Source organism: Hippoglossus hippoglossus, chromosome 6 (assembly GCF_009819705.1).
Source record: "Hippoglossus hippoglossus isolate fHipHip1 chromosome 6, fHipHip1.pri, whole genome shotgun sequence".
Classification (NCBI taxonomy): domain Eukaryota; kingdom Metazoa; phylum Chordata; class Actinopteri; order Pleuronectiformes; family Pleuronectidae; genus Hippoglossus; species Hippoglossus hippoglossus.
In genome coordinates, this window is record NC_047156.1 from 24,201,328 (window position 1) to 24,345,506 (window position 144,179).

The window sequence follows — 144,179 nt, forward strand, 5'->3', positions numbered from 1 at the left end:
TACAATGGGTGGAAGTAACAAGTTGCATTTATTTTTTTTGCTGTGGTAAAATCTTTTGGCTCCATGGATTCAGTTTGTTTTCTTTTTTTTGTTTTAGTGTCTGTCGCGTGTTAGACGCATCATCAACACACAGAATTATGTCATGACTCTCTGGTTTTGGAATCTTAGATGAGGAGTATTTTAGTTTTGATAATGGACTCTTTGTTTATTACTTTTGCTGTTTTCCCTGAGTTTAGGTTTGGATTCAGTTGTTTCATTCTGAGTTCTGTGTTTCCTGTTTTATTTTGAAGTCTCTACTCCTCGTGTGTCTCTGCCTTACCTTCCTGTCTTTGTCCTGTTTCCCCGCCCCTGTGATTGTCTGCACCAGTTGCTTGTGTGTTTCACCTGTGTCCAATCATCCCTGCTCTCCTGTGTATATAAGTCTCTGTGGTTCCCTTTGTCTGTGTCAGTCAGTTTTTTCAGTTTAGCCTTTTTGAGTGCTTTTGATCCCAGTGTTTTTCTGTTTGTGGAATTTAATTTGCTTTGTAAGTACTTTGCCTTTTATTAAAAGACACCTTTTGTTTTGTGATCTACTTCAGCTCCTGCATTTGTGGGTCCTCCAACACACCTCAACCTCCCTTAAACCCTAACTCTGACAGAAAGTCCAGAGAGTCATGACATCTTCTTTCAGCAAGAGTGTGTTTATGTGACAGAGGCAGATTTGTTAATTATGAGCGACAATGAATAAAGTTCCTAATATAATATGAGACATAATATAGTACACTAAAGTAATAGTAACAATAAGGAGGGAAGTAGTTAATGTGTGATGAGCTCAGACAGACTGAAATATTCATTTATATTCATGAGAAATATCGATCAGTGTGTAAATTAACTTTCTAATAAAACACACCAGAGGTTTTAGTTTTGATTTCTCATCATGTTGTTGTGGTAAAAGCATCAACATGTCAGGAATTCTTTCTGAATAAAAAAAAAATTGTAAAATTAAAATCAAGCTAAAATAAACATGATGTATTTATATATTGTGATAAACTCAATTTGTTAGAAGCTCTGTTTTAAAACCAGAGTGGACAAGGTCTGATGATTCTGCTCATCTATTACAAAATATAAAGATTTCTTACTTCAATGTAGCCTAAGTCTTTTTTCGCTGTCAGCATCCTGTGGATCAATGACTCTGCAGATTAGCGGTTCAGAGTTACCATGGGGATTTAAAAAGTGCACCAGCTTCGTAGGACTGAAAAGTCGAGGTTATCTCAGGCCTGTGGTCTCTTCATGACCTCTTCCATCATTGCTCCAGTTTTTAATTCTCCTTCTTTCATCTGCCTCTTGTTCACCAAAGCAGCCTAATAACTAACAACAGTTATATATATATACGAATGAAAGCTTAAAAATGTATATCCAGCAGGCTTGTCTGAAATACTTTGTGGCTTAATTAATCATCTAAGCCCATGATCAGGTTATGTCAGCAAATATGGGAGCAATCCATCGCAGGCGACCTTGTTAGTCAACCCCAGGGGTCACTGCTAACTGGTGGGAGGGAACGAGAGAGAGAGAGTGGCGGCTTGAGATCGGTCAACTACAGGCGTCAGAGAAATGGTTTCCTGCTCCTGCACAGTGCTTATACAAAGTTTGCTGAACACTGATGGCCAAGCCAAGGAAAGCAATGGTTTCAGTGAGTTCAGAGGTCAGAGGTGATGAGGAGCTGAATAGATTGTAGACTAAGGCTACAGCTACTACTGTGGAGTAGTGTGGACACCAGCCGTATCCGTAGCAGAGCTGATGCATTTTTAAACCAAAATGTAAAAAATTCTCCAGGTGTCAAACCACGGGTCTCAAGCCCTCGCCCAACCTTGAATGAGTGTCAGGGGGTGTGAGGGTGTGGTCACTCCAGGGCTGCACCATAGAAACTTGCACAGACATTGCAGTGAAATCCAAGGGTGTGATTGGGTGTTATTGTAACACACATGATGAAAAATCTCTAAAACAAAACAGATTCTACATGGGAATTTGCAGAATCTGTAGGCGAGGGACAAGATTTTGGAGCCTTCCCTATCTTCTGGTTTCCGTTTCGAGTTTGCCCAATCACGTTTGAGCAGCTTTAGCCCGCGGTTAAACAAAAGCAAGATCAAAAGAGGTGGAACAGATTGAGTGAAATGCATCGGCTTTTCAATTCACATGCATTCAGATGTAGATAACTGTTAGATAAGCAAAATGTGGTCTGGACCTAAAACACCTGCAAAAAGTATCAGTGTTTTTGTTTTGTTCAGACAAACGACCGTAAGCGGTGCGAGCGGAAGATGGAGTCCTGGATATCTGCTGTCTACACTGGAAACCCCAAAATATTGGCAGTTGCCCCCAGAGGCTTATTTGTCAGCAGATTATAGCTGATGAGACTGAGTGACAAACGGGTGCATTTTGGGTCAAGCTTCTGTGCCGTCTGAGAATCCCTTAGCGGTGACCTCTTACACACACGCAGAAACCGTTTTGCTGTTTGTGAGAATCCCTGCCGAGTGCTCATTCAGCTGAAAATGAATGAATTTTGAAGACTGAGGGTGCAGGGGGACAGAGTGGGACAGAGTGGGACAGAGTGGGACAGAGTGGCCAAGTGCTCCCGTCATATTTTTATAGCAGAGCAGAGAGGCTGTGGCAGATTGCAGAGGACACATAAAGTCGTTGAAACAGGTAAACAAACCAGTCAAGTCACTGATGGATGTAACACTCTCCGGAGGAGAACAACTGCAACAAACTGTTTATACTGTCTCTGCATCTTGTTATTGCTTCATTCTGCTATTTAAGTGGCAGGTTATTTAATTTATGTAGCCTACTATTCATAGCTGCCCCTTCCACCGTGAACATAGCTGTTTTCATTTTCATTTATAGCCCCCCCACACCCACTAACACCTCAGTGCAGGAGGGGAGGTAATGGTTTATTCAGTCACTCTCTGGGCCCATCTGCCATGTTATGACAACCTATTAAAGACTGAATTAAATGTGTTATTTGCCCCCGAGGACGCTGGACGTTTTTGCCAAATGTTTGACATTTCCATTCTAAAAAGGCTGTTTGTTTCCGTCCTCTTGCTGCGGAAAGGGCTGACACCGCCACGTTTCAAGCAAGAGATAAGTGGCTCATCAGCACGGGCGTGGACAGCGTGAGTTACCCAGATTACCCAGAATGCCTAGTGTATGCGCATGATTGGCTGTGACAATGAAATGCAACTGGTTGTAACCACTTTTCGCTGGTGATGGCATCGCGCTCCGGCTGTCAGCGCCATTCTTTTTTGTTTGACCACATGACAGTCCGCTGAGGGAGGGGATACTGCTATGAATATTAATATTTAGTGTTCCAGAGCAGTGTTTGTTCCAAAACTGTTACGAATGGGCTGTTTTCTTGGCCTGTGGTGATGCTGGTTGCAGCTTTTTTCTGAAACTGTCAATGCGACCTCCAGTAATTGAGTCGCTTGGTCAAGTTTGATTTTGTAAAGTTTGGTTGTTGTGAATACGTTGTTGTTGTGCTCTACAATTTCACTTGTGATGATAAGTCCCAGCCGCTGCTGCTAAGTGCTGGTCACCTCACTTTTCTTTTAATTGAAGGTATCACGTTTCCAAATCGCACCAAATTCAACACAGCAGCTTTGGCCCTTAACAATACACATTTCCAGCGTGAAGATGAACAGTTCTCAAGATATATGAGCCAGAGACAGAGATGTAGGAAACATTAGATAGATGATCACTGTATTGCTGTTCAACGCTTTTAATGTGTTTAAGGCAACAGCATTGGACATCTATTCCACTGTTGGCTGACATTTTACAGATAAATGATAAAAAACAATACATGAATCTATTAAATCAATCAATAAAAATAATTAAAATCATTTAATCTTTAAATTCAACTGAGAGCTTAAAGGTAGGGTTAGTAAGTTATTTCTGAAACACTTTTTATCTGATTTGTTAAAATCATCTTCACGTCCTGATCAACCAAGTTGTCTAACAAAGAGGAAAAGTGGGTGTCTGTGGCTCTCACAGGACTGCAATTAACACGACTGAAATGATTGGCTGGTGTACCTGTCTGTCATTAACCAACCTGCCTGCTCCAACCTGCCTGTGCTCAAACTGCCCAGAGTCTTCGTCTGGTGAGACATCAAGACTGAGGCAGAGCGATTATCTGAGGTTAGCGAGCAAGTCACTGAAAAGTCGTCTTCCAGCAGTTTGTCAGTCAGTGCACGTTCATGTATTTTGGGGCGGAGCTTTGAAGAGAGGGTTGATGGGAGGTGGTGAGATGTATCAGTTGTTGTTGTACTTGCTAACTTTTTCAGGCAAATGTAAGTGAACTACAAGATGTCACATAAATGTAGTGAATTAAAATTTGTTTTAATTTGTGTTTTGAAAAAGTGAGTTGGGAAAGCAGGGGAATGTTGATAGTGTGATCATTTTCCAGAATCAAAGAGAGGTAGAGAGAAGGTGATGAAGGTTTTTTTTTTTGTAATGAAATTTTGGCAATGTGAAGGTTAGTAGCTGCGAAATGCATAATGTGTGTATTTGTTCACTGTCTTATTAATCACAGATTACTGACCTTTCACTCCGGTCCGGTACACACCCAATGGATGGTCTCAGGGTGGGTAGGGGTTGTGGATTCTTATCAGTGTACCTGTAGCCCCCCCATCCACCCTGGGTCTGGTGCTTCCCGTGACACCAACATCCATCACCTCTGGGTGCAGGTCGACATCCATCAACGTTCAACTCCGCAGCGACAGGCCAGCCCTGATCCACCCCCTTTTTGTTGTAGTGGTAGTGTGTGTGTGTGTGTGTGTATGTGTGTTTATAGACCTGTCATATGAATTTCAAAGAGGACCCAAAGAACATGTCTCCAATTTCCAGATACAGTTTCACATTTAAACCAGACAGAAAATGTGAAAGAGATTTTAGAGTGAGGATGTTATTTGGAATAAGCTAGGAAATCTAATTTGTAAATGATATCCATGAATGATGGGATATAAAGAAATATCCTTGATAAGACAGGAAAAAACACAGAGGAAGAAATGAAAATCAAACGTCTAAATGCGTTCTGAGGAAAAGAGAGCTGGTTGTGCAAGACTAACTGATGACCCACATAATCAATAGATCAATCAATAGATTGTTGATGCGTGACAGTGTTTAGGCCTTTTCATTGTTAATGTTGCAGGTTTATGTCGACTTTTATGATACAATAGTTCAGGTTTTAATGTGCTGAAACACAGACCATCATGCAGTATTGCTGCAGGCCTGGGGATCAATAACAGTGCAGTCACACATAAAAATACAGATCAATGGAAACAGGAAAGAGAAGAGATTTCACATTCCAATCCTCTAAACTCATGACCCTCTTTTACCCTTTTTACATCAAAACTAGCTTTTTTAAAAAGCATGTCAATTCACTAAAAATGGGATTGACTCCTGTCCCAGAAATGCCACTGATGAGTTTGCCCTCATGTTTTCTTTTGATGCCTCAAATTCTAAATCAAAAACGCAGCAGAACACAGGGTTAGTAAACAGTAGAAAGCAGCACTGAGGACAGTGACTATGTCCCAGTGCTTAATTTCTTCTACTTCAACATCTTCAAACTCAACAGCAACTTAAATACATATTTGAGCTGTTCGAATGGACATGGTTAGAATTTGTGGCTCAGATGGCAAAGAGTCAAAGAAGTTAGTGACAGAGCTGACAAGGCTTTATTACCTTTGTGATAGCTAGTTCTTATTGACAGTGAAACAAGGAAACCTCACCAGAAAAGGGGGAGGGGTTTGTATTGTTTCATATTCAAAACAAAAGTCAAAAAACAGTTGTTAGTAGGTGTTAGTGGTCGAATGATCAACCAGGTAAAACTGGCACCTGTCCCCCCATTAATCAGATTTTCCGATTATGGGTTAATTGAGTCATGCAGATGATGGTTAGGTTCTGTGTGCCTCAGGGTCATCAGAGGGCAAACACCAAATGTTTGACCCAGAGTCAGAAGCAGGAGACATAGCAGGGAAAGCACAAGTGTCACTGATAACCTTAAAGGACAGTCATACATGCTCTTGTGTATATTTACAGCATTTGTTTGGTTTTCAAGGTCAATTCAGTGTTTCCATCTCGTATAATTTGTATTTAATGTAAATATTGATTACTTTGGTACAGTCATTAGGACTATTGCCCTACAACAAGAAGGTGATCGTTTAAATCTCATTTTGGTCAAAGCCTTTCTGTATGGAGACCTGAGATACACTGGTGACCTGTCCAGGGTGTCCCGCGCATTTCGTCTAGTGTCAGCTGGGATTCGCTCCAGCTCACCTGTGACCCACAAAGGAAAAGCAGTACAGATAATAGATAGAAGGATGGATTAACCTGATCCTCAAATAAAATAAATGTCCGCACAGAAAGACGAGGGCCAGCAGGTTTGAACCCTGAACCGTCTTGCTGAGAGGCGACAGTGTTAACCACTGACAATTTTATTTCGTAGGCCTACTAATTATTTTCTTAATCTTCATTGTGCCCTCTACACTTGTAAAATCAAACCTCCACCCTTACATAACTGTAATCCAAACAGAAGAACACTGTGCCCATCACTGTGTGTCTTGTGTTTCTTATCTGGTTGTTCCCTGTGTTGTTGAGCACAAGACACATTTCTAACCTGGTGGACAATAAAGATATATTCTATTATATTCTAAACTTAAGTTAGTTGTGTCATTTGTGTGTGTGTGTGTGAGAAGGACGACTTTGGTCATTAAACAAAACATCCACTACGAACAGAAAGTGATTCCTCATCATAATTCAGAGCTTTAAGATTTTTGTGGCCTTTGTATTTTAAAAGGTAATAACAGGAGTCCTTGGCTGACATTGTTACACTGGACCTCGATATTTTAGAGCGCTCAGACAGCTCCCCCCTCTGCTCCAGAACAAGTTTCCAGTGTTAAATCAAATTGGAAAATTAATGACACTCGACAGTGTACCTGAGCTCCCTGTCCGCTACCTGCTGGATGTTTCAAAAAAACAAGAAAAGAAGAAAAAAAAAAGAGAACTTTATTTAGGTCAGAGCGTCCCCTCTGGTAAGAGAGGATCTTCTGGCTGCTGTTTCTGGAACAGATTGTGTGGGGATTTCAACCGGATGCCTCCATGGCAATAGAGATTAGGCAATTAACCTCGATGTCACTGTAATTATTAAGACACTTTAGCAAAAAATGAATTAATTCCCCAAAAGGTACCAGGAGAAAAGCATGTGCCGCTGCTCGACCACAGAGAAACAAAGAGTGGTACCGTGCCGATGGGTAATTAGAGGAAATAGAGAGCAAGAGATAAAGCAGAGGATTCATCTTTTTTCAACACGGAGAGCTGTATGAAGTCAGATGAAGCTGTAGTCATTTTCCTCTGAGGCCGAACCGAGCTGGGCTGCATTCACAATCCGTCAAAACATCACTTTCATGTCTGCGAAAATCGATGTGGAGATGATTTAAAGGTGAGACAGCGCTGTACAGACTGCAAACTGGAGCTGAAACACTAAACTCCATTCAACTAAGTCACTGTTTATGAAGACACAAATCCTCCACATTCCTGTGGATCACTATTTACATCGACCACCACAACTAAACAACATAGGAAGAATCCTGATGGCTAATGTACATGTTAACATCAAGTTTCAGAGACCCCCTTTTTAGTTTCTCCTGCTAGAAAAGAACGTACATGGAAGGGAGACTGCAGGTAAAGCAGCAGCGGTCCCATGCCACACTATGGAAGATCCACAGGCATTTAGGTCATCGAGCTCATTGAAGTGAGTAATGTTTAAGGGTGAGTTTAAGGTCAGGACTTCTCCATTGCCCTTAAGAGTGGCAAGATAGAACACCTTCACAAACCATACATCATGTCGAATGATCAAAGCCCCATACGACCTGTAGCAGAGACCAAAAACAAAAATGTGACCAATTTAATCCAAGGTACCTTTCTGTAGCCACACACCTTCCTAACAGCAGCAGCCGAGCCGACGACCTGTGCGTGTGCATTAGGGAAGAGTTGGTATATAGAGTGGCAGAAGAGCAGAGACTGCTCAGATTAATTTAGCCACCAAATATTTGTTTCAAACGAATTTTAGGCAAAAGTTTATGCCAGATCAGTTTTTCAACTTGTTTGCAACATGAAGTGAACTTATGATTGGAGCATATACAGTATTTTACAGATGACTTGACTGAGAGGGCTGAAATAAAAAAAATCTAATGAGAGACCAAATCTGCATCCTCCAGCCATCTACAGCACCACGTTATTCTTTTTGTCCCTCATCAACTTCAGTGCATAGCAGAATTTCGCAAAGTAACGCTCCCTTTATTTCTGTCGAGAGGATCTTGTTGGAATACATTTTCTGTATCACTGGACAAAACTAACCATTGTGGACAGGTCTGTTAATCTGTAAAGAATCTGGAGGTTGTGGTTGTGTAATGTGAGTCAATGCAACGTAAAGTCAGAGTCCATTCTGGTGTACATTACAGCTCCTAGAAGTGAAGTCAAATCATCTTGAAAACCCCTGGGCGTGGTATAAGTCATTAGCCATGCCTCCTCCAGGTTATCAGATGGGACATGGACCTAAATCAAATAAAATTAAGTTTAGCTAAATAAATTTGTATTAATATTCCACTTTTTTTGTGTTGACAGCGATGGTTTACATGATTCACTAAGTTTACAGTTGCTATACAGAAAAATGTAGGGGAAGGGGCTTGGAAGATCAGAAATAGGCGATGGACGTATGTCAGAGGGGAAAATATTGTTGGGTGGCGGGCCACCTTTTGTTAAATTAACATAGTGGAAACCCTTTATTCACGCTTTTTGTTCCCACTGTTCTTAAACAAAATCAATGTACCGCCTCCATCACGTTGATGGGCTCTCTTAAAACCCAGTGTTTTCACTTCATCTCTGACTGGTTCACTGTCTGTCTCTGTGTTGGTGAGTGTGGGAGGGTCCAGGCGGGTCGTGTGGTTGTGTGTGTGAGTGTAAACTCTGCCTTCTTTCCAGACACGGAGGAGATGAGATGAGAGAAGTGACAGAACTCCCTCAATTGTTGGAGTTAACAAATATGCATTTATACACAAATAGCAATTTATGAAGGTCAACAAATTCCGTACGATGAGTCCATATAGTAATTATCCCGACAGGTCTAATGATTGGTTGAACACATGTATCAGCAGGACCTCAGTACCGTGGCTCCACACCCCACTCACCACAGACTCTGGCATGAAATGACATCGAAAGCGCAAGATGGTTGCAACTGTATCTGGAGTGGAGACGTGTTGTCTTTATATACAATCCATGGTACTAATGTAGATAGAAATGTGTTGTTATATACTTAGTTAAAATAAAAAAGGACACAATCACCAAACCCTCTGTATTACTCTTATTACAGCTTCATGCTCACTGAGCTAAATCAAACTTGACCTACAGGCAAAATCTAATTAATTTTTAATTTATCTGAAAAAAAGATCCCCTAAATGTCTTCAACAGGAGTAGACAGTCTGTTTTAGTGTCAAATACACCGACAGAAAAGAATCTGTTCTTTTTCCCTGCTGCTGTTTTTGCTCTCTCACACTGATCTAGTATTCACCTATTCTGCTCCTTATTTCAGAAAATCTAAATATTAAAATCACTTAAAAATAAAATCACTCTCACCTCGTTTGTCATCATAAGTGGAACAGAGGACACGCTCCGCTGAAATGGCTCACGAATAATTAAAGTTAAAGAGTCTGTTGACAGTACATCGGTTTCCTGAGAGTCTGCGGTGGCGTTAATATTAACACCCCCTACGCCCTCGCTGCTGCTCTCTGGTTGATGGACACGTCTGAACATGTGGGAGGACGGAGGAGCCGCCGCCCACATCCTCAGCACCGCGGTGATTGATATTCACCTCCAGCCGCTCCGCTGGCTCGTTAATTACATCGGAGTGCGCTGAAGAGTAATGAAATCAGTGTCATCATCGCAGCTCGGTGGGGTCAAAGGTCAAAAGAAGACCAGAGGGAGCTGTGTTAGTGAGTGGGAGGATCTGTATGCTGTGGGATATGGCGGTTTTTTAATTAGTTTGCTGATGTGTGACAATGTGAATGTTTTCGGCTCACACTGTTTCCATTAATTCTAAACAAGGAAGTTGAAACATTTGAATCTCTTTTACTGCAGGGTGTTCTGTCAGATTTGGTCAATAAAACATCTAAATCTGTGTTTGTATGTGAGCCCAGACTGAAGTAAAAGGGGAGCTCAATATGTTTTAATTCATATTTATAGTTTTTTTGTGTGAAAAGTATCAAAAGTAGGCAAACAAAACTCAAGTTGAATTAAGTTTATCTGTTTGTATGATTAAACTAGCACATTCAAATTAGCAAATACACATGTGCAGGAGAACAAAAAAAAGCCCAAGTCTACAAAGTCGTCCTGACATGAAGATAAAATAAAATAATGAAAGTTAAAAGACATAAAGAGACGTATCCTGGCACTGACCTGAGCTAGCTGGTCATCAAACTGGCCATTGATCAACTCCAGGTAGCGTCAGGAACGGCAGTCATCCAGACGAAGCTCCTGGAGAAGCTGTGTGCCCCTCGCGGATTGTCTCGTGGACCCACACGACGGCAGTGAGTTTCTCTGTGTTTCCACGACAGGTACAACACATTTCAACCAGTAGTCCTCCTCTCCTCGTTATTGGAAGATAATGGTTGGGTTGAACGTACCATTAGTCCACGACCTTGGTTCTCTGTTTGACTACTGTCAATGGCTCCCTTAGGGTTAGGAATGAGTTTCTGCCCCAAGTGAATGAGTTCAAATATGTTGGGTTCTTCTTCACGAGGTACAATGATTGCTTGCTACCCCTGTCCGCACATCTAAGTGTCCTTCATGGGCAATACAATCAACCCCAACATGCCCCAGACTACTGTGCTTTCAGTACGAGGAAGAAACGTATGACAGAGCAGCTCAATATATACTATAAGCACTGTACACAAAAAAAGTTTAGCCATAACCCCTCAATGGTTGAGTTGAAAATGGATTGATGGGTGTTGGACAATACACAAGCAAGAGGTTTACTGGAAATACACAGGTTATGTGTATGATGCTTCATCAATGTAATGGCCTCCTCCAAATCATGGAAGATGTTCTCCTTTTTGAAAGTTTTTGCTTCATTTGATACATTCGGACCAGTGTCCACCAGGGTGTCTCTCTTCATACTTCCCAGTGGGAACTGTGTTCTAACTGATATATGGATGCAGTAAGTTACATTAAAATTGTCATGCACCAAAGTGGACAATTTTAAGGCTTGGATCAGGAAGTTAAATTGTCTATTGAAGACACGTAGCAGAATGTGAACAATTGTGAGGATAATTTGTGTAAACAAGTTAGGAAAGGTTCCTAACTACCTCTTATGAAACTTAAAATCCAGCAGTTATTAAAATACAGTTTTGAATGAGTTTATTGCTCCCCGATGTTTGTTTTGGCTTGTGGTCTTACTCGTTCAAAATGAAATCTTAATTACATCTCTGCAGGGATGTAGATTTTTTCTTTTCCAATTTTTGTATTACTTTCTTTTCAAAATATATCGACTTTCATCCTGAAACAGATATTGTCACATTACAGAACTGAAAGAAAGCAAAAGGAAAAATAAGTTTATCGTAAAGACAGAAATTGGGGCAAGAGGGGGGAAGAAAAAAAGAGGGGGAAAGCAATGAGCAAGCTGTAAATACAGGATGTGTTTCTGCTGTTTCTCTTCTCATGTGTCTGCCGGGCTGTAAACCATCACAGTCAGCACGGATGAGACATGGTTTCATTCAGCAGGTAATGATTTTTCCTCCTCTCATTTGTTTATCCTGGTGATTAGAGCTCTGTGATAGTGCTACTCATTAAATGCTGCTATGCTAATAAGGATGCGCCTGCATTCATCTTAACAAACACTAATTACAGCCACTCGTTAAGCCTCAGGGAGGCTTCTCTGTGGCATTAAAATTCACAAAGACCTTTTGAATCTGTGGAACAGAGTAGAAGCAGAGCTCTGTGTTCACTCACACACGGTTGGTGGGAAAAAATGCAGGTTGGAAATCTCAACTAAGAACTGTGATTTTTTTATTTGAGAATTTGTTGACCTCCTAATTCGTCTTCCTCTCCACTGGTAAGCCTCAACCCTGGATCATCCCCCCCTTTCTTTATGTGTGAATGGTGTGTGGCGGCTCTTTTAATGGTTTAAATATTATCCTTTTTAATAAAGTATAATTTTTGGATGGAACCACGTCTCCTGCTCCCTTTGTATACTGAACCTGAATGCCTTATGGTTATTAGTGTTGGTCTGAGGTAATTAATATTCCCTGGCGTTGTTGGAGTTTTCTTGATTACACTGGTTAGTGCTCATTTAACCAGTCACAATTACCCCATGTTGCCAAATTTACATTATGTAATTTCAAACATGTCCTCATTAGCCACATGTCTTTCTTTACATTATGTAATTTCAAAATGTCCTCATAAGCCACGTCTTTCTTTACATCATGTCATTTCAAGCAGCATGTCCTCACACTCATTTATTTTCTACCAAAATGTCCTCATAAGCCACGTCTTTCTTTACATCATGTCATTTCAAGCAGCATGTCCTCACACTCGTTTCTTTTCTGCCAAAATGTCCTCACAAGCCACATGTCATTCCAATCAAATCGCGAAAATGTCCTTCTCACTTTCATTATTTATGTGAAAAAACGTGTCCTTGCAAAACTCAAGTCATCATAACCAAAATGTCCCCACAACCACCATGCTCCTCGCATCAACTGATATGCTCGCTGCAAAAGGGCAAGTATTCAAAATCAGTACGTCCTTACAACTAAATTGTCCTTTCAAGAAACTTGTCTTCGCAGAAAGCTTCTTCCTTTCAAACAGTATGTCTTCATAACAAAATGTCAACACAAAACCTTGACACAATCACCATTACCTTGCAAACAACATCATGGCAGCTGACATGTCATCACAGCCAAAATGTCCTTGCAAACAACATGTCTTTATAAAAAGAAACTCTCTCAAATAGCAAGCCTTATTTTGATTCTAAGGCAAAATATGTCCTCAACACGAAATGTCATACAAACATGATTTTGTGACTCACATATGATCATCACAGCCAAATTGTCCTCAACTCTTAAATGTTGGTTCAACCACACTGTCCTCCCTACAAAAATGTCATCAGGACTATATTGTCCCAATAAACACTTACTAACAGTGTCCTCTCAAACAACAGCCTTGGTACCTATGTGTCCTTGCAAACAACTTGTCTTCACAATCATAAATGGTGTTTGGCTGTCAAGGGTTGATCCCCTTCAAGTGTAGATAAACACCTGCTCGTGTTCTCCAGTGATAAAATTCATTTGACCCACTGACACGACAGGGTCGATAAGACTGAGAGAAGACTGGCAGTTTTATTATAGGTTAAACTTAAAGACCTGAAATGTTCTCTGTGGCTCCAATTCCCCACTGGATGATTGTCTTGTCTCATCCAGGAAAACTGCCTCACTTGCTCCCTCCTCTCTCTCATACCCACCCACCCACACACACACACACACCCACACACACACACACACACACACACACACACACACACACACACACACACACACACACACACACACACACACACACACACACACACACACACACATTCTGATATAAAACTGTACACCACTAATGGTTGTGTTCTGTACAGGTCTGGCAATTGGTGGAAGAAGATAATCCCTGGTAAGGACAAACAGTTTAAGAAGTTCTAAAAAAGTCAGATATAAACTTCAGGCTATGATTGGAAGTGTATTGTTCTAAATTCTTTTGGAGACTGGGTAGTTGTATGTATTAATTGCATTGTGTACAATGCTGTATGAGTATGATAACAAGCAAGTACAGTACCTTGGTATATTGTATAACCTGTATGTATGTTCATGTATTATAATCATGTAATAAATCTTCCCTTCATAATGGTTTATGTTCATTTAAAAAAAAAAAAATCCTGTGGTGTTATTGTGTTGTGTTAGACAGGTGTCTCTATTATTTTGTTCTATCAGAGAGTGTAGGCTAAATAACAAGCAAACATACAGTTGAATCCACTCCTCTCTGACCATGATGACCTCCAGGAAGGACGCTTTATTGCAGGGCTGTTGAATTTGTCTGCATGAGTTTTAGTTAAAGGAGACCTATTATGCTAGTTTTTTGAGGTTCATAATTTTTGGGGCACCACTTGGAAAGGTTTACAGTCTCAAAAGTTCCGAAAACACTTCTTTGTTTATTCTATCCATTGCTACAGCAGCAGAGACTCTGACAGCCGGATTCAGCTCCTGCCCCCCCTCGCTAGAGTACAACAGACGACGCTGCAACTATACACTACACTGACGATTATTTTTAATTATACAGGTGCAATCAAATTAAAATATGTAAAAAAACAGTTCCACAGCCTGCTGAAGTTTAGTAAATAGGCAAACTGTGTACACCATATACATTCACAAAAAAACATATGCAACCCACTAGAGTCCCGGAAAGACTGAAAAAGAATAATAGGTCTCCTTTAATAATCTGTAAACTGAGTGTATGTTGAGTTTTGCCTCTTTCAACGTACTACACAGTTTGACATCTACTGAAGATTAGCATGTTAAAAAAAGACAACTTTTAATCTGATTAAGACAGAGTCTATTACAGGCAGATTAATCCACCTTTGAGGGCCTGGTGCTGTCACATACAACAGCAAAGGGGATAGCAAACATAGACAGTCAAAGTAATAAATAAGTGAAAATAATATTTAAACACAAGGCAACATAGAAAATACAAATTCATATTTAATAAATACACCAAATCTAAACAGTGTAACTGGTATGTACATTTGTGATATTGTAATTGCACAGAATTAAGTAAAATCTGTTGAAAACTTGAGTTGAGTAAGATATATAAGGTGCATGTGGTCGGCTGGGAGCACTGCTGGATGTGCAGTCTGCCAGCAGCAGGAAGGACTTACATTATTCCTTTACTCTCTATAACCTTGCATAGGTTTTATAGTGTACCTACAAGAGAATAGTATACAGTATCAATGTTCTCAGCATCTCTCTTTGTTTTATGTTTAAATTATATATAAACTCCCTCCCTCAGCCATTTCCACCCTCATATGTTCCTGTCTGATGTGTCTCCTGATGCTCAGCATGCTCTCCCTCACTCTCTGCTCTGCAGCCTTGTGGTTGCGTCTCATCTTAAAGGTAACACCTAGAATCAGAATTAATAATATCTGGTTCAACAATTCTTTCAATTCTGAACATCCAACTGAATCATCAACTTTAATCTCTCTGTAGCCTATAAGTGGACTATATCTAGTTTTGGTGTATAGAAATATGCAAAAAAGAACATTTAGACTGGGATGGGATTTCTTGCACATCGATCATCCCATATTTCACAGGAGCTATTTGAAGTACTTTACTTGATCACCTCCGCTCAATGCAAGCCTTTAAATCAAGAAAGGATATTTTATTACTCACAGCTTATTTGAGCTATATATTTAGATGATGTTTCAACCATTTTTCCAATTCCAATACCGATTCCAATACCTGGACGTTGCGCATTGGCTGAAAAAAACAACAACATTGTATCACATATTTTAAAGCTGAATGCCGTATGGTTACAGTTTGGTAGGATTACTATCATTGTTGTATTGCCAGGCTCAGGTTAAACCCTTTGAAAAGAGAACTTATTTTATTATCTAGACATCGAGACAGTCAAGAACAGAAATAAATAAATCAAGGAAGTTACAACAATGAACTCAACAACATTGTTGGTTATCTTTCTTGCTTTGCGTCTGTCTTTGTTTAATTGAATTCATAGTTTGAATGTAGTTTCCAAAGTTGGCTGCACGAGTTTGTCCTTTTTTCCCCTTTACCTTGTGCTTAATGCTTTTTATTAGATGGCGAGTATTATCATTGGCAACACCAGTGCCAAGCTTTGAAACCGATGTCTTGCATAAGTTACATATCTCTGTTTAACTTGTGGAACTTTCCAGAGTGAAATATTGCCAAATTGCTGTTAGTTTAGCTAAGAAATCCTTTTCTGCCAGCCGCTCTAAAAATAGTATTTACCAGTTGCAGTACAGTTGTTTTGGAGGGGAGAAGAAGAAGTGATTTCATACATAGATTGGTACATAGATTTGTGTACTCGCCAATGCCTGAGCGGTGGACATTTTCGTCAGTATCAGAGGCATTTCTCACGCTGGTATCGGAACAGCTCAAATGTGTATTTAGTTTTAGGGTGCTATGTATATGTTTTTTCTCTCCAGCACTTCACCCTCACTACTCTGTAATGTAATACAGGACAAAATTGACTTTGTGGGCTGCTGCGATCCAAAATGGCTGGTGTGAGATTCCTGCAGAAATACATGACCTTCTTCTTATTTATAGAGTTGTTTTATTTGTTGTTGTTATTGCATCCTGTCTGACTGTGAACAGATTAATATTTTCCCATCAGGACAAATCTTCCACTCCATCATTTGTTCCTGTTAGCAGACTCACAACTCTGCTTCCAGCCACTCATTTACACTCTCATTTTTCTTTTCCTTTTTTTTCTCCTGTGAATTATTATCAGAGATGAGTACATTCATTATAACAGGGGGCTGTGTTTCCTGGAAGCCATTTCTGGGGGAGTGGTTAGTTCCTGTTGATGAATGTTGGCTAATCGCAGGTGTCAGACGCAGTGTTCTCTATCATTTATCACATCTTTAAAGGACGTCTCTCTGGGAATATTAACCAGACCGCTGCCACGGCTCCACTCTTTAAGAAGGTCTTTAGTAATATTACAGCACCACTGTTCTGACACCACATCAGGTGATGGAGGGAGACGGCTGCAGGTTACGGTGCACATATGCCCTGTTTGTTTATACAAGTGGTTGAAGACGTCCTCTGAAGTTAAAGCTGCGCGTACGTAAAGCCATTTTCAGACACAAACTCACCAGAACCTCCACACAATTGGGTCTGGGCTTTCTGTGGAGGTTTCCTTTCACATATGAACAACGCAGCAGGAGATACTCCGCTCAGACACATTCACAGCAATACAGACATTTCTGGAGCAATCAAGTGAGGGGTTGAGCAGCAGGCAGAGGCAGGACATAACGTATAAATTCTGCTGTGGGGATCAGAGGTTTTGCCTTTACTGCACATCGACATCGGCCCATAGCCGCAAAAGCTCTCTTGACATCGTTGTCCACATGTTCTACCTGCACGACACCACTTTTCCTTCCTGAGTCTTACTTTTCAGTTTTGTGGTGCATGTTAGAAACTTCCTCAACGTGTGCACTCACTCGCGGTGAATCCTGTAAAGGATCTGGCTATTTTCTCACATGGCCTCATTCAGACATTCTCTGCAGTTTTTACCAGGCAGGAGAAACTCTGGAGAAAGTCCGGAGCGTCTCACTCTGACGTTTGTGTTATCACATACAGCACCTGCAGAGAATGTCAGGAGATTATCTGGAGTTCAGTGCATGACATCGTTCAGGTGGTTGTCAAAATAGCTGCACCAGATCAGAACCACTTAAGACATCAATGTGGAAACCAACAACGACATAACCCTGTCAATCACTGGTCCGCTGAGAGGAATTTTCCACGTACGTTTAAAGTCAAAGAGAGACATTTATAAAAATGTTTGCAAATTACCATTTGATGCAAACATTTTGCATGACACAATTCACTTTTAATAGGCGAGGTATGAATTAAGATTACAGTTCATGTGATTTGCATAAAGTTCTGCTAAATAATCCCTGATGTCAGGCTGTTTTGATGCATGTGACTCAATGTGAAATCAATGGAGCTGCTGAACTTGGAATTATTTGTTGATGAGAATGTTGGTCTCTCTCTCTCTCTCTCTCTCTCCCTATCTCTCTCTATCTCTCTCTCGCGCGGTTTGTTTGCTACAGTGCAGCATAGTTTTACATCTGCTTTTCTCAGACATTGAATTTCATGCCCAGTTTCCTCCGACACAGTGGTCAATTGTGATAAATCAGGTGCATTAGGCATTTGTATAAATTTCTATTTCCTCCTCCTATGTTTTGTGCCTTGAAACAGAAGCTGTCACCCAGACATTTCATTTATGTAAATCTCATTTGCAGCAGCAAATACACTTTGAAGGAAGCACAATCACGATCAGATCATATTTCATTTGACACAGCGAGGAAATGGTAATGAATTTGTACGTCAGCATTATTCATTTTTTTCTGGTTAAGTTGAGACACTCACAGAACTCGATGAAGGTCCTTTGGAAATACAGAAACAATTTCAAGATACAATATGTTTATTTAAATGTAATAAAAGCCAGTGCTTTTGTTGAATAAACCACAGACGTGACTGTGGTTGACGACTGACACATTAGAGACTAAGGTTCTCTGTCTCTAGTGTGTCAGTTGTCATCGGTTGTTTATAAAAAAAAAAGCTTCATTCATCAAAAAAGGGTTGAACTGTGCTTTAAAATAAACTTTGCAAAAGATCTCTTGAGGGTAAAAAAATATTTTGTGCGTGTTTCGGCCTTTTCTATAGGTCTACACAAAAAGGCGACTTATAGAGGATGTGGATAATGTGGATAATGGCTGATTCTTTTAGTCTGTCCTCAAAATCATTCAAAAATGTTGTGTTCACGTGATGAGTCACAGAGGTGTTTGTGTGAACAATGAAAAAAGAAATTGACTCAACCAGGTGCTCTGTCATTAGAAAAGGGTTGTCAGACAATCCAGTGAGACTTGGTCACATGACACTTTGAATAAACATGTGACCAGTGCTCTGTAACAGTGATGAGTGGCACTCATCAACGTAAGTGACTTTGTTGAACGCTACAACAGTTCACTCATGAGGAAGGGTGCGTTCACGACAACAGCAACAATAATTGATTCTCGAGTTCTTTGCACTGAGTCGAGCTTCGCTAAACTTTGAATAAACAGGTGAATAGAGTTTTGCAGTCTTTACTTGCTTTGGCTTAATTACTGCTGGTCACTTTTACAGTTTCAGAAAGAAAAGCTCCAACCAGCATCTCCACAGGAAAAGCAAACAGCCCATTCCAAGCAGGCAGGTTTAGAACAGGCACTAGTGTAATAAAAATCAAACCACACTCATTACTTTTTAGTGAAACCAGTTTTAAAACATCCTTTACAGAAAAGCACCACTTCGTTCTTATAAAGTATTTCACCTTATTCTCTCAGTCATAAAAATAGACATGAATAGATAAGAAGTCAGTGAATGAAGAAAGTGAAAAAGAGATAGTTGGATTGCTGCGGAATAATTCAAACTTCCCAAACTCTGCTGGTCCTGCAGCAGCAGCTTCATCAATCTCTGATCTCTGGAGAAAGCTCTCAGTTTTTGGTTCATGCTCAGGAGCTCTCTGTTCTCCAGCTGTCCTGAAGATTCACTATCCCCCTGGAAATTTCCAACTTGGTTACATCACCCCTGCTGCTCCATCAACATCTGCACAACACCCTGGCCGAGATGAGTCCAAAGACGTCGAACCCACACTGCGTGTGAAGCTTTCGCTGTTGGGAGCTTTTATTGTGTTTTCATTCATTCACACTGCTGTTAGGGTTTTAAGGTAAATGTTGCATGATGATGAGTTCAGATTTCCAGTTTGCTTGGCAGAGAGTGTGTTTTTAAACCTTCACTACCTCTTCAAACTAAGAGAAAAGAAATAAAAGACTCAAAGTGAAACTTTCTTGATTAAACAAACTGCTGTTAGCAAGCTGCTGGGGTAGGTATGGCAGATTCCTGATCAAACAGCCAGAACTAAGGAATCGTTCCTGTATAAGCTCCCTCTCCAGGCCCAGCCCAGCTCAGCTTGGCCCAGCTCGGCACTCCTTGTCAGCTCGTGATTTGTGGGTCTCACAGGAGAGGAACTTCTCTAGGTTAAAATCTGCAAACAATAAGTCTTCTCTTGGTGTGATGGATGATGCACATCCAGGCCCATTTGTCTGTGCTTTAGACTCGCCGGGATCAATTGTAAAAGAAACTTTGCTTAACATGCAGTCCTGAATGTTAGCCGGTCACAGCAGAGCAGGGAGGAGGAGGAGGAGACAAAGAAAGAAAGGAGATAAGATGGATGTTCATTTGACTTGGTGAGAAATTAAGGAATGCTGATTTGTAGTATTTATAATTCTCCTGAGGAAATGCTGTTTTTTAAAGGCGTCAGAGACTCACAGGAAATTTAAAAAAGCTTGAATTTGACATGATAATCTCCTATGAATAGTTAGAAATCTGTCTAGATTAGTCATTTTAAAGTGTTTTAAAATGAAACTGTTCAATGTATTTTAAAAAGGAATACTTTCGCAGAGTTAAAGCAATGTGGGAAAAAACATTGTAATGAACCCAGAGGAAATTACCAAGTGAAGCTGCACCCTCTGACGGTTTTACAGAGCTTTAGTGAGTTTCAGCTCATTGTTTATCCATTCGCCCCCAAACCTTAACTGTTTTGGTTCTCTCTCACTACTCACATAGTGCTGTTCTCAGTCACACCACACAGCTGTTTTCAAACACAGCACCAAGTTCCTGAAGAGCCACACATCTCCCTCAGGAAGTGGTGGAGACCAAAAACAGAGATAATAGAAGAGTGATGTATGGACTCAGACTCATCATCTGAACGATGTCATGCACTCCCAGTCAATCCTAATGTTATGAGGTTCTCTTAAATTGGATGATCCCCACCCGATGCTCTGATTGGCTCGGCTGTTTCTCCAATTACAGCCAAAGAGTCAAACATTAGACTTGATTTGAATAGCTGACAAAATCATAGATGTGGTAAATGATTCAGACCATTTTTTTTTACATTTCACTTTCATTTTCCAAGAGAATTTTAACACTGAGACAATGGCCTTGTCATGTAGTGTTGCATTGTTGTCGCAGTGTTTCCTGAGCACACATTCATCCGTCCAAGTATTTCCATGAACTTATCTCCCATTACACACAAAGTTAACAATGACCTAAGTTGCTAGAACTTCAGGAGGCTGCCACAAAATAATTTTTTCAACTATGCTTATGCAGTAGTGCTCCTTCATACCTGTTGATGTGTAACTTTGATGGATTTGCATTGCATTTCCTCTCAATGTACATTTTGTTACCCGCCATGCTTACAAGCTGTATGCTGGTGCATGTAGCCCTTATGATATATGAAATGTTTGAGTTGTAGTGTTATTCTTTTCCCTCAGCCATTTGATTCAAGTCTGAAATCTCATATTCTGTGCTGAATACGAACTGAGCCCAGGCGTCCTGCACCAGCTTTAATTCTCTATCTTATCCCAGTTTATTCATTTTAACTTTTGCTTTACACTAATTTAAATTGATATTTACATGTTGTCTTTGCTTTTGATATAATTCCCTTTGCTTTTTGAACTCTAAAACTTAAGTTTGGCTCTGGTACTACCTAACAATGTTGAGCTATATTCGGAATGTTCATCGAATCGTTTATTGTTTTGCCGTCTGTGGAAAATGACAGAACTGCTTTCAGTCACCTGCTAAAACAAGACAAGCTGTGTTGTCTTTAGCATGTTGTTCCAATTTCATGTCACGTGAAAAAGTCGTCACATTTGTGTGCCACCATCATGACGGTTAAAAGTTTACTGAGAAACTTTTACTCTTTATTTAATCATACCATTAGCTCAGAATTTGAATGAGGAATCTAAAGCAGTCTTTTTTTAGTTTCTTTTGTATCCTGTGTAAAGACCGCCAATCCATCGGATCCTTGTTGGACAAGCGATTTGCTTCATGTCCAGCCACCACCGGGCTAATTGGACCTCCAGAGGAATAATTAGATGACTCGATGAAAGTGACGGGGCTATTTGGCTTCATGAACAAACGTAATTTTTCTCCCGTTTGTATTACAGATCGTGGCGCTTTGCCGTCGCTGCAGGAGAGACCGTTTGCATAGCGAAAGTCCAACAAAACTTTATCTTCTCTTTGTTTTAACTTTTTCTCAGGCACTTAAAGTTGAACATGCTGAGCTTCAGTTGCATTGGCCACATGGCCACAGTTTCAGGACCTCTACCTGAAAACCCAAGACTCTTCAGGTTGGCTTCTCTAAGCTTTGGATCATAAAAAACAAGCCATGTTACAATTGTTCATCGTGATTTTGTAATATGATTCTTACTTACTCACCAAACTACTGCCGCATTTCTCCAAGAGGAGTTTCATGTCTGCTAGGTAGATGTTTAACCAAGCTTAGCAAGTATTTTGTCAGTCTTCAGAAAGAAAAGTCGGCTAAAGGATGATCTCCAACAACCCCAAAGCCAATAATTCAGTGCAACAGCTAAAACTGTTGAGCAGTCGAGTCAGGTCAGCTCAACATTCAGTTTAGCAGAGAGAGCAGTTTGGTTCATGTTGGCTGATGGTTCCGTTTAACTTTAAAAGTGGGTGTCAGATCAGTGATAACTCAAAGGATTAACATAGGAAGCTAATAGCCAATGTAATGTCAAAGGAGGTGTGGGTGTAAACAACCATCAGCTATTAGTGTTTTTGTAACAACTGACTATCATTGAGACACAGTGTAGAAGTCAAGTTATAGCAGTAACTTTGTATGGTAAACCAACGATTCCTAATAGTTTGGGGGTATCGTATCTTATTATCGCCTTTTTCGAAACCAAAAACATGTTTTAATGTGACACAAATAACACGACAAATAAAATGGCATGGACTAAAACATCAAGACTCTTTAGCTGTTATGTTGTAGGAGACTCCTCAGTTGGCCGAGCTTCTCTTGAGCAATCTGCTATGGTTCTCTCCAGTGTGATGGGTGTCTTCTCAAGTTTTAACTTTCTGCCCAGTAAATGTTAGATTAAGATTGGATTTGATTAAGATCAGGACTCATAACAGGCCTTTTACTTTGTTGTGATGAAGGGGGCAGCAAGTACAGGGGGATAACCGCCCCCCCCCCCCCCCAATTTACAGCCATGTTCTTCTGAAGTGGCCAGTCACTGTATCTTCATTTAAATCACACCAGTCCACTCTAAGAAATACGGTAAAACAAAGCAGTGAAACGTAAAACTGGAAGAATTTATACTTTTTAATCCAAGCAAAGATGGCTTACACTAATCAACTGCATATACACTTTATTATTATTTATTATTTTCATACAGAATAAACCAATTTGTAGCTTAAATCCTGTGAGCAAAGGGAGAACAGATGTTGAGGTACAGAGTGAAGATTGTTGAGAACGGTGGTGCATGTTAGTTTGGAAATGAGATCTGATCCTGAGTGCTGACTTGTGGAGACACTTTTTGAACTAATGTACGAGCAGGACCTGAACCAGGCTCTCTGACACTGCCCTGCACAGATTCAAGATGCAGACACAGCAAAGCAGCCCTAAAACATAACCGAGCCTCTCCCATGTTTCACAGTGGGAATGGTTTTGTTTTCTTTGAAAGGTTCAGTTTTTTCTTCTGTGAGCATGCAGCTGAAGTGACTTATCAAAAAGCTCTGATTCGGTTTCATGTGTCCACACGATAGTCTTGCAGAAGCATTGAGTCTTGTCAAACTCCAGTCTGGCTTTTTAATGTTTTTCCTTCCTAGGTGTGTTCCTGGGTCTTCTGCCATGGAGCCCACTTGAATTTAGAAAGCTATACATGGGGCAACAGGACACATTGTACTTGATCACGGACGTCAAGATGTATCCGTGTTCATCTTCCTTGATACCTTTTTCATCATTTGAACTTTCCCCGTCTTCAAACTGTTTTTCTCTTGTTGCTGAGACCGGCAGAAACATCAAGCTGCTTAGAGATGATCTTGTAGCCTTCACCTTGACCATGATTAGCAATATGTATGATTACATGCAAGTATGCTGCAGCATCTTAGAACATCATCATTTCTCAATCAGTGCAAAATGGTGTAGCTTTACAACAGCATAGATATGAATTGCACTGTTATCTACCACCTCACAATAGCTGCTTAAAACATGCACTGATACACTCCTGAATTTATCTGTAGGAGCTGTATGTGAGAACACAAAACTTTGAGTCAGTTGCTGCGAATATTCCTGGTTCTTCCTACCAGCTGCCAAGTAAATTGTGTGGAGACTCTCTGAGTGAGACCATGTGAAGATTGACCACGACATTGTTCGTGTTTTATAACACGCAATGGACGCAAAAAAACAAAACACAATGATTACAAATATCTCAGGATGAAAAAGAGAAGCCACACATGTTGAACACCCAGACAAACATGTGAACTTGGAAAAACAATGATATTCAAGAGCTTTTGGTGATAAGGGCAGAGGCCAGTTTCAAGGCAAACTCTGGAAAATCTGCGGACCAAATTGTGCAGACATTATGTGGCGTTCATGTCTGAAAACAGCTGATGTTTAGATCAACTGAATCTATTTTACTTGCAAATGAATAACTGAAGATGATCAGCCCTCTAACATAAGTCATCTGATCGTCTTTCACATCCGACCTCTCCACTCTGGAGGTATGCACTCTCGGCATGGTGCTTGGTTCTGCCTCTTCTTCAGCAAACTGGAGTGAACTGGCTGCTGCGTGGAGACAAAAGACAAACTCTCATACTCTGTTGGTGTCACAACATACCATGTTGTATTTCACAAAGCACTTATATTTATACTTGTATTGTACACATAATGTGAAACTTTACCATACCAGTCTCGTTAACAGCTACTTCTCACACTTGTTCTGTAACTTGACTGAGCTGTGATCTTGTTTTCAAAGAAATGCTGACACAAGTGCTGCATGTGCTTGTAAAGCTTTGCATTTGTAACTCTGGTGCTTTTCACTTTCTATTCTCTTATGCTCGGGACATCCGACGTCATCACACTTTAGTGCAGGAGTTCACGGCACATGCATCCAAGTGGTGGTAATTGTGGTTCAGTTAACCTACGACTAAAAGCAGATATATGATCGTCTATAAACTTATTGTGCTTACCAAACCTGTCACTGGCCCCGAGTCCCAACAAGCAACGTCCCATCACATGAAGTCTTTTTAGTTTTGCTAAATTGACATCTGTGCTACTGTTGTGAATTTCAGATATTTCAGATATTGTTATTAGTATTATGATAGTATTATTGTCTTTGATATAGTTTACTGTGTGTAGATGTGAGCTTGGAGTTTGTTGTGGTTTTAGCATTTCTTTTAATTGCTAGTAGCCACAGAGACACAGAGAAATCTGAAAACAATGACAAATGGTCATGTCAAATTTCCAGAAACAAGGAAGTCCTCATATTTCATTCAACCAATAGTCCAAAACCAAATATGCCGTCTAAAACCAGGAGATTTTATTTTGTTGATCATCAAATAATTTATTTAGTGTGAGTCATGTATGAGTGATATGTGATAGATGCACAGAATGAATCTGTGTATGAATGGGTGATTGGCAAATCTCTGTTAAAGTGCTATGAGTGGTGATCAAGACCAGAGAAGCTGAAACATGCATGTGATTAAATAGATAACAGAAAAGTAAAGAGAAATGTGTCATGCTTGTCATTTTAATACAATTGCCTCACGTGCTTTCCTTGACACTTCAGTTCATGAGCTGCTTGTAATGATATAAAGTAGAGACACTGATGTCAGAGGTTGTGACCCTGGTGTTACCTGGTATCTATAGAAACTGCATTGTGTCTATATTCCACCTCTTCTTTGCAAACATCTCTGTGAATCCAGGCTCAAATTGTGCCGTACAGAGGACTGCCTGCAGTGTTAATACAGTATCGGCCCCCGCTGATGATCTACTAATGACAAATGGATAGAACGAGCCGGAGGAGCCCTTGATGGGGAATCAGCCGTGTGTAGTCAAGTGCAAAATTGATATTTGAGGACAGCTGATGCATTATGGGAGCCAGGTCTGCTCAGTGTCATTGTTCTCAGTGTCACCACGACGCTACACCGACTTCGTCAGTTCTTTTATTTTTTATTTTTTCTCCTCCTGACCGTGAGGAAGGTGAGGGAATTGTCTTCAGAAAATACTCTCACAGCCGCAGGGCGGATGTTCAGAGCGCGACAGAGAGTTTAGACTAATGTAATATGACTCGGAATTACTGAAGCGATTCAAATTAATGTTAGCATATAGATGACCTGGGAAATTCTGCTGTTATAAATTTCCCAGTGTTAAATATGCTTTGTCAAAGTATTGACTCTTTCAGAGTTAATACAACAGCAAGAGTAAGATGTATTAATGAAAATATTCAGAGTTAAAATATGTGGTACTCTCCAGGTGTAAACTATGCAGAGTCAAAGTACATGAACTCTTTCAGAGTTAATACAAAAACTAAAAGTGTTGGTGTCTGTGAAATGCTCCGCCCACCCCCTTCTCATTTCAAATGAACTAGAAGTTTTCAGACGCTCTTTTCTCCTCGTGAAAAGTGCGGTAAGTCTCCTCTCATACTCACATAATGAACTTTTTCTGACATTGTATCAAAAGCAGCATTTTAAACCAATTTTAGTTTGTTGATCACCTTTCACTCGAGCTGGTTTTGTGTCTTAAAATAGAGAAATTACAAAGGGCTTGATTGCTTTGCTTAAATGGGCTAGCAACACTATGCTAATTCCCACTAAGTAGTGTAGTACTAAGTAGTTAACTTGGGAGATAATTGTAATTTTCATAATGTTGATGGATTCCAGTAAAATATGACTATGTGTGGGTAGTTGGCTAAGCAAGCTATCGTTAGTGACTACTTATCTATGGCTGACCTTACGTTTGCAGGCACGTGAAAACCTTCAAGGATTACTAAGTAGATGTAACACGGACATGTCGTTATCAAATTTGCTTCATCTTAATCAGTTACTGAGAGCTCTGGTTTATTTTTGGTCAGTTACATTACGTCTGCCTCTTTCAGCCTATGCACATTCTCTAAATCCTGTTCTATAAAGTATATATAATGTAATGATATTTAATGATTTAATTCAACATATATATGATCAATATGTTTCTCCACATAACATCTGTGGTCTATCTTGTCTCTGGGGGATTTCCTCCTGGTTTGTGTGAAACAAGGTGAATGATCATTCTTAATTTATTCCTAATTTACCTTACAATCAGGGAAAACTCATAAAATATGCAATCATTATATCAGCAGGGATAGTAGTATTAGAATGTATCAGAGGCACCGCATTTTCCCCCGGGATTCCCTTGATACTTCACACTTCCATATCGTAGTGCAAAGCCTTAGCTCCGGGATGTGTTGAGACACTAGAAAGGTTTTCTAAACTCTCGTTATATATTATTTATCTGTTGCACATTGAGCAATACTTCATCCAGAAGTTTCGAGAAGATGTGGCTGCTAAATTTGGAGAGATTAGTCACAATTCTGTATAAGTCTTCGCCTAAAGGGGGGGGGGGTGGTCCTCCAAAAGGCCCCTTTCTTATATTTGCATTCTCTGTATCACATCTACACTGCACTCATTTAAAGGGAATACAAATTCCCTTATTCACTGATCACTAGGCCGATGGAGGGGTGGGTGAAGTGTTTGAGTCCACAAAACACCTCTAGAGTCTCAGGGGTAAACAGCGTTGCAGCCGAATCAAATCCAATTGAAGTCAATTGTGACCTCTCAAGTTTTAAGCCTAAATATCCAGTGATATCCTCCTCCTTAAATCTAAATTGAACTGCAACAAACAGCAAAAGTGGACCTGCCATTGGGATGAAGATGAACACGAGTTCTTCGTCACTCTGGACAAACAGATTGTACCATGCATGTCAAGAGCAGTGTTGCTTTACTAGGTGGATGTTCTCAATTCTTTATAATAAATTGGAATAAGACTTGGATATAATGGTGTTTTTTTTCCCTGTTCAAATATTTCAAGGTTTATTTGTTTTAGTGTTTTAGCTGCACAAGGAAAAGTAAAAACTTGCAGAAGTGTAATTCTAAATTTAAATGTAATTCAATTGAAGAGTACATTATGTTTTTCTTTAAAAAAGTAAATAAGTAAATAACGTGTAAATGATGTTTAACACTAGAAGGAATTGGTTAAAAAAAATCTTCTCTCTGTTGTGAGTAACATTTTAACAGTTTAGACAGCATTAAATGGGTTTAGCACTCATTAAGAGTAAATAGGTCGGAGTTAACTCTGATTAACACTAAAGTGTTATTTTGCTCATAGTATAAAACTTGGGTTTTCTAAAATATTAACTCTAAAAGAGTTGAATTTAACACTGGAAAATGAAGAATATACTCAGTGTAACTTTAATACTCGGTAGATACACTGGCTCTCTGACTGTATTTTCTACGAAGGAGGTGCATGTGTGAACGCAAACGTCCGTGTGAGAGGCTCTGCAGTTTCTGCTGAATTTCTCCGCCTGGCCTCAGAGTATAAAGTCTGTAGAAATCCAGAAGAATCCGATGTGAGAACCCATGGTGATCCACCACTGGATTCACCGCGCGTGAGTGGGGGGGTTGATGAGGCTTCTCACACGCAAAAATGAAAAACACAAAAAGAGAACAAATTTGTCACAGTAAATTCACTAAATACATTTTTGGGAAAAATTAGCAAAGATCATTTACAGTAGAACCTGTTCATGCCCTGCAGAGTTTCTGTTTCTTACTGTGTCATTTGAAGATTTTGAGTTGTTAGGTCAGAGACTGTGAGGACAACCAAAAAATAGAAAATGAACAGGTTTGTACCCTCATGGTTGAATGCACTTATTGTAAGTCACTTTGGATAAAAGCGTCAGCTAAATGAAATGTAATGTAAAGATTAGTTGTGTTTAGTCAAATATGACAATATTTATATGAATGAATGAGATTTTTAATTTGTTTATCCATCCATCCTTTTAATGCTCCTCATTAAGTCACATTCATTTGAGTAATTATATTTCTAGGAATTATTGTTGTATTGCTGGAAATAAAAACAGTGAAACCGGTATTAAATCAAGTTTGATATTTAAAGTTTTAAGAAGCACATGGTGAAACCTAAAGAAAATGTTTCAAATCATATTTTTCGAATGAAATTTACAGATACAGCTAAAACTCCTATTACAGAATCGTATTATTTATGTAATTAAATTTAATATGTGAATTAAATATAACTGACAGTAACGTTCACATGACAACTTGACATATAAATATTGGAGCCAGAATAAAAATAATTCAAAATAAAGACAAGATTCACATTTATAGAAGGTAGTATATGATTAATAAAATGCAGTTTGACTAAATAATTTAATTGGACAAAAAATATTTACATTTATGTATAAACAAAACCTAATTTGAGTACAAGGAAACAGTTTCTCCTCTGAAATGATTAATGTCATTGAATTAAACCTGGTTTGGGTGTTTTCCCAGATGATAGAATCAGAACAGGTCCAGCGTCTGGGTCCTGTGAGCTGCAGCACTGCAGCACTGAACGATGAAACTCCCCGCGCTGATTTATTTCACACAAAACGTTTATTTATCTCAGGAACTAGTGTCCTTCTGCTCTGTGTGGATTTAAAACGGAGACCTGCAGAGCCGGACGCATTCCTCCAGGGACCCAACAGCCCACTGCCTCCCTCGGCGGCCATGATGGATGATGTAGGAGAAGAGGAGGACACGTTTCCCAGGAGGCCTAGCGTCTCACTGCAGGTTAAACAGCACTCACTACAGAGCTGGAACAAACGTCTGATGTCTGACAGTTTAGATAAAAATCTGAAAAAGAAGCAGTTTGTACAATATCAATGACACAACAATAAACGTCAATAAATTCCTATTCAAATATTCATCAAAGTATGTTCGTTTTTCTGTTTCCTCTTTGTTGCTTCCTTTCTTTATTGTCGTTCTATCTAACTTCTCTCCCTCCATCTATTACTTCATTCTGCTCAATTTAATTCAACCACTTTTCCTCGTTTTCTATTCTTGTGATTTCTTCTTTCCTTTCTTCCATTATTGTTTTAATTTGTTTTCTCATTGTACCCTCCTGTCTTTAATTCCTTCCTTCCTCTCAATTGATTCATTTTCTTACTTCAAATGGAAGTATAAAGTATAATAATAACACAAATAACTGAATTTCTTTAGGAAATAGGTGCATAAAATGGAACATTTCAAATTTGGTCATTGATCCAACAGGAAACATCATGATTCTTCTATGTGAAAACTGCTCCACCTCTGCAGCTTTAACAGTAAAATGCTGCTGAAGCATTTGCATCAGTGTCAATAATCCAATAATGTCGAATAGAATCATTCAGGTCAGGGTATTTTACTGCAGAATGTGGACCTTTACTCTGAAAGAAAATCATCTGAAAACAAGTGCAATCTTACATTTTAAATCTTTGTTATCTGATTTTTTTTCATGATTCCTGTCATGGTTTTGATTAAGTGTTTGTAGTGTTGCTTTGTTGTATTTCTGATAGTGAACGTCTCCTCTTCTCGGGTCTCTCTTGAAAAAGAGATCAAAATATCAATGAGACTGTCTGAACAAATAAAGATAAGATAAAATTAAGAGGATATGTTGTTAATTTGACAAGTTCAATCAGTAACATCAGTTTTCTGTCACTATAACTGATCTGTCAGTAGAATGTTCATTCGAATAATAACACCTGTATGAAACTGTGTGTTACAGCACAGCTCAAGTTCAAGCTAAAGCACAGATCATGGTTTGATGGATTCAACTGACTGGGGACTATTTCCTCCAGCGCCACCAACAGGCTGACAGTTGAGGTTGTGAACAAAAACTTTGTAGATGAGTTGTTATTAAAATGTGATCACTTGGATCCCTGAGCTTTTCATTCAGCGTCATCTGGTCAAAATTTAGATTTGGTCCATATTTAGATTTGTGTCTAAAAACCTGATTAACTAATGCTATTGTCATCCGTCTCAGTGATCTGTTCCCACATGTCATTCTTCTTTATGCCACAGTAAGGTGTTTAAAATATACTACAGAGAATTAGAAAGCAGGAGACATCAGCGGGGGGGGGGGGGGGGGGGGGGGGGGATCACTGCAAAGCCAGCTCTTAATCTCAACGAATATCAGATGTTAATGTCCCAGTGTTCTAAATCTGGACCGTCCGCACAGTTTATTATGTTTTTTGTGTTTGTTTGTTTGCTGGATTACGAAAAAACTATTTGACTTAAAAAGTTTCTGCAGAGAAACACAGATGGAGAGGTTGGGATCGCACTATTCAGATCCAATCAAAAACTGTATCTTAGTATCTTTATTTTTATTCATCCTTTCAGATAAATAACCTTTTTAGATATTTCTTTCATCTGTGAAAATACATTTATAAGTTGTTTTGATTCCCTGGATATTTAAAAAAAAAAAAAAGTATAAAATGAATTACAACTCAAATGTAGAAACCAGAAGCAGAAAAGTGTAGAAAATACTAAAATCAAAGTAAATAGCTCATGGAGCAAGACTTGTGTTGATTCCAGAGCAGTAAAAAAAAAAAATCATGTCTTCATTCTGACTGGACGACCGGCAGCTCCTGGACACCTGCACTTTATTTATTTATGTGGATTATTTCCACATGTGCCGTGACACGGCTTGACATCAGTTCACGTTACCATATGGGCCAATGAAGGAAACATATTTTCCCTTTTAAAGCCGGCCGCTCGTCACTCGTGGTCGGCAGTGAAACGAACTGACGGTCAGCTCGCCTCCTCGCTAAGCATCTGCAAAGAGGAGGGATGAATCATTCATGTTGATTTCTGGTCCATCTGCACATTTTCACAACCACGCTGCAGCAGAAGGAAGAAACAGCTGTTAAAGGATGGAAACATTTCACATCTAACTGTTCACCAAAGTTTATCGTATTTTTTACAAGAACCCTTCACGTTCAGTTACTTTCCTCTTTGTTGCTTTCTTTCTTTCTTTTCTTTCTTTCTTTCTATCTTCCTTCTTTCCTTCCATCTATTCATTCCTTCATTCTGTTCCAAAATTAAATTTCCCTTTTTCCCCTTTTCTATTCTTTGAATTTCTTTATTCCTTTTCTTTCTCTGTCTCTGTCAATTTCTTCCCCCTTTACACTCGGTGTAGTATTCCTTTCTTCTTTCCTTTTATTTAGTCTTCCTTCCTTCCCTCCATTTCTTCCATCTTCCACTTCCCATTTCTTGCTTATTAATTTATTTTTCGAATCATCGCAGTCGTTCTTTCGTTACTGATGTCCCTCTTTTCATTCCTTCTCTTTTCTCTTCTTTGAAGCAGATTTTCTTACCTTCCTTCGTTCTCTCCCATCTTCCTTCTTTATCTTTCATTACATTTAAGGAAGGAATGAATTAAAAAAATAAGGGAACAAAGGTAAGGGAGGGAATAGGGAACATATTTACATATCTGTTGCATGATTTAAGACACATTGTGAAGTTGTGAATTTACAAAAACCTTTTACGAGAATAAAGTCGTATATTTCAAGAATAAAGTTGTGATTTATTTATTATAAATTTAGAACTGTTTTCTTGTAATTTTATGATTTTATTCATTGAAATGTATGACTTTTTTCTCGCATATTACAACTGTTTTCTCGTAATATTACGACTTTATTCTTGTTATTTCTGGATTTTTTTTCTCTTCATGGTCCTCAGACTCCATCGTAAGTTCTGGTAACTGTGGTAACACTTAGTTTACATAAATGTGTAATGAATACGACACATTTCAAGAAGTGTGTTGATTCTTTGTCTTGTTTGATTCTCTCCCTGACTTTGGACAACACGATTTGGATCAAGTTGCTCAGTAAAAACAAGCGAGTGTTTGTGCAGCAGCAGCAGCAGCAGCTCAACACATTTTCATCCCCCTGATTAGTGATGATTTCTCTTCAAGGGGAAGAAACCTAAATAAAAACCTTGGGCGATTACTCCAGCTCATCCAACAACAGTGAAATGTATCAGCCCTTCACACAGTCGTGTGAAACCATGCCAGCTCTTTAACAATGTCATGTGGAGTTACATTTTTATATTTCCATAGTGTTTATTGCCAGAGGCGGCTGCTGCTGCACTCATCTTCAGACCGCAAGAAAAATTACATCAGCTTTTTAAAAAAATCCACCGATGTCAAAGAAGGTTTAAATTAGGAAACGAGACAGTTCTACCGATGATAAATGTGTCTGGGATGTAATTTAGTGTGTATAGTGGAGGGAAAACTGAGGCAAGGAAAGCTCAGGGGAGACAAGTGAAGCTTTGGCGGCGGCCTGCTGGGAGTCCGGCGAACGAATCGCCTCCCTGTGCCCGTCCATAGATGTCATGGCGGCAAGCTGGGACTGGTTCACCCGCCTCAGTCCTCATCTAACCTTCAACAAACCACTGTGATCCCGACATTAATCATCTGCAGGCGGTGGTGTCTCTCTGTTTCCCTTGACATACCTCAGAGGGGCCAACCCCCGCTGTCGTAGCCTCCTCCGAGACTCGAGCCGGCACTGTCGTACCTATCCTCCTCCTCCTCCTCCTCCCAGTAGCTTGCCTTATTCGTCCGTTAGTGTTCCCCGATCCTCCTCGTCCTTCAGGATCCCTCTGCCCATTCTAGTGACCTCACCCGTCCTGACACCATAAGGCTGTCACATGACCTGACCTGTGTATTCAGCCTTCCTTTAGACAGATGGGTAATGACAGAAATGTTTTGACATGAAAATTAGCAGTGGTCACATGTTACCAGATCACTGTTCCTCACATGTTCAACCAATCATCCTTCCTTTATGCTCACTATGTCTCCCTGTCAAATCAAAGTGAGTGCATCTCCTGCTGTGTTCTTGAAAGGCTCTGGAGCTCAAACTCTGGAGCCCATTGTGAGGACATTGTTCGGAGTTCATGGCAACTACCTTGCTTGACAACTCATACTGGTCCGTTTACAGGATTCAGAGGACCAGCCCTGTGAGCCGAGAAATCTACCAGCCAGCAACTTACTAGAACTTCACCTGCCAGCCACCACAGTCTGACTTTTTCATTAAAATAGTTGAAATAATCGTACCTTGTTGCTAGTCCGTCTTTTGGATTCTGTCTGTGACATATCACAGCCAGCATCAGATACAAGCGGCTCAGAAACTAATAGAGCCGTTATTGCTTCACCATATGAATGCCCTGTCCCAATTCCTCTCCCTTGGCCCGACCCCTAGATATGAAGTGCCCGCGCTGGGAGTGTCCCCGTTGCAACAGAGCTCCACGGAAGAGGCAAGAAAATCTTCCTCTTGGAATTGGGACACCACTCACTACGTCATCAGCAGCCAACCAACGTTATTACAGTGATAAACAATATCAACTAACAACCGTTATCAGCCAACATTATAACAGTGACACGGGAGTAACCACACGTTACTCTCCCTCAGACTGTTTACCATCTTGTTTTGACGGCATGAATAGCGATTTTCCTGAAACAATTGTCTGTTGGTTCCCCTTTCAGACATTGCACATAGGGGAGATGCAGGCACTGTAAATACCCCACTCATGCAGTGAGAACTTTTTATATTGTATTAAGGACTTGCAAAACTTGAGACCATTGCTATAACCAATGCATTACTAAACTATATGATGAGATTTTCTGAATTCATAGTGACGACATGATGACATGATTTAACCCCCCCTAAACAAACACACACACACACACACACACACACACACACATTTTGTTACCTTCCACCTATTGAATGAATTCCTTATTATGACCTTTTCCTCCGACATGGTCCAGTGTGTCTGCACAATCTTCACATTCAAGTGTGCCATGAAACAATTAATAAAGGGTTTGGATAGGGACAGTGAGAGGTGTGTGCATATGGGTGTGTGTGTGTGTGTGTGTGTACATAACGCTGAGATGGTTCATCTTTGTTAATATGAGGTGAAGCCGATAGAGCGACACACTGACACCTCAGCTCCTGTCTGACAATACAAACCCAGTTTCTCTGGAAGTCCCCGTGACCTTCCATCCTGTAAGGATAGTAAACCCCCCCTTCCCTCGCTCTGGGTGTTGGAGGGACAATGCAGCAGAGGTATAGTAACAGGATTACAACATCAGGGTGGAGGTGGAAAGTGAAGGTGGTTGTTCCAGAGCGCCTGAGACCAAAACTGATTGATTCACAGCCGAGTGGAGACTCCTGAATGTCACCTTCCCCTCTGATTCACTGAACATCACAGGGACATTTACATTGACACTGTTCAACCTTCATACACAGCACCAACATTGAGCTGCTTATGTTGTATGCAAGTGAACACTATAGTGTGAGAGGGAACAAGTGTTTCTGAATGAATGTTGGTCTCCTTTGCAAACAGATCTGTCGGTGAATCTACTGTTTTTGCATGCACAGAACACAACCATCACTGTTACCAGGTGAACACATCACAGCAGCTGTCTTCAACTGGCCAACATTCAGCGTGTCCGCCAAGTTCTGCCAAAGATTGTTTGTTGGGAAGATGCTCCACTCTTTAACACAGCTGTGCAACAGACGAGCACAGTCATGGTGTCACGTCAGGCTGAACCCATCAGCTGCTGTAACTCAATACAAGTTCTCATCAGGGCGGTTGTTGCTCTGGTTAGTCATCCAGTAACAAGGTTTGACCCCTTTCTGTGTGCCGAAGTGTCCTTGGGCAAGACACTGAACTCCAACTTGCCCCTGATGGCTGAGCCAGCAGTGTGCGAGTAACGTGTAATGGAGAAAGTACTAAACATAGATGCACTGTATGAATGTGTGTGGCAAAACTGTACTGTAAAGTGCTTTGAGTGGTCCTCACTATATAAATATGGATTGTTCACCATTTATCATACGTGTTTCTGGAAAATTGAAGCTCGCTCCTGTTGTTTACTTTCAATATAAATCACATTCTATACAAGACAAAACTCCATCAAGTCAAACAATGATTTATATGTGAGCACAGGAGGAACAGAAACTTTAAACTACTAATGTCTTCAATCAATCAATCCATCAATCAGACTTCATTCATAGACTTTTTCATTCAAACAATGCAAAACAAAGTCCTTTACAGAATAAAAGCAAAAACACACATTGACATACGCATTTGTAGAAAGAGAGAAAAAACCCATAAAATTAGTCAAAGGAACAGAAGAGTCACTATCATATCGTGTCCATCTTCTTAAAGCTCATCAACAAAAAACACGAAAAACAGATCAGAAAAGAACGCATTTAATTTTGCAGAAAGCTTTTTTTTACTTTCCTATGGATCTCGAGATATGCACTCGATTGTGTCGTTCTAGTTTTCACTGCTGACTAATCTACCAATAATGTTCTTAATTAATCTGTTTGTATGTAAAATGGCGGAAAGTATTGAAGAATCTAATTCTTTGTTTCTCAAAGTCCAAAATGAAAACCAGGAAGACTCAGACTTGAAGGGGTTAAAAAAACAGTATATTATGAATGACTTGAAAAAGAGTTTCAACATGAAAATGCACTTCCACAGATGTACACAGTATACAGGGTCAAGCTACTGTGTGTGTGTGTTGACATAATATAAAGAGTATGTGCATCACATCCTGCAACCATGAAGCTCTTCATTCAATTATTCAAATCTTCTGACACACACACACACACACACACACACACACACACACACACACAAACATGTTATGTATGTAATGTGTACAGTAACATGACTCAGGCTAATGGGAGATGGCATTAACCTGCTGTGAAAAGCCTACATGTTGTTTGAATTGTGTGTGTACGAGTGGGTGTGTGTGTGTGTTCTTGTACTTCTATCTTTGTGAGGACCAGTAAGGGTTCAGGTTAGAATTAGGTTAAGGTCGGGGTAATGGGCTAGGGAATGTAGTATGTCTATAGTGTCCTCACAAGGTAGTACAAGAATACAAGAATATATGTGTGTGTGTGTCTGTGCATGCATGCCTGCGTGCATGTGTGTGTGTGTGAGAGTATCTCATCATGCTAATGTTACATATAGGATGAGAGTTTTAGGGGAAACTGCTGCATTTTTCATGCCTCCTGCCTCCATCCCGGCTCTCCGCTCTCCGCTCTCCGCTCTCCGCTCTGAGGCTGATTCAGTGGTCGTTTATCTTCTGTGGCGAGGAGCCTCGGCTTCGTCCTGCAGACTCAATGTGACCAGCAGCAGCTGCTGAGGGTGCAGAGCGACAGGATGAGAACAAACAAGAGTTAGTGTGCTGTATCAGCCTGCCGGTGTTTTCAACGGAGTCGTTCTGTTAGTCCGGACACTGACCTGAGACCAGTTTGCTTTCTTTATATTCTCGCAGCTATGCCATGCTGTTTGCTGTGGTGGGTGGAAAGTATCGTTCTTCACAGTGATTGAGCTCCCAGCTAATATTTATACATTTCATGACCATTGTCTGAACATCCACTCAAGACGTCTAGTTCTATAGTGAAAGATAAATGGATGCCTGAGAAGCTGAGCATCACTCAGACTTACAGCGTCACATATCATCATGGATCAATTAACAGTTTAATATTCGTTATAATAAAGTTCAATCCATGGTCAGACTTAAATGTCTGCAAGACATATTAACAATGTGTCATAGGTTACTGAAAATAATTACACAACTATATACACAGCAAACTCAGACACAGACACATGCAGTGACTTCTAGAGAAACACACTGAATTCAGGTAAAAATACAACAATGTTTTATATTATTATATTATTAGGATTAACAAATTCCAAAAAGAAGGACAGAGTCAATAATATAGCTGCTACAGATAATCAAACAATTTCATCCTTTTAATACCACCTCCGGTGGTTTACTCGACTTTCCACTGAGACGCTGCAGTGACACTGACTCCAGAACAGCCGGAACCTTTTCATGAGCAGGAAAGTTACAGGATGTTACATGATACATGTTAAATGTTAAGAGAGTGTTATTCCTGCTTTTTTCCCCTCCTCTTGACTTTATTGCATAAGGAAGAAAAACTCCTCTGCACAGATGTTTGATGAAAGACGGCTAAACTTTTAAATCATCTTATCCCAATGCCAAGGACACGATGGGTGATTCCTGCAGAGGCCCTCAGACCTCTCAGGTCAGCCATCTCAGAGACATAACTTTGGTCAGGCATAAATTGGCATAAACCATATTAAAGGTTTTTAAAGATGCGTTTGTCACAAATTCCCCTACATTGCTTTTCAGTGGGTGCAACGCTGAGATGATGCTCCTCTCATATACAACATCAGTTAATCAACTAAGATAAGTGACTCAGTATTACATCGCTATCTGTTATTAAACCTGGGTTAAGCTTTTATCAGTGTAAAACAGCAATGCTATTAAAACTCCAAATGTTCTAAATAAAAAAATAGCACCACACGTATGCTATATGGTCGTGACATTTTTATTGACTGAATTAAAAAAAGAATTAGTTATTCCCTCGTATGTTAACTCTACATGGAGAGTCAGTTTCAGAACCAAATAAAACAAAGCTTAAAGTTTTTGCATTAAAAAGTAAAGTAAATATAAACTAACCTGTCAGTAAGGTATTTCATTCTGGATTTCGAAGGAGTATTTTTATTGATTTTGAAGTGAAGTTGAGGAGGACCTTTGTTGGATGCTGAAAGGATGACACCATGTGACGGTCACCTACTGACGACCAGTTCACAAGTGAACCTGGACCAAGAATCTTTAACCCTCTGCATCCTGAGCTTCACATGGCTGCACACAGCTGCAGACACATAGTACGTCCCAGATCCTCGGGGCATGTGGGGATATGAATGTGGGCAGAGTGTGAACATGTCTCTGAAGCGCTCTCTTTTCATTTTACTTACAAAAATGACCTCTGTCGCTCTTCATTTGAACAACTCGGTGCAACAACCTTCATGTCTTAAGGAGATACTTTGTACCTCTGAAATCCTTTTGTATTGGCGTTTTTTCAAATAATCCACATTGGAGCCACAGCAGAGATGAGACTCAGACACATCCAGTGGACCCAAGGGTCATTATAAGTAAAGCAGCAAAGCAGATCCAGTATTTACAAAGGTGTGTTTTGTTACAGGAGGTGATGAGGTCATAGTTAGTGGGCGGGGCAGAACAGTGTCACATCCCCGCTCTGTGCTTTAATAAGAGCTGACGGGATGGAAATGAGCTTTTAAAGGAGCTGGCAGAGCTGCTGATTATTCTCATTAATGTGTCAGATGAGCATTCAGAGGCTGTGGCTGTTCTGAGGGGGAGACATGACATCACAGTGATGCTCCAAGGCACAGTTTAATAGTTGTGTTGTAGCAGTTTTGAGGAAGGTTGCAGGTTAGATGAAAATTGAGAAAATCGACAAAGTTATTACAATTTATCCGGGGCGTGAATTTTACAAAAACAAAGTTGCCAAAGTGGTGGACCGCCATGCATAAACTTGTGGACATTTCAGTCTGTAAGATCTCCTCACTGCTCTTGAATGTCACAGTGGATCCGATTTTCAGAGTAAGAGTCCTTATGTCTCACTCTGAGCTGAGCAGCTCAGAGCCAACACTGTTGGAATATCAACCACACACACACACACACACACACACACACACACACACACACACACACACACACACACACACACACAGACACACACACACGTGCACACTCAGGTGTGATAATACAATTATACCAACACAATTTGTATTTTAGTAAAAACCCAAGTAAGTACATTAAGTTATTACAACTTGTGTTTTACTTTTTGTGGTTGTATGCATTATTATCATTGATTTAAAAAAAAAAAAAAAATCCCTGAATTTTGTGTAAATTTTTTTTACTATTTTGCTTGCTGTGTACGACTTTAGCGTTAGGGTTGCTGCTGTTGAAGAAGAAGTCAGTTAGGTACAGAAACAAGAGCAATCAGTCAACTCTCTTACTTTCGTTTTGCATTGATCTGAACACGCAAATCTGTTATTATCTTGGAGCAACTTAAAAAGCAACTCAATTTCTCTTCCTTCCAAGGTTGTAACTAACAATTATTTCCATTATTGATTATTCTGTCCCTCATCTTTAAAGTGTTTGATCTATAAAACATCACAAATTACTGTTCATCACCATCTTATTGATTTTTGATGTTCAGTTTACAAGAACATGAAACAAAGAAAAGCAGCAAAACCTCCAATGTGTGAAGATAAAACCAGAGAATTTGTTGAAGCTTCGCTTGATAAATAAATGAAATGAAGAGCATGTGTCCTGTTGGTTGGCCGACTGATGATTAAATAAATGATTTAAATCAATTGCTGTCTGTTTTATTCCAAATGTCACAGACTGGTCGACTGGACTCACATGGATTTTTTCGATGTGCTGAGCAGCACCAATTGAAAGATGTCTGCAAAAGTTGAGAATGTTTCTTTTTCCGAGCTTTACGAACGCACAGAGAAGAGACTGACGAGGAGAGCGAGTGAAGGGCAGTGACAAAGGTTGTGGAGTTTCTCCTGAGTTCAGTCAGAGGCTGATGGCCCGGGACATCGGTGTATTTTGTGTGAGCGCACTTCAAGGGGTTTAATCACCACCAAGCTTTAGGCTGTACAAGCTGCTCACAGGACACAACAGATGCTAAACGCATTTGGTTTCCAACAACAAAGGATGCAGGTCTTGCGCAGTCGTCCATCCGCTTGTTGCACAGGCTGTGTGGTCTTGGGTTCAGCTTGTGTGCGCTGAGCTTCATGTATTTTAGGTTGACAAACATAAACCGAACTGAAACTCTTCAGGGATGAGGGTTATCATTCATTGCTCATCACAGTCTTAACGGAAATAATTCCTCACTGTCGGCAGGACGCCATCTTCCTTTTTCTCCCACTACTCTCCGACACACTCACGTTGGCTGAAACCCACATTTCTTGACGCTTGGCAACCAATCACTGACAAATGCTGAGCTGTGACCATGACACCATGTTCTGCCTCAAACATGTTTTCTGAACCGTTATTAACTTGATTATTATGATCGTGCAACGCTTTCTTGTGATAAGACCACAGCAACAGCAATTATGAATTGTAGAAATTACAACCTGATGAGTTTTGTGTCTTCAATATGTTAATACACAAGACAGCATATTCTTGTTTACTATTATAATGTAGCCAAGTGTAAAATTAATAGGATTAAATAATATAATTCCTAATCAAATCAGATGAATGTAATTGAATGTGTCTGACTGAAAGTATTTTGGTTAAAACAGGAAGAACTGGTTAGCTGAAAGTAATCAAGTGCTGAAAGGAAGGTGTTATGTAAAGAGTTTTATTGTTAAAACAAACAGTTATAAATAAGGTAAAACTAAGTAAGTAAATTAGGTGGAAAAATTCACTTCATGCATCTTTTTAGTGTCATTGAATCTGCTTTTCTGTGTGATTGGTTTGGTGATTTGGTTTAATGTTCAATCTTGCAGTAAAATATCTTGTGGTGACTTCAGTCTCAATACAGTTTTGGAAGGTTATAGTAGGGCTGGAGAAAAATCCTGGTCTGGTCAGAAAAAGTTCCGTGTTTTTTCATATTCTGGTTTATGAATTGCTTTTAGGATGGAATGTATGTGTTCTCCTGTTGTTTCCCGTCTCTGCTCTCTCTGGGTGCGGCCAAAAAGTCATTTTTGGTGACCATATATATATCAACATATATATATATATATTTAATTTTAGTTGTTTAGAAAAATGCACCATGTTGTTGGTGGCCAGTCGCAAAATTGATTTCCGCTGTCTCAAGATAGCAAAGCAGCAACAATCCAACAGATTTAAGACGAGCACACCCATGGCTATTTCTTTCTTTATCAATGTCACATAATTACTTATGGCTAATTATCCAAATGAAGTGTGGTGAAGTCTGACACATGTGAATGTCCACATGAGAGTGGTCTTGAGGCTCCTTCATGACTTGATGAATTGTGAATTAAACTTCCCAGGACTGTACTCATCAAGTCCACACGTCTGAAGGTGCAGGGACCGGATCCTGATTTCAACAATCAAGAAAGTTGGAGGGGGGCAGAACTGGGGTGATTTCCTCTTCTGTGTGTAAAAAGTGGGCTAATAGAGCCGAGGAGAAGAAGTAGGCCAGAATAGAAAGTTAATAAATAAAAGAGGATAATGTAAAAACAGTGGCGCCACAGAGAGATCAGCCCACATTCTGCTTAGTATTTTTAGTTCATGTGAAGCCTGAAAACTGACACGTTCACTCGGTGAACTCAGTGGGAAAAAGACTGACTGTGTATCAGCCGTCAGTCTGAGGTCCTGAGGAACCAGCTTTGAATATGAATCTACTTTATTCATATAGTGTTTTCATAAACCACCACTGCACTGCCGAAAACCAGGATTTACAGATTTATGATTTGTGCTTCTTTGCGTTTTCTGGATGTCATCACTTGATTAAACTGTAAAACAAATCATCATCTTGTTATTAATCGTCTCATTATCTAGAGATATCCACAGGTCACAACTTCATCATTTATTAACAAATTATGCCAAAAATGTAAAAGATTGTGAATTTTGACTGTTGAACTGCCACTTCCTCTTCCTCTCTTTCATAAGGTCAGCTCCTTTTACCACTTACTCTTAAGCAGGTATTTCAAACTCACTCTTACAATAGCTTTAGAAACTGTTCACACATTTCATTTGAAAACTGCAATTTCTGCTCATCAGTTTTTATGAATGCAGGTTTTTGTGAATGCAATTTAAAAAAAATATGTTTGTGAACTTAATGGTGAGTCAATCGAAAAGTCAATGGGTCAAGTTAAAAGTGATTTTTTTCATAGCACCCTCTCTTGGACCACGAGGCAAATACATGTGTCTGGTATAGAGCAGAGCAGAAGTTTATTACCCAGATAGAAGGTAAACTCTGCGTGACAGCGAAAATAAGTAAGATGTTGCTCCTACATTTCTTTCTGACTGATCATTTTACATGTGATTTTGATTTCTGTGTCTGGTGATCTTGCCAGCTGATGTCACGATTATAAAAATCAGGATTTAAGCTGAGCTGAGCTGCAGCTTGGAAATGACTTAGCACTGCTGGTTAACATTTAGGACCCTCTCTTCAACCTGGAGAAATCAGCGCCAAGCACCTTGCAAGACTGATGCAGCTTTCACACATTTGACAACACATTTCACAGAGCTCCCACATTGTTGAATGGCCAGTGCACTTGCACCTGTAAGGGCAGCGATGGGTGTGCTCCTCTTTAATCCGTTGGATTGTTGCTGCTTTGCTATCTTGAGACAGCAGAAAACAATTTTGTATGATCTGGAAAGTGCAACCCTTTTAAGCCATTTTCCTGGTGCATTGACCTTTTTTCAGCTGTTCAACTTGCAAAAGTGGATTTCGACACGCCCTAAATGCACTTATTGACCATATACTTAGATTGTTAGAATAAGCAGCTTTTACACACGACTTTAGACACAAACAACGCAGCATGTGATTCTCCACTCAGACTCGTTCACAACAACACATTAATCTCCGCAGTGTTATCACGGAAAACTCTTGACATCTCCGTTGGTGTCTTCTTCGTGTATGTCACAGCTTTTTCATACATTCATATATTTTTCCGATTTGTGTAATCTTTTGGTTCTTTTGTCATTTGTAGCGTGTTAGAAATGTCATCAACACACCTACTCGCTGGCAGTGAATCCTCTGGTTGACAGAGAGTAGCAGGAGCAAACAGATAAAGGCCTGAAACCAGCTAACCTTAAGCAGAATGCAGATTTCATGTCAAGTTTCATGTATATGCTAACTACCGTAGCGCAGTGCCTCAGAACCTTTCAACTATGAACTCAATTTTGCACATTGACCATGTAGGGTCCAGCCAGACAGGTTTTGACCCCACCGTGTGTCATTTTGAACTGGTCGTTACAAAGTCAAGTTCACATTTTAAAAAGGAAGCGACAGCTCTTGTGGTTAAACCCAAGCCAACACTTCATTTGACAACATCTTTCAGCTGTTACAGTTAAACTCAAACCAACACTAACACGTTCAGGACTTAAACCTCCAGACCTTTGCAATCATTTATTTAGTTTATTTACCATTTATTTATCAACATCTCCTTTCATGAACTTCACTGTAACTTCAACTGCTTTTAGCTCTTTTAAGTGATACTTCAACTTCCGACACCAGTTACACTTAATTTTAAATATCCACTTTTATTGTGTGTTCATCAGCTGACACTTCACCATCTTCTCATTACCTTGTTGTTTTAATCAGCATTCAGTTCTTACATTGAAACTGACAACTCCAACACTTTTTATCAGATACTCTTCGACTGATATTAAAGTTAACTGGGCACTAAGCGATTCTATTTAGACTTCATCTTCTTTCAGTGGTGGTGGGGCTAAATCTGTCACTTCAACTTTAGTCAACAGTTACACTTAAACAGCCATCCCCCTTATCACTTGTTCTCCAATTAAGTCTTCAACTCCTGTCAGTGGTTCAGTTATAATTTAAAATGTAATTCCTTTCAGCACATTTGACAGGCCATAATTTCAATAAACACACCAGTGACACTTTCAGCTTCTTTTTCACTTATTTTTCAACTGACATTTCAACTCCTTCCAAGTGTTAAAATTCAAGTGACCTTTAACGTTCTACTTGGCACTTTCAGCTCAGTTGATACTTGAATTATTCAGATCAATACTAACAAGAAAAAACAGTTGTATTTTCCACAAGAGAAGTAAACTTAAAAGAACTTTAGAAAGTATATTTCTCCTCGGTGGAAATGTGACCAGTGGCCCCCAACTACACACTGACTTCGTACAAGGGGTCACCGAGGGTGGAGCAAAAGAGTTTTAGACCCCAACATACAACGTCATTGTTAACTGTTGCAAAATTGTATGGCAAAATAGTTGTATTTGTGTGTAAATGCTCTTAATTTCTACCACTGTTGTGGGAACACTTTTTTGTTTGCTGTTAAATATTTCAATTGTCAGAATCCTAATCACAGTAATTTATTCGCCACACACACCATGAAATGTTTCTGTGTGCAAAATATTTGTAAAATGTGAGGACAGATTTTCACCAAACTTGGTGGCAATATCACTTGAGAGGTTATCTCCAGATGATAAACCTTTGGAGCTGATCAATTGCATGGTTTGGGACAAACACACACACAGCACACTCTTACAGGGTCGATGTTAAGATGAGGTCTGCCTACCTGCTGAGAACTCTACGCCTGCATGCACAGAGAAAGCAATACATACCAAGATTATAAAGAAACCTACTGAGGAATGTGAAAACTTTATGGATGTCTTAACAGGCCACTGATATGGGCAGTATTTCATCTGGTGCTGCTAATCAGTTTGTGTGTGTGTGTGTGTGTGTGTGTGTGTGTGTGTGTGTGTGTGTGTGTGTGTGTGTGTGTGTGTGTGTGTGTGTGTGTTTGTGTCCCAAACCCTGTAATTGATAAGCTCCAAATTTTTATTGTGCAATGAAGCAATGTCACAAAAAACTAAGATAGAGATCTCTGATCTTGTGAAAAAAGTAGCTTTATGAAACTGGTTGGACAACTGTAGTATATATAGCGTATATATATTAGCCTCTATACAATAGTTATGCATTATCACTTTGATGCATTTCATTGCATCTTTCCTTCACAAAAACCATAAAACTTTGAGATCAAAATGGTTGAACTTGTGTCTTCTCTTTAATAAAAAACATGGTGCATAATGGCAGAGCATCAAAACAGAGAAGCTGTTAATCTCCAGCTGATCGAGACTAACATAACTAAGGCGATCACCTACAGACACACTGCATTCTGGGATTTGGTATACACAACCTACAACAACTGAAGGAAAACTCTGTGGCCCCTCCTCATAAAATGCTTTAATATTTGTAACTAATGTCTTTATTAAATATGATTAATTATGTATTAAGTTTAAAAATCGGACTGATCTTTATCCTCCTCCAACATGACACTTGTTTGGTCAGGGTACCTTTTGTTTTGTAAAAAGTGGAATAATATCCCTGCTGGGAAAACTATCAGAAACCATAAGTGAACTTTGAGCAGCAACAATGCTCCATCTGATGCAGACTGCTGTGAATCCAGTGTATAATGAACAACATCAACGTTAAATAAGATTTTCTACAAAGATACAACATATGAAATAGTTAAATATAGAACTTTAGGCTTTTGAAAATACATTTAATGCCTCTTCCCCCCAAACAGACACAACACCTGGGCTTCGAGGGTGAAATGGTTTGCTTGTTGTTTCATTATAACCTGCCATGCCGACTGCATGATGTTTGACACTGGAAAATGTGAAATACGATGTAAAGCATAATGTGGTCTGGTGGAGAAGAGTCAGAAATTCTGCAGTTTTTATGATAAGAAATGGAAACTTTGCACACCAATATCAAACATCTTGAAGAATATTTCAAAGACAGAAATAGTGTGTATCATCTGTACACTGGGAGGCACTGCACTGGGAAGCATGCTTTTGTTTACAGTGTATGAACTCATCAGAGGTGACATACATCAGTGAAATACCCCGAGACTAAGAATCGGAATACAGCCATACTAGTGTTCTGTGATAGGCTACAGTATTTAGGCACAGGTGTACTTGCATGCTAATGCTAAGCAGGTAAACTGTTCACTATACAGCACGTTAGCATGCTAACATTTGATGATTGTTTGGGTGGGAATCTCACAGTTTGATTTCATCCAGATTCTTGGTGATTAATGATGATTAGTGGCTCACAGAAAAAACTAGGAGATGTGTTCAAAAGTGTGCAGATATTTTTATTTAAGCTATATTTATATTTGTACAGCCAGAGAAGTTGGATAAAGTGTATGTTGGTCAGCCAGTCTCATTTGTTGGTGATAGACTTTGTTGTGCCGCTAAAATAATGTTAGCCTGCAGGTGAGGCAACAAAAGCTTCACCAGTGTTAAAGGTTCAGTGTGTAGGATGGGCGTACCTGTCTGTCACTAACCGACCTGCCTACGTGCACCCTGCCTGTGACTAGAGTCATGTGCAGCCTTTCTATCTTCTACAGGATTACCGACCCTAGCTTTAAGTGTACATTCTTTTTCAAGCACTTGGACCTAATGAAGATATGAATCAATTTAAAACTTTGAATACATTTTAATAGATTTTGTGGCTTGTAGTCAGTGTGCTGCATTGTTAATCCTTTTCACTCCCTTTTTTCACTCCTCTTCAAATAGCCTCATGCCAATACACAATGTACATATAATTACACCTCTTTAGTCACCATGGATATCTGCACCACATTCAATGGCAATCCATTCTGTAATTGTTGAGATAGTTCAGACAGGAACGACCAACTGCTGCTATAGCTCGATTTATCTCTTATATATTGTGTATGTTGTGATCAAATCAACCATGACTGTTCATCAGTGGCTCGTTCATCAGCTGTATTGGTTGTCAGCTGACATGTGACATGCATAGCTGTATAAATAAAACCTTAGTGAAACTATGGAAAAAGGAACAATTTTCACGTGTATAATAAAATCAAACTGGGCCCAAACACTCTCTATCTGTATCGGTTTACATATTTTCTATAAAGTACATTCACCTAGTTAGGACGTTATTCCTCAGAGATCTGATTTAATGACTCTGATTTAATGACATTTTGAAATATGTCCTCAGGCATCTGCTAAAAGTGCACACATTTATATGTTCTTATCACAAAAATGCCTGATATGATTTTTTACCTTCTCCACCAGCCTGATGTTCCACACATAAGCAGATGGACAGTGCCAACAGAAACATTAACAGCCGTTCTTCACACAGATACATCTTTTATCAACTTGTGTACAATAATATTTCTCAATTCAGTTATTTATATATCACAATGTGTTCATTTCTTTACATGAATATTGTGTTGCCGGGGAGTTCTGAGAGTCTCTGTCCCCATAAAACGTCTTATTGTTGTAGCTCTGTTCATCTTTGGTCTGTAAAAACGAAACAGAGTTTGGTTCCAAACAGAGGAAATCGATCCAGCAGCTTCTCCACGCTCTATTAGTCAAATCTCTTGGAAAATAAAGTGAGTCAAGTTCCTCAGAAAGAACTCCAGCCAGAAGTTTCCACAGTTCACCCATGGATGTAGCAACGTGCCCAGACGCCCTGATAGTGGCTGATGATTGGACGTCAGCAGCAGCCAATGCTCCGCTCAGGGACAATGGGTGATGGACGATGGGATCCAATCTTATATGGGGAGCGTCTGTCATTGCCGCCGCTGTCAGGAGACCTGGAGGACAGAAATAAGCAGCGTTAGACAAATCATAGGCAGTCAGAGTGTCTGCTGGTCTGAGACCAGCATCGAGAAAATATTCAGCTACATGAGCCAGATGAGGTCATGTTGCTTTATGGAAGAATGCTGACTACTAGAGGATAAATGAGTAGTAGTGTGAGGAGTCTTCAGACATGCTCTGAATGTTTGGAATCATAAATATTAAACAATCCTGAAGGGTAAAATGAACAGCAATGGAATATTGAGCAGAAACCTGCCAATAGCCAGTGACAGCGAGCTGACTGGGAAGCTTCATCAACCAGATTTTACATTCTAACAACAAAACATTTGATTCATATGAAATAATACGCTGCTTCCATCTTCTCTGCTATGACTTCATCCACAGTTTGTTTCTTGTATTTTGTTTTGGTTTTCAACACACAGCAAACATAGTCATATTTGAAGATGTGGTGTTTCTAGTCCCTGGAATCACAACTTTGAAATAGTTTAGTATTAATGATTTAGTTCACTGTGGGGTTCTGTCTTAACTGAATTCTTACCATTAAAAAATGTTATCTCTGTCTGTTCTTATCTAAATGATCTGTATTTATTTTGCTCCTATTTAGCACTTTTATAAATAGTGCTTTACTTTGACACATCATTCTCACACTGCCGGCACAGTCAGGGGCAATTTGGGGTTCAGTGTCTGGCTCGAGGATGGGACGGGGATCGAGACCTGAGCCACAGCCGCCCTAAAGTCTTATCTTCCTTGTGGTCTTCCACATTATTAAAATGGTTGAAAATCCTCTCGTATAACCAAGACTAAGTTGATGAATTAGAATCAACATTTAAGAAAATGTATAAATGTTGATGTAGAAAGTTTTAGAGGCGACGATTTAACTTAAGGTTTGGTAATGTTCAATCAACACGTCTCTAAAACTGTTTCGATAACATTTTATAAAATAAAGTAAAGTTGATTAATATTTGAAAATCTTATTTTCTGACCTGTTCTTATCTAATTCATTAGAATAAGAACTTAGAATTTGAAAACATTTAGCTTATAACATTTAGTTGTAAAAAGAGAGGTGTTGATTCAACAGCACCCCAAACCACAAATGTTTAGATAAATCAACAGCTCTCTGTATCAACAGTGAATATAAATATCTAAAAAAAGTGATCAACAGTGAATTATACGCTCAGCAGCCAAGCATGTGTATATATATATATATATGAATATATGTTTATGTAAATATGTATATATGTGTGTGTGTGTGAATAGGATAAGAAAATATTGCATTTTAAATCAGTGCATCAAATCATTATGTACCGTGAATTTAGCTACTATAAATAAAATAGGTACAAATAATTCATACAAAAAGCATTGACGATGTTCATTTTGTCCCATTACAAAATATTTTCCTTCCAGCTGGTGGTGTCTGCGAGTGCCTCCAGACTCGAGCGACTCGGCTGGGCTTCATTAGAGGAAATGAGCTGCACGCAGACGGCAGAATTAAAAACCCACGCAGTCCTTTGTCCAATTAAAGCAGCTGAGCTGGAACTCAAACTGAGCCCAGAGCCACATCTGACAGGATGGGAATTCATACAACTACACATCTCTGCATGTTCGAGACACAGCAGGAGCAGGGAACAAGCCGGGTAAATGAGGAGCTGAAATATCGACTCAAAAGAATCCGAAACATTAACAGGAACAGAGTTGAAGTACAACTCACTACAAAGCTAAGACACAGAGTCACATCTCAAACAAACTTTCCTGATTAAAAAAAACAATCAACAATGTCTTTGTCCGTTTGACTTCCTCACTACAAAATGTCACACTTATATTGTTTCTTTGTTTACAAACAGACTTGCATTTCCTGCAGCAGCTGACCACTGTGGTTATCAGCAAATGTTACTTTTTAAAAAGGAAGCAAGTGTATGTTGGGACTATTTTCAGCAGTGGACTATTCCACATTTGAGTTATTCTGGCAGCAGGACAATGTGTGTGTGATTGAGTCAAAATAAACTACAGAGTGTGTGTGTTCAATTTGATGAACGGAAATGTCACCCAGTGCAACGGTGTGGCTCATTAGTGTGTTTTAACAGTTTCTGGGCAACATGAAGCTCTTTAGGTCGGAATAATTAGACACATTACGCACACAGACACACACACACACACACACAGGACATTACATTGACGTCTGTTTTTTTTCTAATACTTATTCTAACCTGAACCATTGTTAATATATATATATATATATATATATATATATATATATATATATATATATATATATAACTTGCCTCACACTAACCCATAACCTAACCTTAACCTAAACCTTAAAACAGGTCTTCAACTTAAATTTCAGCATTTAAGTTATGGAGACAGGAAATAAGTCCTCCTAATAGTTTATTTATTATTCATCATTTAATGGAGCTGTAGTTGATTTAACATTTAAATCTTAAAGATGCTTACTTTTGCTTTCCGGAATGCAACACACGTTCTGTGTTTTTGATGCTAAACTATGCTGCACATTCATGAGATGGTGGCTGCACTCAGCATGTAGAGTCTGACTCTCACAGCGTGTGGACATGTCCCGCTGAAGGCTCCGAGACTCTGATTAAAAACACCAAACTCTGGGGACGAGAAAGGACACTTCATTTCTGTCCCCTTGGCGGAGGCAGAGCTCTCTGTAATTGCTTCCAGGTGAAGACTCACATGGAGAAGAAGAAGAAGAAACAGCAGCCGTGGCGGCACCTCTGAGCCGCTCACCTCTGAATTATTCATGTCCATCCTGTTTGACTGCAGCTGGAATCCTAAAAGAGCCGGAGGAGTCAGACAAGGACGACTTGGATTACACTGAGAACCATACATCACTCTGAAACAGCATCAACATTCAGACCATCCCTAAACGCTCCGCTCGCAGATGATTAAACACGGAGGTGAAGGTGTGTTAGTAACATTTCAGATGTGTCGCTTAAACTCCTGCAGTCAGCGCACACATGAAATGTCTTTGAAGGAACAGGAGGTAACACTCAGTGTTTTCACTGCTGCTGTCTTTCTCGCTGCAGAGTGAACAATGCAATAACCACTCAAAACAAAAACTACCACTGCCATGTTATCAAGGTTTAGTGTTCAACATCAACAAGTAGCTGAACTATAGATACCAAAAAGTTTGATCGTCTTTCACCAATGAAGTCGAAACAGAGTTTGAGTGTCATTCTAATTCATCTTTGACAACCTGTGACTCCAACGTGAAGATGAGCTGAGCAGCAGCAGATTAAATATATCTCTAACACAATGATGTAACTGATGCACCTGAAATAGCTGCAGCCCACTGACTCATCGCCAGCTTCTTGATCCAAGTGCTTGAAGTCCTAGTTCACAGTTGTGACATGGATCACAGCTGGATCATGGATAATATGAACGACGGTCAAACTGTGAGACTGTTCTTCAACATGATGTGCTGTCACTTGGGTTTTCTTGTTGCACAACAAAAAAGATGACGATGTTTCCTTTGCCTTGTAACAAATCTCTGGGTGATCACAGGCGGAGGCTGCAGAGAGAACATTGCAGACTTAACATGAATAATCTACAGTTGATTTCATCTGCAGCCGCTGATGTTTGTCAAATCAACCAAAAAGGTGACATCAACCCAAACATAAAAAGGACTTGAATTATTTACTTTATGCATTTGTATTGTTGTGCTACCTTTATGTTAGCACCTCACCATACCGCTGACTGAGAACGTAATGTGAATGCTCCTTCACCTCTTCAAACTATTTCTGAGTGTTTAAGGCAGGTTTCAGTCGCACTAACCCCCAAGAGTTTCTGCCTGAGAAGAAAACAAGGTAGAAACAAGCAGCGACCGGAATCTCTCTTGTTCTTAAGACGGAAAAAAAAGATCTTCCGTCTCAGAATCTGCATCATGCCGTGTTCACAGTGAAAGTAAATCGTTGTCCTCCTTCTCCAGGGAGCGTTGCATTCCTGCCTGAATGAGCAGCCTTTGATTTGCCCCTGCCTTTTCTCCTGGTGTGACCCGAAAATAAATGGACCTCTGCAGGTTTGGACCACAAAGGAGGCTTCAACACACAAACGTACAGGAAAGTCAGACACTTTTTTTTCAAGGACAGTTATGTGCGAGAAAAAAGAAAAGAAAAACTCCAGGGGGAGTCGATGCGGCGAGCCACAAATGAGTTCTGCTTTCTGCTTACTACGCCTGATTACACCTTTGCGACAGAAAATTACACCCTGGCTCCACACACTATAATGATCACGTAGGAGCGCTGGAAATGAAATGAAAACAACTTTCAACTTCTCTGAAATTATTTCTTCTTTTCTTAAAGAGATGAACAGTATTCTGCAGTTTTAACCTCTTCTCCTCCACCTGAAAACACTGTCATCATAACAGACTCATGTTGTTCAATCTCCCAGAGATTTTTACACTGTCGGACGAGGTGTACATTATTGAATATGAACCTAAAAGCAAGGACTATTTATGATCTTGAAAATGATGGGTACACAGACTGCATAACCCTCCCCACTTATTGTTCTGGTCCATTTATGCTGCCGTATGTGCAGAAGTGCAAATGGGCTGGAGGATGTGAATTATATAGAGTTGATTCAGAAAGCCTTCAGAGCCTTTTTCACGCTCTCTGGTGTTGTAAAATTAATTCTAAATGGATAAAATTGCCACTTTTGCCTATCAACCTACACTCAGTGACCTATAATGACAAAGAGAATCAGAAAATGAAAGCTCTCATTTACAAAAAACATTCAGACATTTTATTCAGTACATAAAACTGACGAGGCAGCAGCCTCCAGTCTTCTTGGGTGAGTCTCTACAAGCTTTACACACTGGATCTTTCGCCCCATTTTGAATATATCTCAGGTTTGCAGATCAGTGGAATCATCAGGGGTATGATCCTCTAACCAGAAGGTCTGCGGTTCGATCCCAGTCTTCCCCATTCCGAATGCTGAAGTGCTGAAACCCAAATTACCCCTTCTCATATAGAAAAGTGGTCATCAAGACTATGTAGATACAGACCATTTACCAAATACAAACCATATAATTCCACAAATCTCCATCTGTCTGTCTGTATGTGGAACTTATATCTCGGGAACCCTTCATTTTATAGGCTTCACACTTGGCCTGTGTTTTGTTCATCCGGTTGATCATGGATGCATTGCAGATGAAAAAAAGGAGGATGAACGCAAAGTTTTGTTACTTCCCTCTGCACCATAGACTGTTTATAAATAATTTTCCACACAACGTCCAGCAAACAAACAAGAAAAAGTGACATTGTATTGTGGAACTGTTTGAGGAGGACTCACTAATGTCAAGGAGCAGCTCTGCAGGATTAACACAGGCCAAAGCATACAGCCCATTCAAAACAGGAAGGTTTGCACTAGTGGTGACTAAGTAGCAAATGTACTTGCGCTGACCTGCTCTTGAAATGTGGTGTTGTCAGGTGCAGTGTTGGTGCATTGCGTTCTTGAGGCAGTGGAAAGCAAATGAACAACAAAAACCTGGTCTGAAGTCAGTATTTCACTGTTATTTTAGGACACGTTATACAGTGTGTGCCGACAGCAGCAGGTGCACAAACATGCACACTGCTTCTTACACAAATAAAAATAATCTGCTCATGTAAAAAGTGAAACCAAGTTTTCTCTCTACCTGCCAAAACTAAGAGAATAAGTCCTACAGACCTTTTAATCCATGCAGCAGTGACCCTCCATTAAAGCGACAGCACCCTAAATGCACCTGTTCCATGTGCTCACATTGTTAAAGTAGAGCCCCAGATGTTCAGAACCGCTGGATGTCACCAGGTGATCTTGTCGTCAGCAGGACTGACCTGACAGATCTGGGCCTCACTCGGTGTCTCTGTGGTGAGTGTGGCCATCTTCAGACATTCCCTGTCACCTCTTGTCGACTTCACACCAACAGCTGCGGCCACACAGTTATACTCTGCTCGATTGGCTCTTGATAAAGCCTGATGGCCCAATGGGATCAATTACAGGAAGAGGATGGGAACGCAGCACCTGTCATGCATCGTTTTCTCCTTTGCCTCTATGAGAGGGCCACTGTGGGCATGAAAGAGGCCCAGAGAGCACCTCCTCCTGGGGAGTAAACAGGGTGGCTGAGGGCTGTTAGCTGATTACTCCTCAGGTTTAAGAGCCAGCGACATGAGGAGAAAAACACAGAGAGACCTAGAGCTGAGGAAGATCAGAGGAAACAACCAGAGGTTCACTGCTCATCCACTAGTATTGTTTTCGAAATGGTTTGGTCTAAGCCCATTTGTTCTAAGGAAGAGAAATCTTAATGCTACAGCATACAGTTTCATCCCCTCCCGCCTTGGTGGCTATGTTTTTGAGTGTTTGTTTGTTTTTTCTGGTTTGTCAGTAGGAGTGCACAAAAACGACAGAATGGATTTCCTTTGTGGAAGGATGGAACATGGGACAAAAATAACCCATTCAATTTTTTGCAGGCATACGGACAAAGGGGCAGATCCAGGATTTTTCCCCTTTCTTTCACATTGTGCAATATACAGTATTTTACAGATTTCCAAGAACATATTTCATAGATTAAAAAATTATCCAGACAAAAAAGATTTGTACAGTGTGTGTAATTTTTTTGGAGCTTGATTGAATTTTAGGCAATTGTTGGGCAGGTGGAGGTTCTTGCTCTGCTGAGTGGCAGAGTGTGACATTTTTTACACACACACACACACACACACACACACACACAGCATTTCTGTAACAGATGTTTGTAGGTGAAAAATACTTAGATAACTTAGATAGATTTAATATTTAAAAACTTTAAATATTTAGACAGTTACACAATTTTTGTTCTTCAGATTTTCAGCATGGGAATCAATTCAATGGGATTTTCTTCAACTTGCTGGTTTCCCTGCTTTATTTTAGAAAGCTGTTGATCAGCTACCTCTGACATATTTTGGTATCTGAGGTTTCAGATTTTTTTCCACCTGTTAAGCCCTATGAGGCAAATGCTGATTTGTGAAAATGGATTATGCAAATAAGAAATGTATTCGTTAAAGTGTAACTTTTTTAGCTTCTTCTTTCTTCTTTGAACTCACAGACTCTGTCAACTATAGGTCAGGTTGTTGCATGCTCTAAACCTGCCTATTTGGAATGGGCTGTTTGTTTAACTTATGGTGATGCTGGTTGCAGCTTTTTTTCTGAAACTATAAAAGTGACCTGCATTAGTGAAGCTTAACAAAGTCCGCAGAGCCGTGAACTGGAAATCAGCTGTCTTTGCCATTTCATGAACACGCTGTTGTCATGATGAGCTGTGGCTGCTGCAGAGCACTGGTATTATTCAAAGTTTATTTGACATGCAGTATCACACCAAATTTGACACTGCACTGGGCCCTTAGCAATACACACTAAGTGTGAAGCTGATAAGATGAACGGTTCTGGATATATCTGAGCCACAGACAGAGATTACTGGAATTAGTATAAATGACACACAACTGCCCAAAAATTATTTGGAGGGTCAAGGGTCAAATTACTTCAGAACCCCTTGTTATTTGGCTTATATTTTACAAACACTCAGATGTTGAAAAAGTCAAGCGTCTGTATTGGATGGTAAAGATGAGCCCTGAACAGCTGATTGCCAGACATAATGACAAAGGATCACAAAGTAAGAAGTCTAGCAGACAACTGTAAACGTGTCATGTTTTTCTGTTGTGGCTGATGTTCATGTGACTTCAACGCTAACAAAGCATGCCAACCATATCTAACACCTTGGCCACACTGGGTGGGTGTGCAGTGCATGATGGTTGAGTTGCTGATCTGCTGCTTTTCATGCATGTCTTTTTTTCACACAGGGAGCACGTCTGCTGCAGAGCTGCTACTTGGAGTTTAGAAAAACATTATAAGAAATGAATGGATTCTGTCCAACATGAATGCTGGAGTGCTTTGACTTTGCAACTAACGGGAAGGGTTGGAAATATTGAATTTTGTGACATATTCGACACAAACTTTTAAAATATTATTTTCACTTTGCTGTGAACTGCATGCGACACGCGTCTCATGCAGGCAGTGCAGCCGCTCTAACCTGATAACCTGGGCTGTTGATGAAAAGCAACACACACACGCGCGGCACATGCATACAGCCTGACCCGGTTGTAATTGTCATGTTATCGTAGGTCACTGACTGGAAATACTTAAAATCTGCAGGTAATTTTCATTCAGGGAAGCCCTACTTAAAATAAATGAAAATAAACAAATCAGCAAGCGGCGCTAATAAAAGAACATCAACAGTTGATTTCAAAATGTTTTGTTTTCAAAACTTTAAACAGATTAACAGAAGGCGGATGAAACCAGAGTCAGATAACACCAGAGTCTCGGAGGAGAGGAAACCATGTTTACAGAGAGAGAAAATATTAAAAATAAATTAAATCTGTGGCAGAAACAATCAGATGACATGAGCTTCACCATGTTGTTAGTAACATATCAGTTCAAATCACATTGCTGCTGTACAAAGGCAAACACAGACCCAGTTATCAGAGCTGTGTGTGTTATTTGCTCATCCTATGATAAACACTGCAGCTGGGAGTAAAGTGGGAAGCAGGCGTCCTTGTTTCCAGAATAATTGCTTTATGATGAATAGTGGCTGGTGATGAGAAACAATGCTCTCTGTTCCCATTTATTTCACATCCAAAAGCAAAAACAAGCCAGAAATCGCCTCATGAATATTGCAAAGCTGCGGCTTCTTAAAAACATTAAAGGGAGCCATGAACCTATTTTTGATTTACTTCAGTCTACGGATGTTTAAAATGCTCCGGAGGAATCACAGTCCGCAGAGCAGGAGAGGTTTTAGGTGTGGAGACTTCAGCTCTTCTTTGAGTCATCTCTCTGTTACATCGAGAACACCTCTTGCTCTCTGGTCTCACAGACGTGGTTGGTTGTAGATTTGTCACCTTTCTAATGTAATCACTCACTGGGTATATAATGCTCTTTGAAAGAGTAAGTCTATTACTTATTACTCAACAGTCAAAGAAACATGTTCAATTACTCATTACTTTACTTTCAATATATGTCAGCTTTGTCAAATATGCCTTTAAAAAACTACTGTATTTAACGTGTGTATTTTTATACTATACAATTAAAATCAAAAATTGCAGTTTAAGAAGCAAACATATAATAAAACCAAATACATCTGGTTAATTCATACATTGTGTAATACTTGGCTATTTGGCTTGACAGCAGACTACCATTCGAAATTCAAATTTAACATTTAACTTAAATATTAAAAATCAAACTTCTTGTCCAGAATTAAAGGAACAGGTCAACTATTGTGTAGGCTACCTTTATGTCCGTCCTTGAAAACAGAGACATTCTGTGTGTATGTATGTTTGTGTATTGTGTGTATGTTTCCAGCACGTTTAAAAACCTGCGTTTGCCTGCTAGTTTTGTTGTGAAGGAGGAATTCGCTGGCCACATTTCAGACTCATGCGTTTCTCTCACGACTGTCAATGTTCCCAATGTTGAAAAGTGGATCAATACACAACAGCTGCTTCTCCAGTGATGAGTGTGTAACGACTGTGTGAAGGAGCAAACCCTCATCCACACTCATTATCACCAGACACATCCTCTACTCTATCTCTACTATCTCCTCAGGGCTAATTGAACGTCATTTGTTCCTCTGATCTCGCTTTCTGAGTTTTAATGAACGCTGACTCCTCTCCTCGTGTAAACACAGTAGAGCATCGTGTCGGTCCGCCCACTCAGCGCTGCGTCTCTCTGTAATTTAATTTGCCTTACAGCGAGGCAATCAGATCTGCTGTCCTTCATTAGCAGTGGAGCTTGTTTGTGTGAAGCTCCTTTAAAAAAAAGGGAGATTCTTTTGTCTGTGAGCCAGAGGCAGCAGACGCAACAGTGTGCCGCTATCTTTCGACCGAAAGAAGACGAGAGAGGAGAGCGGTGTTGTGTGTCGGAGCCCGGGGAGACGTTCATCATTCCGGAGTGGGAGTCGGAATCATGGTACAGGTTTAGGAACAGAATAAAATCACAAACCACTCATGGTATGATGCTGTCAGGCCTGGTTTAGGGTTATTTATGCCTAAAATGTTTTTAATGTCCTCATTAAATTAACATAAATTATTCATTTACAAAAAGTTTGAACTTCCAGAAGATTAATTCATGGACACATGCAGGGTTACATGTAAATGAAGGGATTTTTTTAATCACTTCGGTTTAAATTACAGAATTATAAAAATGTGAAAATGCACATTGCAAAATCAAATAATATAATATTTGATAAGTCCCTTTAGTATTGTTAATTATGTTATTTAACGTGGATATTTCTGCCTTCAAAACACCTTTAAATCGACTTCAATTCAGTGCCATAAAACAATGAAACATAAACACATTCAAAGATAGTGACTAAACAAATGGATACAGGCAGAACAAATGATTTTATGTTTCAGTCAGGGCAGAATGAAAAGGTCACAGATGAAGGAAAGACTAACTGCTCAAACATGTCCCTCCTCTGAGATGTGCTGTAGTTACAGTTGTGTTTCTTCGTCCCTCTGTGTCGTCGAGAGGCCGTGAAGCGACGCTCCAGCGATCAGAGAGCAGCTGCTCATTCTGCTGTCCAGCTTCAGAACAAGTTCCCGAAAGAGGAGAAAACCCACAGACCAGACACAGCAGTTTTTCAGGGAGCAGACTGACTTGTCTCAAACCCACCAGCCAGAACGCAGGAGAGAAGAGAAGGAGGTTTGGTGTTGTGATGCAGGACGCTGCCCGTCAGCTCTCAGCTGCTCAGACAGGGTTTCTGCACCATTAGTAAAGACAAATTGAATGCTTTTTAAGACCTTTTTAAGACCTCAATAGTTGTAATTTAAGCATTTTCTTTGATAGAGAAGATAATTAATTTAAACCTATTAATAAGGATAACTATTATACTAGTGTTTAATAGGTAAACATTAGTTTTTTTAGCTTTTTGTTTTGTTTAATATAACTACTTAGATTATGCTTTGAGAATAATATTAATAAAAAAAACAATAGTAATATCGTTTTAGCTATTTTTAATTAGTTTTGGTAGTTTATGCTATTGTTTTGAAGGTTCTGAGCACCAGGTGATATTATGGTTAGGCGGGCATAGGCAGCCAGATACCGGGAGAGGTTCATGATTTCTTTACAGCAGACGCCTTTGCCTTTTGTTTGCAAAAATGGAAAAATAAATCACACAAAATGTGACGCCTGCCTGGTAATAGACCTATTCCCTGTGTAAGATTTACTCTGACTTTTTGATTTTGATTTTTTATTCTATTGCTTTTTCTTATCCAGTTTAATAAATTATAATAAATAAATAAACACTTCCTTAAGGAGTGCTGAAAATATGATTTTTAACTATTTCTTTAGCATCTGTGCGCTGCCTGCCACACAGATCTTTTCCTCCTGTGTAACGGTTGTGTTTTCTCTAAAGCTACAGTGCAGTCTAAAGGAATATAAATGATACATCACTGTGTCTGACTGCTTCACACGGCTTCTTTCTTAAATTTCTAGTCGTATGTGAAGAAACGACTGCAAATCTGCTGTTAAATGGTTCACACACTACACCTGACATGGACAGACATTACTGTCAGGCATCACATTGCAGTTCCATAGCTGACCACTGAATTGAAAGACTGGGAATTGTGTGGCGCTGTGTTGTCCTGCCCACATGAATACTTAACATTCAGCATAGACGAAATCAACACTGTTTTGGGATTAGAAACATGAATTTTAAACACATGGAAATGTAACACTTTGCAGTCAATTCATGGTAAATTTAAGACCTTAATTTCCTTGATTGTAATTTAAGACTCTTTAAGACTTTTTAAGGAACCCTGACAGAGGAAACTCTCAGCTCTGACAACAGAACACTCATACAGCCTTTAATCAATAGGCGATTAAGGGAACTACATTTCACTTATGAGTTTCTTCTCAGCCATGATTACACACAATTTACTTTAGTGTTATATCCATGCACTTATTTAAACTGTATATATGTGTCCTTGTTTAAATGAGTTTCTAATCTGCTTTGAGCATGGACAGGACACAGACTTCACATATGAAAAGTGTAACTGCTTTTGGATTATTATCAATAACAATGCAATCATAACTTTAACATAGTGCCACCACTGCTCACTCACTAAGAGTGTGTATGCATGTTTTTGTGTGTGTTTATTATGACTAATACTAGCAATCACAACTTTTTATTGAACATTTAATTAACCTTTTGTGGTTATGCATGTAAGCAATTGTATATGAATGGTAAGTATCCAAAACCTGAACATACACTAGGATGTTGCCCCTATCCCTTTTGCCTGGGGCCCTCAAAGTCTGTTGAAACAGCCCTGAAAACGGTCTTATTCAGCTCAAAGCTCCAGAAACAGTGGACAGGACAATTTACAGGTCAGCGCTAATGTGTGGTTTATCAGTTTATATTTTATAAAAGTGTGGGTAACAAGACTATACTGCAGGTAAAGACACAGAAACTGCAGATGATCATAAACTGTAGCTATTAGAAGTAATGGAACATGGAGAGCAGAGGACAGCGGCTAATCAGCCTCATCAGATACAGAGAAATGAAATGTGAAGAGCTGTGTTTTAAATCATCACATTCTGAATGAGGTCAGTGATGACACTTTTGAAACAACTGCTGTTTATCAGCTGATTTGCAGGGTGACGGCCGGAGGAGTGAGTGCTCATAGTTAGAGGTTATTCAAGAGCACACACACACACACACACACACACACACACACACACACACACACACACACACACACACACACATTTTTATGTTATGAGAAGCCTATGTTACAATTATTTCTTTGAAAAGTAACTTACAGAAGGAAAAGGGAAGGAGTTGAGGACAGAAGGAAAAGAAAGAATGAAGGGCTCTGAACTCTAGTTTCTCTTGTTTTTGTACCATTTATGTACAGTATTATGACTGTGTGTCAACCAGGGGTGTTGCGAAAAACTTGTGATATTTCAAAATATATATATTTCTAAAAATGTTAATAATACACTTATGATAATATCCTGTAAATAATTAAGTGCTTCAAAAATCATTTGTGTTTTTGGGATGAAGCAACTACATGGTTCAAACATAGTGCCTGTTAGTATTTTTGTAATATTTTAGGTTTAATTCATTGGCTAAAATAAAGAGATGAATCATATAATAAATAAAGTTAAATTGTAACTTCGTCCCTAAGTGTCTCTCCCTAGAAATTAAAAAAACGCTTTTGAGAACTCCCCCCCCCCACACACACACATTCGCAATATAGCTTGCTAAAGCTTAGTTATCTGTCTACCTATGCGCTATGACTTCAGTTGAAGCTCACAGACTTTTGGACAGAAATGTCATATGAGGTAGAGGCTTCTCCCCTCCTAAGTTTCCTGATGGTCGTCCTGAGCTGTTTGAACCACTGGTACAGGCAGCTGGTGCTCAGACAGCCGGTGCTAACCGTGTCTGAAGAGTGCGGTGGTGCAGCAGCGCACAAACCACTGGCCCAGGCAACTGTCTCAGCCGATGGTTCAAATGGTGCGTGTATGAGATAGACAGTGAAGGGGCAGGAGAGGATAAGGCATGTCTCTGAATGGTTGATGATTCACTGGTTTATTTTAGATTTGAATATGACTGAGTTTTTCCGATTTGCACTCAGTGGTGGTGGTGGGGGCGGCCCACCTGTTTATTAGAGGGTTTATTTCACTATTCTCAAATATAAATGTCAGGAAAAAGAGATATCCCAAATGGTTGACTCTACGTTAGCATTGGCCCTGAAAGATCCAAGAAGGTTTGAAACACTGGGCGGTGATATGAGCCATGTTCAGATTTGTATACATTTGTATATAAATGTGTTAATACCAGCATTAATGTGTTTGATCAAAGAACAGTGTGCAGTGTCACTTTAAAGATACATTCGACTGGTAGTTTTATGTCAATTATTTATAAATATTGTTTTATTATATTATCATAATCATGCAGTGAAAATCGGATGTTATGACAGCTTGACAGCCCCAGTCTGACGGAGCCTTTATAAACCGTGTGTGACACTTGATAGTCTTATTACACAGGAAGGAAAACATTTGTATCTGTTTCTTTAATGTGGATGATAAAAATGAGTCTTGCAGCAGTATGTATCTGTACACCTGCCTTCTTCACAGTGACCCCACACCAGCTTTGGGACATGGCAGGACCCAATCTAAGGTATGAACCTGTGGAACATCAGCCACACGACAGACACAAGTGGATGAGTCTGGTTCACTTCTCACCGTGGTGGTCTTGACTCGGCCTCCTGGTTGCGTGCAGGTCCAGCCCGACTGATTGACCAGGAGATCACAACCTTCATCGTCCAAACAAGGAGTCATCTCACACCACTGTCGGCTCCTGACGATACGAACTGAAGAGGAGTGGGAGAATAGACAGTTGAGAAAATTTCACTCATCTTCTTTTCTATTTTGATGTTTCATTTTCATTTTTACAAACCTATCAATGTGTCCTCAGACTTTATCACAAAATATCTGATGGTTTTGTCCTCAATGTTACTGTTTTTACACTTTAATCAGACAAAAGCTGATAAATGACATAGAGAGTGAATAAGATATTTTGAAGAGTTTGAACAAGTAATTAGCCAGTTGTTCTCTTATGCTGTAATACCTATATTTCCCTCACATTAACAGCACACATTGTTATCCCACCTTAACATCCAATAGGGTTTGTGCATGTTAGTAAATGTATACACCTACATACAGACACATTCACATGAATTAACATGAGATAGAAAAATAAATTGACCCTGAAAAATTTAAACCTGATTCATGTTTTTCTTAACTTCTGTCTTGTAACATTTTTTTGTTGTAAAATTGCCCATTTAATATATTATTAGATTTTATTTTCAAACAACAACTGAACTCTCACCGTGATATGTGTTAGTCTTTAAATTAGAATTGTATTCTAACAATTCAATTATATTTCACTTAAATATGATGTCATTTAAAATATTTAAAAATGTTCTTGTAGAAATATTTTTTTTTTCTGGAAATTAAACTTTTTAAAACTATTTAACTGTTTTCCTTTAATGTTACAGCTTATACTACTTTATTTTTTATAATGTTCATTTTCAAACTAAATTATCTTAAATAAACTCTTAAATAAACCCAACTCAGTCCAACATCAGAGGCATGATCCTGTTTACTGTACACACCTCCTCATCATCAAAAGCTCAGCTATTTATAAATAAATAGGACATGCTCACAACTACATTTGCATATTGTGGCTCCCCAATTGGCCCACAGAGGGAGAGGAGGCGATGATGAAGAGGAGGATGAGTGTGTATAAGACGATGAAAATAAATGAAAAGAATCTGAGGATGTTCACGCATATCCCAACTTTCCGTCCCTGGTATTAGTCAAACTCCCAAAACAGTCTACACATGTCCCACCATGCAGCTCGATGACGTAGACCCCTGATGGTGCAGACCCTCCTTTACTGACAACACCTCTCTAGGATCACACCTCCAGTGTGAAACTCATGCTCTCGGTTTCTCATCGTGACCATTTGCAAATATATAACATTTGTGGATCTTCCCTTTCAAGAATTGTTCCCCAGATAATTAACATTAAAAACAGACAGCGCTGAAGAAGGGTCAAAGGTCACAGTGATCAAGCACATCTCACTGTCACTCTGGATCATTATTGTACAACACTACAAAGTAAAAAAAATGCCTCAGCAGAAGAATATCAAACAAACATCTGTCAGCAATTAACAGTGTGTGCATCTAATCAAATACGGCCTCTGTACCCAGAGGGAAAAACATATGAGGGAGATCAGATGGAGATGAACCTGATTAATGAGAGGAGAGATGAGAGGAGGAAATATAAAACTGGGCTAAAAAATTAAAGACACATTTCCTGAGTAGAACATATACAGAATGTATGTCATCAGTGTGCTGGCTGTTAGGATTCTTCTGTATACACTATCCTCAAGTGAAAACTCGTTGCCCTCACTGTGCAGAATTAGCTCGAAAATACTAAACATGCATTAAGGTCTAATGCATTGTAAACCTCACAATGCATACACAATGTATAGACTGTGCATGCCATTCAAATTAGTTTACTGTATAAACCCTGCAGGAGGAGATACATGCCTTGGGTTTTTAAACGATCTGGTTTTTCAAGTTTGATTTAAAAGTGAAAATTTGCCTAACATAATTTGAGGTAACATTACATGATGCAATGCAAGATAAACTTGCCGTTACATATAAAGCATGAAAAATATACCATGACAAAACAGGATGCAATGAAACAGTGCAACATAAGGTAATGTAATGTGACGTAGTGCATAGTAATGTAAAGCCCAATTCATGCTTCTGCATCAAAGCTAAGCCGTAGCCTACGTTTAGATGTGTGCCCTAAGCAGAGCCCGACACCGTACCCTGAGGTGCACCTCCCCAAAAATGTAACTATGCATGAAGGGGACCCAGAACACGAGAGCTGTGATTGGTCCGCTTGGTAGCATCGCATTTCTGGCAGACTCGCGACTATTTTTGAACTGAATTGAAGGAACGAACACGAGCGACAGATTTCTTTTCATTGTTGCAGTTCCTTAAGAAAAAGTAATTGCTCTTCAACATCTATCAGCTCCAACTCCAACACGATCCGCACTAGTGTTTGCGTGGTGTAATTGCAGCGCGACTCACACACACCTACGCACAACGATGAATGCTGAACCCCGTGCGTAGGCTACATGTGCACCTACGGCGTAGCTTAGACGCAGAAGCATGAATTGGGCTTAACACAAGGAATCATAACATAACACAATACATCACAATGAAATGTAGCATGATTAGATGTATGATAACATTACATAACATGACATTAAACAATGCAGTGGAACATAACACAAGGTACTGCTATTAAATACTACACATAATAATACAACATACTGTGAAACGAATACATTCATACATAACTAATTTAACTTAACCAAGGCAATGTTAAAGCAAGGCTACAATGTAACACAAGGCAAGATAACATAATCAACCCATCCATCCTATATCTATACCACTTATCCTTTCAGGTTTGCTGGGCTCGGGAGTTTGACAGGTCACAGGTCACCGTGACATAATGCAAGGTTAAATAATGCAAAGTAACATTACTTAAGGTAATGTAATACAAAGTAATACAACGCAAGGTAACACAATGCAAGGTAGGGTAACGCAAAGTAATGTAACACCAGGTGAAAGTCACTTCATGCAACATCTTTAAAAACACGGCATTATCTTATCTTAAGGTACAGTAACATTAGTAACCCCAACACCATGTAGCATGACATTATGTATCACATAGTAATGTGACTTAATGTAACATGATGTGAAACAATGCAGCACAGTTATCAAATACCATAGTATTATATAAATATAATGTAATGCAATATAAAATGAAATGACATGACAACCTTATACAGTATGAATATAATGGTGAGAACAGCAGGTATCCTCTGTAGAAGTTCACCACACACTCACACACACACTCAGTCAGATAGAAGAGGATTCCCTGCTGTTAGTGCAATACTTTCCTGACCCAGTCACTGCCATCATTCCAGCATTGCCCTCATTCCCTGCACTGAATTACACTCTACGAGCTCAGCCTGGGGAAGGATGAAGAAAATTAAAGTCTGCTCGGGCCTCTGATACATAACCAGGTAATCAGTTCTCCCTTTGGACCAGCCGACTACTAGTATGATTGTGATAGCCTTTTAGCCCCCAATTATCAAACCAATTTCCTATTGAACAACAGGAGCTCCTCTCAGCCATGACACTTAATTAAATTCTCCTACTGCCTCGCGCTTTTACCGAGATGGAGAAAAAGAAATGCTCTGGAACAAGAAAACACTTCTGCTGCTCCTTAATTAATTCAAAGTTATTTTTAGAATTTAGTTTTGGTTAAGAGTTAAAGTTAAATGACATAAATGTTGTGCAAAAGGAATAGTAATGAGATGGATATCAGCATCATGTATGTGCGTGAAGGTCAGAAATATGTCCAGGAAATATATTAATGCTAGCTTTGCAAAAACACTCAACAACCACGATCCATCTTGTTGGACTTGATAATGTTAACTGGACCTGGAGGTCATGTTGCTAACTTAATTGCTTGCTATGTAAGGGAAATGGTGGAAGATGGAACAACTGAAGTAAATGTGGAAACTCAACCTAGCAAAAGCAAACTATGGCATTAGCTGAGGCAAAGTAGGTGAAGACAGAAACAGAAACATAGGTGTAACAGAGTGGAATGCACTGCTCCGCCTCAGTGGGGAATTGAGCTTGATAAGCCCAGTCCTGGAACACACACCCTGAACAACAGGAAAGCAAAGCGGGCTGGTACAAACTTGTTTATGGTTGAACTGCCCAATGATACAGCATCTATTCTGGATCTGTCCTGTTATAGCCCCGATGGCGAGTTTTGGGACATGAGAGTGTTCTAAACCAACTGAATAAACAGGCGACCAGTGCTCTGCAGCAGTCAGTACGGGCCGAGGCAGTGTGGCTTCAGTCTGCTGACCGAGTTGAACATGTCTTCTTCTATGTCCTTGCTAAATATACAGCAGTGGTCGGCAACTATGTCAAACCAATGACAGTTCTTCTATTTCACCATAGAAGACTGACACATACATTCATGGGTATCTGATCTCCATCATAGCAGCAACATTCATAGCATCACTTCCTCTTTACCAATTTGTTTTCAAAGTCAAAGCACAACATGTTTTGTTGCTGCAGTGCTTTATATCAATTGAGCTGAATTACATTTATGTATGTATATATATATATGCCACATCGGTGAACAATAATTAAGCAAATTCAGTTGAATATTCTTTGGAAACATTGACTATAAAACCCTCATTACAAACAAACCAGGAAGGATGAACACAAAGTTTTCTAACTTCACTCTGCACCATAGTCTGTTCATAAAAAAGCTCTGCACACAACGTCCAGCACACAAACAATAAAAAGTGACAGTATGTTAAGTATATAACTGACAAGGAAATATTCTGAAGTTGCCCTGTACACAGACAAATACAAACAGGCAGGTTTAGAAGGGGCACTGGACTAGTTGGAATAATGTTCTTCATGTTCTTGTCATTGTCAGGTTCGTTTTTTACGCAAACATTTCGCCACCTTTCTTCCTGTGACTCCGCAGTGCAGCACTGTACCTCCTCAAGTTCCCCCTGAGACATGATGGGGTTTTCAAAGAACTGGGTGGTGAGAAACAGCACTGCCCTGGTTATTGAGGGGACACCATGTAATCACCTGAGGCGAGGATGGAAGCCGACAGCAGCCGCACCATTTGTTGATTTATCTTTCTCCGTCATCATCCCAGTGCATCACAGGATTGAGTGGCCAAACCTGGCGCTTCCCTCCATAACAACTCCATTACCTCAGCGGTATCTCAGTGTTTTATCAGACGCCTCACAGCGAGGTTGTAAATGCGGCTGTTTCCTTAAATCATCTGGAAGACTGAACACAGTAATTCATAGAGAAAAACAAAACACAGAGTGGATCTGATAAAAGTAGCCAACTAGGGCCTGAAACAAATCACACTGATTTAACTGAGCAGCCCAAAATCCAAGGTCACAATCACAACATCAGTTTTGATACATATGATTAGTTTTTCTGGTCCAGCAGTATAATCTAATCTGATTAATGGACACAATCTCCAAAATACAGGTGTACCCCCGATGAACAGGATGAACAGACGAGCATATATATTATTAAGATAATGTTTTTGGCAATAAGAGCAGTCATCAGTCATGAATCCACCCAACATGGGCCAACACAGTCTATTTAAAGAGGTTGTTTTGTAATCTAGAATTTTGTTTTTATATAAGAAATATAGCATATAGTTATTCTTAACTGTCCCTAACCTGCAGGTCTTCTGACCAATAAGATCACAGGATGGATGAAGGTGTTTTCAGGTGTTAATTATAGAAAACAGTCAGAAACAGAAAAGAGGCTTTCACATTAACAAACAGTGTGTAATGGAGATGCGGTGGATTAATCTCAGGTACCAGTGAACACCTGAACACCTGCGAGTGCTGCATCACCACGCTGATTAATGAACGACCAAAACGTAGATCCGTCCGCCGCCGCTCAGCACAGTTCATTTATCCAAAAAGAGAGGAGGCCATTTTGTAATCGCTTCATTCATCAAAGACAGCGTCCAGAAGGAGGGACGCTGTTTTGTCCCCAGAGGACGAGACGAACAGAGAGGAAGGAGAGGAATGAAAAGAAATGAGGCAAAGAAAATCCAGATGGAAGAAAGGAAACAAATATAAATAGTGCTACAGTCTGAACAAGAAGTGGACACAGAAACCATTAATACTCAACATGTTTTGTACGCCTCAGAGGGGAAAAGAAAATCATCTCATATGATTAACTTTTAAATCTTTCCTTCATTCATTTTTTCCCTCTCCTTTTTTTCCTAATCAGTTTTTTTTATGTTCACCTTTATTTCACTTTGTTTACTACATTTTCTCACAGAGTTACAAAGAAAGACTATGATTTAAATATAATTAATGTTATAACTCACAAATAGCCTTCATAGAATCTTAAGTATAGCCGAAGTTATAAGTCTTTTTTTTTTTACATATCTCATAATCATAAGTTCTCGAAAAATTTGTAAAGAGAGATCCCTTGATTAAAAGATCAACCTACAAATTAGATGGTCTTAATTTAATTATAAGATCTATAATGTAATCTCTGAATTATCGGATTATGAGATAATTTTAACTGTTTTCTCATGTTACAAAGTATACATTTTGTGATCTCAAAATTAAATATCTGTAAATATGAGATCAGAATTCATGTATGGAACTGTGTTCATATAATCATATAATTGTGTGGTATAGAAGTCATAATTTTAAATCATTAAGAAGGTATATATGAATATAATATAACTATTAATAACATAAAGCCTGTGTTGGTGAACAAAACGTCTTCAAATGTTTGCACTTCAACTTCATCATACAAACTTTTTTTTCTTGAACTATTTTTCTTTTCCTCTCTTCTGATGTCAGGAATCATTCTCAACAGTTGACTCAACAGAGTCCCTGAACGCACCGCACCGCTTCCCTGCCCTTTTCAGTTCATCTCCACCTAATGAGAGATAAAAAGGTCTCATCTGTTTGTTTCCCCACACTGCCTCACAGCCTTGTGGCCTTTTTGATTCAACGCTTTCAGTCTGATAATATTAATGTCCAGAGTAAAACAGCAGCAGGTCACATCTGTTTTGTTTTACTCCGCAGCTGTGTTTGGAGCAGAAGATGTGTATAAGAAACATCTGCTAACATGCTAGTTTTTAATGGTATCCTCTGGACGATGCAGCCTCCCTGTGATGCATGCTGGGATTATCCTATCCGGAGCGGAACTTGTGCACAGGAGCAAACACTCAGACTGTCGTTAGGTATTCCAGCTTGAAAGTGAGAGCACGACTGAGTTTGGCAGTCGGAGCTCTGCTGGTGGGTTTCAGGAAGCAGGGCCGCATTAAACAAAGCTAGCGAGCGCCTCAGATACAAACTGACATAAATACCAACATGCAGCGCTCAGAAACTCAGTAAAGGTCATTAAGATCCAGACTCAGTGTATCTGCTGCTGAAATCTTAGTTTCATTTCAACATTTCTAAACTGTGACTGTTGCTTGGCACCGACCGCACACTTACTTTTTAATATTTTTTAAGTAAAATAAAACTTGACTCACCAAAAAAAGAAAAGGACACACACACACACATGTAGGTGACAGAAATGCATTAATAAAAATGAGTGGTATCAATTACATACATCACAACATAAAACACAAAGACACATTTTATTTCTATATATTTCTACTCCACCAGAAACATAGATTTTAGGGAAATGTAATTTTAACTACAGTACTTTTAATTACAATACCACTGCTATAACTGTGATGCTTGTATTTCAGAAATTTTACCATCAAAACAAATTACTATAAAATATGAATATTAATTAAACTAGCCGACAATATTTAAAGCTGATCAATTTAGAATCATCTCCACCAACAACTTCCATTTTGCTTTAAGAATTGTAGAGCTACACTGATCAGTCAAATTATCAATTTTGACGAAAAAGAATTCAGTTACATTGAAAACCGATAATGTGTTATACTAATTTTTCAAGCAAAACATTCAGAGCATTGCTGAATGTTACCTGACAAACTAAATTGTAGAAAACAATTCTACCCTCGGTTTCCAGATGTTGACGTGCATTTTCTAAATATTTATAGAATAACTGATTAATAGAAAAAAAAACTGCAGATTAACTGATAATGAAAACATGCTGCATGTCTTTGTAATTTTTTTCAACAGTATAATATTGTAACAGTGGCCATTCAGCATAATGGGAGCTTTAACTTTTTAACCATGTTTTCTCACTAAAAACTGCACAGCTTTTATTTGTAACACAGTATTACAGTATACACTGAAAAAAACTGTAAAATTCTGGAAGAAATGTCTGGCAGCAACAGTTGCCAAACACTAACCAACCAACCAATTTACAGAGAGAATCCTTATATTATATGTTCAGCAATGTAAGAATGTGTTGTTTTGTTGTGTTTTTACGTAGAAGACCATAAAGTAATTGAATAATCCTGTAAAAAAAGTTCCAGTTATATTAATTAAAACCTTTATTTTGTTGTTATTTGAAGTTGTTTAATGTATTTTAATGGCATTTACATTTAATTTCGAAAAAAATACCAAAAGTTAAATAATCCAGGTAATTTCTGTGTATTAAGCTTTTTTACAATGTAAATAAATAATTTGACAAGTTTTTCTGTGTACAGGTCATGTGATGTGGATTGCATGAAGTTGTTTTGTTAACTTTGGCCTTGTGACACTCATGTTGTCTTGTACATTTTTGTGTTCCACCCTGAAACATTCAAAAGACTTTAGAGTTTGTGTTCCAGCAGATTGTAAGAGCAAACCCAAACTGACATCATACCAACATGCAGCTCTGTAAAGGTCACACTGAGACACAGGTCCAAATACCTTAGAAAGTACATCTTCCATCCACAATGATTTGTCACTTTAAACTCACATTCAGGCTCTCTGATGTAAGTTTCACTATATTTTAAAATACAAGTGCCAACTATCCTGCATGGCTGGAATGTTCAGGTGTCCACATGTTTTTAGTTGTACAGCGTTCCTAAACGTTTCATCATTGCACCGCAGTGGTTGACCAGAAGCTGCTGATGGAATTTAGATTGAAAATGTCAGACTCGTGGAGCTGGAAGACAGATCGAAGGAAAATGTAATTTCTTTCAACCAAGAAGACAAACCAAACAGCTTTCTATAACCTAAACTATAGGTCACTCAGAGTTTAAGAAGGTTTTAGACAGTAAGGAAATATAAAACAGGATGCTGCTGTTGAGTCTCTGAGCTCAGAAAACAGGTCATAGCAATTAGCCATGTTTTCCAGCTTAGTATGCTGTAGAAAATATCATCCTAAAGCAGCAGATAGCGTTCAAACTGTTCTGAATGCTGAAAACACAACTTTAACCTGTTCGGATCCAATCACACAAACTTGAACCTGTTCAAATCCAACAGCTTTAACCTGTTCAGATCCAACCACAACTTTTAACCTGTTCAGATCCAACCAAACAACAACTTGAACCTGTTCAGATCCAACCACACAACAACTTTAACTGATCCGATTTAACAAAACAATCTTTAACCTGTATGTGGCTGTTGCTCTGCAGATAGAGTGGTTTATCTACAGAAATTCAGCGATTACCGAATTGCCAGGCTCCCCATTCCGCATGCTGAAGTGTCATTGGGCAAGATACTGACCCCCATATTTCCCATAACTGCAGTGTGGGACTGAAATGTGATAGATAAAGTCCTGCATATAGATGCATTGTATGAATTTGTGTGTCAATGGATGTACAGCAAAACTGGAAATGTGCTTTGAGTGGCCATCAAGACTAAAAAAGCTGTGTATAAATACAGACAATCTTTTTATGCTGACAAGTTAATTTTCCGCACCTATCTTATTTATATTGGGTTTTTTGACTGTTGCATTATGTTTTAAGACCAAAACCATTTGTAAGCTAGAGAGCAAAGAGTTAGGCAAAAGCTTTTTTAATCAATAAATACAAGTTTTGTGCAATCTTACATGGAAAGCAAAAATTATAAACAGGCGTATTCCTAGGGCTTTATTGAAGAACCTTTTTAAAGATTTGTCTAGGAAATACATCTTACAAGCTCCAAGTTTAGCAATACTAAGACGAAAGCTCTAAAAAATAAATCAATGCACTTTCCACCAAATTTGTATTGATGTGCCATATGTTGTTATAAAACAAGCCAGACACCAATCCATTAGTGTTTCCGCTGGAGCTCAAAGCTCTCCAATAAACAAGATACAGTTTTGATACTGATTATTTAAAACAAAATCTTGGTCAAATCTCACTCAGCCCAAATCTCTCAAGTGAAGCTTTATTGAAGAGACAGCAGCAGGGTGGACTCCAGAGGATCTTGAACTCAGCGAAACAACTGTTCACAGTCTCTGAAAATCACCAGGAGTGCCTGTAAATCCCTGCAGAGTAGACCCAGTCCCTCCAGCTGTTTACATCTTCTCCAGATGGCAGAAACAGAGACAGAATAAGAAGGGGAAAGTGAGAGACAGCTGGTGATGAAATGCAATGAAACATTGGGCTGTTCCCATCTGGGCTGCGGCTTTCTGAACCTCACAGTCCAGATAAAGAGACATGGAGGAGATGTTTATTTCCTTGACAAAAATAAAGTTTGCCCTAAGCTGTGAGATGACCTTTAGGTCAGTTTTGAAACAGAATATTACCCATACAGAATTAGCTATTAGTAGTTGTTTTACACACATATATCCCTCCAACACTCAGAGTAACTTTAAAATGTGGGAATTCTCTGGCAAGATCTGGAGTGTGTTTTGGCTACTTATGTTTCTGACTCTCAGGAGTAAAGTGAACTGGGTACCGACTTTGGTGCATTCTGTGTTGATATGTGGGACAAAGTAACTAAATAACTTCAGTTATTTCTGCACTTCCACCTCACATCTCCCCCACAACTGCCCCCTTTACTCTCCTTTTGCACCTCATAGTTTGAAAACCCCTGGTGGAGAAACAGTCCAGCTGGTCTTTGTAAACATGTCAAGAATCAGAAACTGTGGAACAAGCGCTTGTATGCTGTTAATTGTATATATATATAGCAAGTCAGGAGAGTCAGTGTGTACCGCAAACAGAGGCAGGAATAACTAGAATAACTGCGGTTGTATGCCTCCACCAACCAGTGCAGTTTCTGTGTATATATTTCTACATACTTTTGTTCCAGATTCATATAAAGGTCACTGTAACCTTTAACTTTGACAACTGAAAATAATCGCTTAATCTTTGAGTCCAAGTGACAACTGATCAAAAGTTGAAGAAAATTCCCTCAAGCAGTCTTGAGATATCACATTCAAGAGGCCAAAAATACATTGACACTGAAATCTAATCAATAATATTGTCATTGTTACACACACACACACACACACACACACACACACACACACACACAAACACACACACACACACACTATTTCCTGTTTCATGTTATATGTCACTTCCTGTTTTACTATGACGCTCTCGCTTGTCTCTTTTCCTTTAGGGAACTTCACGCCTGCCCTTGTGTGCTTTACGGATGACCTTCCCTTCCCTAATAGGTTACACCTGCATCTAGTTAACCCCGCTTCAGTTAGTATATATGGTCTGCGTCTCCCCCTGTCCAGTGCCAGTTCGTCTCGTCTTGTACGTAGAGTTCCAGCGTTATATTCATGTCTAGGCTTGTCTTTGGGTTTTTGACCGCATTTTGTTGTATTAGACCTAGCCTTAGCTTCACGTTTTGGATACCTCTGCCTTGTCTCTTTGCCTCTGTGTACCGAACCTGGATTGGAATAAAACGACCACTGTTTTTGGAAATCTCAGACTGTGTTCAGAGTTGTGCTTTTTGGTTCCCAGTTCCAGACTCTTACAAATATGTCACATTCACAGTAACATGAGGTCACTGTGATCTTGACCTTTGACCTCTAGGTACCAAAATCGAATCAGTTCATCTTTGCACCCAAGTGGAATTCTGCACCAAATTTGACATTTGACATTCCCTTAAGTTGATCTTAAGATAAAATGTTTAAGAAAAACATTAACATACTTTGTGTGGCCAATCTTAATATCTCAAAATGTGACACTTGTTGTTTCTAGGAGTCTCCAACAATCAGTTATAGCCGTTAAAGGGCGTTGAGCAGCTTACCCTCGACACAGGCCGGTCTGGCTCGTGTCGTCCCGGCGATCTGCCCCTTCCTGCAGGCGCAGCGGGCCGTCTGTCGTGCGATGGTCCTCCTTGGTTGGCTGCTGTCCCTGTCCAGAGTAACAATCTCACAGGTCCCCGCCGCCAGCTGACCTGAGGGACGCAAGAAGGTAAATCATGTAAATGTAATACATTTCATGACTAGGTTTGATATGCACTCACAGACACAATATTTCAATTTACGTTTCTGTATCTGCTTACTTCACTTTTAATACCTTCGGTTTGAAAGTTAACAAATAGCGACAGCATTTCTGATTGTGCACTTGTTCGTTGTTTAAGGGTCTTGCTCATAAGCTGATGCAAGTTGAGATGCTTTGTGTGACTGTATGAAACCACTGAGTGGTCAGAAGATAAATAAAATAATGGAGGTGTATCTCACAGGTGAACCTCTTTTAAATGCTGTGACACCAAGTCTTTGTCCCTCCTAATCTTCACTGGACGAGGGTACTATTCTGCTGATGTGGTAGGGCTGGGCAATATGACTTCAAGTCAATATCACGATTATTCCAAACTTTTACCTCAATTACGATTAATGAACGATTACTTTGCGTATGTTTGTGTGTGCGTGTCTGCTCGTCTCCGTCAGATCATAAATCCGGATCATTCTGGCAGTATCTACGTTACCCCTCATGTTGTGTGAGGTATTTGAACTGCGTGCGGGCAAAATGTTGGACTTTTTTCTATTTGTTTAAATACGTGTTTTATAAACTATAGAGTGAATCAAACAAACACAAAGTAAACTTCAAGTACTGTACCTGTCCTAACAACATCTGATTAGTGATTTTTGCTGACGTGTAAAGTGAGCGCAGGTCAGAGGGGGAGTGAGGAGGGAGGACATGGGGCAGGGTGATATGGAGCGGAACATAGCGGAAACCTGACAGTTCATGAATGCATGCATTGGGGAAAGACTAACCCAAATTAACCAACACGAGCAAAATTAAGTCGGTGAGAGGTTATAACTTTCGGTTTCGATACATTTTCGAGTTAATTGCCCACCCCTATGATGTAGTATGATTTACTTGTGAGAAATCAGGAATCCAAGCACCAACGTAATCATCAACCATGTGTCGACTCGTCTTATAAGATCTAAAACCCTTTGGGATCTCTACAACCGAAATTGAGAACATCTGAAACCTCTTCAATGACCCTTTAAACTATAAAACTGTAAAAACATTTTCAAGTAACAATTAAACCTCTCTGGGGATTTTTGTAACAATGTCAGAAAAACGAATCATCACAATCACAACATTTCTTTGTCGTGACAACGCAATAATTTTACTACCCCCCCTGCTCCTATTCTGTTTGGCTTGGTTGTGCTCTTTCCCTTTCAGGAAGTGGCAGCAGAGGGGAGGTTGTCAGGAAGATGAGGTTCACCTGGGTGGCTGGTCTCAAACCTATTTAACTGGCTGGCTCAATCTCCTTCACTCTCTCTCAGCTCCCACATGTGCTCCTGGGTTTTGTGTGTTATGTTCATTCAACAGGTTATATCTTCCACTCATCCACGCACTGCATTACATTACTGAATTTCACTGACTTAATAAGCATCTTGGGTTTCTTTTAGTAATTGTTTGCTTTAATAAACATTTATTTGTTTGCTTGACAACCATTGGTGTCTCCCTACTATTGTATGTCTGAACCGTGAGCCAATTTTTGACATATTGGGGCTTGCCAAAATTTTTTTTGTTTACAGTTGAATAACATCAGGTAATGAAGGAACTTTGTTAAGAATGATGTCATTCGGGCAGTTCTAAATTCTTCTCTTTGGAGAATAAATTGTAATTGTGCAAACCTTGTCGCTTTAAGTTTGTTCAAGTGTGTTTGATTTAATTAAAGATGTTAAAACCCGAATGGTTTGTTTCTGGCTGCTGTGGTGAGAGCCCCGTGGCGTGGTCAACTGCCACAAAGTCATAAAACAGAAAACTGAACTAGCTAAAGTAGAACCACAGCCCTATAGACTACATTTGATAAAAGAAGGAAAACTAGTGGGTGAGGGTTCTGTTCAAAGTAAATGTAAATTTGATGTGGCATCTAAATGGTGTTTGGTTCCTAAATTCACAGAGAAAGATCCAGACCAGTGGCAGATTCCAGATTTTGGCCGGATGAAGACGGTACTCTCCTGCTCCAGTGTGTCTTGGTGGGTAAGGGACAAGAGGCTTATGCTAAACTATCAAATCAGACAGTGACTATGAGGTAGTCAAGGCAGAAGTGTTGAGAGTATATGGGTTGGTACCTCAAGCCTACAGGCAGCGCTTTAGGAGGTTTAGGAAACAGGACACTCAGACTCATGTCGAATTTGTGCGTGATCTTGAGACCTAATTTAACTGCTGCTGTGCTTCTTCAGAGGTTAACACATTTGGAGAATTGTGAAATTTATTGATTCTGAAACAAAAACAAAATTGTGTGCCTTACAAAATTGCCACTTTTACCAATGAAAAACAGGTTAAAACTCCTCATGAGGCTGCTGTATTGTCAGATTAATATGTCTTGACACACACCAGTTCGTGAACAAATGTCACCAACAATTCCAGTGATCTTGTTGATACTGTTAATGTGAAATGTATCTTGATTCTGTACTTCAAAACACAGACAGGGACATGTCATCTGCATCAAAGGGAACAGCACTCGGCTGGATTTATTGGTACATATCGGATAGATACAAGTTTGTTAATGTAAACAATGACTCCTCCATGCAAACAAAAGTTAGTCATGGAGTTCCACAGGGTTCTATGAAGGGACAAATAATTTTCACTTTGTATATGGTTCCTTTGGGCAACATTATCAGAAAGCACCACGTACACTTTTATTGTTACGCAGATGACATCCTGACATACTTATCTATGAAATCAGATGAATGTAATCACTTAGTTAAATGAAGTTTAATTTCAGACTAAACTGAAGTCATCAACTGGACCCCAAGACCTTAGACCATACAGTTACTTTGGGTGGCATTACCTTGACCTCCAGCTCCACTGTGAGAAACCTTGGATTTATGTTCGACCAGGTCTTGTCATTTGACTCACATATAAAATAAGTGTCTAGCCTTCTTTCACCTGCGCAATAGTTTGAAAGTTAGAAATACCCTGATCAAAAGGATGTCTAATTACTAGTCCATGCATTAGCTACTTCAAGACTAGATTTCTGTAATTCTTTATTACCAGGATGTCCCACTAAGTCTGTGAAAAGCCTCCAGTTGATCCAAAATACTGCAGCGCAAGTACTTACAGGAACTACAATAATATATCATTTTACTGCTGTCTTAGCTTCTCTGCATTGGCTCCCTGTAAAACTCACAATAAATTACAAAGAGATCGTCATCATATATTAAAGAGCTCATAGCACCCTATTATCCCAATAGATCACTTTAACCTTTAAATGCAGGCTTTAGTTCTTATAGTCTCTAAGAGTAGAATTATCATTGTTGTATAACAACATTGCTGTATAGTCCAGTACAAATATAACTGAATTGAATTAAATAATTTATGAAGAATATGCAGTAGAGATAAGCTTCATGGTTAATAATTCAGATAAAACTGTTTAAATAGTGGAAGTTATATTTGTGGCTGTCTTTGTGAAAATTTTTGTCACCAAAAAAAGACAAATTAAATCGTTAAAATCTTCACTGAATTCAGCTAAGCCAGAGACTGGTGGGGGGATACATTTTGGGTGAATCAAAGGGGACAAATTAAGCCTCTGGAGTTAGTATGTGTGTCTTTGGGGGGGGTATTTGGTTGCTGTAGTGAGCAAAAGCCCCCCCTGCATACTAATTAACTGTCATCAATAGAGCCATGGACTGTTCCCTCTCCACAGATGACTGGGCCGACAACAACCAGGACCTCAGAGAAGAGAAAAGAGAGGGATCAGTTCTGTGAGATGGGGGTCAGCAGGGTCAGAGACATCCTCATCCACAACAACAACAGCGGGTGTTTAAAGACGAGTCTTTTCTAAGAAGCACACACTTATCCAACAGTTCGACCTCGCCTCTGATTGGGTAGTTGGTTGTTTTGGTCATAAAGTGAACCTTTTTCCAGCAGGCGAGTACCTGGAAGCAGACAAGTACCTGGAAGGGAAGTTTGTCTTGTCCAATAAGATCAGGACAAATGGAGGAAATTTATGCGGATAGAGCATGTCAAGGTGTGATATGACCGGCAAGATAAAAGTGGTGAGCTACTTCGACGTTGGAGAGTTTTTAAACAATCACACAGAGGTTTGTTGGCATATGATGTCGATACAGGCCATTCTTTTCCCAGCAAAATTCATAGTACGTGAAAAAACAGCCTTTTCTGTTCAAACATAACTAGTTTCTATTTGAATGTAAATGTCTGACACAGCTGAATCCTCTTGCCTCTCTATAACCTTTACGTAATAAGCAACACTGAGGTTATTTTGCACATTTAAAATCCCTGTCTGTGAAACCAGTTGCTACTCTCACTGCACTGACACTGACAAGTCAGATAAAAGCCAGGAAAGAAAGTTTTACATGTACGGCATTTATTTCTATGCAGTGGTGGTAAACACACGACAGGGCCCCATCAATAACTCTGCTGTAGTCGCAGCTTAGCATGATTTGTAGGGCTGACACACTGACAGCAGGGGCTTCAGCCACACACTGACTCTCCTGCACACACCAACTCCAGAGTTCCTCAGCTACAACACAGGTACCAAGCAGACTCTCTCAAAAGGCCATAAATGTGAATCTAGTGCAACTACTACACCACACAGCCATTTTTAGACAAACTCTGGAAAATGTCTGAACACCACAGCAGGCTCAGTGTGGAGCAGCAGGAGACAGGACATGACGTATAAATTATGCTGCAGATACCACAGGTTTTTCTATACAGCACATCAGCCCTTATCAAAACTCTCGAATCTTTCCAAGTTGAAATCTTTGTCAGCTCAAAATATTTGTATTCCTTGCTCACTCAAGAATTCCATCGAGTTTTTACTAAGGCGAAAACCTCTGGAGAATGTGGGGAGGAACTAACTTAGATAATTGCGTTCTCACATACAGCCCCTATTTGTGAATGTATGAAAGCACCTATGTAGTAATTTCCAGGTCGATCATTTTAAGTTGGGTTCTTACTTGAAAACGTTAATGAGCTCTAATGTTCAGAAAACGTCACTTTCCTAATACTTTCAATTGCTGCAGCTCCTCTTTACTGTCTCTGTCTACAAAGGGTTTGTTGTATCCCCTAATTCTTTAAAGGGCCAGTGTGTAAGATTTAGGTGAAAGGGATCTATTGGCAATTGAATATAAAATAAACCTAGTTGTTTTCACTAGTGTGTTTCTTCTAACTTGTAGAAATTGTTGTTTTCTTTACCCTAGAAAGGGCCATTTATATTTAAACACTTTATACACAGACTGGACAAACTAAACACCTTTTGACTAAAGTCTACCACAGTTCATGTTTAGAAGGGTATGGTGAGTTGAGGGGTATTCAGCTGTAACATGCAACTTCACTTCTAGATTCTACACACTGAACCTTTAAGAGTCATGCCCTGATGAAGCCCACTTGGCCAGTTGGCCCATTCTTTTGTTATTGGTCAACCACCTCCAACACGTGTAAATGTCAGCCTCTGCTCTCCCTCTACCTAACTTTAGCCGTTTTAAGAAATGACCTTATGTGAAATATTGGGTCAGGACTTTCTCCAGAGGTTTCTTTTCACACATGAAAATTGCAGCGGGAGATTCTCCGCTCAGGTGTGTTTACAACAAATCCCCCAGAGGATTCAGGTGAGGGGTGGTGCAGCAGGCAGGGGCAGGATGTATGATTCCACTGTGGAGTTCACACGTTTTTGTTTAAAGCACATAGATACCACCGGAGATGATGGACAAGAAAATAAATATAAACACTTATTTTACAGCAACTTTAAGTTTCATATACAAAGCCACTTTTTTGCGCAAGCGAAGCACTTGATTTCACAAACAATTGGTTCCAAATCTACGATTAGCTGTGAAGGTAAATTCTGTTTTGTATATACCATGTGTGCCAAGTTTGAACTAAAGCTGGCAGCACAAGTCTGCAGGCAACTGCCCCCAGGGCCCTATAGAGCCGCAGGAAAATAACTGCCCATGAGCCAAATCCAACGATCTAACAAAAATATTTGGACCCAAAACAAAAAAGTAAGTGATATCAAAATTGGACATAATTTCTCATAAATCTACTGTGGGTAATATGTCCAAGGCTAAGGTGAACTCTTCTAAAATATCTATAAAAATCTGGTAGTCTAACAGGAGCAACCAGCTGATGAACAACAAAAAGTACATTTCAGTCAACCATTAATAAAGTGAGTCACTGTCATTTGTTGCCAAAATAAGTAATAAATAAGCTGCTGCAGCTCTGTTGTTGAAGGGAAAATGACGCCTGCATTATCAAACAATCCTAAAATAAACCTGAATAACATAAAATGCATGCATGTAAAATAAACGTGCAGTAGAAACCTGCATCCCCACCAGATCAGTTTGGCTCCATTTTAGAAGGCAGAAAAAAACTGGCCAATGATTGAAAAGCATTAAAAGTAGCAGCTTCTCTTTAAGCTTTATATTATTTCAGTGAACCCTCACTGAGCCACAGTTTGAGTCAAATATCACACTCTTTCTCCTCTGAGTCGTAGCCCCACTCTTTGTGAATTAATGTCAAATTTTATAGGATGATCCAGAACTTGAGTTTTAAAGTTTTCTCCAGACTCCAAGTATTTCCAGTGAGTGTCTGTACAACCATGAGTATATTACTAATTACTAATTAATGTAGCATTCTTCCTTATGATAACAATATATGGTGGGGGGAAATGGTTGGGGTTGGTGCCCATTATACTTCTTGATTACATTCCCAAATCATTATAGGAAGTGTAGTTCCAGAAAGAAAGAGAAATTATATTTCAATCATGAGAGGCTTATAGAAATACAAATGAAAGTTTGTAAATTAGAATGAAATAAAATTTATTTTGAACAGAGGAAAAGATTTTTGGCACTTAGAACCCAGTCGGAAGAAGAATGCCATAGAAGCAGTCCTAGCAATTAAGTGCTTAGAATAAAAGGGGTCTTCCCCCGGAGCCTGGACACAAGAGGTGATGCTGAGGAATGGGAGATGGGATGTCTGATTAAGAGCTCTTAATTGGATGGTTGAGAAGGGTCACTCATTGATGGTGATACTGATCTCACAGCTGAGGGAGAGACAACCTTTGTAAACTTGCAGGTGATTGGCTCAAGGCGAACGTTTCAGGTTGTGATTGGCTGAAAAGACAGAATGAGCTGGTGGAGCCTATAGCAGGAATTGTGCATGTGACTTAGAGAGCAGGCACAAGAAGCCTCGTCCTGACTGGACTTTTGCTTTTCTTCATTAGTATTGTCGAAATTGTACATTCATTTTGACGTGTTTCACTCTGTTATAACTATACCTTTTTTACATTAAGTAGGCTCAGCATGCCATGATTCACATATTCCTGAAACACACAATGATATTTATTGTGTGTTTGAAACCTGGGAACATCCACTTCAAAACCAAACTATGTTTAATTGTTTGAAATGTAGTCTTGAATAATAGTTTAATAGTTTAAACGCTACTATTAGCTTGCTGTAATGCACCTCTAACTGGGTGTCCCTAAAAGCCTTTTGAGAAACAGTTATTTGGAATCTTGCTGGGAAAAGAGGATTTTTTTTTATCTCAAGCTATAGAGAGAAACTTGGTCAACTTGGCTCTGTAAGAGGATTTTTTTTTTAACAAAGTTTTCCTGTTGAGTGTAATTTGTTACTTTACAGTGTTTCAGCTTGTCTGAAAGGCCACGCTGTCCTTCAGCTGTTTCCTTTTAAATCCATTCTGTCATTTCTGCAGCTGTAGCTATTTGAAGTCCTGACTGTCGGGGTGAAAAGCCTCAGCTATCAGACCGAAACGTGAGGCAGCGGCAGCAGCACTCGGCAGCTGCGAGGGTTTTGATGTGGCGAGCGGCGTTCGCTGTTAGCAGGCTCTTTGTGAAACCTCGAATGAAGACGCAGTGTTGTTGTTTCTATCGTTTCCGAGTCATCGCCGCTGTCTGTCAGGTGAGTTTTCGCTCAGGAGGATTCATGTCTGTGGGATGAGGAGTATTCTTCTCTTCCCTCCACCTCAACAGGAAAACAAGTCAAAACTACGAACCTATGTGTGCTCTTTTAGAGCTTTAGTTCACATTTCACGGCCTTCATAGAGCTACATCAAAAGTCTGCAACTTTAGAAGTAGAGTAGCATATGCAGTCAGATGGAGTGAAATGCAAGGTTATGAGCTGTATTTGTTCTTTTATTTCAGGTGCCATTTGCTTTCCCCATAAACACAAGTTTAGTTGTTTACTAATTTCCAAGTGCGATAAGAAGATGTCAGCAACCCCACAGGAGATTAAATCCCAGTCAGTTAGAACTGAAGAAGTCTTTCGCACGAGAGGTGAAACTCAGGCAGTTAAATAAACTTTGACTGAGAATCTTCACGGAGAGCTGCTCACAAAATGCACCAACATAATAACATTATATTTGAACCATGTAGCTAAAATCAAAAGTTGTAGTGAAAGATTCTGTTGTAGGGTCCTATAAAGACTGTCAGTATGAAAACAAACTAGAATGCTGCTCAGAGAGCTCATACCTCCTCTAGGCCTAACGCCTGAGCCCAAGTTACAAGTGACCAATCACTGACCAGCAACCAGGTAGGCTGTCAGTCAAACTGGCCAATCACAACAGCTCACCTGTAACTTATCAGACCCATGCATCATAATAGGTCAGTCAGGCAAAACTGGGTGAGTGACTGGAATAAAGGCAGTAAATCAGATTAACAAGATATAATCCTTAAGGTTTGAGTCTTGTTTGATTTGGTGACACCTGTTTTTACTGTTGGGACAGTGTGTGTAGTTTTAAATGTTTCAAATTTCACCAGCAGCTGGTGTGGAACAATCTCACCTCCTTTTAATAAAGAAGTTGGAGGTTGTGCAGTCTGTAGCCTGCAGCTCACGTTGTTTTATTTCCCCTTAAATGATCTGATTATGACCTTGTCTTATTGTGTGGCTTTTTCACAAAAAAAAAAAAGCAGCTAATCGGCAATAAGATATATTTGGTTTGCACACACACAACTGTGATGAGACTGTGGTAGAGTGAACAGTGAGAGAACATTACAAACTGTAATGCTAAATTGAAACACACGCCTCATTGGATTTGAGAGCAGTTTCAAGACTCAGCCTCTCTCTCTCTCCCTGTGTGGGAAAGATGTGCTTATTTTGTGTCTTGTGTGTTTGTGTGCTCTGTCCAGGTCTTCATGATGGAGAGGAAGTCACGTTGTCGCTCCGGTCTTATCTTATTATATTTGTCTTACCTGAAGTAGCTTGATGTTCTCCTGAAACTTATTCTGCATTAATGTTTATCTAATGCTGTCATCCTGATACTGTTTTGTTGCTTTATTCTGTACACACAACACCTCCGACCCTGTACAGACCTGGTATTAACATCCTTCCTGGGAGATACAATCACAATTTATATGCAAATAATGTGACTGTTAGTGTTTGTGAAGACAAAATGATGCTGTTTTTACTCAGTCTGACTTTGTGTCTGTTGGCGGGAGTGAGAGAGAGGGAGAGAGAGAAAGCAGAGTCAGGAGGGACTGAATGGATGAATGTGCACAGCTATGAAGACAGTTTTTACCAATTTAATCAATCAGTATGTGTTGATCAGTGCTAATATTGTGGCGGTGATTACAAACAAATCAATGTAGAGACACTGAGAAGTGTAAAAATAGATTTGAGTCATTGTGAAACTGGAGCAGGTCAGAGGACGCCAGCTGAGTAGGCGGTCCTTCATATGTGACCCAGGATGGACTCACATTTCGACAGCAAAAAGAATGTGAGCACATGCGTCCCAGGCCACCTCTGAATGTGGTCTGAGTGATCAGACCTCAGACTGCAATCAGGCTGCATTTGGGTGTGTTGATACCTGAAGTTACTGCTGACCACACGTGATCAGATCCCTCAGTAAGGATGTTAATACCAAATTCGAACAGGGTCTCTGTTGCTCTTTCTGAGGAGTTTTCAGCTTTTATCCCTTTTTTTTGTTATCTGAATTGAGCATCTCGGGACAGAGGTGTCGGGTGCTCTATAGTCGGTAAACCCCCTGAGGCAAATTTGTAACCTGTGATGTTGGACTAAGGCTTTAAGAGCTTTAAGCAAAATGATTCACTCAAAAAGAAAAACCTAAGTAGTTATTTTTTTTAATCTAGATTTAAAAGATTGAAGTTTCTTTCTAAAAACACAGCTCAGATCTTAGTGTTGCAGTTTTGAAGAAGCTCATAATTGCGTGTGACAGGCTGCATTAACACGACTGCTGCGTTCTGTCTGATCCCCGTGGAAACCCACCCCATTAGCCTTACAGCTACACACAAGTGAATAATAATCCATCTCATCTCTGTCATTGCACCGCTGTGATGAGGCTAATCACCTCCTGCTCTTCCCCTTTGTGTCTGTGAGCTCTGTGGAAGTAGCAGTCCACTTCATATCTAAAGGGTCAAAGGTCACAGTGGAAGGTGCTGAAGCCTGGACAGCCAGCGACATGCAGAGGGGAGGACATTTGAACCCTCGTCCCTTGGAGTGTTGTACTATCTGACACAAAGGTCAGGGGATGGAAGCTGTGCACACACACACACACACACACACACACACACACACACACACACACACACACACACAGAGAACCACAGAGGAGTGAGACTGACTTCACAGGGATGAATTATATTACAAGAAAAATGAAGTCATTGGCTGAATGTACAGATAGTGAGCTTTCAATTCAAAAGAATATATTCACTCCTGCTCTTCGAACATCAGGAATTGGGAAGTCACATGCTTAGTCTGTCATGCTTGCCTATTATACAATCTAAATCTTTTTTTATCTGACATTTTTTAACATTTCACCAACTTTTTCAATATGCTAGGTTATTAAAACATTGCTAAGATAGCTTTAGGCCTTGCTAACACAACTTTAAATGGATATTTTCCTCTCTGTCCAGACCAAATAGTGTGCAGATTAGTTTTGGCGTGTCACTTTCTGGTGGCCTTCACACTGATGTCAGTGTAAAGGTAGATTAAAGCTCAAATCAACATAAGGTGTCAGAGCAGCGGTGAAACAGCGGCTGTCTTTTTGTTTTTTTAAACATCACAGGCCCACTTTTCTACGTCAGTGATCCTGAAGTCTCTGAGCTGCTGAGATCAGAGCTGTTGCTGCAGGAATAGCCCCGGAGCTTTCTGCAGTAATCAGGATCCAGCCTGCATGTAGATGATACAAGAGACGCCACTCGCTACCAGGTATCCCATGGTAACCACAGAGGGCGACGGCAGGTTTCTGTTTGCTTGTTAGCTGCAGCTCATCGCCGGCCCTGTGTAATTCTCCATCTGCAACAGCACAGTAGGATGAAAACGCCTCTGTCTCTCGTTGGTGTAAGTCTGAGCAGAGCATGCTGGGAGAAGACGGCCGTGCAGTATGTGAGCTGTAAACATGACTGAAGTAAAGAATCCACGGTGCAGCAGGTCTGTTCTGTAGCTGCATGTGATAAACTTCAACCGCTGAGAGCAGAGAAGTGGAATATGAATTTCTCTTATTTACAGAGTCAAAGATGGAGCGTGTACTTTTTATTAACTGAGAGACAACGCAGATCCCGAAGCAGCTAAACACCGTTTTTTAACACTTAACTGCACTGCATTTTTACCATAGAAAATACATGTGGCAGGTTGACAGGCTGATGATGTTAGAATCATATAGAGTATTTATATTTTTTCATTTAATTTATTAATTTTAATTTTTACAAGGACAATGTACGATCAAAAGAAAGTTATCTAGCTGCTAATTTGCAACTGTTGTCACATGGGCAGTTAAAACAAAATAATAATAATAATAATAGTTATTATTATTATTATTATTATTATTATTATTATTATTATTATTATTATTATTATCGTTAATATTATTATTAAATGAGGCTATACAATACATAACAGTCCAGTAAATACAAAGGTGACACTTTTGTGTTGATTTTAGCCAGAGCTTGAGGCTGGTTGTAAATACTGCAAAGCTTCCTGAGTCTCTACTCCACTACTTAAAATGAGAAAGCGGATTGATTAAATGCAGTTTTCTGAACTGTTGTACCTTATAAATCTTTTAAAAGGAGGTGGTTCAAGAATATGAACAATTTCTAGCAACTGGCAGGCATCTGAGTAAAATAAAAAGTCAAAATCAAAAGTGAGTAAATTATATTTTCCCGAGATGTTGATGTGATGATAGGCCCTTGTTTTTTGTATCTAGTCAAAGTCAAAGTGAACTTTATTGTCATTCAGACCATACAACAAGAAGTGCACAGCAGAACAAAGTGTTTCTCCCAGCTCCATGTGCAAACATAAAAAGGCAAGTGCACTTAACACAACAAAAACAGATATGATAGACAGCATAGACAGACAAAAATACGTAAATAATAAAAAATATACGTATAGACCTAAAGACAAACTGAGTCATAAAAGATGACAAATTGCTAGTATTAGAATTTGTTTATAGAGTCAGTAGACAGGCTTAAGTGTGGTCATACCTGCTTGTGACCAGGTTGTTATGCAGTAGGATGGGTGGGACAAATCTAAGTGTATGACAACACCTCACCAGTTAGGCACATATTCTACAAGAGCTCTTACATTCTTCATTTCATCATTTAAAAAAACATCCCTCCAGATCAATATTGAGAACTTCCTAAAGTCTAAGGGGCTGAGGATGACACCGAATGTACAGTAACGTGGTGCATTTAACTGTCTGTGAGCTGTGCTACATATTCAAAATAAATGTATCATGCAGACGACACAGAGAAATGTTTTGCATTTAGAACCTCTCATTATGAGCATGGAGCTCAATGTTCACTCAGCAGTCAGGGCTGTCGTCTCTCTGCCTTTTATGATCCGTGTCACTGTGTGGAAACGAAGTAAAGTTTGATCCACTTAGCTCCTGCTCGAGGTAGATGTGCTCTGAAGAACAAATCAAACATCCTGTGTGCAGTGGTGCCACATTTGAGTGACAGGAGAGTTGCCCAATTATGTAACTATTATTCAGGAGAGTGGAATCAGTGTAATAAAAATGTATTTTAGATAATGTTACAATAACAAAATATGTTAGGGCCATATTTGAGAAAAAGAAATTCTAAGATTTCCAGAATGAAGACATAGAGTTGTGATATTAAGAGAAAAACCCAGCCTCTGACCTCTGACTCTGACATTTCTGTTCTCACATACAGCCCCTCTGGATAATTTCAGGAGATTATCCAGACTTCAGTGCATGTCTGAAAGAAGCTTTAGTCTTTCACTTTGCTGCCAACAGTCAGATTTAGTTTGAAAAGATGTACAGAGAACTGTAATGCAGTGGATTATTTTCCACCGGCAGGAAAGTATCTATTATCTTCATAAAGAAAAGCCTGAAAGGAAAGTGCATATTTTCATATATATCTGTTGAATTTTTATTATTATTACCATAGTGATTCCTTTCTTCTACAACAGTAATCTTGGTGTAATGACATCTTGCCTGTGGGGATCGATCTCCTCCCGCTGATCTCTGCAGCAGAACTCTTGTTGCGTTCATTTTACTTTGTAATTTGTCGGAATGACTCACAAATTTAACTTTTTGTCCTGAATACGGTGACATTAGCACTAAGGCTCCAAACATCCCGCTCCCATCGCAGCAGAACGATGAAATTACAGCACATTTAGCTTTCTCTGTTCGTGCAGTCACAGCTCCAGTGTCATCTATTCATGAGGGAGAGGATGGTGAAAAAAGATAAACTGACGTCTTGGTTGATATGAGCATTTATTATCGACAATCTTTTTTCAATCCCCTGCTCACTGACAAGTGGAGTCCCCGTGTTTATCCTCAGAGTAAAGACGGGGGAATAATGATGAGTCTGAAATGGGTTTTGACAGGACTCAGCGGCTGTCCGCTGATCACCCGATGACAGTTAATGAGTCTGTTATTGTGCAGCAGGAGATAAATTATGAATCCAACACGAGGTCGGACACAAAGTCTCTGAAACTGTTTGGAGATGTTTTAATACCAGTCAAGGCCGTTTCAGTTGGAAATGTCTAACATGATGACTGAGAGCAGCTGTAAGGCAGGAAACCATAAGAGAGGAACAGAAATGGAAAGATGTTGGGTAGGTCGGTTTGTATGTTGCTGTGTTTTACCGTCTATTTTTAGGTGCATTTTGTTTTACAAATTTAGAGTGGAATTTAATGCTAGGCAGAGGTGGAAAATTGGTGTATTGATAATAATGAAATGAGTAGAAAAAGTGCAATGGAAACAGTTTAAGATGAAAAATGATGCAGGAAATGATGAATGTGACTTATAGAAGAGATGCAGGGACTGTAAAGTTCCCTAAATTAATACATGAAGCAAACATAAACATCACATTGTGTTTTACAGTTTTTTCAATGTTTGAGGTTTGACCAGAGCTCATTGCTCCCTCTACAGTTGCTAAATTGCACCTGACTTTGGAATTAGCAGCACAGACTGTTTATTAACATGACGGTAGGTGATGGAAAGCATTTTGTTAATTGTAGAATTTTTATGAAAAAAAGCGACTACTTTTCCAGATTTGCCAACAGATATTGTTTAAAACTCGTTGCTTTTCATCAGGTGATGACTCTTTTTAGGTGGCTAAACTAGCAAAGCTAGCCATATGGCTAGCAGTGAACATTGACAAAAAACGGCACAAGTATGAACAAATAAATAAATAATAGTGTGTGAAAAAACAGCTATTTCTGTATTTCTACATATATTTCCTTATTTTACTTATAACATTTTTATGGATTGATGTATTCTACATTTCCCTCTTTCTTTATACTTTTATAGTAATTTTTTGTTCGTTATATGCCAGGGGTTTGATATCAAAATGACATTTTCATTTATTAGTATATTTATTTAATGTTATTAGGCTAATACTGTTAATGCTCAGATGTTTTAGGCAGTTTTAGATGTCTAGATTCTTATCCATGTGGGACTGATCAGATGCCTCCTTGATGAAATAACACCTCAAGGAGGCATCTGTTCGGTGACTGATTCATATTTACAGGTTTATTCTGCAGGTCCAAACTTACAGTCAGAATAAGGACTAAGGGCCTGATCGACTAAAGGTTTGTGTGTTTAAAACGTGTGCAAACTTAATTTCCCCTGCAAAAACATGCAAGCTGATCTACTAATGGTGCGCACTGAGGATTGCGTGCAGAATAGCATGTGCTGTCCATTTAGTACGCTTGCCTTAATGAATATGCATTATCGGGCGTTTCTACCCTACTGGCAAAATATTGGGAGGAGTAGATTCAAATACTTTGATTAAGCTAATGCAATGTGATTTACAAAGCCTGAAAATAATTGCGGTGATTGTGACTGCGTCTATATTTAATACGTTTGAAAGGTAGGTGCTAATCGGCACAGCGTTAAGCACAGATGGCTGCAGTTATTGTGATGAGGAGGAGACGGCGGAGAACGATATTTTTCAGAAAGTGAACTGCACCTGCTGCTCAATATTGGTCAGAGGAATCTCTGCCACCGCCCCTCCACCTGTTTTATTTGCCGATGTTTTATTATGAGCTATTTTTTCTTTCGTTCTTCTTCTTATGTCCTGCCATCTTCTCTTAACTTCATCGGTTGTTCTTTTTGTTTTAGACACAGCATTTACTTTCTCGCAGAGACTCTCCCATCTCGCGTTTCTTTGCGTTATATTAGTATTTCTTTGATATAGCTCAACACATGTTTGTTTGCCTCTTCCATTAACACCTCTAATTCCATGGCATTAAATTTGCTTTGCACTTGCGGTCACTCTGCTCTCCGTAATGCTCCATGGCAGCAACGAGTAACACTCATTTAAATACTACTGCCTCTACCATGTTTGCACCTGTTATCATTTACGCAATTATTTGTAGAAGATCACCCGCAAAACGCCCACCAACCAAACGTGCAATCTGTTATAATGCACACGCAATGTATCACTCTTTTTTGGGGATCTTAGTAGATCAGGCCCTTAGTGTTTCATTAGACACAAACAGAACAAGATATTTAAATGTTCATCTTCATGATGTGAATTAAAATTTAAAAAACTAATTACTGCATTACTTGAGCAGCAGTGTCAATGAGAATCAGTACTTGCACATGAGAACTGGTATGTGTATGATGTACTGTTTAGAAGTGCCATATACGACAGCAGCCTATCAACGGTCAACAGTAATGTACCAATAAGAATCATTACATGCCATCAGATTCATGAGCTGGGTGACAGTCAAAACTTGAGCAAACAAAGAGGCAGGTGTTGTGGCAGCACAAGTATAAGTAAGTTTAAATTCTACATGGAAACACGATGTGAGTGAGCCAATCACTGTGCAGAGTTAGTTGGTGGAGGTGAATGGCAGTTGTAACCACAGTCCTGTCTGGTTAAGACAACAGAAGAACTCTGGATAAGGTTAGATCCTGTGTTCATAGTTTAGATTCAATTGAAATTAGCTTGTTTTTCGTCGAAAAATCCCTTACCTTAACCAATGCAGTGAGTCATAACATCATCACACTGCAGCAGTCACTACAAGTACATTGTGCTGCAAGATCAGATCTTTTGTTGGTAACCAAATAAGTTGTGTGCGAATATTTGAATGATATGATCTACGTCTACATCTGATACAAAGTTATATGGCTGCTGTTGGATAAATACATTTAGTGATCTGTTAAATGTGTAACTTCGGCCGCTGGGGGTCTCTCTATAACAAAAGACATAGTTTGATGACTCCGTGAAGCAGTGTGGGATCATGGGAGTTGGTGTTTTCACCACCATTGCTGATGGTGCGCAAATCATGTTCATGGATGAGGTAACATATTCAAGTTTTATTCACGTTACGCTGTAAACACCAATGAATAATCGTGCTCCATTACACGTGGCCAATACAAACAATAGAAGGAACAAACAACCGACAGGCCGCCAGGCTAGCAGTGAGTTTTTTCTTTGCCATTTGCCCATGACTTAGTTTTTGTAGCAGAGAAGGAAAAATCCAGGGGTAAAGCAGATATGAAGCAAGTAAAAGGCGACCAAAATGAAAGGTCCCGTTACCTTTAGTAAAACTGGGGATTACTCTTTGGAAAGTGCTCAAGTCAGCAAATTATATAACATAGGTCTCATTGGTATTAGACATTTTGATGAAGAATTGTTACATTTTATACTTTCAAAGATCATGGTTTGGCTTAAAATGAAAATTTGGGAGTTTTCGACTCTCCTGTAGGACAGCGTCAGATATTGTGTTCCTCTGCGGATTTTATGGCTCTATAAAGACTCTGCTCCAGATGGCAACGACTCATCATTACACCCGTGAGAGGGCTTTGTAACTTTTAACAATTCATGATTTTTGGGGCTTTTTTTTGTTTCTCCAAGTTTGTGAGTGTCAGGGTTGATTTTTCCATCACCCAGCAGGGGATCTTGTCTTTGTTGCTGTCGCACATGTGACAGATTTCATTCTTTTACTTTTTTTAAGAGAGAGAAGTTTAAACAATAAGCATCATCAGCGCCACGCAGGGCTGCTCCCCGCTCGCTGTTGTTCCACCTCCTCATGAATTTATTCAAATCCAATTACACCCTCTGCAGCCTTTTGCCACGTTAATTTCTGTTTGTTATTTTTTTCCTTCGGTTTTCTTTTTTTCTCTTTCATTCCGATGCAGTTTGTTCATAACGCCCATGAATATATGCTCTACTTAATGAAGCATTGAGAATTAATTTGGATTTTGAAGGCTCCTTAGGTAAGCATTCTACACTGCAGGCACAACAGTATGTCTGCATAATAGGCCTGTTTCCAGTATCTAAACGAGCTTCCTGAGCGAGCAGAAAGAAGAAAGGAGTCACTCAGCAAACAGATGGAGATGAAGTTACAGTCTGCAGTTTGTGTTCATTAAAGTGTTTCACACTGAGACAACACCTCCTGAAATTCACTCACTCTACTTTTCTTTTAAAGTTTTCCTTCAAATTTCACAGCTGGGATTTTAACTTTATCCCATTAAAGATGTTCACATGAGCAGAAAGATGATGAACCACTTTTGTTGCTTGATAAAGAGAGAACAGGTTGACATACCGATCTTTCACCTTTTTTAAACCTGAAATAATATGAAGAGCCAGTGCAGCGTCAGGAGACATGTGGACAGTCTGAGTCTGTTTGAGCTCTGAATGCTGGATTGTAAGAGTCTCTTGTCTCTGCAGCAAAGATTATTTGAAACATCTGTATGTCAGGGAGAGGGGGGGGGGGGGGGTCACAAGAAGGGGTTGGCAGTACTCCAGTGTCATAGTCGTGTGTGATAGTGCACCATGACTTTGTTTGTGTAATAAACCATAATTAATCAACAGCCTAATCATAAAATATAAGGCATTTTATTTTCTTCAAATGCTCAGTTGTGCTCTGAATACGTCCTTATACAGCAGATTATACAGATGGAGTGTCTGAACCAGACGGGGGACACAGAAGCAGACACAGGGGTGGAAACTCTTCTTCCCCAAAAAGGGGGCATCTCTGTCGGCTTGTTTTTAAATCATCGCAGAAGGAGCATATTACAGTATTACGCATTAGAGTGTGGGTTTCATTTTTTATTCTGAACCTGTCCAAACTCGTGAGAAAACTAACCGAGCCCCACCAGAACGGAAGGCTTTACCAACCCGACCTGTGTCTGCTGCAGTTAATATAAGCTGCGCTAAGTTTGTGTTACCCCCTCACATGGCTCCTGCACAGGTCCCAATGGGCGCTGCTTGCCACACTCTATTAGTTCATGAGTGAGTGGGTGTGTTGAGGTTGTGATCAAGCAACATCATTGGTTGACTTTCCCCATCAACCATTGCTCTTTCAAAATGATCTGGCACAAACAGTTTCTATCATCAGAACCCTTTTGTGACTTTTCAGGTGAAAACCAGCGGGTGGAGGCATTATATTTTGTCTCTTCGTCCCATTCTGGTCAACACGGTATCTCAAGAACAGGTGGAGGGAAAGTCTTCAAATTTGAGACAAACGTTCAGCTGCACACAAGGATGAACTGGTTCGATTTTGGATGTTAAAGGTCAAAGGAGACCGTGACCTCGTGTTTTTGTGAACATGATACGCGATATGGAACGCCCATAGGGAATTTCATTAGAACTGGCATCAATATTCACTTGGACTCATAGATTACCTATAAGAGTTGGAGGTGAAGGTCATTGTTATTGTCGTTGCAAATTTGGCAGAAACACCCTCAAAGATGAACTGATCAGATTTCAGGGGTCAACGGTGTCATGGTGTCCTCATATGAGTCTGGGGAAAAAAAGTATTTGGACTGAAACTGTACTGGTTGGTGGAGGCATACAATTGCAACATGGTATTTGTAGGTTTTTTTAAACATCTAGCGTTTAAACAACATTGTAGCAACAAGACTTTTGGGAAAAATTAGACGAGGATGCCCTGCAAGAGAGAGGCTCGCCTCTAAGGGCCTGATCTACTAAAGGTTTGCGCGTGTAAAAACCTTGTGCAAGCTTGATTTCGACCCCTTAAAAAAACATGCAAGCTGATCTACTAACAGTGCGCACTGAGGATTACGTGTAAAATAACACGCGCTGTCCATTTAGTACGCTTGCCTTAATGAATATGCATTATCGGGCGCTTCAACCCGAGTGCGCAAAATATTGGGAGAAGTAGATGCAAATACTTTCATTTAGCAAACGCATTGTGATTTGCAAAGCCTGAAAAAAATTGCGGGGATTGTGACTGCGTCTATATTTAGTACGTTTGAAAAGTAGGTGCTAATCGGCACAGCGTTACGCACAGATGGCTGCAGTTATTGTGGTGAGGAGGAGACGGCAGGAAGAAGACGGAGAGAACAGCTTTTTTCAGAAAGTGAACTGCACCTGCTTCTTAATATTGGTAGGAGGCATCTCTGCCACCGGCCCCCCACCTGTTTTATTTGCCGAGGTTTTATTATGAGCTATTTTTTCTTTTGTTCTTCTTCTTATGTCCTGCCATCTTCTCTTAACTTCATCGGTTGTTCTTTTTGTTTTAGACACAGCATTTACTTTCTCACAGAAACTCTCCCATGTCACGTTTCTTTGCGTTATATTAGATTTATTTGCTGTAGCTCAACAACATGTTTGTTTGCCTCCTCCACTAACACCTCCAATTCCATGGCGTTAGATTTCCCTTTGCACTTGCGGTCACTCTGCTCTCCCTAATGCTCTATGGCAGAAACCAGTAACACATGCAAAACACTCATTTATATATACTACTGTTTCTACCATGTTTGCACCTGTTATCATTTACACAATTATTTTTAGTAGTTCACCTGCAAAACGCCCCCCCAACCAAACGTGCAATCTGTTATAATGCACACGCAATGTATCACTCTTTATTTGGGATCTTAGTAGATCAGGCCCTCTGATGTGTCTCCATTGAGTGAGAGTCAGAGAGGTGGAGCAGCAGTTTGTTACCCAGATAGAGGCTGTGCACTGCATGACAAAAGTTGCTCACTTACGAATAATACTTACAATAAATATGACTGAGTTAAGAATTTTTATTTACTAAAGTACACAATGTGCTTGAACAAGGAACAATTTTCTAAATATATTCAATGACGTGTGCCAGCTAACAGTAAACAAGGATTGCCTTAAATGTGCACCTTACTGAATCAGGAATTGTGCATGGATGTTGAACATATAATTGGCCCCTCTGTGTAAATTGTGGCCCCTTTATAGCCCCTGGTTTAGGAGAATCCTAGAGCTGCCACTGTACTCCACTGATTCAGTGTCATTTCCAGAAAGTTTAAAAAAGAAAGAAGAAAAGGTGCAGCAGAAGCTAAGATATTCTGACTCCAAAAGTAGGTCAATCTCTCTATTGACATTGGCCTTTAAAGAATAGTTTGCCTTAATTACCTATAAACACCTCATTGCCTGAGAATTTCAAATTCATACTAGAATATACAGCAGGGTTGCAATGCACATTGTTTTCATTCTTGATTAATCTGTTGACTGTTTTCTCGATTCATTGTTTTGTCTATAGAATATCAGAAAGTGAAAAATCCCTGCTATAATTTCCCACAGTCCAAGTGGACGTCCTCAAATGTTTTGTTTTGTCCAAGCAAAAGTCCAAAGATTTTTAGCTTAAAATTATAAGAGTAAAAGAGAAAAGGATAAAAGCTGGGAGCCGGAAAATGTTTAATGTTTAATTCGTTTTCTGTCGGTCAACTAATTGATTAAACGACCAATCGTTGCAGACTATGAATTAAAAAAAAGAAGACGCTCTGAAGCTCAGTGAAACTCAGCTTGTGTGTTAAATTCACCGTCTGTGCTCCAAACTGTTCTCTTCACTTTACATTTACAATTTTCAAGGTTATGAAGGCTGCTGCTTTTCCTGCAGAGCAACTCACTGGGAGACACTCTGCACTTTAGAGAAAGCTCTGATAATGAGCCATCACACAGGATCAGTACCGCTGCTGAGGAGCTAAGCAGAGATTCTGTGATGTTTATTTCATTTCTGGTCTCTTTTATAGCTGAAAACTGTTTTTACATCCATTCTGTTAGCACAGGTCACAGCTAAAAGGAAGCTTTGCTCGTTTCAACAGAGGGAGAACAAACTCTGAAGGCTGAACTCTTCACTAAAAAAAAACAAGGCTTCATGTTAAACAGTCTGTGACGAGATGAGGATCATGCAAACAAACGCACTTATCTCTGCACTTGAGATAGTCACACATTTTCTACTGATTGGTGATAGAGTCATCCAAAATGAAAACTGATAATTAAATACTCAGCAATGACCCAGGGCGTAGGCTTGGTTTGGGAAGTGGGGCGATGCAGAGATCATCTTCAAAAAAGACTGGATATTTATTTCATTTTATCAAATAAGATATCAGAATGTAATTGGCAAGTAAAGAAGAATGTTACTTATTACTTACTGATGCCTATTTTTACTCTTGCTGTTGTAATATTTCAAATGTCCCCATTGTGGGACTAATAAAGGATTATCTTATCTTATCTTATCCTATTAAATGGCATAATACATGTTCATTCATTACAATTTTGTATTAACTCCACCAATGAGCTTATGTTTTCATCTGTGTTTGTTTGTTTGTTTGTTTGTTTGTTTGTTTATTTGTTGTTAGCAGGATTTGGCAAAAAAAGCTCAAACAATTTACATCACATCTGGTGGTGGGGTGGGGGATGACCCAAGGAAGACCCTCTTAAATTTTGACGTGAATCCAGATCAGGGGGTCTATACAAATCATTATTTTGGGGCTTTCTATAATATTGTAAGATAGTTTTTAAATCCAGCTTGTTTGGGACTGATATTTATCTATGTGTGTAATTTGATATAAATATGTGAATGTAGTTAATTTAAATGTGTTGTTTTATAAGGGGACTGTTGGGCCTTGGTAGGGTCTAGGGTCTAAGTTCTCTATAAGCTCTAGTTCTAAATATTATTACTTTCTGGCCAAAAAAAACAAAAAGAGTTTGCAGTGTTTTTGAAGGCCTGAGTTGTGCTTGTTGGTGCAACGTCCAGTCGAAGGGTCAGAAGGTCAGAGACAGTAGCATCCTGAGCCTGAGAGGCAAAATCCAGGGGAGAGGCTCTGCCGACCCTGCTACTTGTAAAACCTGACAGGAGTGGAATTAATTGAAGGCTCATTTCTTGTCTCCTCTGGATTTTAGCAGCTGGACACTTTTTGCAGTGTCCAGAGACATTTTTGAGAAAACTGAAACCTTAAAAGGATTTAAATTCTTCAACTTCTCAGCATGACTGAAAAGTTGTTATTTCAACTTAACATCTTATATGCACATAACTCACTTTCTGAAGTTCAGTCAGAGGCAGACAGCCCCATAGGGAGCGCCAGGTCATTTTGTCCCTCGTCGTGAACTGTCGAAAAGGAATGAGTGGACGGACCTCTTGCTTCCCCTCAACTGGGCATGACTGCTCTCCCTATGAACTGCCGCGCCTGCCAGCCCTAACATTTAGTTTGTTTCATTATGGTTCAATAATTATCCCTTGTTGGTTGGAAAAGTGCAGAGTTATGACCAGAAGCAGTCGCATGATTCGAAATGCCTATAATGGTTCAAATATGTAAAGTTTAACCTCGTTTTTTTTTAATCTGTTGGTCATTTTGGTATTTTGTAATCTAGAGGGAAACGTTTGACCTTTTCAGAACTCATACGCGGTCGATCAGGCGTTTAGTGTGTGAGTTTGTGCCACATTTTAAAATCTAACTGCACGGATTGTGATTTTTAGAACTTATCTCTCCAACTGATTCATGTTGCTGTCAGCACTAAGACACCGGGAATGTCACTTGATTGATAATTGACTTTATCACCTATGTCCCCTTGGAATTTACTGAATAAAAAAATGTATCAGTTCATAAAAAAACATTTAGCCTATTAATCAATGATGGATTTGATAGTTTTTAAATGGTACCGAAATGCATCATTTCACAACCAGAGTTAAAATCTTAGCGACAATTAACTGAATTCTGTGCGTGTGCGTGTGCGTGTGTGTGAAATAAAGAGAGAGAGAGGGGGGCAGAGTCTCAGTGTTTCCTCTCTCTATCATTGTCTCTAATCTTTCTGGATCCTTCCAATAAAAAAACAGCCTATAGCGTCCACTGCCTCTGTTGCCTGATCTGTTCTCCATCTCCCGCCCTTCATCCCCTTTATCACCATGTCGTCCACTGCTGCACGTGCACGCGATGCGCAACACTGTACATTTTTTGTATTTTCTTAATCAAAACAAAACACCGTGTAGGTCCATTCTTTAACATCTGCAAATGTTTCAGAGACCTGTTGAGGCCCTCAGTTTGACCTTCCACACACACACAGAAACACACACACACACACACACACCATCCCAAAGTGTGTGAGCTACCTTCTCGGAGGATGTGGTTGTGGAGCAGCAGCAGGAGCAGGATGCAGACCGCAGCGGCAGTCAGAGCCCAGGCCGGCCGGAGGAGCTGCATGAGGAAGAGCCGAGAGCCGCACCGGCAGCCACAAAGTCCGAGCTGTGATTATCCGGGAGCTGGTGCCTCCTCACGGCGCCACATCCATCTCGATCCCATCCACAGGAGGACGGAGGCGAGACACAGGTGGCATCTCCGGGATACGAAACCACACACGAGCCTGAATTGATAAATCCAGAGTTGAGGAGATTTAAGAAGCACTGAGGGGCTTTTCTTTCTGTCCCCGGACTCTCCGGGTGAAGCAGCCGGGGGGGGGGGGGTCCTCGCCGCGCAACCCGGCGCGTCACGGTGCGCAGCGGCGACCGGCAGCAGCAGCAGCGGGTGATGATGCCCGAGGTGATCCCCTCCACCGCAGCACGTCCATCAAATTATAAAACCTGCTCCAGATAGGAAGTTTCCCACTTTACCGCCCAACTTACAGCTCCCTGCGCCCCGGATCCACCAAGAGTCTCCGTCCGCTCGTCCGCGTAAATCCCACCAGAGTTTGAAGAAGCGACGCCGGGGCCGACTGGAAGTGTTCAGCGGGCATGTTGCACGTTTCTCCCCCGACACACTGGGCAGGTCGTCTCGCGGACCCGCTGCCCGGTGGTGATGGAGTGGAGGAGGAGGAGGAGGAGGAGGAGGAGGAAGAGGAGGAGGAGGAGGAGGAGGAGGAGGAGGAGGAGATACAGCTGCTGCCACTAAAGGTCTGAGGATCCTCTGCGACCTGCTGCTTCCACAGCATCTCTCTCTCTCTCTCTCTCTCTCTCTCTCTCTCTCTCTCTCTCTCTCTCTCTCTCTCTCTCTCTCTCTCTCGCCCTCTCTCTCTCTCGCCCTCTCTCTGACGTCACCGGTTACAATACCGTGTGTCTTGGGGCAAATCCAGTGAGATACACCGGGACCGGCGCGGTGCAACAGGAGCGGAGTACTGTAATGTTGACACGCGAGGGGCACTGCGAGGGGCACCCTGGTCTTTGTGTATGCAGTTTGTAATTCAGGTTCTATGGTGCCACTCTGTAATAAGACACCCTTTATAAAACATTTATGAGATGTATTTATAACTCAGATTTAGTTAAATCAGTTCTAGGACATTAACAAAAGAAAATTGAATGGTCAATAATTATTATTAGTTATGTGAAATATTAAGTTATAACTTAACATTACATGGGTAATCAATATTTGTAACAAGGCTTTTTCCAAATACAAGTGTAAACACCCACTAAATGGAAAACACAACACAACTTGGTTATAGGTTTGAAAAAAGATCATGTTTGGGTTGCGTAGTAAGAACTTTTTAAGGTTAAGGACCTCTGGTGTCTTGTTTCCCGTAATAACCATCAATAAACCATAGGTTGTGGATGAATTAAAACAAACCTTTGCAACTGGTCAAAACAGGTTTTTATTGGCTCCGACTCCGACCTGCAGTAATGGTAACATGAACGTGCTAATTTGGCAGCACAGCGGGGCGAGAGAGTCCCTCAGTTTTAAATGTGTTCTTGATGTCAAACATGATGCTCCAGGAAAAAAAAGTCTCTATTGGCACTGAGAAATGAATCAATCGTCTCTTTTTAGCGGGTTTACCTGCTTTTAGAAAACCTGCATATACCCACTACATTTGGTGTAAAAGGTATTAAACTGCAGTCTCCTGTGTTTTGTCAACCCATTCATCCATCCTAACATCCTCCGCACATGGAGGCTGTTGCTATATGTACTACGTCCCCTACGCCTGTCATAATTACTATGGCCACTAGAGGGTGCCCGACAACCCAATGTTGTCATAGAATGTGATATGCTGCTGCAGATCGCCTGTTAGCTTTATTTTATTTTTTTACATAAGTGCCAACACTTTCTGTAGTAGTGGCTTAAACTTACAGATATTTGTGCTTTCTTTTAAGGTCTGTTCGTGAATCTTATATCTGATCTCAGTATAGTGGTCTGTCCAATAAATGATCTGATATTGCCTGTTGGTTTGCATTCATTCAAACAACTCAGTTCGTAGTGGGGTAAAATGTGTTAATGGTTAAAATCCTGCCAACTGTTCCAGAAATTCTAACTTACATGTTACATCATACAAAATATTTTACAGGCTTATTTTATGGAGTTGCTTCGAAGAAATCAAAGAAACCAGCAGCTTTACGTCACTGTTAGTAATTTGTGCTAATCCAGCCAGCCTCAGATGTAATCTGAACCTGTTCATGTTTTTTCAGGTACAATCCTCATTTATAGGAATGTTGCTGCAAACAGTGTGCTGCTGCTGTTGTTGGAGGAAAATGTAGATCTTCCAGTTGTTGGAGAGTAGCACTAACAGCATGAATTATTTCAGTCATCCACCGGCCAATTACTATTTTTATGTTTTCCCTGAACTCACACGATATTGTGATCCAATATGTTGTGTTCTTTACTTTCTGCTCTAATTACTGTGTTGTTTACCATAAAGAAATAAATTATTCAGAGTTTCTATAGAAACTGAAACTGCAGTGTACGCACTTAATGATACAAATAAAATCATACTTTCCATTTGGTTAAATAACATTTAGACACCCCTTTATTTTACATCTCTGTGTGTATATATATATATATATATTTACACATACATATGTATAAACTTATCAAATATAATGTAATTAATTTGCATTCAATTATGGAGCAACGCCTGCGAGCTAGTTCAGGCAGCCAACTCGAGCTGCGCTGGTCCAATCATGTGACATACATCATGTGACGTACCTCACTCTCCACAACCATCTATAATACACACCCACCTTATCAGGTGGTCTATTTAAGCAGAGAGAAATTTCCCATCATCCCCTTTGCTCGCACTGCTGCTGCAGTATTGCTACCAGTTGCTTCAGCCCCTCCACCACCCCAACATCCACCTGTAGGCTCTGACGGGGGGTTACAAGTATTTGCTCATCACTCCCATCAATCCTGTGTAATCATATGGGGGAGGGATTAAGTCTGAGCCTAGATGCCAACCACTAAACCTGTTGAACTGCTACAATAATCGTTGGAACGTGAGTTGTCTGACTGAAATACATTAATGACCCAAAAAGAAAAGCTGGTCAAAAAAATTTGACAGTAAAACTACTAATAATACTACTTTTATTAATAGTATTAAATTAAAGTGTGTTAATGAAGTGTACAGCATCATGAAGAGAAGCATTTATATTATTTTGTTAAGCCAATTTTACATGTTTGAATAGATATTCATATGTGCTAGAAATCTTTGGTTGTAATAGAAAAATAAATAATAATAGTTGTATTAATAATGATAATGAATTGGAAAAATAAAACCCAGCCATTTAAAACACATCATTTCCTTATTCTTTTTTAGATTGTTAGTCCTCGTAATATATAATGAAACAGATTTCATACCTGTTAAGCTCATCATGGGATGTTCTGTACATTAAGGTGATGATCTGTCTGGAGACAGTTGTTCATTACAACTATCTTTTCTGCAGATGTTCCAGCACGAGCATGTGTCCTCCATGTTGAATGATGGCTGGTTGTCTGTTGATGGAGACGTGTGATGATGATGACAACAGCTCTGCAGTCCCCTGCTCTTCTGTCTGAATGAAATAATCCAGCTGATTGATTGTTCAGCCTCAGAGGCTCCAGGTTGCGCTCAAGCTCTTATCAAAGCTCTCAGCAGCTCTGCGTGTGTCACACAGACTCCATCACAGCTGCCCTTCTGCTCAGATCTGGACCCGTCTCCGTCAGGTCGCGCTCTCTGGGCCTGCGCCGGTGGTGATTATTGCTGATGTTTTCTGCAATCGATTAGATTTCCACAGAGCCTTCACTCAACGGCCGGCGGTGTCGCATAGACGAGTCTGGAGAAAGAGATCAACACAAACACTGTCAGGACTCATTTGGTGTCTATAGCAGCACAGGAAATGAAAACTGTCCATCTGACGGGATGGAAAGTCAGGAGGAGATCGAGACTGTCTGGGCCTCAAATCATCACCTGACAAATAACTGTGACCACAAACTCTGTCAAACTCACAGCCCACTTGGAGGAAGTTGAATCTAGATATCACTTCATCTCTCTTAAAGGGATAGTTCACCCAGAAATGAAAATTCACTCATCATCTACTCACCACTATGTCGATGGAGGGGTGGATGATGTGTTTGAGTTCACAAAACCCTTTAGGAGTATCAGGGGTAAACTTTGTTGCAGCAAAATACAATACAAGTGAAGTCAATGGTGAACTATTCTTCAGATGTAAAAAAACGACAGAAAAAACACAACATGCCTCCATACCGCTCGTGTGGTGTCATCCAAGTGTCCGCAAGCCCTGACATTCATATACGACTTGAAACGGCGTCATTTACACAAGTTTCCACCGGATGTGGCTAAGCTAGCAGACGTTAGTACGCCCGACGGTCTTTGAATGCATCTCGTCGGAAGATATCAGCGAACTTTTAGGCTAAAAACATGGTATAAATGACCTTGTTTCAAGTTCATTTATCGCAGCTTGCGGACACGAGCAGTATGGAGGCTTGTTGTGTTTTTTTCTCAGTTGTTTTTGATAGAACTTCCGAACATAGCATCAGACTACTTATAACTGGTATTTGACTCACTATTTCCTTATTTGATGAACATGGATGAGACCCTTGATACACAAAAATTGACAAATTAGGTTTAATCTGCTAGGTTTATAACCTTAAGAGTGACACGATTTAGCGAGGAAATTATGAGTATAAATGACAGATTGGGAAAAGAAAGATGGACTCAACATCAAGTCATGAGGATCTGGTGCATCTTTCACTTGAAAAATATGGGTACACCGAGGAATTGATGCAGAGAGGAGAACTGTCACTGCCTGGTACCACTGCTACTTCAGGGAGTATTTCAGGATGTCAGTTGACAGTTTGAAGAACTGGGAATTTGCAGCTATCACAAACAACACACATTCTAATTTGTTTGATGTGTACATTTCGAAAATATCTAGCTAATGCAAGCTTTCACATCAGAGACAGAATTTCCTTGAGCAATATTTTGCCTTTTCTTTTTACATGTTAATAACATGCAAATTAATTGCAGGAAAAAAGAGACATCTCAGACATCAAACAAAGTGTGAGAGGAGAAAGTGCTTCATTTAGCTTCACCATCAACACCCAGTAGATGTAAAAGGAAAGTATTTTATCGACTATTAGTAATTAGTAATAGTCATGATAGTCAATGTAAAACATTTTCTGTTAGCCTGTTAATGTTCATTTTGGTCAAAATGTGTCCTCACATCGACAAACAGATCGAACTGGTTTTGGAACATCAGTGAGGTGTAAAATAAGCTCTGTGAAGAATTTGAGATTTTGAGTTTTCTTATTGCCTGATTTCCTGTGCACGGTTCATAAGTGCAATGCTACAGCAGTGAATGCACAACCAAAGATGTTTTCTATTCTATTCTATTATATATTTCTAATGAAAAGTGACAGCAAAACCACCGCAGCTAAACCAATGTGACTGACGCAAGATGTAAATCTGATTCAAACCGTGTGTGAATGGTGAATTACGTTGAACCTCCATAAACTCAACACCATTAACTGTTTCCTTGTTGTTGCTGAGGACAAACTGATAATGAGTTCTCCACCTATTTTTTTTTCTTTCCAAACATGCTGCAGACGTGCATGCAGACAAGTGAGTTGACTGTTTCTGATGAATAATCAAGTGGAAGCCACATTAGAATTCCTCTGGGGTTTTTTTGTGTTTATTTCATGGAAATCAGCTCGATGTGTGCTTCACCATCAAAACTCCTCCAGACTGAGAGTAAACAATGATTTTCAGCAGGCATGAAGGAAGCAGAGGAAACTCTTTACTCAGCATGAAACAAATGCAAATTCACCACAAAAAAAAACTGCACACAATCAACAGCAACGACACAGCTGGTTTTAAATCGAGGAGTGTTTCTCCTGATTCCTGTGCAGGAGAATCTCATTTAACTCCGTATCTGTTTGTTTCTTTGGTGTCTGGCTTTTATTTTGTTTCTCCCGGAGCCAAATTAACTCAGCAGCAGCAGATTTACTCTGACAAATGCTGTTTATTTGGTGATGAGCAGAGAATATGTGGAATGTTGGATCGCACCCAAGACTAATGAGAGGCCTCGTTTTACCAGTCCACAGGAAAACACAAAGACTCACACTCACAAGCGTCTTCTGTGGTCTACAGCGCATGTGTCTCATTTAAAACTATTAAAGCAGACATCTACATCCTGTTATTCATCAGCCTCAGGCGTTTACCTTGCCATTCTGAGCACAGCAGCATCTAGCGTCACCTTCTCATGTAGAGTATCAGATTGTTCGATGTTGCATCTTAATATTGTCACATCAGGTCAAGATAGAGTAAAGTAAAGCCATTGTTGGTAATCCTGGAAAAGCTGGCAAGAGCAGGCTACACGTTGAAAATATGAATTCACTCGCTCTTATCTGCCCTCTCATCAAAGCTATGCCCCCAAAACACATGAACGCTATTTGGTCCTAGCCTTTTTAACTTTAATCTTTCTTTACTTGCGTTGTCTGTCACGGAATCAGGAAATGTGGCTGCACTGTCTCTGCTTCATGGTGTGGTGCACGTGTCGGGCAGGTCAGTTAGTGACAGATGGGTACACCTATCAAGCAATTGAAATTTGTTTGCAATTTAAAATAATTTAGGGAGGTGCTTAAGGAAAGATCAGAAGATAAACAAAATGACTCTGGAAACATAAGCTTCTGGACCAAGCAACGGACCAACATTTTTAGCTTGGTTTTCAGTTGATGTCCTGTATTTAAAGGAATAGTTCACTGAAAAATGAAACTTCACTCATTGTCTACTCACCACTATGCCGATGGTGCTTGGATGACACCAGTATGGAGGCATGTTATGTTGTATTTCTGTTGTGTTATTACGTCTAAAGAAGGATTCACCAGTTACTTAAATTGTATTGGATTCTGCTGCAATAACGTTTACCCCTGAGACTCCAAAAGAGTTTTGTGGACTCAAACACTTCACCCACGCCATCAGCATAGTGGTAAATGAGTGAATTTTCATTTTATACCTTTAAGGAGCATTTCTTCACAACAGTGTGAGTGTACTGGTGAGTATGGGAGTGAAATATGAGTCTCTGACAGCAACAGTCTGATTACACACAGCAGCAATAAAGCTTAAGTATCAGTGATTAAACATGATGGCAGAGCATGACATTTTATTACCATCTGAGTTAGTGAATCACAGCAGAGTGAAAAGTGAAACCGGAGAAAACTCTCAGAGGAAATGATCTGCAGATCAACTATTTAAACCTCTGCTGATTTCACCCACAAAGAAACATGAAACTTACGCCTGTAAACTGCAGCTCAGTCACATGTTTATTTCTAATGTTTTGTCCTACATTCATAATGAGGCAACATCTTTGATCTTTTAGCACAGATTCAATGTCTGTATCTGTTGAATATGTCACAAACATAAATAATTGCAACACCTCTTAATTTCAAAGTAAAATCAGTTTCTCTGGACTGAATCCATTTGTCTTAACAAGGTTTTATTGTTATTGCAGGACCAGAAGATGCACAGCTTCAAAGCATAGAGTCCCGGCATTTAGTTGAGTATATATCTACTTTATTCAAGGAATGCTCCACAGCAGACATGTAACAGAAACACTGTGGCCACTGCTACAATACTAACAAGGACCACCACATGGTGGTTTTGAACTTTTTTAAACAAGAAAAATCTGTTTTTATATTGAAATGATGCACATTGATTTATTCAGCCCATCCAGGCTTTGCTCTCTCCTGCTCTCTTCTATCCTTCTTACACTGACACACACAATGGTAAGACTCAGTAAAAACAATATAACTCGGTCTGTGTGAACAGAAATGACTTACATGTTTAGTTGCACATAAAGCAAGGAAGTGGGATCTGATGGTGGTGACAGGAGACACATTAAGGATGCATTTTAGTACCAGATGTGTACAAACGCACTAGAACTGTCCACTTCTGATCTCTCAGTACAGATGTTTCCAGGTATGAACAGGCCTAGTGTGTATGGAGAACCAGACGCATTTTCAAATGTAGCTAGATGTGGTTAAGTAGTTTTACTATTGTTGTTATACAAATTGGATCCTTTTCTGTAGAGTAACATGAAAAAGAAAGGTCACTGTTGTTTTGATGCAGAATAGGGCTACGTTCAAACTACTATGTTCAACAATGTTTTGAAATGAAAACAAGTGTTTCAGCACTGTATAAGAAATAATCTCTGTTAACACTCCTGAAAACGTATAGGCTATCATAAGCATTCACATGCACTAGTCATGTGTGTGGCGGTGCAAACAGCAGAAGCGGATCGTCTACTCTGTTGTGTTTAGTTGCAGTAACTGAATGAGGATCAGGAGTGGTGAAAAGGCAGATCAGGGATTTCTTGTTGGGATTGTGAGATAAGTCTTCTCGTCCACTGATGTCTGCTTGGATGTGCACAGTCCTTGTTCTGTTTACACTCTCCTCAGTGTGTGCTGCTGGCTGGGTTTGACAATCAGTTCCTGCTCCGCCCACCTCTCACGCCACACACCTCACAAAGTCCAAATAATCCTAACCACTATTCCTTGACCCTACTTGAAAATGTTAAAAGGTCAAGGAAAGATGTGAAGGAAAAGCGAGTTAAGAAAGGACTTGCGTTTTTAAACCAAATATATTTATAATAGAAGACACACATATACTGTACAGTACTCTGTGCTGTGCACCTGGTAAAGTTTCCTATCCAACGCAGAATGACACGTCCTGAGAAAAGGGAACATTTATTCATCAGTTACTCACAGAGGGGGGTAGATTTCTCTGGGGGGACAGGGGGGTCCTGATCCCCCATTCAGAAAGTCGTCCCCCTTGTTGTTACACAAGAACAATGTTAGCCAGCTAGTCATTGTTAGCAAAACAACTTCATATTAACGCATTACGCGGCATTTCACGCATAATAACATCCTAGTAACACATCCACAGACAGTAATTGGACAGTGCTATGTGTACGACAAAAGTAATGACAGAAGTGCTATAAAAATCCACAATCCACAATCAAAATGTTTACTCAGTGAATTTACAGCCGATTTTTAAGCCGTTGGCTTTATTACAAATTTGAGATGTTTATATGTCTTACAGAATGCTTCGTTACATTAAAAATGAAGCCTTTCATACAAAAACATTTGGTCCTTTTTAGATCATAATTTAGTAATATTTATATAATCTACGCTTGCTTAATGGGTATTGCTTTTCTAAAGCTATTCAAATATACTGCTACTGTAAATAACCTGTGAAGAAAAGATCTTTCCAAAAACAAAATGTAAGGACCCCATGATATCAAATGCAAGTCAATAAAGTAATAAAGTGCTTATGGAAATGTTTCACAAATGTGACATCAGGCAAAGGCAACGCAGAGAGAGAAGCTGAGCACAGACAGGCAGGGACAGTTTTTGTTTTCGTCTCTGAGTTATAATGTAAAAGCCCTCTCATATTTAGACTTGTAAAAAGTAAAGAAATTAGTCTTGTTGTTGTGTTGAACTGTGTAGTTATGGAAAACACCTTATTTCTATTGTAGGAGACAGACTGTTCAGGGTCATTGAGAGTAGTGGGAGGGTCAGAGCCACGTGACAGGGGGCCCCCCACATCAAAAAATAAAAATGTGAGGAATATACCTGGAGAAAATAATTATTGTTTCCATTCCACTACTGGGTGAATGAAATTACTTTTATATTTGTATTTAGTTCTGATGATGATCTTGTGAACTATAAGTGCAATCAGCTTGTTGTTCACTAGTCAAATGTGACAGAGAAGAAATCAGGAGCTCAGACAAATGTGAGGATTCACATCAGTTCTAGATCGCGTCACAAGAATAAAACAGCTGTGATTTTTAGATTGACATGGGTGGGTGTAGGTGCAACTAGCAACAGCATTTTCTCCTTTCCTTTCACAAAGGATGGTCCAGTGATTCCTGATAAAGGAGATAAGTTAGGAAGCACTGAAGCTCCTTTCCTAAACATTCAGAGAATTCAAACTGCTCTTATTATGGCGGCCGTTGAAATATTTCCAGATCATTTCATTCAGTTCGGAAGGTTCCTGAGCAAAACGGACTATTCGAATGCGCCCCTTTGACAATGAGCCACTCACCTCCCGCTAAGAAGCCTCCAGTCTGATCACCACCTCCTTGCCTAAACGTCACCTTCCTTTTTGGTATTCAGCTGAACTTTACCAGTCCTGTTCAGAAAACGTTTGTGATTTTTGTATGCCTGCTCTTCACTAACCCAGTCTCATCGTCTTCCCCCAGGATCCCAAGGTTACCTGCTCTGCACAGTCACGCTCAGCCAGCTCCCGTAACCACACTTTTTTTAAGTAAAGCTCATTTTTGTTAAACTGAGTTACTTCTATGATGATTGTGTGTGTTCCAGGGTCAGATTGTGAAACTTAGTAACAGATATAACAGCAGTGTTTAAAATGTGTAGTTTAGTGGAAGGTAACCAGACATGTGTGATTGGAAAATGTGCCCTCTTCTTCTTCGCCAGCTGTTTATCTCAATGCACCAACTCATAATATTCACATAACAGCAGTGGATGGAAAGGCACATTAATTTGCACATTCTTCTGGAAATTGTGCTAGAATTCATGGTGCATTTGAAATATGATTACATAAAAAAAGACGATGCAGAGATTCCAAACTGACAGAACTGCCAGCAGATGTTGTCTGGCTCAATGCATTTTTCAATCTGGATGTTGCCCCACCTTTGTGATTTTTTTTCTCTCTCTGTCCTTCTCTCTGTTTGTTCACTTATACACCTAATACACAGTCATTCAATCATTCTCTGTGTGTATGGATGGCTTAATAACTAATATAACAGCCTTTAAAATAAAACTTTTTATTCTTCTGACCTTTTCTACACAGTTTCGTGTTTGCTGAGAATTTAATGGTGCGTAAAACGATTAATTTCCACTTCTGCCTGAAGTAAAGATGAGTGATGGATTTTTCTAACAAAGCATCTTAAAAACAAGCAGAGAGAATTCAACGACCACATATTACAGCTGTAAAACAACACCGGCACTTAAACAGTGTCTGTGTGAGCACAAGCTCATCGATTGGTTCAGCCAGTAGAGAGAGAGAGAGAGAGAGAGAGAGAGAGAGAGAGAGAGAGAGAGAGAGAGAGAGAGAGATGAGTTTAATGTTGCTATAAAAAGAGGGGGATGCAGTGAATGAGACTGGCCTCAGGTCAGCACTGAGCACATTTCCTCCAAATTCAATCCGAAATTTACATTCTGTGTCTTGTCATTGTTATGCAGAGCACAGAGTTTCTCAAAGGCAAAGTATAAAATATCTGAGTGAACTGAACTTAAGCTCTGTCTCGTTCTTTTTTCGCTCTCACGCTTTGATTGTTGGCAGAAGTCTGACAAAAATTCATACAGAGGTGTGAATCTTTAGTGTTTCATTCAATTAAAAAGTATTATTTACCTCAAGGCAAGTGTATTTGCACTGCACCTTTCAAGTAGGTAATACATAATGCTTTAAATTATTTTATCATAAAATGCATTAAGAAGATACAAAAATAAACACATGGAAAAAAACATTACATTACAATAGAAGACAAACAAGTGGCAACACAAAATAGAAGATAAAAATAAACTAAATTACAATACAGCTACCGTGTAGTGCATGATATTGATGAATTGAATTCATTAAAATGCAGTTAAAAACAAAGTCTTAAGCCATGTTTGGGTCAGGCCTGCTCTGGGAGCTTGTTCCAGATATGTGAAGAATGAAAGCCCAGATCTGCTTCTTCAGGTTTAGTATAGACGCTGTGAGCAGACCTGTTCCAGGACATCTGGTCTGAATGGCTCAGCAGAAATATTTTGGCCCCAAACCATTTGTTAAAACCAACATGTGAGTTTTTCAGTCAATTCTCTGACAAGCTGGAAGCCAGTTCACTAAAGTATTACCTCATTACGTTTTGCAGAAACTGCTTTTTTGCTCACTGTTTTGAGAAATTCAAGTCACTTTCAAGTTATTTTTGTTGAGTTTATGGAAAGAAAAGGCCCATGAATTTGAAACCTGTGGACCAGTTTTACATTTACCTTCAACCCCAACTTATAACAGCAGCAGATAAAGCTGTTAAAATCCCTGTTGAAATAAATAAAACTTGTTTTTATATGACAATGTTATCGTAAAGCTTTGTGCCTGTTTAGCCACAGAAACAACTTGGTTAGTTTCAGGGAGAAATCGTGGTTTGGGTTCAGGACAGTACATTGTCAAGGTTAGAGGGCCTTTGTTGTCAAGATTAAAATAATAAACATGTGGTTACGTTCTTGGACAGATCATGGGCATGGTTACAACCATCCATCCCAACCTGCTCCTTATGCCGACTTTGATTTACGCATCGTCACCTGACCTTCTATTTCTCCTGTCATAATTTCTGGAGCCTCTAGAGGCACTGTTTCTCTAACATAAATACATTTGCTGTTTAAACTGATGTCACCTCACGATGTATCGCTTGACAAAAAAATGTACCTTTTAATGAAGCTTAGACAGATGATCTATGGGGATATTTTTGATCAGAAGATAAGGTCTCAAGGGCATAAGTTAGGTTTTAGAAGTGCGGTGGCATATATGTGTAAGCTCTGTACTTGTTACAGAGTACTTCCTGATAGTTACCTTTGCCAAGGAGGTTATATTTCCGTTTGTTGTTTGTTTGTTAGTTAGCAAGATTACGCATGGATTACCACAGAACTTGGTGGAAGGATGTGGTATGGGTCAGAAAAGAACCCATCAAATCTGTGGAAAGAGCATCCCTTCGGGTGATATTATGTAAATTAATTTGTAATCTCAAAATGAATGAATAACCTTCTTCTAAGCCCTGCTTAGTATCTGAAGGTTTTCTTTCAAGGCTACGTACATTCCCAACAAATGTCACCAGTGAGGCAGGGCATACAATACGATACAATATTTATGACCCTCATTTTACTTCTTTTAGAAATCTGGAGTAACGTAAGACACAGATTTTGGACGGCGACGATTGGATTTAAGATGCGTTTCTCCCCTTCCCTCTCCTCCTGACCCCGCCCTCTCTAATCGCCACATTATTCAGCCGGCGTCGCTAAAGCTTGGGCCGCAGCTGGATTTATGGTCTGGCTTTAAGTCAGAGGTAGGGCAGCAAATTATGCAGATCACAGCGGCCTGTGTGGAATTATTACACTCACTTTACTGCACAGGAGGAGCATTAATTAAAGGAAACACAGAGGTGATACATCAGCGGAACTGTCGTTTCATTTCCCACAGCAGACACACACAAACCAGACTGTGGGTTATACTGGATACTCAACGTGGGGCTACTGTATTAAGTAATACAGGAATTACCCCACTCTGTACTGCCGTGTAAGGTGTTTTGTTCCAATACACGGCTGGTGTGGCATTTTTGTATAGTTTTTGAGTCTTGTTGCAGCTGTACAATCAGTTTCATCAGCCTTTTAAAACTCAATGACTTGTTAAAGGTGTCTGGGTTGAGCTGAATATAGAACCACATGAAAATGTGTCATTAAAGGTCTTGTTGTTGCACTGCATCTTTGGAAAATAGCTTGAGCTTTAAAGGGTTTTCAATCAGATCAGCTGCCGGGAATATGCTGGTGTGAAGCCAAAAAGTACAAGACTTTCTATTGAATTAGGTAAAGCTGTGACTAATGACTGTGTTTATTTCATGTTCTCTATTGTCTTTCCTTGTCTTTGCACTATTCGGGGTACTCAGGGAACAAACAGTCCTTGCAGGTGAGAGACCCATCATCATTGATCAGCCCATTGTCTTCTCCAATGGCTGCAGAGCACAGAACAGACACTCGTGTGGTTTTTGGATCACCTCTGTCAAAGAAAGCTACCTGATTTTGTGCAAGTTAGCCAGACTGTTTAGACAGGGACAGTTTAATCAGACAGGGACAGAATGTATTTACCATTAACTCCTGTCTGACCATATGCTACATCTCTTTAGTTTATCTTTTTTTTTTACTTCATGAAGGCCCTAAATGCATATTTCACCCAATAAGAGAACTTAAATGACTTTACCCAAAGCATGGTGTCCCACATTATCTATCATATTTGATAAAGTGGGACAACTAGAAAATGTTTGAAAATGTCCCCAACTAAAACACAATTTCAGCAACTCAATGCATATGTTGTTGCTTGAATACATCACAAACATAATTTGGTAACAATTAGGAACATTGTTTCATTCATGACCGATTTATATCCTTAACATTGATCTTGTCAGAATCCCATGTCATTGACCTGGTCATGCAATTCCAATTGGGGGTTTCTGATTGACATTGCCCAACCCCTTTCTGTGACATTACCCCCATGATGTCACATGATATCCATGCTAACCTATAGCAAGATCTTTTTAGAATGGGAAATACACCGACTAAAGCTTAGGTGTCCCACATTACCCAATGTCCCAGATTCACCCCTACCTGGGAGCATGTTGAACAACAACATTTTGGAGGTTGCTGAAAACATGTCGATGTAGAATGGTCATCTACTACTATCACTGTTCTGACCAGATACACATGTAGAGAATAGTGGTAGTAAAGTAGGCCTAGAGATGCATGAAATCATACTTAGGTGGAGTAACAACGTAATGTACATTGTTATATCCCAACACTGTTTTAGCACTTAAGACTTTTGCACTAATTGTCACCTGGAGTGGTCATTTCAGTACAATCAACACAAAAGGTCAGTTTTGTAAATTTCTTAAATAAAATGCAAAAGCAATAAAATCCTGTCGTCACTAGAGTGCGCTGTGACAGAAACTAAATATTGTCATGCAGATGTGTTCTTTGTATGTAGTCTATTGTTCAGGCGGAAACTCTCATTTTTTGGTTCTAAGTGTTTGGTTTTGTGTATCATGATACATCCATGATATGGTGTTTCAAGCATGTGTGGACATATCAAAAACTTGTAAAGCAGTGAACAAAACTAGTACAACTGGTTTGCCTTGTTGGTTCAAGAGGTTGGTCCCATCTGTATTTCAGTGTTCAAGTGACCGGACAACAAGGGACCCACACCCTGTCCTGGTACTCTAAACAAAGGTGAGAACGGCAGTCTTTTTAAAATTATTATTCTGAGATGATGGTGATTCAATTGTGTGGTTCTGTATAAGATCTTTAGATGCTAAATGATTGTTGCAATGATCCATAAAGAAGATGTGGACAGAAATAAACAACAGAGTCTGTTAGCCCTAGTATGATCATTATTGTATGATAACATAACATGTGTGTAAGACTGGATCTGCCATAATATAAAACAACATGCCATAGCCTGCCTGGTTGATGTTCTGTGATGTGAAGTTTTATAGGATGTAATTTGTGATCACTTTCTACAAATCGGTTAACACGTCTGAATATCAGTTGTTGATGAGATTAATTTAAACATCGGACAAGATGGTAAATTAAATTACCCATAAACTTTGGGTACATCAGCAAGGATATCAACATACATCCAGGGTGTTGTTAGACTGTTTCAAAGCAGAGAGGAGAGTAGAAGTAGAAGTAGAAGTAGAAGTTTAAGTAAAAGTAGAAGTAGAAATTGAAGTAGAAGTAGTAGCAGTTGCAGTAGCAGTAGAAGCAGTTGAGGTACCTTGGGTACTGCTTAGAGAGAGAAGGGAGTATGTGTGGAATTAGACAGGCACTATTCTCATCTACAGATATAATATACAATATACATTATATACATAATATAAGGTGGCATACACAGTAATGTGTAAGGATGGTCAAAAATTTCTCAACAATGAGGTCAGTTATAACTAGTCATCACATCCAATGATAAATCAATGCATGGGGAATGTGGACATGTGCCTTTGTTTTAAAGATTTATCTTCTTTCTTTTTTTTTGTAAATTAGCTAATTAAATCATGTGATGGCTATATTTGATGTATCCTGTCCTGTTAACATGTCAAAATAGCGACGACAAATAAAATAAAAGTAGCTGAGTGTTTGTAGGTTATGCCAGGGCAACACAGTGCATTTGTACTTGTTTGTATGGGTAGAAGTGTGTTCCTAGTTTGATTTAATGATATGGATGATAACATCAATTTCTTTTGTTGTCTCCACAGATGACAGCATCTTTCAGTAAAGTTTTGGGCCTGACAAAGCTAGCTGTTCGTGGCCTTATCTGCTTTACTATTGTCATCTTTCTATATTTTGCGCTTTCAGCTTCTTCGTGTCCACCTACGTCCACATTGTCTGAGAGAAAAACTTGTGAAGCCCCAGAGCCAACTGGAAAGCCCATCGTCCTGCTGTGGACCCTGCCTTTTGGTGTAGTCTTTGATTTCAAATTATGCAAAACCTACTTCAACATTGATAGCTGCATACTGACTGATAACAGGTCATTGTACAGCAAAGCAGAGGGAGTCATTTTGTTCCATAAAGACATCTCCTGGGATTTGAAGAACTTGCCTCAGGAGCCACGTCCATATTTTCAGAAGTGGATTTGGTTCAATGTGGAATCTCCCACGAACACGGCAAAGATACCAGGTTTGGAAAACCTGTTCAACTTAACACTGAGCTACAGACGAGATGCTGACATCACAGTGAGGAATGAGGTGACGATCAAGAAAACAGACACAAAGGAGGAATTTGTTCTGCCCAAGAAAGACAAACGTGTGTGTTGGATTGTCAGTAACAAAAACCCAGCTACTGGAACAACTTTGAGAGAGAAATATTACAGAGAGCTGTCCCGACACATAAAGATTGATGTCTTTGGTATTGCTTTTACAGAGCACTTTTTAGAATTTGAAAAGTATTACCCAACCCTTGCGACTTGTAAGTTTTATCTCTCATTTGAGAACTCGCGCAACAAAGACTACTTCGGAGAGAAGGTCAACGGGCCTCTCGTAGCAGGGGCGGTTCCTGTAGTTCTGGGACCACCAAGAGAAAACTATGAGCAGTTCCTTCCCAATGGTTCCTTCATTCACGTAAATGATTTCCGTGATGCTAAAGGACTGGCAACGTTTCTGAAGCACCTGGACAAGGATCATGAAGCGTACATGAGTTACTTTGAGTGGAGAAAGTACTACAAAGTCACTCCTCATCTTTTGACACTATCCAAGGAATTCATTCAACCTTTCTGCCTCGCCTGCGACCACATCTCAAAAGACAAAGCATACCATGTTATCAATGATCTTTATGGGTGGTACTTTTCATGAAAACTACAAAAACAAAGTCCAGCTCCATTCGTCCATCAGACACTGGTTTAATCTGTCTTCACTTGCTGCCTGTTTATGATTTATTCAGATGATCCAGCGGAACCAGTTGAGATGAAGACAAAGATGCTTCAGACCGTTATGCTGAAACTAAAGTCCTCAACCACGTCATCATCTACCATTCAGAGACATTTCCTATCCTCTCCTGCCCCTTCACACACACACACACACACACACACACACACACACACACACACACACACACACACACACACACACACACACACACACACACACCATTCGAACTGCTGGCTGAGACAGAACGGCTCGGAACCACCATGTTCCTCAAACAGCTGTCTTGGCACCGTCCACCTGTGCCAGGGGTTCAAACAGCTCAGGGCGTCTGTGGTCTTGGCCCTCAGGAAACTCCAAAGGCTTTATATGACACTTCTCACAAAATGTTGTGTGCTGTTACTGGAGTCCTAGACAACCTAGACAACTTAGCTTTAGCAATTTATTTTGTATGTTGTGTGTGTTTACAATGTCAAGGTATTTTTTGAAAATCTAGGTATAGTGGCACCTCAGACAAAATTTACGGGTGAAGTTAGACTTTAAGCTTGAATTAAAAAATGACTAAAAACTAATTATGTGTGCCTAGCGGTACACACCACTAGGCAATGCATTGCAGTGCGTAATTCAAACGGCTTTGGACCGTTTGAATATGCTTTGAATTTCCTGTCATGCAAAATGTTCATGCTTGTTTTCTTTAAGTGTTTTTCAAAAGTCAACAGTGGAGGAAAAAGGCTGCTGCATTTATACTAGGTTCAAATACTGTATGAGTTGATTTGGTTGAGTTGGACTAGACTAATAAATAAGTAAACATAACACAATCTACAACTATCTTCTCTGGATTTTATGGGGGTAAATTGAATCATACTGTTATTATGATTTCACTTTGTAGATGTAATACTTTTACTTTGTTTATAATTTCATTAAACTATAATGAAGGTACCCAAATGTAAAGAACCTCTTAACTTAATGTTATTTTATTAATTTTTTGCAATTTTAAATTCTGTGACTTATTCTGATATCTGTTTTGCACATTAGATCAACATATTATACTTTTCTGTAATCCTTAAGATGTTTTCTAACCACACCAGAAGTAAGAATTGAGATATCATACTCAGAGGAGACATGGCACAGCTTTTAGTGGTTTTTGTGCCAAAAGAGAAAATTCTATCACCTGGGACTTTAAAAAAAGCCAAAATCACCTTGCTTTATCTAACCCTAACCCTAACAGTTTGGTGAAACATGGTGTCAGACTACCTTCATTTTAGGAGTCTACTACAAAAAAGCTAACGCCTCAAAGTTGCAGCTGCTCAACCCGATTGTAGGACAAACCAAAATGTCGATATCCAGCAGCAGAAAGAGCAGAGTGGAGGGAAGGACAGCGGAGGAAGCACCTCCTGTTTTCATCTCCTTAGTCAAAGCCTAAGGATGATTTTATTTTAAAATGGTGCTAAAAGGATGCAATGTGTTGTGTGGCCGGAGACGACTTAAGGCTCAACATTCCTTTTAGGTAAAGAGTCAGTGTTTGTTGTATTGTGTCTATGTATTGTTGTATTGTCATGAAAACAATGTTTTGTTCTTTCATGTTTTTTTGAAAATAAAAGTTTAAAAAAAAATCACAACCAGAAAACATAATGCCTCCGGCCACTGACAGTCGCCGGCACGGAGGCATAAAACCCTTTTTCTACTTTGGTTTAGTTAAATTGAGACACTCCAGCTCCTGTACTCCCACCCTCAAATGATAAGCGTATAGATAATGCATTTTTCAATTTGTTTTTACATCCGAGTCTTGAAAGATTTACATCCAGATTAGTTGTGTCGATAGGACGATAGGATTTATAGTTGAGCACCATGGGACACTCTCATTGATATCAGATCTTTCCCTCCACAGCTGAAAACCATTTCTCCATTCCTATCATGACCTCATCGTTCATGATGGTTTCATTTGAACTTCAGATGCAATTATTTGATGTGGGAGAGCAATCCTTTGTGTTTCAGGCCTGTTAGTAACTGCAACTTGTTTGTTTTTTTACATGAAGAGTAAACACATTTACATCCAGCTTATTTGTTACTGTGTTTATTAGAGAAGTCCCTCCCCATTGTATAATTAGAGGTGCAGCTAAACTGTGCCTTTCTCAGCAGGAGGACGTTCTCAGGTGCAAATGTTTACATATAGCTTCACTGTGCAGCTGTGTTTTCTCGCCTGTAGCGGTGGTTGAACCCGTCGGAGAAAACCTCATCAACAGGATGTATGATGACACTCGCCGGCATCTCGTTCATCTGGGGACGAGCAGTAAACAACGGGGCAAAAAGACGTCTGTTCTCATGAGACTTTGATTCATCCTGTTCTCTTATCACCTACTTTTCAGAATCACCTGCAGGGCCCGATTTCCATTGACAAACCATACCATCCCAACGCCGTTCATCTGAGGAACCACGGTCTGCCTCTGTGTTACAGATGATGATGTTTTAACTGCCAGGCCGTCACATGTGGGTCAGAACATGCACACTAAAAAGACATCACTGTATAGGGATTTAAAAAATAAAACCCAGTTTGAGTTAAATTTTGAACATTGGTCTACAGTTTAAAGTTTGACTTGTGCTTTATTAATTGCATCATGTTGCTGCATCCTCTTCTTCTGCAGTGGTTTAGGGCTGTGACTCGAGAAGGAGCACCACCTGCTTTTTAAACTTAAAAAATAAAATATTATCAAAAATAATTTCATGATGTTAATGAAAAAGATCAAGAATAAAAAAAGAAAAAGAGCTTGATGAACCTTATTGAAAAAAATTCTGAATAAAAAGAGAGAATTAAAGACAGGGATATACTGTAAGTTCTGTTCGATCCTAAAATGACTCAGTGCTCAGGTCAGGATTTGATTCATACCATACGTGACCTGAGCAGTGACCCTGTGCACACACAGCATCATGTGTTAACAGTGAACTGAGTGTGAGTATGAACCTGCTCAGTGTTTCAGTGTTAATCAGAGACTCGCCACTTTAATTTAATCAGCTGCAGTTTCATATTTCTTCGGCACAGGAACCGGAGCAGCGGCTCATTACACAAATTAATTCATAGGAAGGTTACAAATGAGCTTTATTTATTATTTCAAAGTGGAGACACCAACTTTTTACTGCATCCTGCAGTACTCCCGCAAATTGAAAAGCTGATGGAGACACTGAATTAAAAATGTATTCTGCTTTTAAAGGAGAGTGGTCACTTGAAGACACAAAAGCATTTTACAGACTGAATGTATTAAAGTTAAACAAAGAAAGGTGACTGACAGCTAAAATATATCTGTTCCCTTGATTTCTTAGTTAAAGAGATAATGAGTGTTAGCTGTTCTCAGACATAAGAAACTCCAGAGAATATAGTCCGGACATAGTTTACCTTTCACAGATGAACAACACAGTAGGAAATTCTCAACTCAGACGTGTACTAAACAACATCTTCTGTTCAGGTGAGGGGTGGTGCAGCAGGCAGAGGCAGGATGTAACATATTAATTCCACTGCAGAGATCATGTGTTTTTGCTTACAGCACATTATCACCAAAAACGTGGCGATGTCTTCTATGTGTATGGCACCGCTTTTTCATCCTGAGATATTTGTTTTGTTATTGTTTGTCTTTCAGTTTTGTGAATGTAGCAGGTTAGAAACATCATCGACACACCCACCCGCTTGCAGTGAATCCTGTGGAGGATCTCCTGCTGCGTTCTTACATCGGCTCCTGTGGAGGTTCTGCGTACTTTATACCAGGGGGCCAGACAGGAAAAAAGTCTGCAGAAACTGTGGAGGCTGTCACTCAGACATTTGCGTTCGCACAAACACCTACTCCTAATAAAGTTCAGAGGTTCTCTGGAGTTCAGTGCATGTCTAAAAGAAGCTCATCAAACTAAATGGTCAGAGCAGGTGTTTACAACAATGTTGCATCTTATGAAATTGTACTTTTATAAAACGTGATCACAAACTGTGAAGGTGTTTATGTGTCAGGATACTGAGTTATGATAGACAGAAGCTCCACGTGTTGAACGAGCTGTACACAGAAGAACAGTTTGGAGAGATGCTAACATGTATATTCTTGGTACTGTCATTGTTACGTAAAGACGAGCTGGATTTATTTAATTTAGATAATTAGAGGAATATTTGTATTAACACACTCTTTCCATTCACTTTTACTCTTCAGAACAATTTGTGGTGGTTCATCTCTGTCGTCACACCAATGAAAAACTGTAATCATGATTGCAAAAAATGCAAAACTGCAAATTTTTTGACAGCATACTATTCGGTAATTGCTGTGATTATGCTAATGATGTGCAAACATGCACCTCATCAACAATCTTAATATGCTTTCCTCAGTATGGGCCTTATAAGGTAGTTAAATAGTCATTCTCCCCACATAAAACGTAATAAATTACAAGTAACATGTGAATAGAACATATTTATTAAGTGTTATGAAGGGAGAATGACGATTCTTGTGGTACTACCACCTTATAAGACAAATACTGAGCAAAGCATATTAAGATTGTAATTCATGTACAACATCTTCCTTACTTACTATCAATAAGCATTAATTAGGTGGTTTGGGGGGAAAACTGTTAGTTAATGGTCTAGTAGTTGTAGAATAAGGTCATGCAGAATAAGGCATTAATAAGTGCTTTATAATGACTAATAAAGAGCCAATATGCTAATAATATGCATGCTTATAAGCAACTGGGTACTGGTTAATATGTGTTCCCTAATAGAAAGTGTTACCCTAATTTCTTGTATAATTTAGTCCGATTTTCTTTAGAAGTTGACACCAAAATGAAGTCCCACTCTTCCTGACATCAGTAATTTCATGAGCAGACTGACACTGTGGGATAAACTGAAATTCATTTCCTAAACACAACCCTTGTGTTTCCTGCTGCTGTTCTCTGCTCCTCTGTGGTCAGACCACAGAATCAATATGAGCTGTGTGTGGACCACAGTCATAGCTTCAGATTGAACAAGAGACTTACCTGAAAAATGACTGTCAGGCAGCACAAGGGTTCAAGTACAGGGAACAGAACCTATGAGAACGCTAAATATGAAGCATAAAAGGCATGCTATGCATGTGGATATATTCATATTACAGTAAAAGAAGATTCAAATAAAGTGCTAATGAAGTTAAACTTCTTAGTGTATTAGACATGGTTGCCACCAGGGTCTTTCAGGTTCATTGCTAGTGTGAATATTTGTGATTATGTGAATACTTATAATGTATGATTGCAATCTAAGTATTAGTCATTTAGTCACATAACTCAACCAACAGGAATTTAACTAACTACGATTTAGATCATGTATCAATAGTATCAGGCCCATATGTAAATATTTACTTTTAATCTTAATCTTCAGTCAATGTAACGTGAAAACTTTCAGTGTAATCTTACTGAAAAAAATTAAATTGTTGGACCAATTTCAAGTTTGTTGAACTTAAAGGTGTGAAGAACCTTCCAACCTAACATCTGCTCTCAATAACTAAAGTTAAAGTTCATCACATGATACCAAATTATACTTAAGGACAGAGGATGTCGCACCTTGTTAAGCCTTATGAGACAAATTGTGATTTGTGAATATGGGCTATACAAATAAATTTGATTGATGGATTATAATTATAATGGGCGGTAATGGAGCCATCAGGAGTGTCTCATAGTGATTAGATGGATGACTCTAATACTATGAAGCTTATTGTATACTCTCATATCAACCAGAGTAATCTGATAAATATTTCTTGGCTGGATTCTAAAGAGAAAAGAATATAATTATATTAATTAAATCTGGAGTTTAACCAACATCTGCGCTGAAACACTGTGAGCGATCAGGACATGGTCTGTTAGGACTAATACATCAAATCATTGTATTTGATGCTAACCTGTTACTCAGATAGACTGAAACTTGAAATCCTATCAACCCAAGAAATTCGATTTTTCTCTTGGTCAGAAAAAATGGAAGAATAATGAGATCTGTAGCAGAGGTGAGAATAACATCTGCTCACATTGTTTTCACCCTTTCAGGTTCATTTTCATCTGCAGTCCCGACCAAACCTCCAGTCTGGGTCTCTACATTATCACCCTATTTTCTTTTCATTATTTCAGTCTGTAGTGTGACACCTGGACTTCACTTTGCCAGGGTGAACATGTTTCAGTCAGACTCTCTGTTTGGTTTTTCTCTGCAAGTGGATTAAGATGAACTTTCTGCAGATTCCTTTTTCACTCTGATCTTCTTCCTCTGGCTGTTTCGGTTCATCGGCACTGAAGATGGTCCGGTAAGAAAGGACCTAGACCAACATCAAGGAACTTTTGGATCAATTCTGACTTACAAAGCCAGCTTTTTAAATTGATTTCATAGACTGTATATAGATATGGACGACTCGTGTCCAACAAAGCAATAATATCCCTCATATGAACACTGACATCTTGATCATTTTGGAGCCAGTGGGACGTCGAGGAAGCCACAAACCTATACACACAGTCGACCAATCGCCAGTCAGTCTCAGGTGTCAATAATGTTGTTTCACCCTGTTTAACTAATTAAACCCAAACTTGCCAGAAAAAGTACCACTTGAACAAATATCAGTGTGATAAGAACTATTTAAAATGAAAAAAAACTAAACTTTTTATACTTTGGCTTTTAATTTGGTCCATGTCCCATCTGCTAACACGGAGGAGTTGAGGTCTATGACCTAAACTGTGGCCAGCCACAAGGGGGCGACCAATATGGTTTGTTAAATTGTGAACAATTAATTATGTTTAGTCTTATGATTACAACAGAATTTAAAATTATGATTTCAACAGAATTAAAAAGGTTTTAACTGAAAATATATATATCAATTTGGAGATCCCAAGCTTTCAATATCAAGACATGATGAGATGGTTTGGTGTTACTGAAGCTAACAGTTTTGATTTAAATAATTTAAGTAAAAAAACTTGCATTACAACCAATTATGTTTTTATTAAAATGGAGGAGAAGGAGGAAGGAAAACAGTAGAGGAGACAAAGAACAAAAAGAGGAAGAGGAAGGATCGGTAAAATGAAGATTTGAGCGGGTTTATTTTTTAATCCATTATATTCTGACTAATTCAGATTACAGACGAAATATTAAAAGAATGAAAAATGTTTTCTTTCAGAAATAGAATGGAGTGACTTTAATGAGCAGATATTAGGATGAGTGCACATCTGCTGCACAAGACTTAAATAGCTCCGGTCTTTAATAACTCCACCACCACTAAACACAGTCACATGAAGGCGCCACCGGCCTGCTACAACCCAGAAGAACCGATTCCTGAACAGCTGAGGAGCCAGAGGGTAAACGGTGCTAACAACATGTTAGCAGAACAGTGAGGGAGCAGAAAGACCCTATTTTATGTCAGAGATGAGATGATGAGGAGGGGGAAAGACTGGACATGGAAGCAATGTTGTGTAAGGTGAAAACCAGTTGTGGATGTGATGTCATGTGTAATTCTATCTGCATTTTTATGGACAAACCATCATTGCTTAGAAATTCAACACGATACATATGTTATCTAAATAGTCAAAAAACTTGTGTATGAAAACCATCCTCACAAGAGCATTTCTGCTCCACGAGTGCAAAGAAGAGCAATACAAGTAGTGTTGTGTTAGATTAAAGCTGCTTTCAGACATCTTGATATTATCCAGAGAGGCTGTAGGTGAGAACACAAATGTTTGAGTCAATGTCTGTGGACATTCTCTGGAGCTTCTCCTTCAGGCTCATAAAAAGTCTGGATTAGGAGGTCAGGGCCACACTGGCGGCCATTGCGTCACGCAACAACTACTGCATGCAATATGTTTTTGCATAGCGTTTGCCTTGAAAATGGCCATGAATAATTAAAGAGCGGGAGAGAGAGAGAGAGAGAGAGAGAGAGAGAGAGAGAGAGAGAGAGAGAGAGAGAGAGAGAGAGAGAGAGAGAGAAAGTTCTTTATGCTAACTTTTAATATAACCAGTGGCTGCTTGTCAATATGGGGCACTTGGGTGCCACCCCCTCCACAATCCTGAGACAATAAAGCCCCTAAAAACATGTTAAATACATTTTAATTAAATAATAATAGTTTACTCGTACAATGCTCCCAGATGGTTACCGAGCCTGAATTTGGTGATGGTGGTATGTGGGCATGGAGCAGCTGAGGGCTGTTGGCTAACTGATCCTCTGGTTCAAAAGGCAGCAGCAGAGCGGCCACAGAGGAGACACAGAGACACACGGAGTGAGACACAAATAGCAGAGAACGGACGTAAGACACACATGAGAGCCGAGTTGAGCTGGAAAGCCGAGACGACAGCATTAACTGCCGGACACTTTAATACGTTAAGTTTTGTTGAGTTTATGTTTGCCGTGCAAGAAAATAAAGATGCTGAAAAGCGACCCGCTTGTCTCTGGCTGTTATGGTGAGACCCCGGTGGCATCGTCGTGGAAAAACAAGTTTGGTGGGAAGAGCCGACACAGGTGTTGATGTGCTGTAAACAAAAACACGTGATCTCAGCTGAAAGCAGAGTAAATATTGTGCTAAATCATCACTTGGTCATAAACATGACTCTGTTGTTGTGTCTGTTGGATGTATGAGTAAGCAACTGTTGTTGTCACATGTTGTGTTTATAGATGTTCTGCTGCCTCGTAATATCCCAAAGAAAGTGAATGCATATTTAATGCTTAGCACAAGCAGAGTCACCGAGCACTTTCAAAATTCAGATGAATGACAGAAGGAAATACTGATGTTCTAGATAGGATCCATTAGTATCCAACATGAGCCTGTTTTAAAATTTCAACACAATAAAATGACCGAAATTGAACGTGTTAGCATAAAAGACGACAGTATCAATAATTTCACATAGTTCCAAATAAACAAATACGCTCTACAACTGACAGATGCTCCTGTGTACGATGTGTCAGACTGCAGCAGCACCAACACTAATGTTTACCAGCAGGAACTCCATAAATCCACCACTGATACTGACTGATGGGTCTGCCATGCTCCTGGAGCTCTAAACAGCAGCTTCCAGCAATTAGATAACAGCGGTCATCGTTTCAGCAGCAGCAGCAGAAATAGCAGAGGCATTATCCTGCTGTGTGTTATCAGCGACGGGTGAGGAGGCAGGATATCAGCTCCTAATCTCCCCCCACTGCTGTCTGTCACTGGCACCGCCACCACCCTCACCACCCTCACCAGCAGGCCAAGGAAAATGGATTCCCAACGCTTACCGCCAAAACATTCCTCTTCCCAACCTCCTTCCTCCTCCTGGCCAAGAGTTTGCTGAAAAATGTAACGTTGACAGGAGAGAGAGGGGGAGTGGAGCGCCCTCACAAAAAAACAATCAGTCTGACTTTTAATTAAAGAGAGACAAACTTCTCTGTTTCAGAAGGGGAGGGAGTTTAAATTGATGTAGAGGGCTGTCCAACAGAATCAATCTCATAAACACACAATCACTTTATAGAGGTGAAATTACTCTAATTGTCATATCCGTTGCAGTGGTCTCTTAATGTAGATTTATATATCTATATATTACAAGAAAATACGTTTTTCAGAGAGTTAAAAACAAGAGAATAAATATATGTAATAATATTTTAAGTGCATAGAGCAGTCAAAAAGTATAGAATAGATTGTATATCGGTAATATCACTTAAGAGAAAAAGCATGTGAACCAAAGTTCTGATATATTGCATAAATGTATCTATTATAATTTGTTTACATTGATTCTATTAAAAGAATGAAAAATTGTTGTTGGTCTGGTATGCTGAAAACTGGAGAAAAAGCAGAGATTGTGAGCAGTTGAGGAATTCAGAGGGGTTTAGAAATTAGGAGACACACGAGGTGAAGATAACCAACAATGGCACAGATGGCATTTTTCTCATTTTTAACGCTTCAGAGAACTTTACACTGAGGAACAGTGTGAAAACATATTCTTTTATGCTCAAGAAAACTGTGAGATATTGACAATTTTCAAGCCCATAGACCCCAAATAGAGCTGGAGTTGTCCGGAATGCAATCAGAACTGGAACCAAACAGAAACTGCTGGGTTAGGATTAGCATAAGATCATGGCGTGGGTTAAAGTTATTACTTTGGATATAAACAACAGCCTCCCATTTTTAAGTCCGATGTTTTGTATAATAAGAAAACTGTTTTCACCTAACTACACAGCTTATGAGGCTTTAAGTAAAACTTTGAATCCCCACAAATTCAAGACAACTTTACTTGACCAATTATCTTTCTGTCCGTGGTCTTTCAAACCTGCTATTGAGAATCCCACCTGCTATTGAGAATCCCACCACTACCATCTCAACCCTAAATGTCCTCCTGCGGTGAAAATCAAGTTTTTAAACATTTTTACATGACTCCCTTATGACTTTTATGTCATAAAAGGAGTATTTTGAGAGGAATAAGTGGTCAACGTTATGGGTAATGATTTCCACCTTAACACTGCAGTAAACAAAAAAGAATTAAAATAGCCAGGTTTTTGTGATGTCAGAAACCTGAGAAACCAATCGTGTGTCAGCTTGTGGGCGTGACTCAGCAGCCGGGAAGGCTCCTCAACTTCAGGTGAGCTGTGAAGGTGGGGAGACGGGGAGCAGAAATGGGGCAATATTAGCATATTCATAGATCCTAATCAGAACTTAAATTAAACTCTATCTTTATCTGGAGCAGCATCAAAATGCACACATAAATATAAGTCCCCTAAACATGCCATATTTTTTTTATCAAGATCAATAAGTTTTTCTCTGAGAAGTCAAAACAAAATACTGAAAAAAGCTTTATCTCACATCTCACATCTCCCACCACTTAACTCCTTATCCCACCAGTAAGTTATTTTTGTGAGATCTTGCTTACAATCAAACTAACACACAAAAAACAAGAAACAGACAAACAAAATTTAATGAGGAAGTAAAGCGTAGAATTACACTTAAGGACACAAGAGCAATTTTTAATGACAACCTATTGAATATGTATTTTGAGCTACAGAGATTTGGTGGGTGAAGTAGCTGCTGGAGTGTTTGAAGATGCTGCACATAGATGCACTGTGAATGTGTGTGTGGATGGCAAAACTGTATTAAGCGCTTTGGGTGGTGATCAGTGCAATACAGACTATTTACAATTGACTTAAAGTAACTCATCTGAGACCTCGTTCAGACCTGGTATGCACATCCGTCCGGAGTGAGCAGCTGTATGTACAGGAGAGAACGCACCCAAGATGCATTAAGTACACATTGATTTTCTTTTATCCTAACAAGTGAAATCTTTTAAATCTACTTGCATTGAGTCACTCAGCATCTCCTGGCCCCACTCTCTCCCTTTCTCTATCACTCCTTCCCACACACACTCACACACACACACACACACACACACACACACACACACACACACACACACACACACACACACACACACACACACACACACACACACAGGCCACACTGTCACACTGTCACACTGGCTAAAAATAACATGATTTGGTCTTTGCAAACAGAAATGATGTACGTGATTATTTGCATATAGAGCAGAGAAATGACAAGTGGTCACAGGAGACATATTCAGGACGTATTTTAATGTAAGATGTGACCAGACGAACCTAGAGCTCACCACTTGTGATCAGATCTCTCAGGATGGATGTTAATACCAGGTCTCAACAGGACCTGATAGTTTCCATCTACCACCTGCTGGCTCTTCTCCACCACCACCACTGTCTAGACTCTGGGGGGATGCTATCCTATCTCATGTCTTCATTTGAGCCAACACTTAATGAAGACGCCTCACTCAAATGGAGACTAATTGCCAAAATCTTTTCCAACCTCAATCAATGTTATCACATGCTTCCAGCTCTGTCCCTTTTTCAGTCTTGAAAGTCAGCTGAGACACACTAGACGGTGAGCAGACTGTGATTACAGTCAAGTCCCTCAGGGTCCGAAAGAGATGCACTGCAGAATCTCTGCAAACAATCATTACATGTGCTTTGTCTTTGTGGGTTTCAGCTAATGCTCAGGTTTGTCCTGAGCTTTAATTAACAACCCGCAGCCCGCTCACCGCAGGCGTTATTGATCATTGATCCCCTCTGTTACCTGTGGGATTTCACGCTCTCTAATCCATCCGACCAGTCGTTCATCAAGGGGCTCTTAGTCTTAACATTCCATTTGAGTGCCTGCAATTGTCACTGAAATAAATATTTTTTTACCTGAGAGCTGCAGTGAGTGAATCAACTGATCAAACTCTTACATCTCAAAGGCTCAAACCAGGTTTAAACTTCTGTGTGATTGACATGTTTAGTCCCAACCTGCATGAACAGTTCCTCTGACTTCACTGTTGTTTAATCTGAGCTGACTATTAAAATCCTCTGTACAAGACTAATTTCACATAATGGTGCCAAGCAAATGCATTTACACAGCTTCGTCGTGTACATACATCTACTGATGCCTCCGGACACATCTTCAGTGATGTTCCTGGAATCATCGGGTGTTTTGGGTCTTTCAACATCATACACCCTCCTTCAGTTGATCCGCCCGCGGCTGATCAGACCCCAACATGTGCATAGGGGCCGAGCTACATGGGACTCCTTGGCTGATGTCTTTTGAGCCACAGCCTTCTCAAAGCCCTGTCTGCCATGTCATGGTGCTGCGGATGGCTCCCTCTCCTTCTCTCCCTTGATGCCGATAACACTGAAGGCTCTTGCAGGAGATTGGGCTGCAAATCCCCTGCACCCAACCTCCACTGGCAGGCACCTTGCTCTCCATTCAGCCCACTAGCAGTCGCTGACCAGTTCTGGGTACCTGCAGAGCTTCCTTTCAAAGACCTCTCTCAAACAATCTTCCCAAGGGACTGTCAGCTCCAGCAGCACAGTTTGCTTAGTGGACATGAGGACAATCTACCACAGTGTGGGAACATTGAATGCTGTTGGAGAAAAAAGCATTGCATCTTGGTCAGCTTTTGATTTCTGTATTAAATCTCTGAAACTTAATCATCCTGCTGTTCAGCTACAGTCATTTCATCCTGTATTTAACACAGAACATGCACAGAATATTTGTTTTAGGTTAGCTCAATATTAAATATTCCTCTGTTGACTTCCCTTCCTCTTTAAAAACCAATAGCTGTTCACGCTTTTGAATCTATGTTTGTTTTGTTAATGTTTGAAGAGAAATGGTTTGAGAGCCTATAAGTCATGGACACACAGTACGTGCACATCAAACAACAGTAGTGGGGTAAAGTTTACAATGAGTACCATCTTCTCTTGTACTGTAGAATTATGGGGATTTGAGAGATATATAAATTCATAGTGTGTGTTCAGCCTGTGTGACTGTTTGCAGCTTTGATGATTTTCTTTATGACATGTGAAGTCAAGGTGAGAACATGGAAAACCAATAGATGAAAGGTGTGTGTATTTGTGTGTACCTATCTCCAGTTTACAGTATCAGCCTGGGTTGAATTCCTCACTGGTACATCAATGCAAACACATCCCTCTTCCTCTTTTTCTTTCTTCCCAGTTTCACTAGCAGGGACCACACCATCAATGCTGTGACAATGCAAATGATGTATGAGAGGTTGAAGGAATCTTAACTCTCTTTGGAGTGGGAATCCACCGTAGCACCCCCACACAACAGACCCCCCTCAGGACCCGACAGGGCAGTGAAAGGGAAGGGAAGGAAGAAACCTTTTGCCATTCTCAGACAAGAAATTTGCTTTTCACACATGAACAACACAGCAGGAGATTCTTTGAAGATTGTGAGAGTGGAAGCCAGGAAGAGCGTTAGGAGTGTTTTATTTTGTATATATTTGTTTTTATATATATATATATATATATATATATTTATATTTATAGAATTCCAGGAAGGCGTGGATGAGGTCTAGTCCTACTCCTTGAACTCTGCTGGAAACTCTGTCACTGGACAGATGAGAGTTAACTAAGTCTTTTGGATTTACAGTAACTTACAATTAAAATTGTTACTGATGCAACTTGAAGAAACGGCAGTCACACTCATTTCCATCCTCCTTCCTTTGTGTTAATGTGCTTATAACAAAGCAGGACTAAAAGACAGTTTGTTTGGCTGATAAACAGAGTGAGACTATCTGAATGGACACACTGCCCTCCTGGTGAAGAACCTAATTTCCATTTTGTCTTGGCGTGACGTGAGCTGTCCCCATACAGGAGCCCGGCAGCGCTGAGCATCCCTGCTCTGACGCCAGCTGAGGTTTTCTATTTACTCCGTGATTCCTTGAAACCATCCAAGAGTTTGTTTTGGGATGTGGAGACCTGCAGCTGCTGGATGGTCGTGTTTCCTGAGAACTCACAATGTTAAACACTAACCCCTCATGAAAAATGGAAGAGCTCACTGTGCGTGTGTGTTTGTGTGTGTGTGTGTGTGTGTGTGTGTGTGTGTGTGTGTGTGTGTGTGTGTGTGTGCGTGCGTGCGTGCGTGCGTACGTGCGTGCATGCGTGTTCCCCCTCTGTATAAAAAAATCGATCCACATAACGTTCCCTTCTTTTTACAAAACCTCTCTGTACATAGCCGACACTCAGTTCAGAGCTCAGTAACAATGATAGGTCAAAAAAGAAGTTAAGAAGAAATTCATTTTCCTGTCAGTAGTACAAGAGCAATAGTTGCAGGAGGCGTTTGTGTGACACTGAAGTTGTGCAGCATTGCCAAGTTCAGTTGTAATTTTGTAAACACATGTAAAGAAACTGGTATGTGTCCGCCCTTGTTGTTTCAGTGTGCACTACACAAAGCATTGATGGGCATGTGCACAAATAAGTGTGATCTCATCTTGTGCACACAAGATATTTATTTTAAGAAGATGTTTGGGTTTTATGGAAGCCCATTTCCACCACTGTGATGAAGAAAATACAAATCCTGTATCTCATAATTATGAGATACTAAGTCAGAGTAATGAGATAGTAAGTCATAATTATGAGATACAGGACTTTTATTTTCTTCATCACAGGGGTGGAAATGGGCTTCCATAGTGTTTTAATCACTCAGATGCAAACAGCCACCAGATTTGTACCGTAGCATGGAAACTCAGCTAATCAAGTTTTATTTTCACCTGGGAATATCACACAATGAAATCTGTGTTGCTCTTGCCAGGAGACACAGGATTGTGAGGAATGATTTGCTTTGCATGCTGAAGGAAAACAGGCTCAGCCGAAGGAAATCATAATACTTGAGAAATTAAATAACTTAAAATCTGTGTGCAAAACCTATTTATCTTGTTCCCACTAGATAATTACCTTGTGCTCACAGGATAGTAACATGTTCCAACAAGATCTTTTTTATTACCACTGTGAAACATACACTACAATCCTCACTTCCTGGCATCATATGCTCTTTTTCAACCTGACTGGTCTAACCTGGACCATAGTATTTAAAAGCTATTATATTTTTTTATTTTATTATTTGATATCATATTATATTATTATCATTCAATTCAGGCAATTGATTCTGAAAGGTCCTGAAAAATATAATTTTATTCCACCGTGTGATTTAGAAATATGGCTGGAATGACATGAATAACCCTGAAACTTGATGACCCCGCCTACATCCCCTGTGATGGTCACCCGACTGCATCACTGAAAATAACATTCACAATACAAAACTTCAGATTCTTTCTGTGATCAGCACCACCTGTCGGAAAACACTGCCCCACACGGCCCTGCATGGTTTAAAGTTTCCATAATGGCTGCAGCTGTTGCATTATGATTTGTACAAAAACTCTGACAATGCTGAAATCACATCTTGACAGAATCATGACGAAGCAGTTAAACAATGTCAAACTGTGGAAACAGTTTGATAACTACACTGACACTGAGGCCTCACTCATGATCCAACCACACCCTTTTGAGTGCTGCTGTTGGTTGGAAGCTGAGTATCTAGAGATACTGTACTTCACACTTAAATGTGTTTTTTGAACTGTAAACTAAATTATATGACTGTTCTTTAATGAAATACATTGACGCTGGTTTTGATTTCACATTTATAACCAAATATTTTTAAAGTCTACATTTATGGATTAAACATAACTCATAATGTCACCTATAGTGTTTCAAACCAACGTGGACCTTTCAAGGCCAATGTTTATGTATAGTCAACTCTGAAGGAAGACTCTATGTCAAATTTGCAAGCTCACATCTTCAACTGCCTCGACTGTTCATGTGACCCAAACTTTAGGCAGATCAACATCCATCAGGATATAATTCATCTAAAAAGAACCATAAATGTTTCAACCTGTGACCATGTAAATATCTTCAGATTATAACTGTGGGTCAGGACTTTAACGTCATGTTCACTGTTTAACCTCAAACTAAGACAGAAACACCTCAATGATGAAAACAAAGGGCACCTCTGCGTGAAGCCTCCCCCCTTCTTCTTCTTCTTCTTCTTCTTCTTCTTCTTCGAGTGGTCGATCTCACTCAGACAGACAAGGTCAAAGGTCACAGCAGCTGGAGTTCTTTTAAAAGGATTACATGTATGCATCCAGCACCAGGATGTCCCTTCTGACCTCCAATAGAGGAAAAAAACTGTCTCGGAGCTCTACACTACCACCGAGGTCACCGCTCACCCACAGAGAGCTCTCAGCGCTGTTGGTAATTGGATCCTGCCCACCCCCCCCTCCTCTCTGTTCTCTCTGCTGGAGGTGTCATCATCAGTGCTCTAATAAGACGAAGGCCACAAGCACCTTCAGCAAGTCATTATTCACAGTAATGACTTCTTGCTCGGCTCTGAACACACTCCGGCTCCTCACTTACAGGACAGTTGCATCCGCACACACACACACACACACACACACACACTGGACTGCAAGTTTAAAGACTCAGGTCATCAGATACTAAAAAGTGAAAGTAGTCCAGCACTTCTGCTTTAAAAGGGAAAAAAAGTCACAGTTTGACTGGTTTCACAGAGTAATACAGATGTGCTGCAGTCACATAGCATTTGAAGATCTGGAAGGGGTAGGGGCCTAGTGGGAGGGCTAAGGGGTGAATTTGACAGGGCATTGGTCATTTCCATGTTGTTTAGGGGTGTCACCATGGACAGAGCTCTCCCTTACCATCAATCCGCTTTTTCTAGATATGTCTGTCCGTCTATATGAATTTGGAATGTATATCTTGAGAACCGTTCATCTTAGTGGCTTCACACTTGGCGTGTGTTTGGTGCAATTTGGACACGTGATATGTTCAATATCGATACACTTTAAATAAACAGGCGGGTACTCATCAATGTAAGTGACGTCAATCATTACAACTTTGAATTCACAACTACTGATTCTCAGTTCAGGGTTCTGTATCTGAGTCGAGCTTCACTGAACTTAGAATAAACAGGTGAAAAGTTTTTTGTGCAGCTATGGTAACTTATGGGTTCTGTGGACTGAGCTTTTACCGCTTCAGAAAGAAAGCTGCAACCAGCAGGCCAAGCAAACAGACCATTCCAAACAGGCAGGTTAAGGACTGCTGCACTAGTTATTATAATAATAAGACGAATCCATAATCTATACTGTGTGCTTAGAACTCAAATTTATATAAATTATTGAAAGTTTCATCCTTCTGCCCAAACAATGATTCTCTATCCAACTGGGAGATGATGACATACAATATTAAAAGGATGATCACCACTAATTTTGATGAATTGGAAGCACTCAATTAGACTTTGAAAACGTTTAGCCTGTTTTAAAATCTGCATTACATTTCAATGGCCAGACATGATGGTCTTTAGAAAAAAAGGAAGATAAGGAATTAGGCTAATTAGACTACTACCTTCTGTTTTATTATTACCTCCACCAAGATTACGTTTATGTTATGTTTTGCTTGTTTGTCTGAAAGTTAGCAGGATTACGCAAAAACTACTCGACACATTACCACAAAACCTGCAGGTGGGTCAGGAAAGAACCCATTCAATTCTGGTGGGCATCTGAATAAATGATCTTTGTGAAACTGGCTGGACAAATTAGAACATCGCCACAGTCGAGACAGTAAATGCGAAACACTGCTTTAACATATCGGGATAGGGTATTAGCCTCGGTGGACTTACGCACTTTCAGTGCCTTCTAGTAGTCTCTGCCACTGTTCAATATAGTCAGATCTGAGCTTGAGTGGGTTTCCACCTGAGTTGAGTTGAAGTTCTGTTGGTCTGTTACTCAGATGAAGTGATGATACATGGGAGGCACAAACTGGGGCCAACTGTCCTGTGCCTGTATAACAATAATGAGATGAACGTGGCTCAGTGAGCATAAACAAACCCAGAAAACCTCAGTTTATTGACTTCAGTTTATCCCTTCCTCCGACATCCCACTGGCAAAACTATTCATCATTACGAAATAGTTTCATTACACTTTAGTTCATTTGTGTAACTGCTCCACAGATTTCTTTCAAATGTGCAACTGCAGTTGTTTTTTGTGCATGATGATAAGTGTTTGTCTGCTGCTTTGAATCCGATGATGTGGCGTCCTCAAACAACCAAGCACATGTTTTATTCATCACTCCATCACTTTCTTGCCCTGAAAAAGCTGATTTCTTCAGTAACAGGACAATACACAGCACGATAACAAAGGAAAAAATCCATTTCTGCTGTCTTCAAACTGTTTTTGGAGGCAGGAGTTGGCTCACAGTGTAATTATCATTATTATTATTTCTGCAGCACAGCTATAATGCTTCAGTTTCACCCACTGGAAGAACAGCAATTATATAAGATGAACTTAATGATATTCTTTTAAAGGAGGACATGATTATTAAACTGACTGATCCTTAACCACTATGCCGATGGAGGGGTTGGTGAAGTGTTTGAGTCCACAAAACACTTCAATTGGGACCTCAGATGTAATAAAACAACAGAAAAAAAAAAACATCCTCCATACTGCTCGTGTGGTATCATCCAAGTGTCCGGAAGCCCCAAAGTTTGTATTTGCCTCAAAACGTCATCATTTACACCAAGTTTTTAGCCTAAATGTCCTTTGATAGCTTCCTATGAGGTGCATTCACAGGCACGACTCTGGGGCACACCATCGTGTGGCTACGTCCGCTAGCTTCGCTACTTCCGCTAGCGGACATTTGGTCTTAACACACAGTGTAAATGACTTAGTTTCAAGTCGAATATGAACATGAAACGCTGTTTACCCCTGAAACTCCAAAAGTTTTTTGTGGACTCAAACGCTTCACCCACCCCTCCATCGGCATCGTGGTGAGTAGATGATGAGTGAATTTTAATTTTTCTGTGAATTATTCCTTTAAATGTCTTTGAGACTGTTCAAACATGATTTATTTTCAAACACAATCAATCTCAATGTTTTCTGTTTCTCTGATATGATCCAAATAATCACTGTGTCATGATTCTGCCCCGGTTTCAAGAGACTTTGTGTATTTGGACTTTTTGCAGGATTTTGGTTTTGCCTTGGTGAATCTTTCTGTGGTATGGACTTTATAGACATTTGCTATATCTTTGTTTGTATTTTGAGTTCATTATTTTCCATTTTACTTTAAAACATCTTTCCTTGTATGTTTCTCTTATGTTACTTTCTGTCTGCACCTGCCATTATATGAGTTCTATTATCACTGTCCTAGTTTGTGTTTGGTTGCGTTCACTCACTAATCAATGTATAGTCCACTAATAGGGAATTTGCGATTTTGTTATCATGATAATGATGTAACATTTATGATGACGTAGTTAGTTGTAGTTGTAAAATATGAAATACGAAAGAGCAGAGCAGAATATCTCAGCACAAACTGCAGCAAACAAGTTTATTTCTATAATTTAACATGGTCATTCAGCGTGTTTCTTTACCTTTACCTAAAAATAAGTGTAAAATAAACTTTAAAAATGTATAAGGGGATTTTCTCTACAATTATGTAATTACTGGCATAGACAAAATAAACGGTCCGTAAGCTCTTTTTTTTTGTCTTTTACTGTTGAGTCCCTATAGTGAATGATTAACTCTCTGAAGGAGGCAAGAGTAAATCCTCTCCTGAAAAAACCCACCCTCGACCCGTCTGATATAAATAACTACAGACCTGTCTCTCTTCTTCCCTTTGTTTCCAAAACTCTCGAGCGAGCTATCTTTAATCAACTCTCCTCCTATCTTAACCACAATAACCTTCTTGACCCTCACCAGTCTGGTTTCAAGGCAGGCCACTCAACTGAGACGGCCCTCCTTGCTGTCTCTGAGCAACTTCACACTGCTAGAGCAGCCTCTCTTTCCTCTGTCCTTATCCTTCTAGACCTCTCTGCTGCATTTGACACAGTGAACCACCAGATCCTTATTTCCTCCCTTCAGGACCTGGGTGTCTCAGGCTCGGCTCTCTCCCTGCTCTCATCCTACCTCAACGACCGCACTTATCGGGTAACTTGGAGAGGATCTGTGTCTGAACCTTGTCCTCTCACTACTGGGGTCCCTCAAGGTTCCGTCCTGGGTCCCCTCCTCTTCTCTCTGTACACCAACTCTCTCGGCTCTGTCATTCACTCACATGGCTTTTCCTACCATAGCTATGCTGATGACACCCAACTAATCCTCTCTTTTCCTCGATCTGAAACACAGGTAGCAGCACAAATCTCTGCCTGTCTGACTGACATCTCTCAGTGGATGTCTGCACACCACCTGAAAATTAACCTTGACAAGACTGAACTACTTTTCCTTCCAGGGAAAGGCTCTCCCACCCACGACATGACTATTAACTTTGACAACTCCGTGTTGACCCCCACTCAGACTGCTAGGAACCTGGGTGTGACACTCGTCAGTCAACTCTCCCTTACTACCAACATTACTGCAACATCACGTTCCTGTAGATTCATGCTGTACAACATCAGGAGAATACGTCCCCTTTTCACTCAGAAGGCGGTGCAGGTTCTGGTCCAGGCCCTGGTCATCTCATGCCTAGACTATTGTAACTCCCTCCTGGCAGGTCTACCTGCTAGTGCCATCCGACCTCTGCAGCTCATTCAGAATGCAGCAGCTCGGCTGGTCTTTAACCTAAATTCACTCACACTACTCCGCTCCTCCGCTCCCTTCACTGGTTACCAGTGGCTGCCCGTATCCGTTTCAAAACATTAGTACTTGCGTACCGTGCTGCGAACGGATCGGGTCCAGTCTACATCCAGGACATGGTCAAACGTTACACCCCAGCCCGTTCACTCCGCTCTGCTTCGGCCAATCGGCTTGTTGCTCCCTCACTGCGAGCTAAACACTCATCAAAATCACGACTGCTGTCCTGGCTCCTAAATGGTGGAATGAGCTCCCCAAGGACATCCGGACATCAGAAAGTTTACACATCTTCCGCCGCAAACTAAAAACACATCTCTTCCGACTATACCTTGAATAACATTTTGAAACTAACAATTTAGTAGCACTTAAATGGCACTTACTTATAGCATCTTGTAGTTTTGCTTTTTTTTTGAAGAAATTGTACTTTCTCAATTCTTGTTGTTCTGGGTTTGTACCCTCATGGTTGAATGCACTTATTGTAAGTCGCTTTGGATAAAAGCGTCAGCTAAATGAAATGTAATGTAATGTAATGAACGAGCTGGTTATTTGAGACAAAGATAGTCTGTGCTCCCCACTCTCCTCTGTCAGATTGTTTATTAAAACCTATGGATTCTCTTTGTGCTTCAGTTCTGTTTTTTTCCACAAATCTCCTCGAGTCTACGTTTTGCTGGTTTGTACTTTCTTCAAGCTTTGAACTGTAGGTTTGCTTGTTTGCCGACTTACTTTATTAAATTTCCACCCATTATACCTGCCTTACCATGTGGCGTCTGCATTTGGGTCTTGAGCTTTCTCTGGATGTAACACACTAGTGATGGGCGGAACTATTCATTCTGCGCTCACGTCTTGTTGTTCGGACTGTAATTGTCTCCAGAAAATAAATATTTTGCAAACTTCACTTTTTATTACCGGCATAGTGTCAAACGTGAGGGTTCTCTTTGGCTCTTTATAGAGGCTTTCAGACGTGCACTGAACTCTGGATAATCTTCTGAATTTATCCAGAGGGCCTGTATATGAAAATGCAAATGACCGTCAGTTTCTGCCATTGTCCATTGTGCAGACATTTTCCTGAGTTCATGTCTGAAAACGTCTAATGTGAAACATTATCTACATATTTTTGGCTAAATATAACATTTGATCAATGTAGACATGACATAGCAACAGCTCCAAATGTCTGTGGTGACTCCACTTTCAGCTTTACCTTTTAAATATATTACTAAGAACGGAAAACCAGTAAAATGTGTCTTTTTTAGTGTTACAGCAGAAAACGACTGAATCATCCATCAAACAGCCAAGATACAGGAAATCAAACTAACATCAGTTTGTTCTGTTGATCTGTGAAGCTTACATCATCCCACTGGTTAATTACAGTAAATGCAATGACACATCTTAGGGATATAAAATGACTGTTTTATGCAATAATGATGTTTAACTGGAGAATTTATCTAAAGAAGAAAATGCCAAGCTTAATAACGTTACTTAACATTATCATAGACTGTATATAAGTTGACTTGGGTAACTTATATGCAGGTCATTTAAACCACAATGTTTCATTCTCACAATGTATTTCTGTCCTTATGTTGTGAACCAGAGTTTCTCCTCCACCATCATCATCATCACACCATCAAACTCAAAAAGCTCAGTGTGACGGGTGGAAACAAACTGCTCTGCCTTTGTGTTCACAGAAGTTTGCTGAGTGTTTCCTCCACACAGCAGCAAGAAATGAAGAGGAGAAGAAGACTGACTGATGTCTTAAAGAGTGGTTTCCTGTCGGAGAGGAAGAGGTGGCGTTGTGAGAGGAGACGCTCAGCAGGAGGCCGAGGACTCTCCGGGGAGCGAAACAGACATCAGTCTTTTGTTTAACACTATGATGAAGGATTTTTAAAGTTTATCTTTCTGTTCCATTGCAATATGCTGTGTGAGAGTGTTCAGACTGACTACAGCAAAGCAAACTCAGTGTCTATGGCCAAATCTGACCAGTAATCCTCTTGATTTATTTGTAGAACATAATTCTGTTTTACCAGTGCCCCATGCATGTTCATCTCCTGCCTTATGTTGATACACCGAATTTATATCTGACTTTTCTATTCTTTTCTAATCTTAATGACCACACCACTACTACTAGAATATACATTCACCCATTACCACGCACATTAATACGTAGACTAGAGGAGACGTGTATCAGACCAACAACCTTCTGGATAGTGGATGCCCTGCTCTACCTGTGGAGCTGCAGCCTGTCTGTCTGCTCTAAACTAATCACAACTCGGTCTGACCTGTTTTTCTTCCGAAACGCCATCGGAATCCTGAAAAACTTATCAGCCTCAGGTGGTTTCTCAGCCATTCTGGACTGGATTTGCGCAGTCTTGTGACAGTAAACCTTTTAAACCTTCAGCTGTTGGGTACACCATGCTCTGCATTTGCCCTACCTACAAATTAAGCTAATGATTTAGCTCTGAAATGTGTACATGTGTAGTGTTTCAGCCACAGATGTCTCCTGTAGTCTCTGCTGATTTGTCCACTATGATTTAGTTTGATATTCTTTGTTGTTGTGACCATAGTTTTGTCCAATATTGTGATTCATTGCTGCAGTTTTGCTAAATTTTTGTATTCTTTTCTGTTTGGCCCCAGTCCATCAATTTGTCCAACAATCTCTTCCAAACTCACACACACACAATCTGAGCCTCCCTCCTCTGTCCATTGATTTATCAGTATCCTTCTCCCCACTCACTCACTCACATGCCCCTCTCGCTGACACTTCTTAATTTGCAGCACTTGTCCTTTGACCTGCGGATGGATCCAGTCCCCTTAGGTCATTCTGCCACGCCTGATAGGCTGTATCGGTCTCTGAAGCCAGTAAACATCAATGCTTCCAGTCCAGACACTAAGAGGTCAAAGGTTAATGGGACCAGGAGCTGATCAGTGGTATCAGTTTGTCAGATTAACTACAGGGGTATATTGATTACTGCAGATTGTAAAAACACAGCGTGTGTTGCAGGCATCAAATGAAGTGATGTCATGTGTGTGCTGCACTTCTGTCTGAGGCTGGCATTTAAAATGAATTTACGCGAAATGTCAGACACAAAAAATGACCCAGAGCAGGTTTAGCTGTTTCTCCTTCTCTGCTCCCAGGATTTATATTACACTGATGCCTGTTCATAAGGTCACTTATGGTCAGTCTACCTCTCATGTTGCACTTCACAGATCTTTTAAAAAGAATAGTCAAAGTGTGTGTGGAAGAGGCTGAGACATCATGTCTTCAAGACTTGATATGATCAATTCTACAAAAGATGCAGGATCCTACATTTCGTATAATGCAGACAGAACTGGGTAGGGTCTTTCATGCAATCGCTAATTTACCATCTCTGTCTCTGACAGTGTGTTCCTGGTGTATACTTTCTATATTCTAGGAAAAACAGACTGCAATATTACAACAATTTCTATAAATAAACTACAGCTCACACGAAAATCTATGATGACGAGTTTTAAAGCTCACGTCATCATCGGTTTCATGCCCAGCCAATAGCTGGCAAAAAAGTCTACATCAACAATCCATAAAATACCAGAGGGGAACGCTGTGGTCTAAGTGCAAAGTACATGTTTCATTGTTGTTGACCAAACGTTTTAGATGTACACACAGATTTACAGAAACTGGAGCATTTGTAAAAATCTTGTGAGGCAGAGTTAAACATTAGTGTCTCTGCTCAGGGCAAATTTTTTTGTTCAGTTTTTTTGCATTATTACAAGTAGTGTGGTTTTGAATGAGGGAACAGAAGTTACAGTAGTGTTGGGTATTGTGACTCTGTAAGGGCACAAATGGTAGTTGGTGCAAATACACCACATAGATGAACACGACCATGGTCAAAACAACATCTATCCTGACAATTTAACGTCTTACATTCTGTTGCATTCACATAGTGTAGATTGGTCTGCCAAATATAACATTATGATAAAACTGCAGGTTGAAATAAATGAATCAGGTGGAAAATTGGTGGAATTTCTATTTACCTCCATCCCCACCCAGCAGCACGAGTGCAGGATAAATGCAGGATGTGCTGTAATGTGTGTTCAAAGCTGTCTCTTCGTCTCGCCTCGCTGTTCCTGAGCCGTGACACCTTGTCGACACACAGCGGCGTCTCTAACACACACAGAGAGCGTAATCGGGCAGAGTGCATTTTCTGCTTCACATCACGTTTCTGTAACAGTGAACAGCACAGAGGAGGTCTGACTCCACTGGACCTGCTGAACACATGTCGGAGGTGTCTCTTTAAACATCCTCACTGTCTGTTTGAGGATTCACATCAGCTCCTTTCTGCTTTAACAGCTGACTTCATTTCCCAGGGTCTCATTCAGCTGCCACGCTGAGGCAGTTAGCAGAGGTCAGTCCAAGGTCGACCAGTCAGCTCTCATTAGTCACGTTTGTGAGGGGAAAAGTGTTTGTCTGTTCTGTCGTCGTGTTGGATTAAACTTCGGGCTCGTCTTTCTGTCAGATTCCCTCACAGTCGTCTCGTCTTCACTGCAAAGAGAAAACAGAGCAGGTTCCCCCAGAGCTCAGAGCAGCAGCTGGAGCATTTGGAGAAGAGAGATGATTTTAGGAGAGACATTCTGAGGATGTCTGAGCACTTTGAGAAATAAAATGTGTCCAGCGGCTGATCTAATAAAACAGAAAACTACCTGTGGTCTTTTTGCACCTTTGGATTTGTGTGCTTCTTTTCAGATCTTTCTCTATAAAACTTAAATGTAACTTAGTATTCAAATTACTTAAAGTGGATTAGCATATTTACTGCAACATTGTCTTACATTATTATTGCATGTAACGCTGACTAAAGTAGACTGAACCCAGGTGTTGCTCTGACGGTTGTAAAGTAATGAAGAATTTTCTTTGACGTTTTATTTTCCACTGCATCGAGTTACAGGGACAACCAATAAACAAGACAAGAAAAAAAACACAATGTGATGTTACAGTTCCACAGAACATTTCGTTTTTAGTTTGTTGCCTTGCAACTAATCCTCTTGAAATAGAATTCAGAAAATGTCATTGTACATTCTGTTTTGCAAAAGCATTGAATGGATAAAAATGTAAATAACAACCAAAAATAAGGTTCTGTGTTTTTTAAGGTAATTATGGAGGATCCCTATGAGGTTGCAGCAGTAATTTTAGTGGTCAATGTCAAGGTTCTACATTACATTTCATTACATTTCATTTAGCTGACGCTTTTATCCAAAGCAACTTACAATAAGTGCATTCAACCATGAGGGTACAAACCCAGAACAACAAGAATAGACAAAGTACAATTTCTTCAAGAAACCAAAACTACGAAGTGCTACAAGTAAGTGCCATTTAAGTGCTACTAAATTGTTAGTTTTAAAATGTTATTAAAGGTATAGTCGGAAGAGGTGTGTTTTTAGTTTGCGGCGGAAGATGTGTAAACTTTCTGATGTCCGGATGTCCTTGGGGAGCTCATTCCACCATTTAGGAGCCAGGACAGCAAACAGTCGTGATTTTGATGAGTGGTTAGCTCGCAGTGAGGGAGCAACAAGCCGATTGGAAGATGCAGAGCAGAGTGAACGGGCTGGGGTGTAACGTTTGACCATGTCCTGGATGTAGACTGGACCCGATCCGTTCGCAGCACGGTATGCAAGTACTAATGTTTTGAAACGGATGCGGGCAGCCACCGGTAACCAGTGAAGGGAGCGGAGGAGCGGAGTAGTGTGAGTGAATTTAGGTTAAAGACCAGCCGAGCTGCTGCATTCTGAATGAGCTGCAGAGGTCGGATGGCACTAGCAGGTAGACCTGCCAGGAGGGAGTTACAATAGTCTAGGCATGAGATGACCAGAGCCTGGACCAGAACCTGGGCCGCCTTCTGAGTGAGAAGGTGGCATATTCTCCTGATGTTGTACAGCATGAATCTACAGGAACGTGTTGTTACAGTAATGTTGGCAGTAGGGGAAAACTAGAGGTTCTTTCGAAGGTTCAAGGGGAGGTTGTAGTGGTCACTGAGGATGTTCTGCATGAAAGAAGTTTGGGGGATCTTTTGGAGGCCATGGTCTCTTGTGATGTCCTATTAGTCCTTCAGTAGGTTTCTGTTGAGTTTAGGGGTGGTGAAGGGAGATTTTGCGGTGATGTGTTCGACAGCGTTCCTCACCAGCATCAGTAAAACACCAAAGAGGGAATGTCCTCAGGAAGAACGCTGGCCATCCCTTTAGTAGTGTTCAGTGCTTTTGAAGAACTAATGACATGGAGAAGCTGTTGTGGTGGAACATAACTAACACATTTTGATTTTCTTTAGCTTTAATTTATCACCATCTGTAAATTCTCCACAGGAACAATGTTTGCATTTATTCAGTCAATTAAAGACCGTGGCTTGTTCCAGAGTGATGAATGTGGTGAGCAGAAGATGTCTGACTATGTTACTTACTTTATTTCCCCCTGTTCTGTTTCGTCTTCACTCTCCACAAACTGCATGAGAAACTCCAGCTGACACAGTTACACATGCCATGTCTTCACACAGCAGCTCTGGCCATCACACCTTTCAGATACAGTAGCTCAGTTTAATGAGGGTTGCCAAACTGTAAGTTTGTTGGTGACAACAGATTGCAGCAAAGCATCTTTCCTTCAACTTATTCCGTCGGACATTTCCGATTGTCATTTTTACTGTCTCTACGTCCTGCAAATACCAGTCAGTCTGACGTATTATTTTGTAATTACAGACTATATATTGCACTTGGTTACTGCTTCTGTATCTCAGTCTCTATCAGACTGAGACCTACGTTATGTTTTCTGATTGGAATTTCTTATTTAATAGGTTGCAGACACATCATCTGACCGTAATAAAACTGATTGCATGTACTTCTATTCTCCCACCCCACAGTTTTAGAAAAAAATCCCTTCACTGTTAAGAATTATTAATATCTTACGTTTGATCTATTATTACCTCACACATGAAGTGCATACTCAGAAGCTAATAAAAGATTAAGGATTTGAATAAGTCATTATATCTTTATAACCACGGCAGGTCATATCTCACACTTTCTGTTTCTAATATCATAACTTCAAAGATCTCTGTTCAATTCCGATCTCTTAGTACCACATAAAGTATTGAACCTACAGCCAAACTTTATAATAGAGCTCATCTAAAGTCTCACGCTGGACTCATCATCGTGTCTTTTACGATCCTAAGCATTAAATTTTAACAACTTTACGCCATTTACTGGTATTACTCTGCTCTATCAATTACATTAATTTCCATTTTTCGCTTTGGACTATTCTACCAAGAAATAATTCTGATAGACTTGGGATAAAAACCAGAGCCACCACAAATGAACTGAACCCAGTTGCTGCTTTTAATACGATTTGTGATCTAGAATAAAATCCCACATCTTATTAGAAATAAGGCCGTATTTGCACCATGTATTCATTAATGGAAATCATTTAAATAATTTTCCAATCAGAAATAATTTTCTTGATTCAGTTTATTCTTTTATTATCATCAAATGTTTAGTGTGTAGGATTTAGTGGCATCTACTGGTGAGGTAGCAGATTGCAACCAATTGAACAGCCCTCACCTCTCTCCCCACTAATAAATGTGGAAGGCCCTCTTTAGAGCCAGATTTTGGTCTGTCTGTTCTAGTTCTACTCTAGAGACAGGGCAGTGCTGCATGGCACACTCTGTGGAAGAGGACCC

The 144,179-nt window shown here is 39.8% G+C and overlaps 2 protein-coding genes across 3 annotated transcripts; one reads left to right on the forward strand and one right to left on the reverse strand.

Moving 5' to 3' along the window:
- Positions 1 to 46,500: 46,500 nt before the first annotated feature.
- Positions 46,501 to 98,952, reverse strand: LOC117763600 (chemokine-like protein TAFA-5). Of its 2 annotated transcripts, none has more exons than XM_034588839.1 (4): positions 98,214 to 98,949; positions 74,261 to 74,410; positions 62,212 to 62,339; positions 46,501 to 47,942 (listed from the first exon to the last, which is right to left on the reverse strand). In XM_034588839.1, exons 1-4 carry the CDS (start codon positions 98,302 to 98,304, stop codon positions 47,934 to 47,936), a joined length of 378 nt encoding a protein of 125 aa, XP_034444730.1. In that variant the 5' UTR covers positions 98,305 to 98,949; the 3' UTR covers positions 46,501 to 47,933. The 2 variants fall into 2 exon arrangements, with proteins under 2 accessions (XP_034444730.1, XP_034444729.1); XM_034588838.1 differs by lacking the exon at positions 46,501 to 47,942 and adding an exon at positions 50,652 to 50,738 and having other exon boundaries at positions 98,214 to 98,952.
- A 15,244-nt stretch (positions 98,953 to 114,196) lies between these two features.
- Positions 114,197 to 115,673, forward strand: LOC117763710 (alpha-(1,3)-fucosyltransferase 9-like). Its single transcript, XM_034589067.1, has one exon. It carries the CDS (start codon positions 114,369 to 114,371, stop codon positions 115,458 to 115,460), a length of 1,092 nt encoding a protein of 363 aa, XP_034444958.1. The 5' UTR covers positions 114,197 to 114,368; the 3' UTR covers positions 115,461 to 115,673.
- The last annotated feature ends 28,506 nt before the right edge of the window (positions 115,674 to 144,179 follow it).

What these genes read in the sequence shown, in the direction of transcription:
- LOC117763710 (XM_034589067.1), top strand. Translation starts at nt 114,369, where the DNA reads ATGACAGCATCTTTCAGTAAAGTTTTGGGCCTGACAAAGCTAGCTGTT.
- LOC117763600 (XM_034588838.1), bottom strand. Translation starts at nt 98,304, where the DNA reads ATGCAGCTCCTCCGGCCGGCCTGGGCTCTGACTGCCGCTGCGGTCTGC. An exon ending in CAACCACATCCTCCGAGAAG is followed by an intron (nt 74,411 to 98,213) that starts GTAGCTCACACA and finishes TGCGTCCCTCAG; the next exon opens with GTCAGCTGGCGGCGGGGACC. An exon ending in CAGACCGGCCTGTGTCGAGG is followed by an intron (nt 62,340 to 74,260) that starts GTAAGCTGCTCA and finishes ACTCCTCTTCAG; the next exon opens with TTCGTATCGTCAGGAGCCGA.